Here is a 144,179-nt window from a genome sequence, read left to right as displayed (position 1 = left end):
GATCAGATACATCAGTGTAATTGTTTCCAGTACAGGAAGAGTTGAGAAACTCCAGTTGTTATCTCTATGCAAAAAAGCTATTAAGCTCTCTGACTAAATTAGTCGTGGAGAGGGCTGTTATCTGACTTTTATTATCTCAACTGTAATTGAACTGTTTACTTTTCCTCTGCCAGAGGAGATGTCATTACTTCACAGACTGCTCTGAAAGACTCATTTTGAATGCTGAGTGTTGTGTAATGTGCACATATTATAGAATGATGCAATGTTAGAAAAAACACTATATACCTGAAAATAAAAGTATGAGAATATTTTCTTTGCTGCTAATCTTCTAGTAATTATTCATAGTACACAACCAATTCATTATATCATTTTTTTTTTCCGCTTCAGTGTCTCTTTAAAAAAATATATATTTTTGTGATAGAGGAGAAATGTGATTTTCTTGTCTGCAGTCTGTAGGTGTCAGTGTTACATTATCTACGCTGTAGAGTATATCAGAATCTCTTCTAGTGACTTTGTTGTTGTTCATCCTGGCTCTTTTTGCTAATGACTACCTGCACTAAAATAATGTGTGTTACTTGTTCACACTACAAGAGCTTTTCTATGAGCTTTGTGATTTAACCTCCCTGGCGTTTTGATTACGTGCGGCACACGGCCGCGGGAGGTTTTTTTTTTACCTAATTTTTTTTTTCATGTAGCTAGCCTAGCACTAGCCACATGATTCCCCCCTCCCTGCTCTCTCCCTCCCACCCTTCCGATCGCCGCCAGCGTTAATACCCATCAGGAAATCCCGTTCTGAATGGGATTTCCTGTAGGGCTTCCCCCGACGCCATGACGACGATCAGATTGACGTCATGACGTCTGGGGGAGTCCCGATCCACTCCATAGCGCAGCCTGTCGATGATTGCCCAGGCTGCGCAAGGGGTCTGTGGGGGGGGGGGGGGGGCCTCTTTCGCGGCAGGTAGCGGCGGATCAGTGGTGAGCGGCGGCGAGCTGGAAAACACGCAGCTAGCAAAGTGCTAGCTGCATGTTTTTTTTAAAAAAATATGCAATTCGGCCCACCAGGGCCTGAGCAATCCACCGCGGCGTTACTGGATGAGCTGAGCTCGTCCGTAACACCCAGGAGGTTAAAAAGCTCTTGCTAATGTTATCCTATGTGTCTGTTCACACTGGAGCGATGTGATTTTGTAAAAATCCCCCATAGCATTGCATTAGCAAGATCTTTTAAAATCTCTATTGCTTAAAAAGCTCTTGTAGTGTGAATCGGCCATTACTCAGATTGCTGGTTACAATATACAACGGTAATGTCTGTTACGAAGTTCTGGGTCAGAAAGAAAAATACTATGACAATCCCATCTTTTAATAATTAGGTAAATTATTTCCCATTCATACAGGATTTCAAAAGATGAATTACATTTCAGGTTCGTCTCGATGTTCTTCTGTTTCAGTTGCTCAATTTTCTGAGAGTTAGCGGAGTCTATAGAGAAAATAATGAGATCGTGAATGAGTTAATTGAATCATTTACACTTTGAGGGGTTATATTGTTTTAAGCTTGATTATTAATTCGAAATTGATACATGCACAAAATGAAAGGAAAAGTGTATTTTTTCCAGCAGGAAGCTTGCATATCCCCTCTCCACGCGTACATTTGAAAAAGTCGCGGTCAAATTTAGGCGCGATTTATCGCAAAAATAAAAATATCGTAATTTAGAAATATCGATAATTTAACGGTATTTGTAATGTAAAATCAATAATTCTAACTATTATTATTACAGATATAAAACTGATGTGAGATGAAAACGAAAATATAATAACGTTAAATATCGTAATGTAATTCAACAACACAGCTTAACCCAACCCTACTCTCACACAGAACCCTCCCTTGGTGATGCCTAACCCTAACCACCCCTCCTGGTGGTGCCTAACCCTAAACCCCCATGGTGGTGGCTAACCCTAAACCCCCATGGTGGTGGCTAACCCTAAATGTACCTAACCCTACTCTGACACAGAATCCTCCCTGTACCTATCCCTAACCCCTAGACCCCCTATTGGTGCCTAACCCTAACCACCCCCTGGTGGTGCCTAACCTTAAAACTCCCCTGGTGGTGCCTAACCCTAACCACCCCCTGGTGCTGCCTAACCCTAACCACCCCCCTGGTGCTGCCTAACCCTAACCACCCCCCTGGTGCTGCCTAACCCTAAAACTCCCCTGGGGGTGCCTAACCCTAACCACCCCCCTGATGGTGCCTAACCCTAAAACTCCCCTGGTGGTGCCTAACCCTAACCACCCCCCTGGTGGTGTCTATCCCTAAATTATCGTAAATACTTTATATATTATCGTAAATAGAAATGTCAAATATCGGTATTACATCTGTACAGTGAATGTTATATTTTCGTAATTACAAAATTATATGTATTTGGACAGAATTTGCTTACATTCCATCATTAAACATGTTCATTTACCGTTATTACACCAAAAGACTTTTTAAGTTATCGTTATGACTGACATTGTTTTTCTTTATTTAGTGTTATTATGATATTCGTTCTCATATATTATCATAAACTTTAAATTACCGATATTACCGATTCCACAACACAATTAGGAATATTACCGAGTTTACTTTATCGATTCACGTGAAATATCGATTTTAGGCACTTGCGCCCAAACATATGCAAAATTGAGTGTAAATTTACAAAAACAATAATTATCATTAGAAATATAGCCGCGCCCAAATCTATTAGCGCTATTTTTAGCTGATCCGCTCTCCACAGAGCAGACAACGATGCTTAGCCAGGAGCTGAAGAAATGATCTGTACAGATCATTGTTCCAAAACCCCACCCAAAACCATTTCATATGCTAATTGAGGCCGGTCTTCCATCTGGCCAAAGCGTTGTGGTGCAATGATCCACCCCCATCGCATCGCACCACAACACTAAAAACTACATTCATATGACTCTGCAGCAGAGTGCATCGGTGGAGTCATGTGCATAGCAATGAACCCCCCTGCATGGCCCTCGCATGTCCCCCTGCATGCCTGTCGCTGCCCCTCGCCCACTGAAGTACTCCTTGCTGGACAGGAAGTATGTCACTGGGAATCCCTGGTTAACTGACATATTTATGTTGTTCCGCGCATGCATGCCCCACCAACAAATTTTACATTTCTGCATCGCCCGTTGACTTCCATGTATTCTGCCACCACATCATCACTGCACAAGTCCAACGGTAACGCGCTGTTGAGGCGGGTCGGCAGCATCAGGAACTCCCGGCGCAATGTAACGCAACGGGGCAGGAGTGCTAGGCCGCATAGACTTTCATTGTTCTTGGTTTACCCAAGTTTAAAAAAAAAAAAACACAGCCAACTGTCTTCTCATTGAGTGTGATGTGGTGACATCACACATGCGCCTGGTGGGTGTCAAGTGGTACAGGCACTAGCGGTAATAAAGTAGACGGCGGAGTAGTGGCTAAGACTAGTGTCGGTGGAAGGTGATCATTTACAGAGCGTGGACACCGGGAGGACATTTAACACTTAGGGGGACAATGGCCGGGGGTCCATCGCATTATCACAAGCCTTTATCATTGCGCAACCCATCAGCTAATATTTTCCAGCATGTCCGCTCTATGTCTTCGACCGATTTCAGCCCTAAATCGATCCAATCATCGATCAGGCAGTCATGTTACGGCACTAGTTTTCATAACATTATCGAATTGGATGGTCGATCAGGCCGCAATGATATATGGCCACCTTTTACAGTTCGGCACTAAGTTCACAACTTTAACAGTTTATTGCTCGGTCGTACAACTTGGCACCCAAATGAATTTTACCTCCTTTCTTCTCACAAATAGAGCTTTCTTTTGGTGGACAGGAAGCGGTTAAATGCAGATAATTTGCCCTAATTACTTATTTATTATAACTTATTGTAAAGAACCCCTTCCTAAATAGAGGGCAAAACCTTTTTTCCTCCATACTCAGATCATGGCCCCTTGTCTTTTGTATAAAAAACTGGTCTGCATATGTATTGACCTCTGATGTATTTATACATATTAATTAGGTTGCCCTTCAGTTGTATTTTTCCGAGCTAAAGAAACCAAGCTTGCCCAAACTTTCTTGGTAAGCGAGACCTTCCACCCTTCATATTAATTTAGTTATTAATAAATACATTGAAAAGGATTGGACCTAATACTGACCCTTGTGGGACAACAGTTTCTCATTTTAATAAGACCATTTCCCACCACTCTTTTCTCCTAGTCCTTGTATCCTTAGCTTCTGCACCGTGCTATCATGCAGAACCATGCCACAACATGTGTGGTGTGAAGCTAACTTAGCTGAAAGCAGATTCTTTATTATATGCACCATCTAACCAAAGACTCTGGCCCAGAAAACTGGACATGCAGACAGCAGTGTAGCAGCAGTGGAACTAAAAACCATGGGTCCCCTAAAAAGATTTCATGGGCCCCTCTTTCTTAGGATCATCTGCGCCGTCTTTTGATTGCGCCCAAATTACTGTTTGAGTGCCTCTGCAGCTGTAATACACATTACGGCCTATGGTGGTGCATGATGCACCCACATTTTTTGCACTGTTTATGCCAGTCTCGCATGTAATCTGCTATCGCCTCCAGGTGAGCTGAGAACAGGGACTACTGCACAACTTTATTTAACAGTGTAAACATAATTTACTTATACTCACGTAATGCACAGAGTATGATCAACAGGACTGTGCCAAGTAAGACTAGAAGGCCAGTAAGTATAACTACTGATAAATACTTGTTACCACAAGGCAGATCTATGAGAGGAAAATAACAGTGATATTGTAAATAACATTACACATAAAGCCTGGATATGTCTGTGCATTTGAAAGTTTGAAAAGCATTTTAAAGGAGGGTTAAAAATGAGAAGTTCTGCGTGAGAGTTTTGCTTTGCTTGGAAGCATTTTGGCGGCGATCAGCCTATGGGATCATTCTAACTGCAGCACTTACCATTTGCATAAATCGCATCATGCAGCATTTTGGTGGCGATCGCAATGTGATTCTTGTTCTCTTGTCACAGTGGCGTAGCTAGAGATCATGGGGCCCCATAGCAAAACTTTCATGGGGCCCTCAGATGTAAGTACTTTTAAGCAATGTGATCGGCCCCTACCCTATGCATACGAGTTAGCTGTGCAATTTACATTCTCATGCTATGTACACTACACATAGTTTATGGGCACTGAGACAAAGTCAGAGGGTGGAGAAACACAAGAAGGGTAATGGTGAATACATTAAGCACCACCTGGGCCCCCTATGCTCCTGGGCCCCATAGCAGCTGCTATGGCAGCTATGGCTATTGCTACGCCCTTGTCTCTTGAACAGGAAAAGCAAAGTGCCATCACCCAAAATATTTTTAGATGCATATTGTTTTGCACCGGTCCGTCTCTGGTAAGCTAGGATGTTGCAGTGGTTGAAATGAGATATAATTCATTCAAGTTCAAGCACATGCTTTTAGGGCCTGAGCCCACTAACGCAGTTGTGCGCAGTTGTGTCCGCTTTTCAGAAACACATCAATGTTACAGATGCTGAAAAGCGGACACAACTGCGTTAGTGGACTCAGGCCCTTAGTAGCTTCTGATGTAAAGAAGATTTATATCCAGGAGGATATATTGGATGGAAGGAGCAGGAGGTATTTAATTAGGTAACACAACACCTAAATAAGACTCAAGATAATAAGATAAAGAGGAGAGGTCAGGAGCTAAAGCCCCGTCTACACGAGGCGATCCGGGTGCTCGATTAGCCGCCAGATCGCCTCTTTCGCATCCCCGCGCGTACCCGCCGCGTCCCCGCTCGCCCGCGCGTGCGTCGGATTCGATCAGCCCTCGTCCCCGCGCCGCACCGCTTATCTTCCGCTCGATTCCCTGCCATTGTCCCCTCGTGGGAAAGAAGCAGGGAATCGGCAGCGGCAAAATCGGACTTAACGGATCTTATCAATCGAGCCGCATTAGCGGCTCGATTGATAAGGAACATCGCTCCGTGTAGACGGAGCTTAAGAGATTTGGACATCATCAGTTAGGTTCTGATTCCCTGCACAAGCTCTCCTGCATTGCACATTGCTGTCATCCTAACACTAGGACAGAGTTTACTACGTGGAGGGAAGGGAACAGAGTGATGGCCATACTTTTGTATTGTACTTTATTATTCTTCAATACATGCACTTAGAATGAGGAACTGGACAAGCTGTGTTGTGTAACAGTAATGGGGAAATAGGAGGTAGCCCACCACTGTCTATTATACTATCTAGCACAAAATAACTAAAGTTTATGAATGTTCTTAAAGAGAAACCGAGGGGATTACCAACAAAAAAATTAGATACTGACCTAAGAGGAGGGTAGCCTTTGGCTCCTCCTAAAGCTTTCCATAACCTCCAGAAAACCACTGCAGATGACCCTCTGGAAGTTCAAGGCCACATTCCTCTTTATGCACGAGCCCTGCCATACTGCACCTGCACGAGTACAGCTGCACCTGGGCAGTAAGTCGAAGCCGCTCATCCAATGCTCATCCATGAGTGACTTCGGCTTGCTGTACAAATGCCGCCATAGTCATGTCAGCCTGGCATGGCCAGGCTTGTACACAGTGGCATTATTAACATATTTGACAAACTCTTGTCGCATATGTTCCGGGTCTCCCTTAGCTCCACCCTACCGGTTTCATCAGCAAACTGACTCATTAAAGAAAACCTGTAACGAAAAAAAACCTCCCCTGGGGTGTACCCACCTCGGGTGGAGGAAGCCTCCGGATCCTATTGAGGCTTCCCCCGTCCTCCTCGGTCCCACAGTGGCGGCGATAAAGCTCCCTGAACAGCGGGGATGTAAATATTTACCTTCCCGGCTCCAGTGCAGGCACAGCATTGGCTCTCCGCCTAGAGATAGGCAGAAATAGCAGATCGCTGTCAGGCCGCTCTACTGCGCAGTAGAGCAGACCCAAAAGAGATCGGCTATGTTCGCCTATCTCCGTGCGGCGGGCCGCAACATCGTCCCCGCTGGAGTCTGGAAAGGTAAATAAATCAACGCTTATCAGCACTTGTCAGGCTTGTCGAGGAAGAATTCCGGGACTCTTCGGGGGAGCCAGCGCTGGACTGCCTGCAGCTACAGAGGAGGGGGAAGTCTCATTGGGACCCTGGGGCTTCCCCCTCCTGAGGTGAGTACCCCCCAGGGGAACTTTTTTTTGTTATAGGTTCTCTTTAAGGCCTGATCTAATATCATTAGATGTTGAGACGTCTGTGTACTATAAATTGTAAGTCCTAGCGCATGCTCACTAGCCACTGATGGGTCAGTTCGCTGATGAAACCGGTAGGGTGGAGCTAAGGGAGACACGCTGAGTTTATGTGAGCAAGCAAGCTGATGACAGCTGCAGCCGGGACCGTTTCTGAGGACACTGTGATATAACTGATATGCAACTTTTAAAGAATCTTTTATGTATGCCTATTGGTTTTAGTGTTTGCTAAACTAACCACTTAAGTACCAGTGGTCCCTGCCACTTTAAGGACCAGAGACCGCGGGTATCAGAACCGGCAGAACACCAATGAATACTGATGAATTGCCACACATACCCACCGAAACTGCCATCCACGCCGCAGGCCTTGAACCTCAGGCCACCCACTTTGCTGTTTCTATGACGGCAGAGTCCTATGAGCTGGTCAGGAGCCGCTTTCATTGGCTCCTGACCATGTCTATCAATGTAAGCCAATAGGAGCTGGTTACATTGATAGACAGGGTCAGGTGCCAATGAAATCGTCTCCTGACCAGCACACAGGGCTCTGCCGTCATCATAGACCCGGCAGGGCGAGTGAGCTGCGGCAGGTAGATATCGGCATGATCGCCGGCAGTGACGAGTCTGGCGGGAACACGCAGCAGTGAGTTGAAATATACGCCCTGGCAGCCAAATCGGCATCAAAGCAGTGCGTAGATATCAACTAGCGACATCCTTAAGTAGTTAAAAAGCTGACTTTACATATGAAAGACTGCTTGTTTTGCGGTATACTGAACGCCAGCAAGGGAGTACCAACAGTTGATGTGCTGGGTGGCAAGAAGATATATGGTGAGCAAGTAAAGTGAGGGTGAAATGATCCCGATACCCTGGTGACTGATTCATACACTCCTCGGCCTGTTTGTGCATGCAGTGCGGGCACACATGCAGAGAACTCATTGGTTATACATATGTCTACACTATGATATGCTTGTTATAATTTTTTTTTTTGAAGGTGCTATTGTGGACAAAGGAAAGTTTGTGGCAGTTTGATGCTAGACTATTTGGGCACTGAGCGCTGGTAGATTGGATTGTACTTTGAATTGGACTGTGGTTGGTCTTAAAGGAATACTATCGATACCCAAGTGTTCTAAAATGACAGTGTGCAAATAATGTCTAAATAGCTGTGTAAACATTTTCCTACTTTTCATGTTAAATATCAGAGGCAAAAGCTGTAATTTATTGAGAGTAGGATTTAGCTATATTGGGACAAATCAATTGCAGAAGGGGTGTCTGCTTCAATGCACAGCCAGAGTTGCATATCAGACTACAGAAAGAAAATATAAAACATATCAAACTCTGAAAGCAAAAACAGTATGAAAAGCTGTGACAATTAGTTACATTTCCTCTTCTCTCTTGACATGTCAGTCAGAAACACAGGACACAGGATCTGCAGCTGTTAGGAGCTCTCTCTCTCTGTCACACACAGAGCTACACATATAGTTCACTGATCAAGTGTGAGGGGAATATCCCCTTTCCTCATGGCTCAGTCAGCCGTCAGTTTTGGCGTCAGTAAACTTTGAATGTATTTTGCTAACAGTAAACAAAGAAGTTGCTACTAAAATGTATACACCAGTACTTAGCAGCACTTCCCAAACAACTCCTGTGTCAATTGAAAAAAATATGTGAATCGATAGTATTCCTTTAACTACAGCGCTCCACCTGAAAGAATGGTACTGAGAGTGTGTGAGACTCTAAGCGCAGCATTACTGCATTTGTATTAGGTATATCATACAGCCAAACCTGAATTAAGCGCTATGTGGAGTTCTTTACCCTTTAAAAGAAATAGAACATTTTCGGCATGCAACTACCATCTACTTACACGGAAGAACAAAATATCCAACCGTAGACTAATAAAATGGGCTGTAATGGCACAGAGGAAAGAGAACAACATTTTGCAGACTGGCCACAACTGCTTTCAGACACACTCAACAGAAAACGTAGGGTGCGTTCACACACAATGGGATTAATTGAAATGCACTGCACTGGTCCCACAATGGGCCCATACACATCAATGTGCTGGTTCTGTGGCACATTGTTTCAACGTAATAACGTGCAGAGCTGTGCGCTATTAAACATCACCCTGTGTTACAAATCAATGGCTACGAGGTACCGTGCATTGAGAAGTGAATATTACAGGAAGGTGTTACTGGGAATTGTAGCACAAATTTTGGGCCATATGCAATTCACTTTTTCTCCTGAGCTTTCCCCTTAGGTAATATTTTCACACCGTGCCATAAAATGCCCTTTAAACCACCAGCAAGCAAATACTCAAAATAATGTTGATAGTACTTTTTCACCTTTTTTTTGTGGGGGGGGGGGGGGGGGGGTACTTTTTAAATTGTAAAATGATAACAAATGTTTTTTTTAAAGAAATGGGCGTGAAAGTACCCTCAGTCCCTTCAATTTCAGACATGAATCTTTTGATGCTTTTTGGTTTTAGTTTGCAAGATGAGTTACACTTTACATTTGTAGGTGGAATTTTCTACATCCTTGGTCTCCTTTTCTGGCCTAGAGTCTAATGTCCCAAAAGTGTCAACGTCAGCGTAGTGATTTTCAGGTACCAGATCTTCTGATGGGGGAGAAACAAAAAAATCAGTATGCAGTACTCTCTTAGCACATGAAACAACACCTAATTAATTTAAAATTGTGATGATGAAAAAATCCTGTTAACATGCTAATTAGCTTCACCCAGCAAAAAGAAGTAGAGTCTAGCAAATTACTGGATCATTAACGAAAGCTGCTAGTTAGGCCCCGTTCACACTTGCGGTTCTCTGCCAAACGGACCGGATGACCTGACCGGATCCGGACCGGATCCAGATCGGAACCGTACGGTTCTGATCCGGATCCGATCCGGTCAGTTTGCATCAGGTGTTCATCAGGATGCGATCCGGATCCGTTTGGCAAAAGATAGTAGAAATAGAATAAAAATGTTGGGGTCTGGGAGGTCAGCAGAAGGTGGACTTGTGGAATCAGGCCCTCCGCTGTTTAGCACTCACCTCCACCTCCGACATACTGCCAACATCTCCAGCACGTTTAAAGTCACTGCTGCTCCACTCCAAAATGCTTGCCCATGTGTCCCCATCCAAAATCGCCGCTACAATACGCATAGGAAGTGGGGTAGAACATCCGGATTTTATAGCCAGTGTGTTGTGCGCTCTCCGGTTCTCATTGGTTTGTATTGGCCGGATGGTGCAGTCCGGCTCCGCTCCGGATACGTCTGCCGGTGGAGCCGGACCAAAAAATAGCGCATGTTGGGTCTTATGCCGGAGTCCGGATCCGGTCCGGATCCGGTCCGGACGAAACGGACGCATGTGAACGGACGCATAGACTTTCATTGCTATGCCGTGCGTCCGTTCCGTCCGTTCCGCATGCGGTCCGGCTCCGGCACGGCGATTCCGGACGGCGACCGCTAATGTGAACCGGGCCTTAAAGAGAACCTGGGCCAAAGTTTTGGTTAAGAAACAGTACAGATGAAAACGCTGCGTTTAACAGAACAAAGTTAAATACAAAAAAATATTTTTGTGCAGGTCACAGGCGATCCCTTCAACAGGAGAGGGTCGTCCTTGGCCTATAGAAAGGGTGAGACCGGGAGCCCTTATGGCACAGTATCGTTGCTCACAAAGGTGGGTTGCAAGTCTGCAACCACCACAAATGCCTGTGGAAAAGAACCGTTTCCACTCAGTACCCCGGAACTCTCTGGAACTGGGTGGTTGCTCTCCTATGGTCCTGTCTACTGATGGACGACGCCATTCAGTGGTAGGGATGGCACCTCAGGGACGTGTGGAGTACACAAGGTAAAGCAGGTTGGTGGAGGTACCCAAAAAGTATATAAGTAGAACAATATTAAATTAATAGCAGTAGGAGAGCAAAGGCGCCAGCAGGATAAAAGCCTCGACTGAGGCGCTACACCTGCTATTGCCGAAATTCTGTTTTGTCCCCAAGTTTATTGCCTGATGAAGCGGGCTGGGCCTGCAAAACACGTTGCACTTTTTTGGGGTACTATTTAATAAATGTGATTGCTACTATTCAGACAGTCTTTTGTGTCTGCTTTATGGAGGTAAGTCCACCACTTCCTCCCAGCAAAGTTTAAAGTTTTATCCGCTTTTATCCTGCTGGCTCCTCTGTTCTCCTACTGCTATACCGTGTCCACCCCTGGTGGAAGGGTGATCTACCCCCTTTCGCATCTACAGAGAGTGACTTCTTATCCCTGAGTGAGGACAGGTCTAATCTCCTCACCTGCCTATACAGTGGTTGCCTGTGTGGTAACCCACGTTTGTGAGTATAATTTTCTCACCGATAACCTTTACTTCGTTTATGCTTAACATACTACACTATTTTGGGCTCTCGGTTTCTCTACACATTAAATTAATATAATAAAATAAAGTACCTCCAAAGAAGACTCACATGAGTGGAAAAAAGGGGAGTCTTTATTAAAAGAAAATGTGGTTATGCTGTAAACTTGTCTATTTAATTATTTATATGAATTATGTATTCTTATAATCAATCCTTTACAACCTTAAAAATGTGCCTTGCAATTACAGCCATCATAAAGAGGTGACCTTAATGGTATATAGATAGCTACACTCCATCTTAGTTAGCTATATGTCGTAGGAACCAGGCACACAGAAGCCGGGAGATCCTTTTACCTATTGTCACTTAAAGTGAATGTTTACCGTTTAAAAAAAGAAAAAGTCAGATACTCACCTAAGGAGAGGGAAGGCTCGGTCCTAATGAGCCTTCCCTCTCCTCTCCCGGTGCCCGGTCCCGCGCAGGATCCCCCGTGGCAGTATTCGACCAGTTCGGTCAAATACTGCCACTTCCGCATGCCGAAGGGAGCTTTCGGAAGCCTTCGGGAGCACTCGGGCTCCCGATGACGCGGGCGCTCCATACTACGCATGCGCGAACGCCCTCTATGACACGCTCGCGCGTACGTAGCATGGAGCGGCCCGTCTTCGGAAGCCCGAGTGCTCCCGAAGACCTCCGAAGTCCCTGTTCAGCACCGAGGGCACCGGGAGAGGAGAGGGAAGGCTCATTAGGACCGAGCCTTCCCTCTCCTTAGGTGAGTATCTGACTTTTTCTTTTTTTTAACCGGTACCCATTGGCTTTAAATTAATTTAATATTGTTATCAATAGGATGCAATTACGCTGTCAAACAAAACGCAACTGCATGACTTAGAGGGGGACACTGGAGGCACGGGGAGGGGGGGGTCACAGAGGAGGTTCAGAGGACGGAGAAGGCACAGTGTACCGACTTAAGAATGGATTCAGGATAAGAACAAACCTACAGTCCCTATCTTGATCGTTAAATAGGGACTAACTGTATAAGATGTGTTGGTTCTTTTTTTTCTCTAAACCCGACTAAGCCTGAGTGCCCCTTGGACCCATCAGAAGTACCCCCTGGGGTACTAGCTACCTTGGAACTAGAAGGTGAAGGTAACATTGCATGCTGCAATTTTACCATTGCATAGTGACGTCTTTTCAAGCCCAAGCCTGCCCCCTTCTGGCTCTGCTATAATGATTTCTGAGCAAAGCCAGACCGAATGCTCAGTCTGGGATTTTATCCGGGCTGATAACAAGCAGGCTGAGCAGTGAAGAATGAAACAGAGAGCAGGGTAGATGTTTTCTCTAATGTTCCCACTGATATATGTGGTAAAATACATGAGGGTGCTTCGTCTCTGGTTCACTTTAAAGCGGACCTGAACTCAGGACTTCCTATCTGCCCTCAAAGATACACAACAACATAACAATCTTTAAAGAAAAACATTTCTTTGTTACAGCTGATAGAAAGCCTGCCATAAATCTGCAGTGTGTCTACTTCCTGCTTTCAGGGAAGCAGACTTATTGTTAACAATCTGTGTTTACCAATTAGCTCTATGCCGTGGCAGTCAGCTGACACAGCTGAGGGATCAAATAACAAGTGCTGATTAGTCACTGATGAGGGTAAATTAGACAGGCTAAACTCTCTAAATATATACAGGGTGCATTTCTCTATGTTTTCTTTCTGTCCTGTGCAAAGAGTTCAGGTCCACTTTAGGTAAAATGAGCAAAAATCTAAAAGTTAGAAATTAAACATGCATAAAAGGTACCAAAGGCATTGAGGACATCAAAGTCATAAAGTCTCATCTTTCTTACCATGGCCATCTTTATTTGCGTAGATGCTCATTGCTGAGGCTCACCTAATGTGTATATTTGCGGATCCCAAATTCATCTTCTTTTATACCCTCACAGTCCAGCCCACGGGACTCTGACAATTTGGACAGAAAACCGAAAGATTCAAAACAAAAACAGGAACTGGAAAAAAGAAATGAGACTAGACTAAGAAGAAACGAAAGTAATTTTATGCTGAATTAGGTATTCTGCTTTCCAAAAGAAATAGCTGGGAAATAGAAAGCTAGTTTCCTGTGGATTAAAAGGATGCTACTTTCAATATGTTTATATCAGACTTAGAAGTTATTACTTTTTAGATACTTACTGTACGTGGGTTGGAAAAAAACATAGTTCTACTGAGTGCAACTCCAAAAATTAGATATTAACTATAGTAAACTTTTAGTTATCCAGAACTCCAACAACTAGAACTCTCAAGTAGCCAGAAAAAAAGATTCTGACCAGGGGCATAACTAAAAATCACTGGGCATCCCTGCGAAAATTTGGATGCCCCCCCCCCCCCCCCCCCCCCATATTGGGCAGCCTAAGTATTTCACCAGAAAGTAATCGTAAAGTGAGCAGGATTTCACCATAAATTAATCGTAAAGTGGGCAGCATAAGCATTTCACCAGAAAATAATCGTAAAGTGTGCAGCATTTCACCAGAAAATAATCTTAAAGGGGGCAGCATTTCACTAGAAAATAATCGTAAAGTGAGCAAAATTTCACCTGAAATTAATTGTAAAGTGGGCAGCATAAGCATTTCACCTGAAAATAATTGTAAAGTGAGCAGCATTTCACCAGAAATTAATCTTAAAGAGGGCAACATTTCACCAGAAATGAACCGTAAAGTAAGCAGTATTTCACCAGAAAGGAATATTAAAGTGGGCAACATTTCACCAGAAATTAATCGAAAAGTGGGCAGTATTTCACCAGAAAACAATCGTAATGTGGGCAGTATTTCAACAGAAAACAATCGTAAGCATTTCAGCTGAAAACAATAATAATGTGGGCAACATTTCAGCTGAAAAAAAACGTAATGTGGGCAGCATTTCAGCAGGAAATAATGCGCTTGCAAGAAAAATAATTTACTAACCTGGCAGAAGTCTCCTCTCCCAGCCGTCCTCTGGCGCGCAGCTCCCCCAACGATCCTCCTGCAGCAAATCTCCCGCGCTAACAGGCAGAGAGCAGGGCTACGGGAAGATGGCGCCCGAAGCCCTGTACTGGAGACACAAATAGTCTCCACTGCAGGGCTTCGGATGCCATCTTCCCATAGCCCTGCTCTGCCTTCCACAGGCTGACGTGAGCTGCGGGTTGCTTGGAAAGAACTTGAGCAGTGTCGATTAGACGCCGCGGCCAGTTCAACACCTTAGGGGACACAATCGGGCGGCAGTGCTCCCCCCACACACAGTGCCTGTGCCCCCCAAAATAGGGCTCCCCTGCGGCTGAGGGGGTTGCAACCCCTATAGTTACGCCCATGGGCGTCCGAGCCATTAGGCAGCTATAAATTTTCGCCTAAGGCGACAGGAAGAGGCAAGGGCGCTTCTGCACTGAGTAGTGAGAGAAGAAATGCCTCTCAGCTGACTCAGGTGTCAGTTTACACAGCAGCAGCGGGGCTGACTGGACTTCAGCTCAATGATTCAAAGAACCACAGTAATGAATGAGTCAGTGAGAGAAGGCACTCATCCTAGTCAGGGATCCGAGGAGTACAGCATCATCAGCTCCTGAGTCCAACTCCTGAGAATTCAGTCCCTCTCTCTCTGCTACTGCTAACTGCGTGGATGTAGAGACTGTGTAGCAGCCAGGCATTGACTTCCCCCCAGGCCTCCTTTCATTCAATGATTTAGGGTTGGTCCTGTGTCTGCTGTATTCAGGTTTGTTGATGTAAGGCAATGTAAAATACTAGGCTAGCTGATAAAAGTGCAATTAGAGGGCAGGCTAGCTGGTAAATATACACAGCATGATGTAGAACTCGTCTGGAGGGTCAGTGGGAAAAAATCTGTCTGGTCTCTCTCCATTGTTATAATGACTGCATGTGCAGATAAGGTCTTAAACAGGTTGAAAAGTTTTGACAGTCCCTAGACTCCAGGAGGGCTGCTTGCTGACTTGTGTAAGAGATTGGCAGGGACAGCAGTCCTATTACCAGCAACTAGTCTCTGTGTAATGTGGGACTGCAATACAGATAAACTGCTCCATCTCAGGCTATTCTCAGTCTCACTCCACTCCTCCTATCTCTGTATGTGTATAGTGTATGTCTACTGTGTGCTGTGTACAGTGTGCTCTGTGTGTGTGTGTGTGTGTGTGCTCTGTGTGTGCTCTGTGTGTGTGTGTGCTCGTGTGTGTGTGTGTGTGTGTGTGTGTTGTGTGCAGTGTGTACTGTGTGTATGTTGTGTGCAGTGTGTGTACTGTGTGTGTGTGTGTGTGTGTGTACTGTGCTGTGCGTGTCTAAAGTGTGTGTGTGTGTGTGTACTGTGTATAGTGTGTATGTTGTGTGCAGTGTGTGTACTGTGTGTGTGTGTGTGTGTATGTTGTGTGCAGTGTGTGTGTGTGTGTGTGTGTGTGTGTATAGTGTGTGTACTGTGCTGTGCATGTCTAGTGTGTGTGTGTGTGTGTGTGTGTACTGTGTATAGTGTGTATGTTGTGTGCAGTGTGTGTACTGTGTGTGTGTGTGTATGTTGTGTGCAGTGTGTGTACTGTGTGTGTGTGTGTGTGTGTAGTGTGTGTACTGTGCTGTGCATGTCTAGTGTGTGTGTGTGTGTGTGTGTGTGTGTGTGTGTGTGTGTGTGTGTGTGTGTGTGTGTGTGTGTGTACTGTGTATAGTGTGTATGTTGTGTGCAGTGTGTGTACTGTGTGTGTGTGTGTGTGTGTGTACACTGTGTGTGTGTGTGTATAGTGTGTGTGTGTGTGTGTACTGTGTGTGGTGTGTGTGAGTGCATGCCGCAATAAGTATATTTTATGGTGAAACGCTCTGCTGCATAACAACTATTTTCTGGTGAACCAATGCCGCAATAAGTACATTTTCTGGTGAAACGCTGCTGCATTATGATTTTCGGGGGTCTTGGGGGTGGGGTTCACCACAGGAGTGGTGTTCACCATGAGGGGTGCGGGGTATGGGACTGGGGGCAATCACGGGGGGGGGGGGGGGGGTGCCACAGGATTTCTCGCCTGGAGTGACAAAATGGCTAGAGACGCCCCTGGTTACGCCCCTGATTCTGACCTTGCAGGATTCACAAAGCAATTTTTACATTACATGATACTGTAATAAAGGTGTATTACAGTACGTTAAAGTGTACCTGAGATAGTACACTGGCCCTTATTTTTATACTTACCTGGGTCTTCCTATAGCCCCATGAGCATTGTGGCCTCCATCATCATTCTTTTTGGCCTCTAAGTTCTGGTTCCATGACTCCTGGTAATCCAGTCAGTCGCCGTCAGTCATGCACTACTGCGCAGAATGCTCCAGGCACAGGAGCACAAGTGGTGCGGGCTTAGCCACGCATGCACAGAAGCCAGCGACTGCTCAGATTACTGGGAGTCATTGTGGCAGAACAGAGGGGCTGAAGATGACGATGAGAGAGGCCAGGGCTGGAGGAAGCCCCAGGTAAGTGTAAATAAGGGTGTAAGATCTCACCGCTCATGACGGCAGAACACCAAGAACCACGCTGAGGCGCAAGCCTCTGGGTCTTGGCGAAGCTCTGATGTCAGTGGAGCGCACGGCACTCAGTTCCCATTGGCTAAGCGGCGGACGCGTCCTCAGTACGCGCTCCGCCGCTGTAAACAGTGACAGCGTGTATGCACAGCGTGTCAGCTGACTTGCTGACATACCCCAGGATGATTGGATGCTTTTGGATTACCTTTTGTTTATTGGTTAGCTCTAGTATAAAAGTTAGGTGAGCGCCCTCTGTCATTGTCTGTGATAGCCTCTGCTGGGCTTGTTGCTGAGATTGCGCTCACAACTGCTGATCTTGTGCGGACTTTGTCTGTATCTTGACCATGCTTATTTTCGGATTGATCTCCTGTTGCCGACTCCTGTTTGTTCCTGACCACGCTCTCTGTAAAGGTTCATACACACATCAGACTATAGTCTTTGGAAAATGAAAGATCACAGACCAATCTTACCACCCTTCATGTAGTATGAGAGCCATACTCAGTCTACACAGTCTTTTCTATGGAGCTGAACTCCACATCAGAAAAAAATCTTTGCAAGATGCTGCACACACAGATGCTGTACACATGCAACAGATCAGTATATGCAAAATATCTGTTCCTGCCAAAAATCCATTCCTGCAAATTGCAGTGATAGTCTATGAGATCTTCTTATCATCATACACACATGATTTAACTGACATTCATCTGCAGATCAAGCAGTCATCCGCAGATCTGAAAATCCATCCTGGTGGATCTGATCTGCAGATGAATGTCAGACCACATACACACATCAGACCATAGTCTTTTGAAAATGAAAGATCACAGACCAATTTTACCCCCTTCCATGTAGTATGAGAGCCAAACCTACACAGTCTATTCTATGGAGCTGAACTGCCCATCAGAAAATGCTGCACACACAAATGCTGTACAGACACAAAAGATCAGTATCTGCAAAGGATCTGTTCCTGCCAAAGATCCGTTCCTGCAAATTGCATTCATAGTCTATGAGATCTGCAGATCATCATACACACCTTGTTTAACTGACATTCATCTGCAGATCAGACAATCATCTGCAGATCTGAAAATCCATCCTGGTGGATCTGATCTGCAGATGAATGTCTGTTAAACAAGGTGTGTATGATGATCTGCAGATATCATAGACTATGAATGCATTTTGCAGGAACGGATCTTTTGCAGGAACAGATCTTTTGCAGATACTGATCTTTTGTGTCTGTACAGCATCTGTGTGTGCAGCATCTTGCAAAGATTTCTGTCTGATGGGGAGTGCAGCTCCATAGAAAAGACTGTGTAGAGTATGGCTCTCATACAACATGGAAGGGGGTAAAATTGGTCTGTGATCTTTCATTTTCAAAAGACTATGGTCTGATGTGTGTATGAGCCTTCAGTCTATGAGATCTGCAGATCATCATACACACATGATTTAACTGACATTCATCTGCAGATCAGATCCACCAGGATGGATTTTCAGACCTGCGGATGATTGTCTGATCTGCAGATGAATGTCAGTTAAATCATGTGTGTATGATGATCTGCAGATCTCATAGACTATCATTGCAATTTGCAGGAATGGATTTTTGGCAGGAACAGATCTTTTGCAGATACTGATCTGTTGCATGTGTACAGCATCTGTGTGTGCAGCATCCTGCAAAGATTTTTTTCTGCTGTGGAGTTCAGCTCCATAGAAAAGACTGTGTAGAGTATGGCTCTCATACTACATGAAGGGTAGTAAGATTGGTCTGTGATCTTTCATTTTCCAAAGACTATAGTCTGATGTGTGTATGCACCTTTAGATTATCTGTTGCTGACTTGGCTTAGTTCCTGGATTTCCCTAATTGCAGCCTGGATCGACCCCTGCTTGTTTAATGGACGATTCTTGAACTCTACCTGGACTGACTCGGATTGTACTGACAATGTCTCTTGGAAAGTGTGTATCTAACCAGCCTGTCATTTCCTGGCTATCATCTGGACTGCCTCCAAACACCAGGCCTCAGGTGACTATATCTGAGTTTACACTGCTAATTACCCCTTCTCTTGTTTGGTGAATACTACCTGCCAATCTGTATGCTACATCTTCCTGCAGGGTATTGTAAGATTGTATTAGGTAGAAGTTTGTGCAGGTGTTACGGGCAGGGCTATAGGTCAGTCACATGGGCATACAGCCTGACCTATAGTTATTGACCAGGCAAGCCTGACAAAGGCCTAGTGAACCATCCCAGCCTGTCACAAAGACAATCAGTTAATATAAGATCAAAAAAATGTGCAGAATGAACAAAAAGAGAAAAGGGAAAGAAGAACTCCACCAAGCCCAATGGTCGTAACGGTGCCAAGCGAGATTTCCATATTCCTCTGTAATTCTCCACAATTCCCAAGGTTGCCAAATATCATTATAAACTTATTATGGGAATTGTTCAATCTGGCTGTTATTTCTTTCATTTGTTAACGTCTAGAACCTTGTTTAGCAAGACATCTCTTGTTGTGGTAGATTGAGAGCGACATAGCGTTTAGCAGTATTGAGAATAATAGCGGTAAGTTTGCACGAAAGATTTCCAAAAAAGGAACAATACGTTAACAATCCCAAAATATATGTAACACTGTGCATCGTGGAGATCTGATATCGCCAACAAGAGGCTGATACATTAGGAATTCACTTATTTATTACATCCAGGGTCCTGTACCATAGGAAGAAAACCTTGTAGTGATGTTTCTTATATATAGTGCAGACAGGGAGCAAGGAGGAAGTCTTCCAAAGTATCAGTAAGTTGTCTTAATTGGAAAACCTCCTCCCTGCTACATAATTTCAAATAAAATGAAGTAGAACTTTTAGGTAAAACAACACATTAGTCAATGCTGAAATTTAAGACACGAGTCCACATATCGAATTACAATGAAACCAAAAACTTTTTGTAAACTGGGGAAGTGTTGGGTGGATTATTTAGAAAATACCATAGGGGGGAACAAGGGTGCACCATAGCCATTGTTTGTCAATCTTCATCCATTTTCAATAAGCAGACTGATGATCCACGGCACTAAATGACGTAAATGTGTTGACAAATAATATTTAGTGAGATCAGGAACACAGAGACCACCAATCTCTTTCCGGTTACTTTTAGATACGATTTGAGTGAGCTTATTAGGACTGAATTTGGGGTGCTTCCCTTTACCTAAAATGTAGCAAGTGCATTAGCTATTTTTGCGGGTCAAGGCGATGTTTCCCTGACGAATCAACAATTTTATCGGGCGAGTGTCTTTAGTGGGGCTTTTGGATATTAAAGCCATCAACATATGGGGTTATTTGGTCTTTCATAGGACCTCTGACGCAACCAAAGCAGGGACTTGGCAGTATGAGCAACACAAATTAATTTATTAGGTAGGAGAGGGTTACTATGATGGATATGTTAGGGAAGGCAATAGTAAAATATATAGGTAACAACATAGATATTCTAATTATCAGAATGTGCACAACCTATTATTATTATTATTGATTTGTATAGTACCAACCTCTTCCGGGGAGCTGTATAACAGCACACAGGGTATAACAATACATAGTTACATAGTTACATATTTTGGGTGAAAAAAGACATTCGTCCATCAAGTCCAACCAGGAAAAATAAAATAAATAAACAAATAAATAAACGCCATCCTGAAATAAACTACACAACAGTTAATACAAGACAATGGTGGAGTACAGCTAATGCAGTAAACAAATCAACTACAGATTTTTACACAGGGTTGGCTGTTATGCACACATTACACAGCATTGTGAGACAAAAGGAGAAGAGAGCCCTGGCCAAAAGGCCCTACAGTCTAAAGGTTTAAGGGATAGGACAGTAGGTATAGGGAAGCTGTGTAGGAGATGGTAAAGATGGTGGTCAGTGGCTGAAGTGTTCTAGGTAGGAGAGTATGCTTGCCTGAACAGGTGAGTTTTGAGATTGCGCCTATAAAAGTAAGTGTGGGTGAATGGCGGATGTGTTGAGGGAGAGTGTTCCAGAGGAGGGGAGAGGATCGAGAGAACTCTTGTAAGCAAGAGTAAGAAGAGGTGACCAGAGAAGAAGACAGGAGAATATTGTTAGTAGAGCGGAGATTGCGTGTGGGATGGTACCTGAAAATAAGTTGATTTAGATAGGAAGGAGCTATGTTGTGGAGAGCTTTGTAGGCGACAGTAAGGGTTTTAAATTGTATCCTTTGTGTAACTGGCAGCCAGTGAAGGGACTAACAGAGAGGGGATAGGGCTGGAGAAGCAGGAGGAGAGGTGGATGAGTTGTGCAGCATAATTCATGATGGACTGTAGCGAGGCTAAGCAGTTGGCGGCAAGGCTGCAGAGCTGAGAGTTGCAATAGTCTAATCATGAAATAAATAAATTACCTGATGTGTTTTTGTAAGTGTGTTGCAATGCGTATAGCATAACTAATAATAGTAATATCTGGCCATGGTTTCCTGAATGACAGTGCTCTGTCCTTTCTCTATCTCTTCCTCTGCACCTTGTCAGCAACAAAATTACAACTAGGAAATGAATAGTCATAGGCTGCAGGCATTGTGCATCCAAAAATACAGATAAGTTCTTCTGTTCACAACAGCGTATGCTGGCTGTTTAGTGCAGTAAAATGTACAGCAATGTGGATTACGTTCCCCCGGCTCGGACTGATGAAAATAATCTGAAGAGAAGGCCATCAGGTATTTACATATGCTGTTCATGGACTAATACCATAAAGTGTCAGGCCACCATCAATTGCTATTTACATTTTTGGTGAATTTTGATGGACTCCCTGATACAACAGCCGTGAAGGTCTCTCAAGAACTAGTTTGTAAAATCTGTACAATTACATAAAAAATCCCTTTTGCAACCCACAGCCACCACCAAGAGCTTCTTAGATTAAACTCATAATGCCTTTCGTGACAAGACATTCCTTATGAACTTTGTGGGAATGGGAAACAGAAGAAGCAATGGTGGCTTGCTTGTTCACATTAATTTTAGATCAATGTTTATACTGCTTTGTTGCACTGGAAATATCTACAGGGCTTATCTATTACCTTTAGTGGCTACTACTCCCATCAACAAGTTATATTGGGCATGAATTTACCCAATAGTAGAATATTGATGGCTTTACCGATATTCTATAATGTGTTTTTACTGTTAATAGAATATCGGCCACTTTACTGATATTCTACTATCACATACCCTAATTTAACTCTCATATTTCCCCTTCCCTACGTATGAATAACATTAACACCCCCCCACCTGCGACTAACACTACTCCCCCTACCTACACATAATACACTTCCTCCACCCCCCCCCCCCCCCCAAACACACACGCACACACACCTAACACTAAGTTTTACCACTATTTCTGGCCACTATCATGTCTCCTCGCTGCTAACTCACACCGCTAATTTTGAAAGCCAGTGTTTGAATTCTGGTGCCCGCAATAGCTGTAAATTATCTGGCACCCAAATTACCTTCCTGGCGCTGCTATAGCTACAGTTTCTACAGCGGACTATGATTGGTAGCACCCAAATGTTTAGATGCCATCTGCACCTAAATTAAATGATCCACCTTTGGAGCTCTAACATTCAAGGTTTAGTCCGTGGCCAGGACAGTGTCTTTGTGGAGTTTGTCTGTTCTTGCTGTCTTTGCATGAGTTTCCTCAAGGCACTTCAGTGTCTTCGCAAATTGGCCTTAGGCTGTGGTAGGCATGTTAGACAATTGGCTATGTTAGGGATGTTAATTTGTGAGCTTCTTTGAGGGACAGTACACTTTAAGTCACTGCTGAAAATGTCAGCATTTTTTTTATTATTATTTAGTATTAACTCTGTCATCTTCTGCAGCACTTTCTATGGTAAATAGTCTTTTCACTAACTGTCCTTTAGAGGGGCTCACAAAGTAATTCTTACCATAGTCATCTGTTCATCATAGTCTGAAGGTAGTTTACGGGGAAGCCAACTAACCTATCTCTATGTTAATGTATGACTAGATTGCTGTTGACGCAGATACATTCTCAATTATCATTCTTATCATCTCTTTAGAGAACAGTAACATTTACCTGCAAGAAGAGAGCATATATGAGCCAACATGGAATGCAGAAAAGCCAGATGTGTGGAGATTGTCTTCTAATGGAAGCAGTGGTGATGACATTAGACTTCGCTGGCATCAAGATCCTCAAAAGCAAAGTAAGATGGGCTTCTGAAATTAACATATATGGAACTCCATTTCTTAACTTGAAGTGCAGTGAGAAGAAGAGCCTTGAAATGAAAGATATCAACTCAAGATCCAATATTCATGTAGAGTTCAAGTGAAAAATTTTTTGACTCACAGGAGATGTTGTTCACAATAATGCACATCTCTGGAAAAGATCAAGGTCTTCTTCTTACTTTCCATTTCCTAGTTCAACGTGAAGAGCTCATCTTCAGGTTATAAGTGATAGAGCTACTAAAAAGTTAGTTTAGCTGTTGTCAAGTGAATGTAAATTCTCTCAGTTCCAAAAGCAATGCTCATGCTGGGAGGGTTTGAAGGATATAGGTAAATCAAGTATAAAACATAGCTTTTAATCAAATCGTACAAACAGCAGTACAGTCCTTGATACCGAAAGCAATACTGAAGTGAATAAAAAAAAAAATCATAAACTTACCTATGGATAAAAAAGTCTTTGGATCTCACCTATGGAGAAAAAAGTCCTTGGATCTCATAGAGCCTTTCGGATCCTCTCTCAGGGTTCTCGTTCCAGCTCTGTCTCCCGTTAAAATTTGTAACCTCCAGGAGCCCTCGGAAGGCAGACAGGCAGGAAGACAGGCAGCTCTGTACTTTGCTTGCACATACACAGTATGGAGCCAACCGTCTCGCTCAGAGGATCCCCAAAAGTGCATTTAGTCGGTTGGTCGAATAACTACAACGTCAATGACAGCGCTGGGCAGGGGTGCTCGGATACCACTTTTCACTATCTGGAACTAATTCGGATCCGGATACCTAGATATCCGATCCGGGTTGGATATCTGAATTTGCAATTTTGAAACCCGAATTGAATTCGGATACCCGACCCCAGTATCTGGCCGGATTCCGATATCCGGATTGAAACCGGAAATGGTCTTTTAAAGGCTTCTTGACGGTTTTAGAAGCTAAAAACATACTACCACCACCTCCTCTATCTCTATCTCTCTCTCTCCCAGGGATTTGTAGTATGTCAAAAGCAAGCTCACATACTTTGGCCAGGAATCGAACCCAGGTCAACTGCGTGGAGGCCAGCTATGCTCACCACTATACCACCAACCACACACAGCAAAGGACAGCACTTTGAAGTCTGGAAGATTCCAGGGCAAGGGTGGGAAGGATGAAAAGTTAGATGGCCATGCAACCATTCCTGCTAACCTAAAGCATACTTATAGAAAGTCATATGAGACTCATGCTGGGTGCAGGGCTGTGTGGTGAATGATCCTATAGACAGTCATACGAGACACATGCTGGGTGCAGGGCTGTGTGGAGAGTGATCCTATAGACAGTCATACGAGACACATGCCGGGTGCAGGGCTGTGTGGTGAGTCAACACATTGGCTTAAGACGGTTTCCATAGCCCTGAAAGAGAAAGTGTTATAAGGGCCCTTCATCAACAAAAAAGCAAACAGCAAACAGAGAAGCTTCCCCATATTGGAGCATTGGATTTGGTAAAGTCTTAAGCCAATGTGTTGACTCACCACACAGCCCTGCACCCGGCATGTGTCTCGTATGACTGTCTATAGGATCACTCACCACACAGCCCTGCACCCAGCATGTGTCTCGTATGACTGTCTATAGGGTCATTCACCACACAACCCTGCACCCGGCATGTGTCTCATATGACTTTTTATAAGTAAGCTTTAGGTTAGCAGGAATGGTTGCATGGCCACATAGTTTTTCATCCCTCCCACCCTTGCCCTGGAATCTTCCAGACTTCAAAGTGCTGTCCTTTGCTGTGTGTGTGGTTGGTGGTATAGTGGTGAGCATAGCTGGCCTCCACGCAGTTGACCAGGGTTCGATTCCTGGCCAAAGTATGTGAGCTTGCTTTTGACATACTACAAATCCCTGTGAGAGAGAGAGAGAGAGGTGGTGGTCTTTTTGCCACCGAACTTGTAATCCGGGTTCGGATATCTGGTAGAAATCCGCGGATATCCGAGTCGGCCATAAAACTATCTGCAGATAGTTATCCAGATTTCTGCCTAACTATATTGAATCCGGATCTGGCCAGATAGTGCAAAAATGGTCGGATATCCGCGTTACCCGGATATCCAAAATCGGGATGAGCATCCCTGGCGCTGGGTGAGGACACCGAGATGAGCCAGGAATGGCTGTATAAGATCTAGAGCCTTTCCTTTACATACTTGAGTATCTGCCTATTTTTCTAAGTAACTTAAAGGAATACTTAAAGAGAACCTGTACTGAGTAAAATTATTTAATATAAACACATGACGTAGCTGCAAATGAACATTACATAGTTACCTTGCCATCAGTTCCTCTCAGAAGCTCACCATTTTCTTCTTACAGTGATCCCTTCCAGTTCTGACAACATTTTGTCAGAACTGAAATATATCAGTTGCTGTCAGTTATATATCAGTTGCTGTCAGTTACAGCTGAGAGGAGAACTGATGTGTCCATGTTTCCCTATGGCTCAAGTGGGTGATGTTACAGTTTAACAGTGTGCTGACCAGGAAGCTGTTATGGTATAATAGCCATTTTCAAAATGGAGGACGGAGAATTCCATTGATCACAGTGGACAAACAGGACGCAGGAGAAGAAAAATAGATCGAGGAGTAGACTACACAGGAGATAAGTATGACTTGTGTATGTTTATTTTGACTTTTAATTTTCAGTTCAGGTTTTCTTTAAGGCAAAAAAAAAAAATGATATTTACTCACCCGGGGCATCCCTCAGCCCCCTGAAGCTGGATGGTGCCCTCGCAGCCCCGCTCCGATCGTCCTGTCCCCGCCGGCGGCTACTTCCGGGTTCGGCGACAGCTGCTGACAGGCTGGGAACGCGGCTGATTCTCCGCGTTCCCAGCCGCTATATCACCCTCTATGCTGCTATAGCGTATATATACACGCTATAGCAGCATAGAGGGTGATATAGCGGCGGGGAACGTGGAGAATCAGCCGCGTTCCCAGCCTGTCGGCGGCTGTCGCCGAACCCGGAAGTAGCCGCCGGCGGGGACAGGACGATCAGAGCGGGGCTGCGAGGGCACCATCCAGCTTCAGGGGGCTGAGGGATGCCCCGGGTGAGTAAATATCATTTTTTTTTTGCCTTAAAGAGAATCTGTATTGTTAAAATCGCACAAAAGTAAACATACCAGTGCGTTAGGGGACATCTCCTATTACCCTCTGTCACAATTTCACCGCTCCCCGCCGCATTAAAAGTAGTCAAAAACTGTTTTAAAGAGTTTGTTTATAAACAAACAAAATGGCCACCAAAACAGGAAGTAGGTTGATGTACAGCATGTCCACACATAGAAAATACATCCATACACAATCAGGCTGTATACAGCCTTACTTCTGAATCTCAAGAGATCACTTGTGTGTGTTTACCTTCTGTCCCCAGCTTCTCTCATGCACTGAACATTACAGGCTTCCTGCAGACAGCTCTGCCTTTTAATTCCTTAGTATGTGACAGACCAGCTCCTTTCACAGCCTCCAGAGGAGGATTTTTATCCAGCTCTCTTCTATCACTGATAAGATAGCAGAGAAGCTGCTGGCTTATGTAAATAAAACACACACTGGAGTGTGCTTAGAGGAACAGTTCAACACTGAAGAACTTGGCAGCCTTCCAGACACAGGCTGACAAGTCTGACAGGGGAAAGATACATTGATTTATTACAGAGATGGTTATAGTAGAAAGAGCTGCAGCAAGCCAGATCACATTAGAATAGGTTTAGGAACTTGTAGGATGGTAGAAAAAACGTTGTAATTTTTGTTACAGAGTCACTTTAAGTATTCCTTTAAGTGTTACTTGAAGAAAACAAAAGGGCTGTGTAGTGAATGTAGCATGATCTAAAAGCTGTAAAATGCTACATTTTATACTTAATTTACCTATGGCCTTCAAACCCTCCTGATTTTTCATTGCTTATTGTATTATGTATCTCTAAGGGGTGGCTACTTTTCACTTACTGACCTTTACATTTACTTGATGCTGACCAGACTGTCAAAAACGTTAATATGAGCAAAGACAACAGTTTCATACTATACTCTGTGTATGCGTGAATTGCATCGCTTCTGATGGAAGCATCACCTTACAACAAGCAGTCACATCTCCTACTGGGCTGTGGACTCTCCATAGCAAGCTAGCTGCTTCAGATTTACAATTTCCATGTCTTCTCTCCCTGAACAATGGGAGGAAAGGATAAATGTGAACATTCACTAACCAGCACTGCTGGGCTCAGGGGCGTCTCTAGCCATTTTGTCACTTCAGGCGAGAAAAACTGTGCCCCCCCCCCCCCCCCGTGTGGTGCCCCCCTGATGAAAGTAATCGTAACGCAGCAATGTTTCACCATATGATAAAAGTAATGCGGCAATCTTTTACCAGAAAATAACCATAACGCAGCAATGATTCACCAGAAAATAACCATAACGCAGCAATGATTCACCATAAAATAATCATAACGCAGCAATGATTCACTTTAAAATGATTATAACGCAGCAATGATTCACCATAAAATAATCATAACGCAGCAATGATTCACCATAAAATAATTATAACGCAGCAATGATTCACCATAAAAAAATTATAACGCAGCAATGATTCACCATAAAATAATCGTAATGTGGCCAGCGTTCACCATAAAATAATCGTAATGCGGCAGCGTTCACCAGAAAATAATCGTAAGGTGGCCAGCGTTCACCAGGAAATAATCATAATGTGGCAGCAGGAAATAATCGTATGTGGCCAGCGTTCACCAGGAAAGAATCGTAATGTGTCCAGCGTTCACCAGGAAAGAATCGTAATGTGGCAGCGTTCACCAGGAAAGAATCGTAATGTGGCAGCGTTCACCAGGAAATAATCGTATGTGGCCAGCGTTCACCAGGAAATAATCGTAATGCGGCAGCGTTCACCAGGAAATAATCGTAATGTGGAAGCAGGAAATAATCGTATGTGGCCAGCGTTCACCAGGAAAGAATCGTAATATGGCCAGCGTTCACCAGGAAAGAATCGTAATGTGGCAGCGTTCACCAGGAAAGAATCGTAATGTGGCAGCATTCACCAGGAAAGAATCGGATGTGACCAGCTTTCACCAGGAAATAATCGTAATATGGCCAGCGTTCACCAGGAAAGAATCGTAATGTGGCAGCGTTCACCAGGAAAGAATCGTAATGTGGCAGCATTCACCAGGAAAGAATCGGATGTGACCAGCTTTCACCAGGAAATAATCGTAATGTGGCAGCGTTCACTAGAAAATAATCGTAATGCGGCAGCGTTCACCAGAAAATAATCGTAATGTGCCAGCGTATGCAGCATAGAGGAGCCACTGCCTGCCAAGTGTTATGGGGTGTGAGGAGGGGACTCAGGGCCAATTACAGGGACGGATCTAGACCAAATTGCGCCTGGGGCAAGGTCAGGTTTTGGCGCCTAAACTGCCATTCCCCATCCAGTTTTGGCGCCTTTTTAAGAATTCAACAAACTGCGCCTGGGGCAAGAGACCCGCTCGCCCCCCCCCTAGATCCGTCCCTGGCCAATTAGAGGGGTAAATAAGAAATGATCAAAAGCAGAGGGCACTCACTGTGAGGTGTCGCCTCTGCAGTGTGTTTGCACAGTGTAGCGCAGCCAGCGGTGACACTGGTCCTGGTGCGCCGTCACACACACTCACACACTGTGACTCTAAGTCACGCGATGCGTTCCAGCGCATGTGACAGGCGGGGGGGGGCGGAGTTAGGGGCGGCACCGCACGTATAAACAAACTAGCGTGCGGCCGCTCGCTCTGCACGGAGAGGGAGAGGGGGCAGACCAGTAGGCGGCGGCACCACATGTGCCGCCGCCTACTGGTCCGCCCCCTCTCCCTCTCCGTGCAGAGCGAGCGGCCGAAGTTGACTAGCGTGCGGCTGCTCGCTCTGGGAGAGGGAGGGGGCGGATCAGTAGGAGGGACACGCTGAGCTGCCTGTCACAGCCGGCCCGGCAGCGCGACCTGATAATTAAAAAAAATAAATAAATAACACATACACGGCGAGAGAGCGCCCACGCCCACACATGGCGCCTTGGGCCAAAATTTATTGTTGCCTAGTGACAGCGACGGCACTGGCTGGGCTCCAGGTCTTCATGATTTTACAGTTAAACAAGTCAGGAGAGTAATATAGTGAAAACTCTAAACAGCCATCGTCCTAATACAGATGTACCATTTTAAATAAGAGGGATAGGGCCCGATCCAATTTATTTTTCCTCTTAAGTTTTCTCTATATTCTTTTAAATAAAACTGTTCAGCACTCGTCAATTGAAAAAATACCAACAAGAAGGTGAAAATGTACTGTCAAAATCAGGGGCGGCTCCAGGAAATTATTTTAGGGGGTGCTATGCAGGTTCTGGATCTTTTCTAGGGGTAGCTGTGAACTTATCGCCAAAAAAAACAAACAAACAAACAAAACAAAACAAAACAAAAAAAAACAAAACAAAAAAAAAACAGGGGGCGTGGCCAAACACAGGGGTGTGGCCAAAAGGGTTGTGTCTATGCACTGGAAAGTGGGCGTGTATAGGTAATATAGTTGCCCCAGTATAGGTAGTATAGTTTCCCAGTATAAGTAGTATAGCTGCCCCAGTATAGGTAGTATAATTGCCCCAGTATAGGTAGTATGGCTGCCCCTGTATACGTAGCATAGCTGCACCAATATAGGTAGTATAGCTGCCTCAGTGCAGGTAGTATAGCTGCCCCAGTATGGGTAGTATAGATGCCCCAAGTATAGGTAGTAGAGCTGCCCCAGTATGGGTAGTATAGATGCCCCTGTATGGGTAGTATAGCTGCCCCAGTATGGGTAGTATAGATGCCCCAGTATAGGTAGTATAGCTGCCCCAGTATGGGTAGTATAGATGCCCCAGTATGGGTAGTATAGCTGCCCAAGCATAGGTAGTATAGATGCCCCAATGTAGGTAGTATAGCTGCCCCAGTATGGGTAGTAGTATAGATGCCCCAAGTATAGGTAGTAGAGCTGCCCCAGTATGGGTAGTATAGATGCCCCTGTATGGGTAGTATAGCTGCCCCTGTATGGGTAGTATAGCTGCCCCAGTATGGGTAGTATAGATGCCCCAGTATAGGTAGTATAGCTGCCCTAGTATGGGTAGTATAGATGCCCCAGTATGGGTAGTATAGCTGCCCAAGCATAGGTAGTATAGATGCCCCAATGTAGGTAGTATAGCTGCCCCAGTATGGGTAGTATAGCTGCCCCAGTATGGGTAGTATAGCTGCCCTAGTATGGGTAGTATAGCTACCCCAGTATGGGTAGTAGAGCTGCCCCAGCATAGGTAGTAAAGCTGCCCTAGTATAGATAGTAGAGCTACCCCAGTATAGGTAGTAGAGCTGCGTCAGTATAGGCAGTAGAGCTGCCCCAGTATAAGTAGTAGAGTTGCCCCAGTATAAGTAGTAGAGCTGCCCCAGTATAAGTAGTAGAGCTGCCCCAGTATAGGTAGTAGAGCTGCCCCTGTATGGGTAGTAGAGCTGCCCCAGTATGAGTAGTAGAGCTGCCCCAGTATAGGTAGTAGACCTGCCCCAGTATAGGTAGTAGACCTGCCCCAGTATAGGCAGTAGAGCTGCCCCAGTATAAGTAGTAGAGCTGCCCCAGTATAAGTAGTAGAGCTGCCCCAGTATAAGTAGTAGAGCTGCCCTAGTATGGGTAGTAGAGCTGCCCCAGCATAGGTAGTAAAGCTGCCCTAGTATAGGTAGTATAGCTGCCCCAGTATAGATAGTAGAGCTGCCCCAGTGTAGGTAGTAGAGCTGCCCCAGTATAGGTAGTAGAGCTGCCCCAGTATAGGCAGTAAAGCTGCCCCAGTATAAGTAGTAGAGTTGCCCCAGTATAAGTAGTAGAGCTGCCCCAGTATACGTAGTAGAGCTGCCCCAGTATAAGTAGTAGAGCTGCCCCAGTATAAGTAGTAGAGCTGCCCCTGTATGGGTAGTAGAGCTGCCCCAGTATGAGTAGTAGAGCTGCCCCAGTATAGGTAGTAGAGCTGCCCCAGTATAGGTAGTAGAGCTGCCCCAGTATAGGCAGTAGAGCTGCCCCAGTATAAGTAGTAGAGCTGCCCCAGTATGAGTAGTAGAGCTGCCCCAGTATAGGTAGTAGAGCTGCCCCAGTATAGGTAGTAGAGTTGCCCCAGTATAAGTAGTAGAGTTGCCCCAGTGTAAGTAGTAGAGCTGCCCCAGTATAAGTAGTAGAGCTGCCCCTGTATAGGTAGTAGAGCTGCCCCTGTATGGGTAGTAGAGCTGCCCCAGTATAAGTAGTAGAGCTGCACTTCCATCTAATAGAACCACTCCAAAGGAGATACGTGGGCTATCACCTTTTCATATCTTGTTTGTTAGAGTCCTATTACAACAATACCAGCAAATGTGTTCTGTGACACCTTTTCCAGGGTAAAGGCTTCACAACTGTAAGTCCAGAGACTTTGATAATAAGTCAAATCTACTGTGTGTGGGTATGTGGATCCTATGAAAGATGGTCTTACCACGATCATTACCTGCTGAACATGTAAGAGAGGCTAGAAAAAATGTTATATCTCTTTCAAATAGGTCTCCCAACATTAGATTAATGATGAGGTAAAGTGTGGCTACGACCTAACAGAGGACTATGGCCCGGTGGCGTAACTACAATTCCTGCCCCCCCCCAGCAAAACTTTTATAGGGCCCCTTGATGTTCACTCCCCTGACCTTCACGGCCTAGGGCCCATCTTACAAAGATCATAAAACGGGTAACAGGGCCGGATCTAGTAACATTGGGGCCTCAGGGCAAAATTAGCCCGGGGGACCCTGAAAAGACACCCCCCAAACAAAAACTGGCCCTTTGTTGCAGCCAAATTTCCCTCCTGGGCCCCTGAGCCAGCTGCTAACCCTCCCTCCCAATCACCTCCTAACTAAACTGGGCTCCCAGGGGCCTCTGCAGAGTCTTTGGCAATGTATTGTCTCACCTGCCTGCCAGCACAGGTGAGAAGCTACTCTGCCATAGACTCTTCAAAGGCCCAGCGGAGCAACAGCTAAGATGGGTGAGAGACACCTTGGGGGCCCGTACAGGCTATGGGACCCTGGGGCAATTGCCCCCTTTGCCTCTATGGTAGCGCCGTAAGGCTATCATTATCTTCACATCCATAACAAGTTAAGCTGCAAAAAACACAGTTTCTGAAGTATACTCCCCTGTATCAGAGGACAGAAAAATTATTAGTTGGAAGGCCCCCACAGCTCTGGACCCCCCATGTGGTCGCAGGGGCTGCTCCTCTATAGTTACCCCTCTGCTCTGGGGGATTATCATCTTCACAGGAACTTTTTGGAATCTATCTTTCTTTACTTTTCTTGCCAATCATGTAATGAAAACCATCAGAAAGTGGATTTAAACCTTTTCATTGTAACCTTGGACAAAATACAGAAGTGAGAGAAGCAAAGACATATCGTGTTGATTATTTCCTCATAGATTTAGTCTCCATGAATATTCAAGCTGCATAGAAGCTGAGCAGCTCCACCTATTGGGTCAGACAAAACGCTACTGTTAGGAGTTCCAGCTAACCTGAAAGAAATATAACTTGGACACTTTTGAGATCACACTATAATGAAGGTATAACCATGTGTTAAACTGTAATAAAATGCAATGCAATGGACAATTCACACTAATTGTGGCACTTTGCACGACCTCATATAATACATGGAATGGTTTGCAGAGTTCCCCAACCCTGTCCTCAAGGCCCACCAACAGTGCATGTTTTGTGGAAATCCACAGAGGTGGTCAAATCAGCTCTGCTGAGACACTAATTACCTCACCTGTGCATGTTTGTGGTTATCTGTAAAACATGTACTGTTGGTGGGCCTTGAGGACAGGGTTGGGGAACTATGGTTTAGAGCAAAAAAGTTGGGTGCCGATCAAGCATGCTACGCTTTTCAATGTGTACTACCTTACAACAGACTCAGTGAGAACAATGATATGGGCTTTCTATAGAACAGCATATGTTACTGTGCATTGTGAAACGTGTTCTATAAAATGATCCAGAATGCATACAGTGTAAGCGTGTCCAGACAAGACAGGCACAAATGGTGCTGGAAATTTGGAGGCCATAATGTGAATTACGGCTTTAGCCGTACTCAGACAGGAATTCGGGTGCCATCAAAAGATGGCACATTACTATAAAAACAGTGTAATATGTCTTTCTCCTAAGTCCATGGTGGCCTGGAGGGGGAATAGTAATTAACGCCACTGGGACTTTTGCGGGAGCAGGGCGAGCCATTTTTTGGCTTTGCCCTGCACCCAAATTTCCAGGTCCCCAGCAGTGGTGGAGAACCACAGGACAGCGTGCCCTCTCCTTAGGCAAGTATGTGATTTTTCACATTTGCTTAGGCTAAGATTTGCTTTACTAACATTCATAAACATCCCCTTAGGTGCTCTCTATAACAAGTTTTTCTCTGTCACAGGTTGTCCTCAGAGGCATAAAGTTCTCATTGGGATGTGTGTCACTGGGCTCATGCTTGTGTTGGCTATTAGTGTCCTCGGATTCGTTCTGCAAAAATGTAAGTAGAACTCATAATGACTTGGTTAGAGGGTAAGTAAAAAATATATACTGTATATTCTGGCGTATAAGATGACTGGGCATATAAGTTGACCCCCCAACTTTTCCAGTTAAAATATAGAACTTGGGATATACTCGCCGTATAAGACTACCCCTCTTCCAACGCAAAGCAAATTAAAAAAAATCATATACTGGTGCTATGTATGAACAGATACTGGTGCTGTACTGTATGTGGTACTCAGTATGTAACAGTGGTACCCAGTATATAACAGTATATAGGCGATTGACTCTTTGGATTGGTCAACTCTCCCTTAGTGGATTGGTCAGCTCCCCTTGTCTACCTGTTTATCAGATTGGTTTGGAAGAATAAATTGCGCTGTGCCATAAAACACGCCTCTTTCACCCCTCTGGCCCACCCTTGTATCCTATTTACCTCCTTCTCTGCCTCTCAAATCTCGGACATGTGCGCCTGCTCCGCTTCACTACAGTCCTCAGCAGCAAGATCTGAGAGGAGGAAACAGGATAGGGCGTATAAGATGACCCCAGATTCACAGAAGATTTTCAAGGGTTAAAAAAGTAGTCTTATACGCCAGAATATACAGTAACTTGTTTTTGGACTCTCGGTCATGATGCAACACATGGAATACTTATCTACAGTATGTGTTCAAATATAAACCAATTATAGTGTGTACAAAGAATCCTGGAGGCCATCCACAATATTATGTGAGCCACTGGAACCAAGGAGATCACTACTCCCCAACAAATCGAAGAGTGCAGATGAACAAGAGGTCAACCAACTGTTAGCAATCGTCATTTAATTGTAGTAGAATATACAGAATCACTGGAACTATGTTTCGGATAGGTTTCGGAGAAAGTGAACAGAATCCAAGACTCGTTGGCCCCCAAAACAACATTGTAAATCAAATCTTGGCTTATGTTAGCATCAGTGGCTTCCTACGTGTAGAGTATTCACACCGAGCATGCTGGTGGAGACTAGTATGGTTACTTATATTTGTTCCAGCTGTTGGGTCTCCTCCATTCATCCATTGCCACTCAGCATGTCCTCCCCTTATTGCTAATATTCAGTCTTTTGCTTGATTCTGCTCTCAGTCACCATCAACCTCACTGACACATAACATTTTATTGGGCTTTTCTCCTTGCGGACGCAAAGCTCTTTAGAACTGCAGCCACTTAGGGCGCCCAGGAGCCTTGTCCCAAAACTCTTTTCTGTTTTATGTACTGGCTTGAGCCGGGATTTGAATCCTGGTGAAAGGCCCAAACCCTACACCACAGGCAAAACCCTTAAAGGGAACCTGAAGTGAGTAAAATTATTTAAAATAAGCACATGACGTAGCTGCAAATAAACATTACATACTTACCTCACTGTCAGTTTCTCTCAGAAGCTCACCATTTTCTTTTTACTATGATCCCTTCCAGTTCTGACAAGATTTTGTCAGAACTGTAATACACCAGTTGCTGTCAGTTATAAATCAGCAGCTGTCAGTTACAACTGAATGGGCAAGGTAATGTCCATGATTGCCTATGGCTCAAGTGGGTGATATTACAGTTTGTGTGCTGACCAGGAAGCTGTTATGGGGTAATGGCCATTTTTTAAATGGAGGACGGAGAATTCCATTGATCATAGTGGGCAAACAGGACGCAGGAGTGGAGAAAGAGATTGTGGGGTAGAATACACAGGAGGTAAGTATGACCAGTGTATGGTTATATTGACTTTTATTTTCAGTTAAGGTTCTCTTTAACCAAAACGCTATCCAGCCGCCCATTGCTGGGTATTTTGTGCAGTTAGAATCTGTCATTCAGCCTTGTTATAGTCTCCAAAAAGGCTGAATAACAGTGGCGGGCAACATAACACAGAATGAGTTTGAATGGTGATGGTAGTGAAAAGGGGAAGACACCAGGCCCCTCCAAACAAGTGAATGCTGAATGCTATGCATGCAGCTGAACCGTAGCAGTGTTGGGACTGGAGCTGGACCACAATGATGGCAGCATCTGCATGGGAGTAACAGTGGTAACAGTGGTGGCAGTTATGGCAGTGGGGGGTAAAGTTGTCTCTAGTTTTCTCAGGTAAAAATGGAGGACATAGTTTTTACTTTTACTGGTTTATATTTGATTAAAGAGGAACTCCAGTGAAAATAATGTAATAAAAAAAAGTTATTATACTTATGTATAAATGATTTAGTCAGTGTTTGCCTATTGTAAAATCTTTCCTCTCTGTGATTTACATTCTGACATTTATCACATGGTGAAATTTTTACTACTGGCAGGTGATGTCAGTAGAAGGAGATGCTGCTTGCTTTTTTTGGCAGTTGGAAACAGCTGTAAACAGCTGTTATTTCCCACAATGCTACAATGCCCCCACAGTGTGATGTCAAGACCTCAGTGCTGTGAGGCGCTGACATCACACTGTGGGAGGGGTTTCACCACAAGATTAGCCATACAGAGTCCCCTGATGATCTGAAACGAATAGATTTCTCATGGGAAAGAAGGTATCAGCTACTGATTGGGATGTAGTTCAATTCTTGGTCACGGTTTCTCTTTAAATAAACCCATGTGAAGTGTAACTGAGATTTTGTAACACCAGTTAAAATAGTAAGAAAAAAATGTATAGAAAAATAAGGCTCTTTGTGGTGTAATAGAATCACTGTAATAGATAAATTAATTTTGCAGGTATTTTTATGCCCTGGAGCAGATACATGGATGAGGAGCCCCCCTGTAGCATTCTGATGTACCTGTATAGGGTGACAAACTTTACCATCAAATATTAGGTTCACCCAGTTTATTTCCATATTATGTGACATGCATTAGCCTGGTGTAGTGGTGTAGGTACATGTAGTGCACCCGTAGGTGTAGCTGTGTTAGATGGGTCCTGCTCTTGTCCAACTCTGGTGACACCCACAACCTCCAGCGATACACATAAAGCAGCAGTATAATGCTAAGCTATTTTATTGGATACGGAGACCCAGTAATAAAGATAAAATTAACAATTCACCTTCTAGCAATATGTTCTAACAAATAGGTCATAGCATCTGATCTTACAGTTATGGCAACAATGAAATACAAACAGTTGCTTGCAAAGGAATGCAATAGAGAATGACACCTCCAAAGCTTCAGGGAAGGGTTTGGCCCAAAGAAGCACCAGAAAATCCAGAGATGTCAAATCGCAAAATCACTGTAGATTATTAAGTGCACTTTAAATGATACATGTATAAACAGTGTGTTATGATCAAACTCAGATAAACATTTAAGCTAATTTCCCTAAACATTGGCCAATGTTAATCTAAGTAGTAGGTCGGCAGTTGGAGCTCATACATAAAACAGTATGTGTAATCCACAAGGAGCTTCACTCAGGAGAGCAGCAGCAGGAAGATGACAGAAACTGGATTGTCAGATATATATGAATGTTCCTCTGCTGATAGGCCTAGACACCACAGAGCAAATTGTTAGGCCAATATGACATTTTTTGTCTCTAGTCCTAACTGGAACTTCTTTGCATAAGACCCTGGGAAGCCTGACCATGTGAAAGTCACAATCCAACAGGAATCACTCACTCAAAGCTGGCTCTGTGAATCTGCAGGGAGTTGCTATGCAGGCAGATACATATAAACTGGATTCACCATCAGCCGGTCACTGTAGTAATAAAGTAGCTTGCTTACAGTTCCTTCAGATGAGGCAGAATGAAACAGCCATGTGCAGTAATCTGTCACACTCCTTCAGAAAAGGTGCAGTCACAGGATACTGTGGAAAAAGGATTTCACCTCCAGATAGCATAGCAGCCTTGAGTAAAGCTCTCCTCTTCAGAGTTCTAGCAGTTCTTTCTCTGCTGTCTCTCCAGACAGTTCAGTTCTGTGTGTGGAACACTGTGTAATCCCTCAGATCTCACTCCAGCCTCCTCTGCCCCCAGCTCACTCTGCTGCAGGCTCACTCAACCCAGTTTCCAGCAGATTCTATGTTCTCTCAGCTAAGACTTTCTCTCATTGGCTACAAAATCTCCACAGTATAAACGCTGCTCTCCTATTGGTGAGAGGAATTCTCCACCTAGATGTAGGAGGGAAAACTGTAAGCACTGCAAACTATTAACCGTTTCAGGGCTGATTCCATAGAACCACAAATCCCAGCAATATTATTACACAGAGAATACACTTTGCACTGGTACTGAACAGCCATGCTCGGAGGATGGCTACATACAGAATCAGGGGTCCTGGTGCAACATTTTCACTGCTCCCCTACCTCACAGCACTGTATGTATATTGTTTTTACCTTAAAGCATACCAGAGGCGAATAAAGCTAGAGATACGGGGGGAGCAGGCATATACTATCACCTGTCCTGATGCCCAATGCTCCCCCCGTTCTCCTCTCTGCCCCCCATATCTTACCTAAAAGTCCCCCAAGGGCATGGGTATGACATCAGGCACATGATGTAGTGATGTCATACGCACGGGCAGAGCTCTCCCAACCACAGGCGCGCACTGTGAAATTCGCACAGCCCAGCCAGTGCCTGAGCAGTAAAGCCCAACTCCGGGGACCCGGAAGAGGATCCTGGGGGGCTTTTAAGTGAGATGGGGCAGAAAGGAGAACGGGGGGAGAGGTGGGCATCAGGACAGGTACTAGTATATGCCGACTCCCCCTGTATATCTAGCTTTATTTGTCTCTGATATCCGTTAATGACGGAAGCAATTTTATCATTACTTATCTCACCTAAATGATCTATATCTTGTTTTTTTCGCCACAAATTAAGCTTTTTGAGGGTGATACTTGTTTTTAGTAATTACTTTATTTTCTATGGATTTTATAGGGAAATACAAAGAAAAAAGAAAAAAAAATACATCATTAATCATTTCTCCAAATGTCATTGATCCCCTACAATTTTAAAATAAACAATGCTAATATAGATTAAACCCAATGGTAAAAGGTAATACAGGCGCTCCTTCCAATAAGTCAAAGCCTTGCCAGCTGCTTCCGGCAACCACTTCCAGTATGGTATCAAACAATTTGTATAGAAAAACCACAGCGCTTGGCACTCTCCTCAGTAAGTATAAATGTCCGTTCAGCAATTCCCAGTCTCCAGTGCAAAATGTATTCTCTGTGTAATAATATTGCTGGGATTTTTGGTTCTATGGAATCAAAAGTTTTTTTCGCTTAAGGCTGGTTTCACAGTGGGACGTTACAGGCGCACGTTAGAGCAGCCTGTAACGCAGCCCACCGCACAGTAATGAAAAATCAATGGGGCTGTTCACAGTGCGGACGTTGCGTTACATTGTAACGCTGCGTCACAAGGCAACGTACTGCATGCAGTACTTTGGACGCGGCTGAGCCGCGTTAGACTGCTTGCACATGCTCAGTAATGTTGGGGAGGAGCGGAGAGCGGCCAGGCACATGGCTAATTAATATGCACTGCACGTTATGACGTGCAGTGTTTACTTCCTGGAGCAGCCGCTCTGTGCGGCGATTGGCCGGCGGGACCACGTGATGCCGCATGCGCACAAGAGTGCGCATCACGGCATCACTGACGCCAGAGTGAGCTGCACAACGCGGCTCACTCTGACGTCCAGCTCCAGCACCACCAGGCGTTGAGTTAGGGGGACGTTATGCGACCTTAACGCCCTCTCTAACGCAACGTCCTGGTGTGAAATTAGCCTAAGTGTCACTTTAACATTTGAATGCTTTTCTGCTACAATTTTTTTTCTGGTACCAGGTTTAAGGCCATAAATAATCTTTTAGAGCAAACAAGGTTTCAGACCACTTTAAAGAGAAAATCCGACCAAGAATTGAACTTTATCCCAGTCAGTAGCTGATACCCCCTTTTACATGAGAAATCTATTCCTTTTCACAAACAGACCATCAGGAGGCGCTGTATTGCTGATATTGTGGTGAAATCCCTCCCACAAGAAACAAGAAAAGTACGTACTCTTGGCAGTTTCCTGTCTGTGAACCTTGCTGCATTGTGGGAAATAGCTGTTTACAGCTGCTTCCAACTGCCAAAAAAGCATGCAGCAGCTACATCACCTGCCAACAGTAAACATGTCACCATGTAATAAATGTCAGAATGTAAATCAGGGATTTAAAAGATTTTACAAAATGAATCAGTTTTTTAATTACATTATTTTCACTGGAGTTCCTCTTTAAGTTGAATTTCTGAAATAAATGGACTTACACAATATTCACATTTTTTGAGTTTCACCTGTAGTTCTTTCGCTTGATGTTTTGTAGCTGGTGCTGTAAGGGCGAAGTGGATGGTGTGGTGGTCTGACCAAACTACTGGATAAAATTCTATATTGGATATTAAAAGTTCTGAATGCACCTTGTTGGTCTGGTGCCCTCTGTCCTGCCGTTGTGGAGTCCATGATCCAGCTGGGTTGTGGGCCATTGTGCATGCGTGGTTCCAGCCATGCGCACCCCCAATTGTGCTCCTGTGGCCAGGAGCATTTTGCACCAACACAGTGTGCAGAATGCTCCTAGCTACTTGGGCACGATTAAGGGGTGCATACAGTCAGGACCGCGCATACGCACTAGTCCCCGACTGGCTTAGTGTGGGAGTTTTTATTGTGGCTGACAGCGGTGCAACAGAGGGGACTGGGAGGGTGGTGAGGGAGCAACCTGACTACAGTGGAATGGAGAAAGCCCCAGGTAAGTATAAATCCTTTTGCTTTCTTTGTTTCAGGTACACCTTAAAAGGGTTAGAAAACTATTTTGGCCTGCCAATGGGCTTGAATGTCTGGGCATTTTAACCTAGTAAGTTATCTTCATAACCTGCAAGTACAGATTACAGTACAGTGATAGTTAGTGATAGCTCAAACATCAAATTTTGCATTTGCGACCACAAATTTACTGCAAATGTTCGCAAACCAGCAGTTCGCAGCGGGCTCCATAGATTTCAATGGCACGCAAACTTCTTTGTCCATGGTATGGGGGGGCCCTGTAGGAGAGGGGCGGCTAAGCATCCCTCTTCACCCCAGGAGCCCTTGTCCAATTCATGAACAAGGAGCTCTTCCGGAGGGGACGAGGTCAGATGACGCCCGGGGGGGGGGGGGGGGGGGGGTGTCATTGGTGGCATCTGGGAGACGCCTTTAAGAAGGGGACCCCCAGATGCCAGCCCCCTCCCCAGGAGAAATGAGTATAGGGGCACATGGTAACCCTTACCCTTTTCCACAAAGGTTTACAAGAAATAAAAACACAACCACGGAAAAAGTCCTTTATATTTCTTAATTAACCATGAATACTTACCTTTTAAAAAAATGTTCCCACGCCAATATCCTCGGAAATATCCCACGCCAATATCCTCAATGAGCTTGATTGAAGATCTCCATGCACCTGCCGCCACACACGCCGTTCTATGCCACAGCTATATTAAAGTACCCCTTACCCTCTTCCCTCCTCCCCTTAAACTTTTAATATTGTTTTATTAAAAGCACCAGACTCCCCCTCTCCTGTGCCCCTCTTACCCCAGTTCTGCTCAATTAAAGTCTTCGACTGAGGCAGAATGTCAGATATTAAGGGGGAGGAAGTGACAATTCTACCTCCCCGCCATGCGTACAGAACTCCGCCCCCTCCACCTGCCGCTTTAGTTCCATATGTGTTTCACTTCACACAGCGTGCAGGGGAGCTGCGCTGTGTGCGGACTTGTGATAATTGAGGTCGGATATTCTTCAGGGATCAGGGGTATTGCTAGAGCAACTGCTAGAGGTACTGTCCGCCGGCAAACTGTTCAGGCCATCACTACAAATAGTAACGCTTCAATGTCTGGGGTTGTATTAGAGTTTAACCTAGTAAGTTATCTTCATAATCTGTACAGGCAAATAGTAACATTTATTTTCCTTTTTAGTTTATTCTATGAGAGCAGAAATACAATCTTTAAAAGAGGATCAGATAAAACTGAAAACTCAGGGTATGTAATTACACTTTTCATGCACTATTGTGAGTCCCCGAATTGCAGAATGCTACTTTGCAGCTATGGTACTGAATAGCATCCTTTCAATTTCATTTCTACAGGTGCTTTCTTCATTTACAATGAGGATCACAAGTTATGTGCCGAGGTGCGCTCCTCTACCAACCATCTTACCGCCTCCACCTGCTCCCCAGAATCCTCTGCTCAGTATTTCCGATGGCTGCCAGGATGCACACTCATGAGCACAAATGAGAGTCGCTGTGTGGGGGTGGAGAAAAAAATCAGCGGGTATCCACTGCGATTATATGAGTGTGACAGTAAGAGCGTCCTGAACTGGGTCTGCCCCAATGTCACTCTGCTGGGCATTCAAGATGATCAGCTCTATTTCAATTATGGTAATAATAAGGAAAAAGTTGTCATGCTCTACAAGGGTACAAAGGAGTGGAGCCGCTGGAGGGCTCGGAGCCCTGAGGGAAAGCTGCTAGATGGAGGAGTTTGTGGTCAGTGCTGTGCCTAATTATCTGTGTCCACAGTAGGGTCCAGAGGTGGGGGGCACAGACTATTACCCTATCCTCCCTTCAAAACAGAAGTCCATTCTACAGATCAGGTGTTTTTGTGGCTACACTTGTTATGGGTGGGAAGATCATGATGACCACACTTGTTTTACAACCCTTGCAAGATGGGCCTGAAGGCTGTGAGGGTCACCAAGGGGAGGCAAGGGAAGGGTTGGGGGGTCCATCATTTGTAGTTCTACCACAGCGCTGCCATTTCTAAAAGAAGAATAAAATATTTTTTATGAATAATGAATTCATATTTCTTTCTTATGATGGGCGAAAAGTAAGAGGGAAAAAATACATTTAATAAGACCTGCACTGAAGATTTTGAAAACTGTGTGGATAAACCTTAACCTTTTTGACAAAAGTTAGCACAGACAAGGGTTAATTTCTTCAAAGAAGTGTAAGGAGACATGGAGAAAATTTTTGGAAACCCATAATGGCAGCCCCAGTAGGTCACACGATCAAATTCTGCTGTTCTCAGAGATACATACAGTACATCTACAAAGGACGCTGGGGATAGCCACTAGTAGAATGTTGGTTACCGAAATTCTACTATTGGGCAATGGGTAATACAGTTATAGAGTAAAGGCCATTTTTACTGATAGCTTACTACTGCTAACCCTATTCTTACTTGAACCCTGCCTCTATCGATACCTAATAGGGATCATGTCTAGGAGAACTTATAGTGAAACATCTGATCTGATCAGTTTGGTTGGGTGATAGATATGTAAGTCTCTGATTTGCTAGTCATGATCATGTGCTAAAGCAGGATGTGATCACAGAAAATCAGAGCCTTGCAAATTTATCAGCTGATCAAACAAATCATGTGCTTCTCCATGACTTCTCCTAGACATGACCATCATTAACCATAACCAACCCTCCCGCTGCATGCTCTGCCGATATCAGCACCACCTTCACCTAAAAATCTCTCTCCGTCAATATTTTCACCGCCTAATGCCAATTGTCAGGTTCTGCCAGCATCCAAATTACCCCCCCGGGGCACCATCATAGCAGCAATTAACATTGCAGTCTATGCAGCACCCATTTTACCTAAGCTCCGCTGATGCTCAAATTACCTACTTTGCTTAGAGATTCCCTTCAGTATCCAACCATAGACAATCTTGATTAGTGATCTATGGTTTGGAGATCTTTCCTGAACTCCCAGGTAATCTACAATCTTCATCTTGAAGTCCTTATGCTGGCCACACATGTACTAATTTAAATGCAATCCCCGATTAGCAATGTGTGAATGTCGGAGCACATTTAATTCAGCGATGGCACAAAAATGGTTCAGCCGATGGGATTGGTAGCGTAAGCGTGAAAATAACGCCCTGGAAGTGTAAAATTTGTCACACATGAGTACTTTGAATTGATTGATTGTTTGGTATGAACAAATTACACTGATTATTGACTTAACCGATCCACCAGGAGGGATCAGTCTACATGGACAATAATTGCTGTCTTTTGCCAAACCATACGATTCTCGGCTGACCTGTCATTCATTTCTGGTGACGACAGCTGATTGTGTGTACAGAGATTTAAGGCAGGTTTCTCTAAGATCCTCTCTAAGATTCCGAGAGAGAATTACATAGCACATTGCCTAAAATGAAAAGAACTGCAGATATGGTACATTGTGTTTGAAACTGTTCAGAAATACTGGAACGCGGTCACAAAATATACAAATGTATTGTAACAAAGGATTCCTCATTGTATTTATTTAACTTTGTTGAACCCCTGAAGGAGGGGAGAGAAAAAAACAAAAAAGGTACCTGACATAGTCCACATCTCTTTGCTTGCTGCCAGAAAAGCGATCTTTAATAGGTGGATTTAAAGAGAACCCGAGGTGTGTTTAAAGAATGTTATCTGCATACAGAGGCTGGATCTGCCTATACAGCCCAGCCTCTGTTGCTATCCCAAACCCCACTAAGGTCCCCCTGCACTCTGCAATCCCTCATAAATCACAGCCCTGCTGTGAGGCTGTGTTTACATCTGTAGTGTCAGTCTCAGCTGCTCCCCCGCCTCCTGCATAGCTCCGGTCCTTGCCCCCCTCCCTTCCCTCCAATCAGCAGGGAGGGAAGGGATGCAGGCGGGGACTGGAGTTCTGCAGGAGGCGGGGAGAGCAGCAGACTGACACTATAGAGATAAACACAGCCAGCTCTGACAAGTTGTTTGTCAGCAGCGTGGCTGTGATTTATGAGGGATTGCCGAGTGCAGGGGGACCTTAGGGGGGTTTGGGATAGCAACAGAGGCTGGGCTGTATAGGCAGATCCAGCCTCTGTATGCAGATAATAATCTTCAAACCCACCTCGGGTTCTCTTTAAGAAACAGCACCCACAGTGTGGGATGTCATAGAGGAGCTAAAACACTGTGCCCCAAATGCAATTAATTTTTTCTCCTGAGTTATCTCCTAGGAGATAATTTCAGTTTATTTTTAAAATGACTTTTATGCATGTTACAATTGAAAAAGTACCTAAAAGTTGGTGAAAAAGTACTATCAAAATTATTTTGAGTATTTTCTTGCTTGCTGGTGGTATAAAAGGCATTTGGGAAAATATCAACTTGGAGAAAACGAAGGAGAAAAGGTTAATTGCATATGGCCCATTGGCCCATGTGCAATTAACTTTTTCTCATAAGAGTTAATTTTTCATGTTCTGTTTAGAATAACTTTTCAGCAGTTTTCAATTGAAAAAGTACTAAAAAGTAGGTGGGAAAGTATTATCAAAACTATTTTAAGAATTTTCTTGCTTGCTGGTGATTTAAAAGCCATTTTATTGACAATATAACTCAGGAGAAAAATTGAATTGCATATGGGTCATTGGGCTTGATTCACAAAGCTTTTCTGTTAAATTATCTCACCTTCGTCCATATGCAATTAATTTTTTCTCCTGAGTTATCTCCTAGGCGATACATTTTATCTTTGCTGTAAAATTACTTTTCAGCAGTCAGCACTTTGCAACTGAAAAAGTACCCAAAAGTTGGTGAAAAGGTACTATCAAAATTATTTTGAGTATTGTCTTGCTTGCTGGTGGTTTAAAAGGAATTAAATGACAAGGTGTGAAAATACCAGCTAGGAGAAAACTAAGGAGAAAAGGGGAATTGCATATGGGCCCTTGTTTATTAACTCACAATTTATCTCTCCTTAGATGACCAAACTCATGATTTACCTCTCCTTATCTAACTTAACTCATGGTTTAGCTCTCCTTATTTGACATAACTCATGGTTTAGCTCTCCTTATTTGACATAACTCATGGTTTAACTCTCCTTATTTGACATAACTCATGGTTTAGCTCTCCTTATTTGACATAACTCACGGTTTAGCTCTCCTTGGCCCATATGCAATTAATTTTTTCACCTGAGTTATCTCCAAGTTGACATTTTCACACCTAGTCATAAAATCCCTTTTAAGCCACCAGCAAACAAGAAAATACTCAAAATAATGTTGATAGTACTTTTTCTTTACTTTTTGGTACTTTTTAGATTACAAAATGCTGAAAAGTTATTTTAAAAGAAAGTTGAAAAATTATCTCCTAGGAGAAAACTCAGGTGAAAAAGTTAATTGCATATGGGCCCTTATCTATTTATCTCATAAATAATCTCTCATTATTTTATCTCATGCATTAGCACACCTTACAGTTAAGGTGAAAAATAAGTAACCTTTGTAAATCAACCCCATAGTGTCTTTGGAACATTTGGAAGCCACAACTAATAAAGAAGAAGGTACAAAACATTTTTTCTCCAGATGGAAACCCTTCATACTACATACCTTTTCAGTAAGTGACTTGAAACACCTGATGGCGCCTTTTAAATACTCTTCCTGGTATGACAAAGCGGAACTGTTGGGTAAAATAGACAGACTGGAAGTAGTCTAGCCTATTTGATGGATGCTATGAGGACGGCAAATATAGAGCTGGTTGGGGAAGAGGGGGGGGGGGGAGGGTTAGAGAAAGGGTGGGGTAGGGTTGAGGAGGGCTTGGGTTTACTGTACACATTGTTAACGATGAATACCTTTGTGATGTATATGCTATTTGCTGGAAATGGAAAAATTCAAATAAAATATGTTTGAAGATCGTCTATGACGATAATCTAATTGTTTGCACCTGTTCTGGTGCACCTGGTTCTAGTTTTAGTCTTTTTTTTTAGGTTTTTGAGGCATCAATAAATATAGATGTGTACTTACATTTTCTAGTGCATTATTTATGAAAAATGTGATTTATGGTATTTTACCTAATACACTAGAAAGTGTAAGCGATCCATGATACTTATATCATTTTTATCTACAAGTATGGTGGAATGGAAATATATCGCCAGGTAAATAATTTAACATTTAGGTAAAATTCTGCACACTTGACCACTAATTTCAATGAATCAGCTGTGCATCCTAAAGGCGAAGAAGTACCAGTGCTGTGGGAGTGGTGATCTTGAAGCGCTGCACTGGTCCTGCCCCTTCCCTCCACATGACATCACTACTGGACCACTGGCTGAACCCCACCTTGTAGATATTGAGAAAATTGATATGTCTTCAAGTGTTTACAGGCATTAGATGTATAGAAAGAGAAAGCTGCATTACAGTGACACACAACTATCTCACCACATACGGACACAGAAATGGGCTTCCTCCTTACCTCCATTCCTCATAGACAATATATGATGTTCACCACATAGAGGATGATTACATCTAGAGTACTAATGTTGAATTTATGTATAGCTTTATAGCTAGCTTCCACTGACATCAATGAACAGCCAGAGGAGTAGGAGCGGATGGAGCAGAGTGGTCTGTACACAGGCATAGGCACCCAGTATAACAAGCTATAACTTTTTACTGAAAAAAAGTGCAGATATATATCATACACAACCATCAGGTAATGCAGCTTACTTACAACAGAGAGGAACACAGAATGAATACAGGAAATCACAATACCATAGAGATCACTGCAGCACTTTACAGACAGTGACATCTTGTGGTTGCTTTACTATACTGCAGTTTAAGTAAAACACAGAGCTGTGAGGGCCCCCCATAGTAGTAACTAGTAGTAGTTAGTAACCTTCCCTTCATCCGATACAGGAAACCATCCTCCAGATCAGGTGTTTTTGTTATGGGTGTGAAGATAATGATGGCCACACTTGTGTTAGGATCCTTGTAAGATGCCCTCCCAGCCATGAAGGTCACCAAGGGGAGGCAGGGGAAGGTGTATGAATTGGTGGAGGGGGGGGGGGGGGCAGAGGGGGTTTTTTTCGGGTGCCCAAGAAAAGTTTTCCTGGGGTGCCCCAGAAATCACATTTATGCTACTGTGAACCTTTATTTTGGATTTTAAATTCATTTAAAATACACACAGAAGAACTTTCAAAATTATTTTGAGCATTTTGCTTGCTGGGGGTTTGAAAGGCCTTTTGTTAACAGGATGTGACCATATCACCTAGGAGAAAAAGTTAATTGAATATGGGTGTTAGTATGTGGTATATGGTGTATGTTTTTTTTTTACAAAAGCTATTGCAATTGATAGAGAAAATGCTCACAGTGCTGCTACTGTCAGCTATTTTTCTGCAAAAAAAAACCCATTCAAGTGTGAACATTTGTTCTCAGTTTTCTTGTGTATAAAACGCCATGAAAAAAGTGCTCTCCCAGCCTAAGGCCAGGTTGACACGCTGCATTTGTGCCACGTTGATCACATAACCTGCTGTTTCCAACCGATGTGTTTGAATCGCCACCTGTCTGCTTGGCCGTCGTACCATCGGCCGCCATCTCTGCTCATCCTGAAGTTGATCGGATGCCACAAGCAGCTTGGGGCTCCATGTTGAACTGTAAAAAAAAAATCAATGTGAAACCTACTTAGCAACAGGGAGGATTGTCATTAGTCCACCATGAACAAATGAGAATGTTCCTTGTTGTAGAAGGATTCCCATTGGTCCTTTGCAAACCAATAAGGTGCCCCATGCCTTTTCTGCGATTGTTTTTGTTTGTTGGGGTCAAATATGCTTGCCACTGCAGTACAGCGGGCTTCCTCCCCTCTCTGGACTGAGGTGCTGAGCGGAATAGACAAGTGGGACTATGCAATACTAAAATTTGAACTGGGAATGGATGCCAGACTACATTTCTCAGAATCCTCTATTATAGTAGAAGCTGTGAGGAGACAGGACTGTGTAGCTCACAGTAAGTAGGAGGGAGCAATTGTAAGACCTCAATTCTGCTACTGGGAAATGACAGGCAAGAAAAGACTTATGGCCCAGTTTGCACTACGTGCGAATTGCGGCCATTTTGCACACACAATTTTGGATCCAGGAACACAGCTTATTGAAATGAATAGGCTGCATCCTTATAGTGTATATGGGAAATGCGTCCAAATCCCCATATCTGTGCATGGTAATAGCAATTTGGATGCGAATTTGTATTAGCATGGGTGCCCTTTCTTTTCAAAAATTGACATGGCACCGCAGTGGAAACGTAGCCTTAGGCTGGGAGTGCACTGAGCAGAAGTGCATGCACTTTCCACATAGCGGACAACACAAGTGAAATCGCACAGGAGTTTCCTTATTTCCATACACTGCGATTCGCATGCAAGGCTATCCTATGGGAAATAAAAAATGTAATTGGAATGCATTTTTGATGTGTTTTTCAAAAAAGAAAAGGGGAAAAAAGATTTGATAATATATTTTCACTCATTATTTCTTAAAAACAGAAACGCACAAAAAACGCATGAAAAACGCAAACAAAAAAATGCAGTGCAGAAATGCACACAACAGTCTTGGTTTTCCGCACAAACAAGCGTGCTCCCAGCCTTAAAGAGAACCTGAGATGAGTTGAAAAGAAGCATGTATACCTTCCTGGGGACTCCTTCAGCCCCATGTACTCCGAGGGCTCCCTCGCCGTCCTTCCGAGGCGGCTCCGTTCATCTTCAGTCTTCTCCATTAGAGAGGATTCAGTCACGCTTGTACTGCATACGCAGGTGCAGAATGCTCCTGAAGAAGAGCTGAGCATGCACAGTGCATACCAGCTGGCACATGGGGCTGGAGGAAACCCCAGGTAAGTAGCCGTCTGACTCTATTGTCATCTCTACAAGATCTTGGCAAAAAAATGAATGCAACTCTGGATGGAAATAAATGTTGTGACATTGCAGAAGCTCATCCAAAATGACACCACAGAAAATGAGTGTCGTAATAAATGCCAAAAGCTGTCCATTTATATATAAATGTCACCATTATTTATGCCTGTGACACAATGTAGATCCTTAGTGACTCATTTCAGTTGTGACCAATGAGTGCTGGCTTAAGCAGTGCGTTTTAACAGTACTGCTAGGCCAAAATGATTGACTTCTTAGTGTGATGAACGCTACTCGAAGTTGTGTGCAATCGCAATCGACTTCGTATTGTCCATAACAGTGTACTGTCATTTTCAGTTTAAATGTACACAGGGCCGTCACACATAGCTCCTTCACACCTAGGTGCCAATCTCACATGGTTTGTTCATTCAAAGCAGAAGATCACAGTTATTAATAATTCGAGATGGGATTATCACAGACAGAAGGTAACTATCTCAGCATGTTTCTAAAAAACAGAGTAATGGCTCATTAAAATTATAGCATTCTTGCTGCTATGGAAACCAAATTATTCAGCGTTTTCTGATCACACATAGTAACCTATCAGTGTTCGGTATCATTTGATATAGCGTTACCTGCAGGTTATATCTACCCTTGGATTCGCTATAGGCCAATACAGAAAGAAAGGGCAAAGGTTATTAATAAACGATGTAGTTTCTGCTCATGCAATCTGAGACCCACCCTTGCTCTCCAGGGAGCAGGAACAGCCACTTTTTAGGAAAAGACAGCCTCCACGGGACAGATCACATAAAAGGTCCGCATTATTAGTCACCATATAATCTACCAAATTCCATACACTTATGAACCTTCACATGCATGTGTCCCCAGGAAGATTGGTACTCATGGACCTACATAATTCACTGTTCTAAAGGACAATGATCAATGCCTACAGTTGAAACTGGACTATTTTCATTAATTTCAAAAGACTGAATGCAGCTAAGTAACCTTTCTCATTTTATCCTGTGTATTGTATGCTGGGTGTATGTGCATTAGTTTTTGTACATTTGTGTAGTGTATTTTTGTTATTAACATGCTTAAAAATTGTTTTAATGGTTATGACCTGTTCCTGAGCATCCACAAACGTGCTTAGTCTTCTGAAACGTTACCTAAGGTTCTATAGCATTTTGCATCTACAAACCGTATGCTTGAATAGGGCACAGATAGACAGATCTGGTGCAGATCCCTGCATACCACTAAAGGTTACATTAAAAGTGTTCTCAGTGTGGTATTATACTTACAGTCTTGCTCCGTTATGCACGTGGTGGCAAGCAATTGAAATTGTATGTTTGTGGAGTCAGAATGCTCCTCTCTGCTAGTCTGTTCATAGATTGCGAATCCACATATGGGTGTCTATGGGCAAATTGACAGTGAGACTAAGTCTCTGAATCTGAAGCGATTAGCCCAATCGTGGATCGGACCTTGCAGTCTGTGACACTTAGTATTAGTATTCCCATTGTGTCACTGAGCACAACACAGAGCTGTCCCATTGAACATAGTTGCAACAGAGCTGCGCTCGTGTACAATGCATGGCCACCTGCGTTGCTGAAAAAAGTGCAGTGTGCTCAGGCTGTAACTAGAAACATCTAAATATTTATGTTTTTTTTCAGAAGAGGCTTGAGTAGTTGTTATAGAACGAAAGTGGTTTTCATCCAGAGTTAGGCCCCGTTCACACCTAAGCGGGAATCGCACAATTCCAGCTAACCGCAAACCACTAGCCATTTAAAAAAACGCTAGTCCTAATCTAGCCTATGGCAGTGTTCTCACTGCTACGATCGTGGGCATTTTGCGATTATTGCTAATCACAAATGCGTTACCTGCAGCGGTTTGCTGGTGATTCTGGAGCGATCGCAATTAGCAGGTATAAAACCGCTAATCGCGATCGCTCCCAAAACGCTAATTTGTCTAGTGATTTTTCCGCCTTTATTGCAGAAAAATCACGCCTGCAAAACACTAGCGTTAATCACTAGGCGTTTTGCGATTTCTAGTGGGAACAAGCCCTAAAATGTACTGTAAATGACTTACTATGTGTCTGCTGACTGCCTATCTACTGTAGGTTTTCAAATTAATTCACAAACTGCCGACTGTCACTATGTCTACTGAAGGTTTTTTTTTTTTATTAACTTCTTCAAGTTTACTTACTGTACATCATTTATTCTTTTCCGTCTCCCATGTGGTTCTCCAATAATCTAGATAACAATGTCGCAGAGGAAGTGTCACATATGAAGAGTAATGGTAAGGAAGTCTGACCTGCTAAATAGCAACTTCTGCCTTTTTCTTACTATTTACTGCGGTAGAGTTTTGCTAGACATAACATTCTTATTTGGTAACATCTGGCGTTAAAATTGTTATATTGTAGTAGACCTTAATGCAGAGAGAAAGGAACACATTCATTCTGTGATAAAATGATTTTATCAAAATACACATCACTGTAAAAAGTTAATTTCTACTATACTACTACCGTGACTTCATTTTTAAAAAAAGCTACAAGTCAGCTTAGGGGATGATGGAATAAGGCTAAAACTATTGTACAGTACAGGCAATAATCAAAGCTGATTAATGCTGTAAGTGGTCCAATTAAATATTAGAGTGTGTGATCCTTTTTTTTTTTGAACAAGCAGTATATTTCCACTTCTTCCCTGACGGCAGGGCATATTCCAAGATGACAATGCCAGTACTCATTGGGCTGAAATTGTGGAAAAGTGGTTCAGGGAGTATGAGACATCATTTTCACACATGGATTGGCCACCACAGAGTCCAGACTTTAAGCCCATTGAGAATCTTTAGGATGTGCTGGAGAAGAATTTGCGTAGTGGTCTGACTGTATCATCATCTCTACAAGATCCAAGATATTGGCAAAAAATTAATGCAACTCTGGATGGAAATAAATGTTGTGACATTGCAGAAGCTCACTCAAATTATACCACAGCAAACACATGCGGTAAGTAATGCCAAAAGCAGTCAAATTAAATATTATCTGTTTTGGACAAGCAGTGTATTTCCAGCTTTTAATATGAATAGATATAGAACAAATACCCACGCATTTCTGTCAATCCATCCTCTGCAGAGCCACAGAGCAACAAAATCTGGTCCTGACTCTTCCTTAGTCATGGCCTGTACACTGTCATCATGTCTCCATTATTTGTGCCGGTGATGCAATGTTGATCCTAAGTGACTCATTTCACCAGTAGTTGTGACCAATGAGTGCTGGTTAAAGCAGAGAGTTCTAGCAGCACTGATTGGCCAAAATGATTGACTACTTAGTATTAGCATTCCCAATATGTCACTGAGCACAACACAGAGCTGTCCCACTGAACATAGTTGCTACAGAGCTGTACTTGTGTACATTGCACCACCGCACACAGACAGATCCTGGACATGGGCTTCAAATGTTGTATTCCTCTTGTCAAGCTGCCCTAGAACAACAAGTATCTTACCTGGGCTAAAGGAAAAAAAGAACTGTTCTGTAGTTTAGTGGTCCAAAGTCCTCTTTTCTGATGAGAGCAAATCTTACATCTCATTTGGAAACCATGGACTCAATCCAAGATGCTTGACGTCCAGTGTGAAGTTTCTAGTCAGTACTGATTTGGGGAGCCATGTCATCTGTTGGATTTGGTCCACTGAGCTTCATTCCAAGTCCAGAATCAATGCACCCAACTACCAGGAGATTTTGGAACACTTCATGATCCCTTCTGCAGACGAGCTTTATGGAGATGCTGACTTAATTTTCCAGCAGGACTTGGCACCTGCCCACACTGCCAAAAGTACCAAATCCTGGTTCAATGACTATAGGATTACTGTGCTTGATTGGCCAGCAAACTTGCCTGACCTGAACCCCATAGATAATCTATAGCAGTGATGGCTAACCTTGGCACTCCAGGTGTGGCAAAACTACAAATCCCATCATGCCTCTGCCTCCCCGCGTTATGCTTAGAGCTGTCAGAGTATTGCAATGCCTCATGGGACTTGTAATTCCACCACAGCTGGAGTGCCAAGGTTAGCCATCACTGATCTATAGGCAATTGCCAAGAGAAAGATGAGAGACATGAGACCAAACAGTGCAGAAGAGTTGAAGGTCGCTACTAAAGCATCCTGGTCTTCCATAACACCTCAACAATGCCACAGGCTGATAGCATCCATGCTACGCTGCATTGAGTCAGTAATTGATGCAAAAGGGGCCCAAACTAAGTACTGAGTACATATGCATGATTATATTTTTCAAAGGTCTGACATGTTTCAATTAAAAATCTTTGTTTTATTGATTTCATGTAATATTCCAAATCTCTAAGATCTTGTTTTTGTGGTTTTCATAAGCAGTTCATGTAATATTCTAATTTTCTGAGATTTTTTTTTTTGGGGGGGGGGGGGGGGTTCTTAAAGGGAAGGTTCAGGGACTAAAAAAATAAATAAAAATCCACTTACCTGGGGCTTCCTCCAGCCCGTGGCAGGCAGGAGGTGCCCTCGGCGGCGCTCCGAGTGCAGAACTACTGAGCCTGCGCAGTACAGCCCGGAGGAAGTCCGATGACGTCAGCACGCACCAGTGAGACGCAGATTGGAGCGCAGAAAAAGCCCGACCTGGCCGCCGGCCTGGCTAGGTCGGGCGCGCCATCGGAGACCACCGGGAGCCTGCGGAGCGACACCGAGGGCACCTCCTGCCTGCCACGGGCTAGAGGAAGCCCCAGGTAAGTGGATTTGGATTTTTAATTTTTTTTGATAGTCCTTGAACCTTCCCTTTAAGCTGTAAGTCATAAACATCAAAATTATAACAAATAAAGGCTTGAAATATGTTGCTCTGCATTTAATGAGTCTATGCCATATATTAGTTTCACCCTTTAACCACTTGACGACCAGGGGACTTTCCCCTTATCTGTGCTGCGTGGGCTCTTCAGCCCACAGCACAGATCGTGTTTCAGCCAGGGTGATCAGACTTCCCCCCTTTTTTCCCCACTAGGGGGATGTCCTGCTGGGGGGGTCTGATCGCCATCGGCTGTTTGGGTTTTGCGGGGGTGGGGGGCTCCTCAAAGCCCCCCTCCGCAGCGCTAATTCTGCCCTCCATCCCATTCCCTCCCTCCCGTCCTTGCTGTGGGCGGCGCAGGACGGCGATCCGTCCTGCGCCGCCTCTGATAGGGGATCGCCGCTCTCCTCTACGGGGATTTCTTCCCCGCGTGTTTACAATTAGCCTGCGAGCCGCGATCGGAGTCTCGCAGGCTGTTCACGAAGACACCCTCCGTGAACTGACATGGAACGTCCGCTCGAACGAGCGGCCGTTTCCATGGAGACACCACTTCGAGCTGACGACTCCTGTCGCGTTAGGCGGTCGTTAAATGGTTAAGCTGAATTAGTGAAGTAAATGGACTCTTGCACGATATTCTAATTTTTCGAGTTTCACCTTTAAATATTTTTTGTTTTTGAGTAGCTGCCACAGAGCTAAAGTGCTTTTCAACCAGAGTAAACAACTTACTATGTGTCTGCTGACTGCATGACTACTGCAGGTTTTTAAATAAATTCACCAATTGACGACTGTATGCCTATTAGAGGTTTTCAAAAAAATTCACTTCTTTAAGTTAACTTACTGTACATGTTTTATGGCACTGTAGACAATACCTCTTATCCTACTATAATCTTAAATCTAAAATAAATACCAAGACACTCCAGACTGGCGAAAATTGGCCGTGGCCATCTTTATTAAGGAACGTTAAACTGTAATAATAAATAAATAACTGAGGTCAGTGTCAAACTTTATTGTCAAACAATTAAATTGATATATAAGAAACAACAGTTGCGTATCTGACTACCACAGCCCAGATACGGTTGATCAGTAAAAGACCCTAAACGTTCCAATAAAGATTTTGACCACGACATTTTAAGGAAAAAAGAGGGGGAAGGGGGGGGGGTTGGGAAGAGCTCACCTAGTAGCCACTGAGGTGACAGGCAGCTAGTGTTGAACGGACCCTACCTATATACACCTAACTCAGCCCTGATTGGTCGCTGAACTCTGCCCCAGGCCTCAGTAACACCTGCAGAAATAGACCTACCTAACAGCCGACCAATCAGGGGAAACTAAACCTGTGAGGCACACGTTTACCACACACACTCACTGCACCACAGCTCAGCCAATCAGCTCTGACTTTACCTCATAGTGAGGGAAATATGAAAATCACCTCATGACAGGCTGAACTTAACTTCTCCTCAGGATTGTCACAGACCCATGCAGGGCCTAATTTATGGTTTAGGCCCTTTTTATGGGACTGTAGACAATACCTCTTATCCTACTATAATCTTAAAGGGGAACTGAAGAGAGAGGTATATAGAGGCTGTTATGTTTATTTCCTTTTAATCAATACCAGTTGCCTGGCAGCCCTGCTGGTCTATTTCTCTGCAGTAGTATCTGATTAAAACCAGAAACAAGCATGCAGCTAGTCTTGTCAGATCAGACTTAGAAGTCTGAACCACTGAAACATCTGATCTGCTGCATGCTTGTTCAGGGGCTATGGCTAATAGTATTAGAGGCAGAGGATCAGCAGGGCTGCCAGGCAACTGGTATTGTCTAAAAGGAAATAAACATGACAGCCTCCATATACCTCTCTCTTCAGTTCCCCTTTAAATCTAAAATAAATACCAAGACACTCCAGACTGGCGAAAATTGGCCGTGGCCATCTTTATTAAGGAACGTTAAACTGTAATAATAAATAAATAACTGAGGTCAGTGTCAAACTTTATTGTCAAACAATTAAATTGATATATAAGAAACAACAGTTGCGTATCTGACTACCACAGCCCAGATACGGTTGATCAGTAAAAGACCCCACCAGCCAGACTCCTAGGCTGGCACCCCACCCACGACCATTTCAACACAGTACTGGAGGTCTAAATTAAAGATGTCTAACCCAATTTCACTGAGGTGTACTTCATCCTGCCTATAAAGCCCAACCACACCCCCTTCTAAGTCAATGTGCCTGTAAGTAAAGATCCCAATTTTTGGCAAACACTTTGCTAACTGGTGGTTAAGCCGTCTCCGAATCTTTTCACAAGGAACCAGACCTGGTGATGACAACCACTTCAGCCGCGGAATAATCTCAGAGAAAATTATAGCAGTTTCTTTGGAAAATGATTGAAAACTTCTAAGATCATCCCTGATATTGAAAAATAGTTCAAGTGTCTTTTTCTTTGCAATGTCATTCCCCCCCAGGTGTACTATTAAAACATCAGGTACTGGAAAAACTTCTAACAAACGAAAAAGCTCAACTTTTAACTGAGACCACAACATTCCACGTACACCATACCAATATACTGCAAAGAAACGAGGGTCCAGGTTCAAGTTGGACGTATAAGATCTCTTGCGGGCTCTCTCGTATGCCCAAAAGACGAAAGAGTGTCCAACGATCCACACTATAGTTTTCTTTCCTGTAAAATATAGTTAAAATTTGTCAAGGACGGATATACAACTTGAAAGCTGCTGACTTCCAACGCCCTAGTCTTTTGATAACACTCTCATCTAAACCTAACCTAGCTGCTTCTGTAGCTGCACCTATTCTAAATGAATGCGCAGTTAACCTGCTATTATCTAAGCCTGCCTGCAGCGCGACTAACTTCAAAACTGCATTGAACTGAAAAATTGTTAAAGGGCGACCCGACTGATGTCTAAGCAATGAACCCGGGGCCGCTCCTCTGACTGACAAAAATTGGTTTAAGTTTATCAAAGGGCAGAGCTTGCTGTTGCCTGGCCAGGAATTCAATTCAACTAACATTCCTTTACCCGCCTGATCTGTTTTTGACTTCTTAATCCACAAACTAACCTTCCCATTAGATCTACCCACATCCTCATATCTCAAACCTGTGTCCTTGCTTGAACTTTGGGATACCAGTTCTGAAATGCGTAATGCCGCAAAAAATAGCAACGAAAAAGCACATCTAAAAAGCAACAACTCAAAATTGGATTCACATACCGCTTCTACCTTATCCCAAAGTAAAGAGAGGATATCTAGCGTTATTGGTTGCCTAGTATCTGGCCGACTAGTGGCCCGTTTGTATCCTTTCAATAGCTGTCGCACTGAAAAACAAGAAGTGCAGGAAGGAATGTTGTGTAATTTAAGAAAAAATGAAATACCCGACAGCCTTTTTGAGATATGAGAATGTGAGTAACCTTTCCTAATATCTGCTGCAATAAACTTTAATACCGCTGCTTCTGACATGTTCCATTCATTAATACCCAAGCTGTTAACAAATATTTTCCACTCCCTCCATGCGACAGAGTATGACTGCCAGGTCGCCATGGAAACTGATTGTTGAATTCCTATACTGATTAGTTCCATATCAGATTCCATAGAAAGGACGGAATTTCTTCCCCACGGGGTTGAGCGGTTGGAGCCAACTGCCAGAATCTGTTCATCTGCAATCGTGACAAAGCGTCGGCAATATCATTCTTTGAACCTGGCACGTGTTTTGCTTTAATCCACACATTAAATTTCAGAGCGTATAGAACCAAAATTCTCAACAACCTAACTACCAAAGGGGACTTAGAAGAAAGACAGTTCATGGCAAATACCACTCCTTTATTGACAGAATGAATTACTATTCGTTTTCCCTGAAAATACTCACCCCAAATGTACAATGCTGCTGCTACTGGAAATAGCTCAAGTAACACGATATTATTTGTTACTTCTGGCTGTTGCCATTCTGCTGGCCATTGAGAACAAAACCATTTTCCTGACCAGTATGCACAGCAGCCCACACTGCCGGATGCATCCGTGAAGAATTCAAGTTCTGTATTTGATAAAAACCCGTCTTGCCAGATTGATCTACCATTATACGATTGCAAAAATTCAGCCCACACCATCAGGTCAGCCTTCAAATCCGAAGTTAATCTGATATGCGCATAAGGGGATTTTAAACCTTTCATTGCTGAAAATAAACGCCGCGAAAATACCCTGCCCATGGGCATAATCCTGGTTGCAAAAACTAAATTTCCTAGCAACACTTGCATTTCCTTCAACAGGATTTTCTTTCTGCGCAAGCACATGGCTATTAAACGCTCAATTTTTTGTATTTTGGCATCAGGCAACCTGAATTCCATGTGAACGGTATCAATTGTGATCCCAAGGAATTCAAGGCATGTACATGCATTAACCGTTTTCTCACCAGCTAGTGGGATTCCAAAATGCTCACATATAGCTGCAAATAGCCGTAATAAGTTGGTGCAAGTATCAGCATCTTTTGGGCCCATAAAAAGAAAATCATCCAAATAGTGTATGAATGACTCTCTCTTGGATATAGCATAAAGTACCCACTCTAAAAAAGTTGAGAAGCTTTCAAAGTAATTACAAGACAGGGCACAACCCATGGGCAGGCAGCGATCAAAATAATAAGCATTACGGAACTGAAAACCGAGCGAATTAAAAGCATCAGGGTGTATTGGGAGTAAGCGAAAGGCCGACTTGATGTCGGCCTTTGCTATCAAAGCACCTTTACCTAAGGAACGCAAGACTTCTAAAGCATCGTCAAAAGTTGCATAACATACTGATGATAGTTCACCAGAAATTTCATCATTCAGCGACTGACCAGAAGGGAATGATAAATGATGTATCAATCTGTAAGTACCAGGCTCTTTCTTGGGAACTATACCTAGCGGTGATAGCCTGAAATTTAAGAATGGTGGGTGTGAAAAAGGGCCAGATATCCTACCCTCTTGTAGTTCTTTATCTATCTTTAGTTGTACTACGTCCTCCATTGAATTCACAGATTTTAAATTATTAACCCAACTACAGCCTAGGCCTTTAAAAGCAGGCAACGGAAAGCCATGACTAAAACCGTTAATTAACAGCTCCGCCTTCTCCCTGTTTGGATACAGCTGCAGCCACGGCAGCATGTTTTGAAGCCTCACTGGTGTGACTGCTTTTGAGAAAAAGCTCCTTTGAGCTTGCGGTCACTGAGTTTGCCTTTTTAAAGCACCTTGCAACTGGGTGTGTACCTCCACAAAAACCGCATTCATGCCTATACTTGCATGTTCCAGGCCACTTACACTGTGTGTCATTATATGCATAGCATACGCCCTTCTTATAGCTAGAGGTGGAAGGCTGGCTAGTTTGTTTAAATGTAGAAACTCGCTGTGGCATCATTAACTCCAACCAGAGGCCCACATCTTTTGTGCCCCACTTTACCTGCGGATATACTGCCATCCTTTGGCGGAATGCTTCATCATAATGATACCATGCTAATCCGCCAAAGGATTTGTAAGCCACTAATATAGTGTCAATGTAACGAAACATATGCGGGCACCTGTCTGGAAATCTCTCGCCAAGGACACTTGCATAAATGCAGAATGCTTGAAGCCAGTTATTAAAGGATCTTGTAACTGGCCTTCTCTGATCATCATCACCCTTATTGTCCGCTTTGTCTTTTTTAAAAATTTCTTTTGATCCTGGTAGTAGAGATAACAACTCAATGTAATCCCCATTCCATATCTTTTCTTTTGTTGACATAGACAAATGAAAGCCCAATGGCGAGAGATCGCATGACAGGTTCTCTTTATAAATGTTCTCGGGGACCCCTGGTTTATTCAATGGTACAACTGCATCCTTAGGGTTAGATGTAGGATAGGCTACATTGAGCGCAGGTGTATGATTAGCTACAGCTAATGCGGGCTCATAGTGAGAAGGAAGAGTAGGCGGGGAAAACACAGGCGTATTTACAACATTCAATTCCCCTTGTCCCCCCGTAAGCCCTCTCCACACAGTACCCGCATCACTTACTAAAGTGCTTCCAGCACTTGGACTCCTTTGCCTCTGCAGCGCCTGTAAAAGAGCTTGAATTAGTGGTGATATATCATTATACTCACCGGCTCCTGTAGGCTGCTGCTGCGATGATCCGGAAGGCTGTCCCAGGAGTGTCATGCTGTCAGCAGGAGCTCCGGCATGAGGCGGTGACACACCGCCGGGCGCCGCAGATGACGCTCCCAGTTGCCTAGGAAACGCCTCGGCAGCCGGCCCAGCGTGCACACACCCGCCCCCGCCACCAGGCTCACTGCTGTGGACGCGTACGGCGTCCCGATCTGCTCCGGCTGCAGGCCAAGGGAAGCTCCGGCCTTCGGTGTCACCCCTAGAGCCTCCATAGGTCTCCGCCGGATGGGCGGGACCGGCGCCATCATCCCGAAGCCCCGGCTGGGCTATCACCACAGGGCCTGGAACTCCGCTCCTCCCATCTCCAAGCGCCGCGACCCGACTGGCCTCCGCGCTGTCACTCCCGCTCAGGCACGCCCCCCGAACAGCCGGACTGGCTGGATTGAAACCTGGGGGCTCAGATGCTGCGCGATTGGCCAGGACCGGGCCAACCGCTTCTGCCGCGGCCCGACTAGCCGAGACTGCATTAGCTGGCTCTATCGCAGCCCGGATGGCTGCGCTCACCGCCTCCGCCTCCCTCACAGCCCGGATGGCCGCGCCCGGATCAGCCTCCTCTTCGGCAGCCCGAATGGCCGCTACCGGTCTCGCCGCTGCTCCCGGACCGCCCGATCCGCCTCCTTTCTTCTTCTTGCTGGCGGAACGATCTCCACTTCTGCCGCCGCCAGCCATTTCGAGGGGTGCGCCTCTTCTGGCCTGCTGACCCTCCGCCGGGAAACTTCGCTGGGCAGCACCACTGGATTCACCCGGCGAGTAGGGGCGCTTCGGCGCTTTCTTCCTCTGCGACTGCCGGCCGGATCCTCCTGTTCCTCCTCTTCTGCCGACCTCTTCCATCCGACCTCCTTGCTCCGCTTCAGCCAGCCGCAGACATCGCTCCAGGACCTCCAGACCTCCAGGCTCCTCCGCTCTCGCCGCCAACTGCCTGAGTACCTCCATTGTGGCCAGGTGAGCAGGGTATTACAGCTCGTATTACAGCTCAAGAGCTCACCTAGTAGCCACTGAGGTGACAGGCAGCTAGTGTTGAACGGACCCTACCTATATACACCTAACTCAGCCCTGATTGGTCGCTGAACTCTGCCCCAGGCCTCAGTAACACCTGCAGAAATAGACCTACCTAACAGCCGACCAATCAGGGGAAACTAAACCTGTGAGGCACACGTTTACCACACACACTCACTGCACCACAGCTCAGCCAATCAGCTCTGACTTTACCTCATAGTGAGGGAAATATGAAAATCACCTCATGACAGGCTGAACTTAACTTCTCCTCAGGATTGTCACAGACCCATGCAGGGCCTAATTTATGGTTTAGGCCCTTTTTATTCTTTTCCGTCTCCCATGTGGTTCACCCATAATCTAGATAACAATGTCACAGAGGAAGTGTCACATCTAAAGAGTAATGGTAAGAAAGTCTGAACTGCTAAATAGCAACTTCTACATTTTTCTATTTACTGCGGTAGAGGTTTGATAGACATAACATTCTTATTTGGTAACATCCAGCGTTAAAATTGTTATATTGAAGTAGACCATAATACAGAGAGAAAGGAACACATTCATTCTGTGATAAAATGATTTTTTCAAGATACACATCACTGTAAAACGGTAATTTCTATTGCACTACTACCTTGACTTAATTTTACCATTTGAAAAAAAACTATAAATCAGCTTAGGGAATGATGGAATAAGGCTAAAGGTGCCTGTCAATGATACATTCTTGATTGTTCAAACTATTGTACAATTGAATGTATTGCCTCAACTTCAGAATCAGAATCAGAAAACCTTTATTCGCCAAGTACAATGGTTGTCGTACCTGGGATTGATTGTGGTACATGTGGCATTGGCAACAGACTAGCAAGGCAATGGCAAAACAAGCAAGACGAAAACTGGCACAACACAGGACAGCAATACAATAGAAATAGAATAGAAATTTACAAATGCAGATAGTCGTTCACAGTAGAGATGGGCCGAACGGTTCGCCGGCGAACGGTTCCACGCGAACTTCGGTGGTTCGCGTTCGCGTCCCGCTGGCGAACCTTTGCGGAAGTTCGGTTCGCCCCATAATGCACCTTGAGGGTCAACTTTGACCCTCTACATCACAGTCAGCAGGCCCAGTGTAGCCAATTAGGCTACACTAGCCCCTGGAGCCCCACCCCCCCTTTATAAGGCAGGCAGCGGCGGCCATTACGGTCACTCGTGTGCTGCCTGCGTTAGTGAGAGTAGGGCGAGCTGCTGCAGACTGTCTCTCAGGGAAAGATTAGTTAGGCTTAACTTGTTCCTGGCTGGCTGCATACCTGTTCTGTGAACCCACCACTGCATACCTGTACTGTGAACCCACCACTGCATACCTGTTCAGTGAACCTGCCACTGCATACCTGTTCTGTGAACCCATCACTGCATACCTGTTCAGTGAACCCACCACTGCATACCTGTTCTGTGAACCCACCACTGCATACCTGTGCTGTGAACCCATCACTGCATACCTGTTCAGTGAACCTGCCACTGCATACCTGTGCTGTGAACCCATCACTGCATACCTGTTCAGTGAACCTGCCACTGCATACCTGTGCTGTGAACCCACCACTGCATACCTGTTCTGTGAACCCACCACTGCATACCTGTGCTGTGAACCCACCACTGCATACCTGTTCTGTGAACCCACCACTGCATACCTGTTCTGTGAACCCACCACTGCATACCTGTTCAGTGAACCCACCACTGCATACCTGTTGTGTTCAGTGAACCCGCCACTGCATACCTGTTCTGTTCAGTGGACCCGCCACTGTATACCTGTTTAGTGAACCCGCCACTGCATACCTGTTGTGTTCAGTGAACCTGCCACTGCATACCTGTTGTGTGAACCCGCCACTGTATACCTGTTCTGTTCAGTGAACCTGCCACTCTATACCTGTTCAGTGAACCCGTCACTGCATACCTGTTGTGTTCAGTGAACCCGCCACTGTATACCTGTACTGTTCAGTGAACCCGCCACTGCATACCTGTTCAGTGAACCCGCCACTGCATACCTGTTGTGTTCAGTGAACCCGCCACTGCATACCTGTTCAGTGAACCCGCCACTGCATACCTGTTGTGTTCAGTGAACCCGCCACTGTATACCTGTACTGTTCAGTGAACCCGCCACTGCATACCTGTTCAGTGAACCCGCCACTGCATACCTGTTGTGTTCAGTGAACCCACCACTGCATACCTGTTCAGTGAACCTGCCACTGCATACCTGTTCTGTGAACCCATCACTGCATACCTGTTCAGTGAACCCACCACTGCATACCTGTTCTGTGAACCCACCACTGCATACCTGTGCTGTGAACCCATCACTGCATACCTGTTCAGTGAACCTGCCACTGCATACCTGTGCTGTGAACCCATCACTGCATACCTTTTCAGTGAACCTGCCACTGCATACCTGTGCTGTGAACCCACCACTGCATACCTGTTCTGTGAACCCACCACTGCATACCTGTGCTGTGAACCCACCACTGCATACCTGTTCTGTGAACCCACCACTGCATACCTGTTCTGTGAACCCACCACTGCATACCTGTTCAGTGAACCCACCACTGCATACCTGTTGTGTTCAGTGAACCCGCCACTGCATACCTGTTCTGTTCAGTGGACCCGCCACTGTATACCTGTTTAGTGAACCCGCCACTGCATACCTGTTGTGTTCAGTGAACCTGCCACTGCATACCTGTTCTGTGAACCCGCCACTGTATACCTGTTCTGTTCAGTGAACCTGCCACTCTATACCTGTTCAGTGAACCCGTCACTGCATACCTGTTGTGTTCAGTGAACCCGCCACTGTATACCTGTACTGTTCAGTGAACCCGCCACTGCATACCTGTTCAGTGAACCCGCCACTGCATACCTGTTGTGTTCAGTGAACCCGCCACTGCATACCTGTTCAGTGAACCCGCCACTGCATACCTGTTGTGTTCAGTGAACCCGCCACTGCATACCTGTTGTGTTCAGTGAACCCGCCACTGCATACCTGTTGTGTTCAGTGAACCTGCCACTGTATACCTGTACTGTTCAGTGAACCCGCCACTGTATACCTGTACTGTTCAGTGAACCCGCCACTGCATACCTGTTCAGTGAACCCGCCACTGCATACCTGTTGTGTTCAGTGAACCCGCCACTGCATACCTGTTCAGTGAACCCGCCACTGCATACCTGTTGTGTTCAGTGAACCCGCCACTGCATACCTGTTGTGTTCAGTGAACCCGCCACTGCATACCTGTTGTGTTCAGTGAACCTGCCACTGTATACCTGTACTGTTCAGTGAACCCGCCACTGCATACCTGTTGTGTTCAGTGAACCAAACCACTGCATACCTGTTCAGTGAACCCACCACTGCATACCTGTTGTGTTCAGTGAACCCGCCACTGCATACCTGTTCTGTTCAGTGGACCCGCCACTGTATACCTGTTCAGTGAACCCACCACTGCATACCTGTTGTGTTCAGTGAACCTGCCACTGCATACCTGTTCTGTGAACCCGCCACTGTATACCTGTTCTGTTCAGTGAACCCGCCACTGTATACCTGTTCAGTGAACCCGCCACAGCATCTCTGCCTGCACGCCGTGTGACTGGCTGCCTGGGCTGCCCCAAGAAGACTACTAAGTCACTCCCAGTCCCTCCACACAGCATGTCTGCCTGCAGGCCGCTTGACTACCTTCTCCGCCACCACCAACAGGGTCCGGGACTCCAGGCGGATTGCTGAATTTTTTAGGCCGCTGCTAGCAGCGGCCGCTGTAATAATTTTTCTGGTGCGTGTACATGACTGCCTAATTTTTCTGGCTGCACTGCGGGCAGCTGCAACAACAAAAGAAAAGGCATGTACATGCGCCCATTCCCCTTCGTGATCATTACCTTGCCGTGGTGAAGGGGCTTGCGTATCACAATGAAGCAATGACCGGCGCCTAGATGAGTGTCTCGGGGGGCACACAAAAGATAATAAGGTCGTTGCTTCATTGTGGTCAGACCAAATTTGATCAGCTGGACAGTCACTGTTCTGTCATTCAGCTACATCAGCCAGGCGACCATATGGGCTGTAAAGCCACCAAAACCTGCACTCTCGCCATGGTGTGCACCAGTCCAGCACGGCCATCACTACACAAACAGCTGTTTGCGGTGCGTTACACGGTGAGTTTGGTGTGTCAGTGTGAAGCAGTACCTTAATTACACTACCTGATTGATGTATAATTAGGGATAATTAATCCTAGCTGTGCGCTCCTCACTTAAATTCACACATACAAATCAATACAGTAATCTCAATTATTATAACACCAGATGGATCACCTTCTCTTATAATCTGTGTGTGTTTCACAGTCCGTTAAACAAATCTTAGAAAGGTAAAGCGGCGCTCAACATCCCCTCTGCAAAAGATTGTCCTCAGTATAATAATAAATCTTCCCAGAATTCCACAGGGTTCACTGGATCCTCATATACAAAACCAAAACGCTCACCAGATTTTATGGCCGATCAATTACAATCAGCAAATCACGCTTATGGCCTAGCCAGTAACTCCCGGATCTCTCAATATCCTTCAGCTTCTTCACACATGTAATAAAAAGTAAGGTGCAAGCACATAGCGTAATACTGTTTTGATTTTAAATACAGTTATATACACCAGTGCACTCCCAACCACTGTTCCAATGTCACCCAGTGTGTCCTCCACCAGACCAGTAATGCAAGCCTCTCACCAGATATCATGCGCTGACCGACAGGGACCAGCATCAACAGCGTGTGGCATCAGCCAATTTCTTTCTCCACAGTTTGGATCATACAGCCTAAGACTCAGAGAGATCTCGACATAGCGTAATACTGTCTTTATTTTAAAAAGTTTTAAAAGTAGTGCACTTACAAACATCAAAGATCAATGCGCATTAAGAACAGCATGTAGCGTCTTCCGTGCTCCGCAGGCCACGCCCTACTAGTTTCGTCACTTGACTCATCAGGGGCTTGGCCTATCGGAGCTGAAGACGCTCTTTTAAGTTTCTCCTATGCATAATGCAGCCAGATGCGCTGCTTCCATTTGCCGTACGCTGTCATCTGACCAAAAAGTGTGATCTGATTGGTCCGCAATGGGAGCTTGAATACTACACTCCCCATAATCCTCTCGGATAATACTCCTCCCCTCCCTTGGCCAATGGATGCTTAGTTATATGATTGATGTATACACATGCAATATGTTTTAAAGCACTTTAGGCCTGTCATTTAGCATTCAATGTGATTTCTGCCCTTAAAACGCTGCTTTGCGTCAAATCCAGATTTTTCCCCGGGACTTTTGGCATGTATCCCACTCCGCCATGCCCCCCTCCAGGTGTTAGACCCCTTGAAACATCTTTTCCATCAGTTTTGTGGCCAGCATAATTATTTTTTTTTTCAAAGTTCGCATCCCCATTGAAGTCTATTGCGGTTCGCGAACTTTAACGCGAACCGAACGTTACGCGAAAGTTCGCGAACCCGGTTCGCGAACCTAAAATCGGAGGTTCGGCCCATCTCTAGTTCACAGCAATGAGGGGAATATGATTGGGCATGCAGTAAATCCTCAGGAGAAATTAGTAGAGTGCTGGACAGGATGGTGCGCCCGTGTGGTGCATGGAGGTTTGGGGTGAGCTTGGGGGAGACTTTACTGGCCAGTGGTTCCCCCAGGGAGCCTGCCTGTTGATGGAGGGTTGGAATTTATCAGGAGGACAGCCTGAGGAAAGAAGGTGTTCCTTCACTTGGTGGTTCTAGAGGGGATGGTCCTGTAATGACGGCTCAAATGGAAGAGTTAAAAAGACGGTTGCCCGGGTGGGATGGGGTCTCTTGAGATCTTAATGGCTCTCGTCTTCAATCTGGTCTAGTGGAGGAGATTGAGAGGTGGAAGGGTTGTTTGGATGACTCTTTCAGCAGCGCCAATCACTTTTTGGAGCTTGTACCAGCCACTGGCGGTAGCACCCGCATACTAAATGATGATAGACTACTACACCGATTTGGTAGGATTGCACTACAGGTGAAACTCGAAAAATTAGAATATCTTGCAAAAGTCCATTTATTTCAGCAATTCAACTTAAAGGAATACTATCAATGCCCAAGTGTTCTAAAATAGCAATGTACAAATAATGTCTAAGTAGCTGTGTAAACATTTTCCTACTTTTCATGTTAAATATCATAGGCAAAAGCTGTAATTTATTGAGGGTAGCATTTAGCTATATTGGGACAAATGAATTGCAGAAGGGGTGTCTGCTTCAATGCACAGCCAGAGTTGCATATCAGGCTACAGAAATCAAATATCAAACATATCAAACTCTGAAAGCAAAAACAGTATGAAACGCTGTGAGAATTAGTTACATTTCCTCTGCTCTCTTCAGACACTTCAGTCAGAAACACAGGACACAAAAGCTGTAGCTGTTGGGAGCTTTTTCTCTCTCTGTCACACACAGAGTTACACATAGAGTTAACTGATCAAGTGTGAGGGGAATTTCCCCTCTCCTCATGGCTCAGTCTGCCGTCAGTTTTGGCGTCAGTAAAGTTTGAAAGCATTTTGATAACAGTAAACGAAGAGATTGCTACTAAAATGCATACACCAGTACTTAGCAGCACTTCCCAAACAATTCCTGTGTCAATTGAAAAAAATATGTGAATCGATAGTATTCCTTTAAAAGGCGAAACTAACATATAAAAAAGTGTCAGACTCTAATCAGCTAACTAAAAAACACCTGCAATGGAGGAGAGATTGATTCTCTCATCCAGGGTGCAAGGAGGCGGGGGAGCGGCACAGGGCGCGGCCAGGGAGAGAGAGCTGCCCAATGGCAGCTCTGGAAACCCTGCAGTTTTAAACAGGGAATCAGTCTCCCCTATGTTCACCTCCGAGATAGCGACAAATACAGGCAGTCCCCAACTTACGAACGCCCGACTTACGAACAAACGAACAAAGTGGGTACTAAGTAGCATAGGTTGCCAAGTTGCGGTGGGTACTAAGTAACAGCAGGGTGCTGAGCTGCACTAAAAGTGAATGGAAAAATTGAGAAAAATAAAATAAAAATATAATCTAGATAGAAATGAATCAATAAGAACATTACTGTTTATAAAAATGCTAAACACAACCCAATGAAAATGTTTAATTTAGTTAAAATAGGCCATTGGTAAATCCACTTACCGGCAGAGTTTGGACTAGTTCAAACAGCTAACAGGGGAGGAAACATGCAAGACATTTGTAAGTAGAAGGGATTCTCTTTAGGTTAGTAGAAGTGTAGTTAGATACAGGGCCGGCCCTAGACTTTTTGCCGCCTGAGGCAAATTGTTAAAAAATTGTCACCGCCGCCCCTCCCCCCTGGGGGGCCGCCGAGCTGGAGGGGTAGCTGGCAGGACGGGGGTATTGGGCCAGCGGCGGGGAGGGGGGTCGGACCCCCCCCTCCCTCGCCTGGGTCCCCCGTCCTCCGCTCCCCTCCAGCCTAAATAGAAGCAGCCGTATGTGTAAGAGGCACGGGCGGGGAGGACACTCACCTCTTCCCAGCGTGCGTTCCACTGACGTCACTTCCTGCAGCGTTGCAGGAAGTGATGTCAGTGGAGCGCACGCTGGAGCGAGGAGGAGGTGAGTGTTTCCCCGCCCGTGCCTCTTACACATACGGCTGCTTCTATTTAGGCTGGAGGGGAGCGGAGGACGGGGGACCCAGGCGAGGGAGGGGGGGGTCCGACCCCCCTCCCCGCCGCTGGCCCAATACCCTCGTCCTGCCAGCTACCCCTCCAGCTCGGCGGGCCGGCTCCCCGCACCCACGGACGGGCAGGTGCCGCCCCTGGAAATTTGCCGCCTGAGGCAAAAGTTTCACCCCGCCTCATGAGCGGGCCGGCCCTGGTTAGATACTTCTAAAGACATCTTCAGCTCCCAGGGGAGCAATAGGGAACTGACAGCTCTTAAAAAGCCTCTATGACAGCATAGCAGCTATGGGACCCCAGCTAGATGCTGCCAGGCACTGACCCCAGCTAGATCCTTCCAGGCACATACCTCAGCTAGATCCTTCCAGGCACAGACCCCAGCTAGGTCCTTCCAGGCACTGTCCCCAGCTAGATCCTTCCAGGCACTGACCCCAGCTAGATCCTTCCAGGCATTGACCCCAGCTAGATCCTTCCAGGCATTGACCCCAGCTAGATCCTTCCAGGCACTGACTCCAGCTAGATCCTTCCAGGCACTGACCCCAGCTAGATACTTCCAGGCACTGACCCCAGGTAAATACTTTCAGGCACTGACCCCAGCTAGATCCTTACAGGCACTGACCCCAGCTAGATCCTTCCAGACACTGACCCCAGCTAGATACTTCCAGGCACTGACCCCAGCTAGATCCTTCCAGGCACTGACCCCAGCTAGATCCTTCCAGGCACTGACCCCAGCTAGATCCTTCCAGACACTGACCCCAGCTAGATACTTCCATGCACTGACCCCAGCTAGATCCTTCCAGGCACTGACTCCAGCTAGATCCTTCCAGTTACTGACCCCAGCTAGATCCTTCCAGGCACTGACCCCAGCTAGATACTTCCAGGTACAGCCATGAACAGACTCTGTTTTTATAGATAGCGGTCCAGAGTACTGCAGTGTAGCTTTCAACAAGAGCTGTCAGTTACACTATTGCTCTATTTATTTATAACTGAAGCTAATTATACAGTAGTGTGCATATTCTGTGTATATTTACTTTATGTCATTAGTATTTCCTTCAACTTAAAGCACACCTGAACTGACAGGGAGATGGAGGCTGACATATTTATTTCCTGATCCTCTGCCTCTAATACAGTTAGCCATAGACCCTGAACAAGCATGCAGATCAGATGTTCTGACTGGATTAACTACATGCTTGTTTCAGGTGTGTGATTCAGAAACTACTGCAGCCAAAGAGAGACCAGCAGGACTAACAGGCAACTGGCATTGTTTAAGAGGAAATAAATATCCTAGTCTCCATATACCTCTCAGTTTAGGTGTCCTTTAACCTCCTTGGCGGTTAATTTTTTTTTTCTAATTTAAAAAAATCCTTTTTTTTAAAAAAAAATTTTTTGTTTCATGTAAAGCTACCAGAGTGGTAGCTACATGAAACACCACTAGAGGGCGCATGTGGCCCTCTAGTCCGATCGTCGCCGGCATCTATAGCAAACAGGGGAACGCGTATAGAACGCGTTCCCCTGTTTGGCTTCTCCTGTCGCCATGGCGACGATCGGGATGACGTCATGGACGTCAGCCGACGTCCTGACGTCAGGCACACCCGATCCAGCCCATAGCGCTGCCCGGAACTCATTGGTCCGGGCAGCGCAGGGCTCTGGCGGGGGAGGGCCCTCTTCAGCCGCTGCGTGCGGCCGATCGCCGCAGAGCGGCGGCGATCAAGCTGTGCGCGCGGCTAGCAAAGTGCTGGCTGCGTGCACAGCAATTTACAGCGCACAAATCGCCCCACCAGGGGCTGAGATCTCCCCCTGCGCGGCATAGCCCGAGCTCAGCTCAGGCTTACCGCCAGGGAGGTTAAAGGAAATCTTAAGTAAAAAAAAAACAGTTTAACTTACCGGGGGCTTGTAGTGAAGGTGAAATCCACACTATGTTGGTTGAAAAATTATTTTATTTCATCAGATACATATCAATCCAGGACACCACATGCTGACATGTAGCCCCCCCCCCCCCCCCCCGTATCGTCCTGTGCTTGCACCATCCTTCTGAGGCCCAGCAGCGGCGACCCCCTGAAGGCTGGCCAGCAATGCCCCTCCTTGTTGCGTCCCCGTGCACAGCAGCATTCTGTGCACATGCAGTACAGTAAAATCAGGAGCACGATCACGGTGTGCATGGCTCAGAGATCCGCACATGCGCAGTAGTCTCCAACTGGCCATGACTGGCCAGCTTTCAGGGGTAGCCGTTTCTTGCTGGAGGGTTGCTAAACATCAGCACAGGATGACTCGGAAGCCTCAGGCAAGTGAAACTGTTTTTTTTTTGTTTTTTTTTAGGGTTTGGTAACCCTTTAAAGGGGCCCATACACCTAACGATTTTCCCGCCAATATACGGCCGATTCGATCTCAGTGATCGAATTGGCTGTGAAATCGCCGCGTACACCGCTGACAGAACGATCGATTTCCGTCCGAAATCGATCGTTCCCGATGATTCCCGACGATCCGTCCGTGCGGAAGATTTTTCTCGATCGCCGGCGGGTCAGGAGTGCGTCGATAGCGGCGTTCGAATGCCCGACGACCGACGCAATACAGCGGGTATACATTACCTGTTCCGGCCAGTGCGAATCCCCGCTGTCACTGCTGTCTTCTCCGCTCTGGTCTGGTCTCCGGCATGCTTCACTTCTTCCTGCCCGGCAGGAAGTTTAAACAGTAGAGGGTGCTCTACTGTTTAAAACTTTCTGTCGTGCAGGAAGAAGTGAAGCATGCCGGAGACCAGACCAGAGCGGAGAAGAAGACAGCAGAGACCTGGAGAGTCGCGCCGGCAGAGCAGGTAATGTATGCGAGGGGGGGGGGGAGAACCAGCGGCGACAGCACCACCACCACAGATTGTGAACAGTTTCAGGCTGAAATCGGTTCACAATCTGTTTGCAGTAAGGTGGCCATACAATCCCTCTCTGATCAGATTCGATCAGAGAGGGATCTATCTGTTGGTCGAATCTGATGGCAAATCGACCAGTGTATGGCCACCTTAAGTACATTTTTATATTTTCTTCTCATGTGAAATTCATCATAAACAGAATTTTATAAGCTTCCCCTTTGTGGTTATCAATCTTCCTGAAAAGTATAACCCTCAGTTCCTATAAATGCGTGTAAAAACACATAGCATTTCAAGAAGAATCATAACCTTGCAGTGAACGGAATCCCATTTGTTAGCTGCGTACAAAAGGATGAAACCTGAAGATACTGAAATGTCAGGTAATTCATGAATGTTTTAAGTCGTGTGTGTTAAAGAAGAAGGATCCTTGTGAGTACAGTTGGGACGAGGGTGTAGCAATAGCCATAGAAGTCATAACAACTGCTGTGGGGTCCTATAGCAGATTGGAGCCCAGTATAGGCCTAATCTACCTGAGCAATAGACTACATATCAGCACTGGTAAACGAGATTGGGCTTTGCCATACCCATTCATATCAGTATGTAAAGGCTACAGTCAGAAGGAGTAATTGTTAATGTGTATTAAGGCTTTGGGCCCCATAAAAAACCCTGGTATGGGGCCCTGTGATATGTAAATATGACTGTAAGTTAGGGAGATTTATTAAGCAAGCAAGACTGCATTTATCTGCTGCCACTCAGCATGCAATAGTTGATCTTTTTTATACAATGCTATTTCTGGGAAAATGTATAAATCCAGCTGAAAGTGTCACATTGCCCCATATGCAATTAACGTTTTCTCCTGAGTTTTCTCCTAGGTGATATTTTCTCAACTTGTCAATAACATTCCTTTTAAGCCACCAGCGAGCAAGAGAATACTAATTTTGATAGTACCTTTTCACCTACTTTTAGTATTTTTTTAAATGCAAAGGCCCATATGCAATTAACTTTTTCTCCTGAGATTATAATCAGTATTGGTGCAAGACGCTGAGGGCCATATGCAATTCACCTTTTCTCCTGACTTTTCACCTAAGTGATATTTTCACAGCTTGTCATAAAATGCCATTTAAGCCATCTCCAAGCAAGAAAATACTAAAAATAAATTTGATAGTACCTTTTCACCAACTTTTGGGTTCTTTCTCGATTGTAAAATGCTGAAAATTTAGTTTAAAGAGAAGATGAAAATTATCTTCTAGGTGATAACTCAGGTGGAAAAGTTAATTGCATATGGGCCTCAGTGTCTTCAACAAATAAATAAATAAATGAGAAAACAATATTTTCTCAATCCCATAGCTCCCAACTGTCCCTCTTTCGGAGCCCTGTCCCTCTTTCCCCCTCATTTGTCCCTCTTTCAGGACTTTCTATGTAAATATATATATTTCTCTACTAAAAATGTGTTTGATTGACTCTAAACTTTATTCCCATCCTTTAAATTGATATATTACTAATCTTAAAATGTTAATATGAAGGAGAGTGAAGCAATATACAAAGGACCATTGTGGTTTGAATTATAAAACAACATATTTTTCGTAAGAAATCTTTATGGTATGCGTGACTGGGGGTGTGATCAGGGGTGTAGCAGGGGCGTGGCTTAAGTGTCCCTCTTTCTCATCTCAAAAAGTTGGGAGGTATGCAATCCCTATGGGGTACAACCAGTGCTGGTGCAAGGATATGCAGTAGTTCAGTGTCTTAAACACATAAATAAATTAACAAACAATTTTTTAACCCCTCTCAGAGGTATAATGTATTAGGCGCAACTCTGTGGAATGCTTAAAGCTATTATGTAACAGTCAGTCACTCTGAGCAAAAATGGCAAAATGGAATGAAACGGAGATCATTTTATTGGGGTGTGAAGTATAACACAATGAAGTATAACACAACTGCTTCATTGGCAGGGCCGGGTCGAGGCAGAGGCGAGAGAGGCTCCAGCCTCAGGGCACAGTGTATAAGGGGGCGCACAACTCACTCAGCTATAATTTGCCAATGCCTATTGTGTCTGAAGCAGAGAGAAATAAGAAAGAGGGATACATGGCAGTGACTGCAAGCCAGATAACTAGAGATTAAGTTATTAGGGAGGAGTTGGGGGCCCTGGGGGGCATCTTAGTCTTATAGCAATCAGTGTGTGACGGCTGCAGTGGGAAGGATGAGGGAGCGCACTTTGGTGTCTCAGCTTTGGGTGCTGGAGGACCTTGTCCCAGCTCTGTTCGTTGGACTTGGACAGTGTGCTAGAGCTAATAGGTGCTTAAAGGGACACTTAAGTCAAACAAAAACAATGAGTTTTACTCACCTAGGGCTTCCAATAGCCCCCTGCAGCTGTCCGGTGCCCTCGCCGTCTCCCTCCGATCCTCCTCGCCCCGCCGGCAGCCACTTCCTGTTTCGGTGACAGGAGCTGACAGGCTGGGGACGCGAGTGATTCTTCGCGTTCCCAGGCACATTAGCACCGTCTATGCTGCTATAGTGTATATGATATATGCTATAGTAGCATAGATGGCACTATTGTGGCCAGGAAGGCGAAGAATCACTCGCGTCCCCAGCCTGTCAGCTCCTGTCACCGAAACAGGAAGTGGCTGCCGAGGGGGCAAGGAGGATCGGAGGGAGACGGTGAGGGCACCGGACAGCTGCAGGGGGCTATTGGAAGCCCCAGGTGAGTAAAACTAATTTTTTTTGTTTGACTTAAGTGCAGGGCCGGATTTGTACTGTTTACCGCCCTAGGCCAGCAATCACCGGCCGCCCCCTGACAACAGCAACACACACACCACACACACACACACGTACACACACGTACACACACACGTACACACACACACACGTACACACACACACGTACACACACACACGTACACACACACGTACACACATACGTGTACACACACACACACACATCTTTTTACCAGCAAAAGCAGCTTAGTTCCATAGAGTAGCCAGGGCCTCCCTAGATACAAGAAATAAGTAACCATGTGCAGCAAGATTCAAGAGTTGTGTGTCCACATGCGGTTAGATAAAACAATTATGTATACACACACACATCTATAGATAACGGAATTCAGTAGTCACATGCCTTTAGATAAACTATTCAATAGTGATAAGTATCCAAATAAAATGCCTCCAGACAAAATAAGTAGTCAGGTGCCTCAAGAGAAAGGATATCATGGTATTGCACACCCCCTAATCGGATAAGCACTTACCAGAACTTAACCATACTATTACTTATCTACTACATAACTTATCTAATAATAATCACAAACTCTTATTTGGCAAAAGGCCGCGGCCATTTATTGGGGTACACCAAAATAAGGGGGGTCTGAATTACCTCATTCAGACATTAAATAAATCATATAATGATAAATTTTTTTGAAGTTAACACACACCAGAAGACTTTGTAAACATAATAACAATATAAACACAATGTCCGCCCACAGGGTGACATTACCCATGACTGGTACCCCACTAATGACCACGACGGGAAAAACGAAAAAGGGGGGAGGGGGGGGAAAGGTAGGAGCTTCTTTCTTCAGCCGGCTATCTGCGTCATGCAGCCGGCCCTTTTATCCCTCCTGCTTGGCCCCGATAGGCTGTCCAGCGGGGGCCCGCGAACCTGTGGCCAATCAGCGGCGCCCCTCTCCCTTCTTCTCCCAGTCACCTGGGTACGCACCTGCAAAAATTAGACAGAGAGCCAGTACGGGAGGAAGATTAACCCTCCAGGGGCTGGCTTCTACCATGCAGGCACAGGCTATCCCTGTGCCTGTTCATGGTATTGCACACCCCCTAATCGGATAAGCACTTACCAGAACTTAACCATACTATTACTTATCTACTACATAACTTATCTAATAATATTCACAAACTCTTATTTGGCAAAAGGCCGCGGCCATTTATTGGGGTACACCAAAATAAGGGGGGTCTGAATTACCTCATTCAGACATTAAATAAATCATATAATGATAAATTTTATTGAAGTTAACACACACCAGAAGACTTTGTAAACATAATAACAATATAAACACAATGTCCGCCCACAGGGTGACATTACTCAAAAGCCAGGCCAGCTGAACTGGCCTGGCCCCCCAAGACCGCGGCCCTTTCAATGCCAGAATGAACATTGGCATTAAAAATATCAAGCCCAATTGCCGACAGGTGGACCCCGTCCCTTCTGTAAAGACCAGGTACGGCACCCTCGAGTTCAATGTGGGGGATAGAGAGGCCGCCCACTCTTCTTAATACTTTCACCATATATCTATTTATTCTTTTTCTGATCTTCTCCATGAATTTGCAACCGGGAGAAAACCATACAAGTCTCTGAACCATCTCCGAGAAAATAATCTTTGTATGAGGCAGCTGGGTAGCCAGTTGCTCCACATCGCTCTCCATCCTTTTCATGAGCTCAATGGTGTTGTATTTTCCCACATCATTGCCGCCCGCGTGAAGGACGAGAATATCTGGGGCTGGCCACACCTGAAGCTTCTTACAGATTAAAGGGACCAGGTCGTCCCATCCAAGGCCTCTATTACCTTGCCAAAATACTTGAAATTCCTCTGGGTTCAGAAATAAACTCTCAGAGTACGGCCTGTTCCGGGCTCTCTTTTGTGCCCAGTAGACAAATGAGTGCCCCAGCACCCAAATAATAGTTTTAAGACCTGTAACATAATCATAAACATAGATTAGGCCTAACGACGTATAAGCGGAACCTTTGTGACTCCCAGCGACCAATCCTCTGGATTGTCGATTCAGGGAGACCTAATTTTGCCGCCTCTGTAGCAGCTCCGATTCGGAATGAATGGGGGGTAAATTTATATTGCTGAAGCCCCAGACTCGTCAAACATTTTCTGAAAACTGATCGAAATTGAAAGGATGATAAAGGGGACCCGTCCCTGTGCACTAAAAAGGACAGGGCAGCTGGCTTGACTCCTAAGAAGTCCTGGACCGCCTTGACTGGACATCCTACTGATCCGGGCAACGGGGCCAATCTGATCCAAGCACCTTTTCCTGCTTGGTCCGTCTTGGATTTAGCAATGCATACACTCACTGCACCTCCAGAAACTAATACATGGTCCGAACGCAAGGGGGATTCAGACCCCTTGTTCGCCGCCACCATCTCAGATATCCGAAAGGCTCCAAAAAACGCTAAAGAAAATGCAGTTTTAAACAACAGACACTCGTAAGTATCCGCACATACAGAAGGGAGAATCCTAAACAGATCCAACAGCATGCTGAAAGACACCGGTCTGCGGTTGTCTGGGGCATGCTGAGTTTTACAAAAACCTTTTAAGAACTGCTTAACCACCGGGTAACTGCTGTGGCCTGGGGCGTCAGCTAGGCGTCTAAAAAAGGAAACTCCTGCTAATAACTGCAGAATCTTTGAACGGGAAGAACCAGCATCAATCTCTTTGCAAATAAAAGACAAGAAAACCTCCGGCGAGTTAACCAAAGGGGAAACAGAACATAATAATGTGAACTGACACCACCTGCTCCAGGATGCTTCGTATGATGACCATGTACGAGGTGATACTGATTTTCTAATAAAATCTCCGATCACGACCAGATTAGATTCCACAAGTGATCTGGGCAGGGGATTCCCTTCTTGTCTGCTCCCGGGACCAATGCCCTGAAAGAAACAAGCTGTTGCCGAGACAACGAGTCAGCAATCACATTGTCCTTACCGGGCAAGTAAACCGCTTTAATCCAAATATTGTGTTTAAGACAAAGCAATACTAGGTGCCTCAGCAGTTTTACCACCAATTCAGATTTTGCAGATAAGCAGTTTATAGCATATAAAACGCCTTTATTATCTGTTTGCAGCTGAATTCTTTTGTTAGCGAACTCTCTTCCCCAGACAACTAACGCCACTACTACTGGGAACAGCTCCAGAAGCACTATGCTTTTTGTAACACCCGCACTAATCCAGGAGGTTGGCCACCTCTCTGCTGACCAGTGGCCTTTCCAAAAGGCCCCGTAACCTACGGAGCCTGCTGCATCGGTGTAAAATTCCATCTCAGAATCCAAAACAAAATCCTGCTGCCAAACCGACCTTCCGTTATAACAAGAGAGGAATTCTAACCAAACTAAAAAATCTTCCTTCACCTCTCTGAGTAATCTAACATGTAATCGGGGTGATTTTAAACCTGCAAAAATTTTTGCGATTCTTCTTGAAAAAACGCGCCCCATGGGCATAACCCTGGATGCGAAAGCTAGGTGACCCAAAAGAGATTGTAGCTCTCTTACCGTAGTCTTGTCCTTAACTAACAAGGCATTCAGCAATGCCTTCAGTGTCTCAATCTTAGCTTCCGGTAACCTAAACTCCATCCTTTCAGAGTCAATGGTAATGCCCAGGAACTCTAATGATGTAGTAGGGAGCACTGTTTTTTCTTCTGCTATCGGCACACCAAAGTCTGCCATAGTTTCAACAAAAGTATCCAACAATGTTTGACACGTCTGGGAGCCAGTCGGACCAATCAAGAGGAAGTCGTCCAGATAATGGACAATGGCCCCTTGTGGAACCTTCTGTGATACTACCCAATCTAGAAATGAAGAAAAGGCTTCAAAATAATAACACGAAAGGGAGCAGCCCATCGGCAGGCATTTGTCAAAATAAAACTTACCATTAAAACAAAAACCTAATGAATTAAATGCATCTGCGGAAATGGGCAGCAACCTGAAGGCAGATTTTATATCCATCTTGGACATGAGTGCATTACGGCCAAACTTCCGAATAAAGGTCAGGGTGTGTTCGAAAGATACATATGACACTGACGTGATATATTTGTCAATACTATCGTTAAGGGAGTCATCCTTTGGGAATGAAAGATGATGAATCATGCGGAACTCATTAGGGGATTTTTTTGGGACCACCCCCAGTGGGGAGATACGGAAATCTTTAAATGGAGGGGAGTCAAAGGGCCCCGCAATCCTTCCCGCTTCCACTTCTTTGCATATTTTTTGGAAAGCTATGTGAGGGAAACGGTCCACCGATTTTAAATTAGGAACTATGACACAACCCTGACCGTTAAAGGATGGCAATTTGAAACCTAACGTGAACCCTTCAATGAGGAGGCTACTAATCTCCTGCCTTGGGTACCTGCTTAGCCACTGTAGCATATTTTGGATTCTCACCGGAGTCGGTGCTTTTAAGAAAATTCTCTTTTGTTGAACCCTGCGCCTGCAGCCCAAGCTTTTTAAAGCACCTAGCTGCCGCATGAGAGCCACCGCAGAAGTTGCACTCATGTTTATAGCGACAGTTGTTCAAGAACTTGCACTGGCCCTCATTAAAGGCAAAACACAATCCTTTCTTAAAGGAACTGCTCGCAGGGGCCGTAGTCGATTTCGCTGATGCTGAACGCTGCGGTAACATGTACCCCAGCCACAGGCCAACTTCCTTATTACCCCAAGACAGTGATGAATGTACCGCCATCCTCTGCCTGAAGGCCTCGTCATAGTGAAACCATGCGCTACCTCCAAACTGCCTATAGGCTTCATTAATTATGTCCAGATGTTGGAACAAACCCGTACATAACTCCGGCTTCCTCTCACCCAATACGCTAGCATAAATGCAAAAGGCCTGAAGCCAATTGCCGAATGTGCGCAGCGGCGAGCGCCGCTTTTCTTCCTCTCCCTCTTTTTTCTCTTTCAACTCCTTATAATAAGGAAGGAGAGTGAGGATATCAATAAATTCACTATTCCATATCTTCTCCTTTATCGCCACGTTAAGATGAAATCCCAGTGGCGACAAAGAACAAGGCAGGGCCTCTTTATAATGAATTTCTGCCAGCCCAGGTTTCACAGCTGGCACCTGAAGCGGAGGCCCCATAGGTGCAGATACAGCCGGAGCTACAAGCGGGGGAACCCACACTGGGGCAGGGGGGCCTGGCTCATTAACAACTACACATTGCCCCCCATCCTGATCCCCCTTCTGAGATGCCTTAACAGAATCAGCTAAAGAGTTGAACATAACAAACAAATCATTCAAACGAGAATTGATAGAAGATATAGAAGAAGCATCATGTAACTCACCGGGCAGAACTGGACTTCTGTTCTCCCTTCTAGCTGGCTGTGCAGCCTCCTGGCTGGGACCTGCAGTGGCTTCCTCCATGGCTGCAGCAGCAGCAGCTGCTGCCTGTGTAACAATAGGGGCTGCCCGAGGCATGGTCCGCTGGCCTCTGCTTCCCTTTGTCAGTCCCTTTTTTCTTCCTGAGCTTGGAGGGGGCGGTGAGAACACTCTCCTTGTCTTCCGTGGGCGTTTTCCTAGCCCAGCATGACGGAGAGCTCCTCCTGCATCCCCCTCCTCTACTCCGGGTCCGTCCTCTCCTCTCTCATGTGCCCAGTCACGCCTGCTCACCCCCTCCTCCTCCTCTCTGCTCGAGCTCCTCCCTCTGACAGAGCCATGAGGAGAGGCTGGGGGAACAGCATATGCTGGCACCGTCTCTGATTCCTCCAGCGGGGCCGACGGGCCGGCCACCGCGGCTGTTTCACCAGCAACCGGCTCCAGTAGGTCGCGCAACCATTCCTGGCCGTCCTCCGCCTCAGCCCTGCGCCGCACCGCCGCCATTATAATCTCCATGTGGAAAGGTAGGAGCTTCTTTCTTCAGCCGGCTATCTGCGTCATGCAGCCGGCACTTTTATCCCTCCTGCTTGGCCCCGATAGGCTGTCCAGCGGGGGCCCGCGAACCTGTGGCCAATCAGCGGCGCCCCTCTCCCTTCTTCTCCCAGTCACCTGGGTACGCACCTGCAAAAATTAGACAGAGAGCCAGTACGGGAGGAAGATTAACCCTCCAGGGGCTGGCTTCTACCATGCAGGCACAGGCTATCCCTGTGCCTGTTCAGACTTTGTTTCCCTATGGATTGGAAAGTGCAGCATTGCAATTTGCTTTCTCACACAATGGCAGTCCCAGTAAACAATAAGCAATATTAGAACACACATACAGTATGTCAGAATGACTGCTGCTAAACACATATGTATAGCTGTGCGCACTCAAAGTATAAAAGCACATAGTGATATAAACCATTATATCAAATCACAGTAATCAGGAATTCTGTATACAATATGCATCAAGGGTCTGACACTGACAGAAACATCCAAGTACAGTCTAGGGAGTCATATGCAGGATGACCACAATATTTTTACATAGGAAAAAAAGTAAAAATCAGGACTTATAAAAACAAAAGGCATGTAGATTAGAAGGGTTACGGCAGTTTGAAGCCTGTGTCCTCACGCTGCCCTCACAGCTGTCAGCCATTGAGATTCCTGGAGATTTATGGAGCTGAAGCTACAAGATCATCAGCTGTTTGTGTCCCGACTCCCGGCTCCCTTCCACCCGCTCGTCTGCTGACATGTTATATGACACAGAACACATCTGCAGTACAAGGTTCCCCTGGCTTGCTGCGCTGCCCGAGGCTGTATGCCGAGCTCCATATCCTCAGCGTGCCTTCTCTCATCACAGCAGTGCAAGAGCAGTACCCGATGACCGCGCCATATATTTCAAATACAGGAAGTGAGCAGCAGCAATGTCGCTTCCTGTATATTGCGCTGTCATTGGGCATCAGCTACTCACTTACCGCTGTGATGAGAGAAGGCACCGCTGAAGATATGGAGCTCGGCATACAGCCTTGGGCAGCGCAGCAAGCCAGGGGAACCTTGTACTGTCTGCAGATGTGTTCTGTGTCGTATAATATGTCAGCAGACGAGCGGACGGAAGGGAGCCGGGACACAAACAGCTGATGATCTTCCAGCACCGCTGTGATGAGAGAGGCGCCCCAGACAGCGCAGCTGCAGAGGAGGTCTACTGCTACATGGTGCCGGCGGGCGGGCAGGCAGGCCAGCTGGAGCGAAGGAGCAGTCACACAAACAGCTGATCTCCCAACTGCTACAGCGCCCTAGTCTTCCTGCCGCCCAAGGCCAAGGCTTTGGTGGCCTGCCCACAAATCCGGCCATGCTTAAGTGTCCCTTTAAGCAGCATACATTCACTTCCTCTATGTTGGTAGAACAGCTACTTCGTGTACCAGAGATGAGTTAATATAAAAGATTTATACATACCTGGGGCTTCCTTCAGCCCCATCCACACAGATTGCTCCCACACCGCTGTCCTCAGCCTTCTCGAGGCCAGTCTGCGCAAGAGAAGAGCGCTCTCTACGTATCTGTCCTATTTCATGTAGGTTTTTTTGTCAAACATCCTAAGTACACCTAATGAGAGCAAAATGTCTAAAAACTGCTTGGCAGTAAATGTTCGGGTTTAGGACAAATCGGCTGGTAGGGAAAGGGTCAAAACAGAAGGTATTTTTGCGATTATTCAGATTGGAGTGAGCATATGATGTTTTAAAGGATACCTGAAGTGACATGTGACATGATGAGATAGACATGGGTATGCACAGTGCCTAGCACACAAATAACTGTGCTATGTTCCTTTTTTTCTTTCCCCGCCAGAGGCCTGGTGCGCACCAAAACCCGCTAGCAGATCCGCAAAATGCTAGCAGATTTTGAAACGCTTTTTCTTATTTTTCTGTAGCGTTTCACCTAGCATTTTGCGGTTTTGTGAAGCGTTTTTGGTGTAGGAGATTTCAGATATTGTTACAGTAAAGCTGTTACTGAACAGCTTCTGTAACAAAACCGCCTGCAAAACCGCTCTGAACTGCCGTTTTTCAGAGGGGTTTGCGGTTTTCCTATACTTTACATTGGAGGCAGAAACGCCGCCGCAATCCAAAAAATGCCTCACCCCGGGAGTATGCGTTTCAGCAAAACGCCTCCCGCTCTGGTGTGACCCACCCCATTGAGATACATTGGCCAAGCGTATCAGCAGCCGCAAGCGGCTGCAAAAACGCTGAGAAGCCCGCTCGGTGTGCACCAGGCCTCTAAGAGTAAAATATCAGGTATGTAAGTGGCTGACTCAGTCCTGACTCAGACAGGAAGTGACTACAGTGTGACCCTCACTGCTAAGAAATTCCCCTTTTTTACCTCTTTCTTGCTCTCAGAAGCCATTTTCTGCTAGGAAAGTGTTTTATGGTTGGAATTTCTTATCAGTGAGGGTCACACTGTAGTCACTTCCTGTCTGAGTCAGGACTGAGTCAGCCACTTACATACCTGATATTTAACTCTTTCAGGCAGAGAAAGAAAAAAAGGAACACAGCATAGTTATCTGTGTGCTAGGCACTGTACATACACATGTCTATCTCATTATGTCACATTTCAGTTGTGGTATCCTTTAAAGAATGTAGACAGGAAGTGACTACAGTGTGACCCTCACTGATAAGACATTCCAACTATAAAACACTTTCCTAGCATAAAATGGCTTCTGAGAGCAGGAAAGAGATAACAAGGGTCAATAGTTCATAGATTTTAGCTCTGGCATACTTCAATGAATGTGTCATTGAGCAAAAACAATAAAACAGTTAAAACTTAAAAAGTAGATTTAAACATAACATAAAACAGTGGAATATGTTAAAAAGTCATTTTAGGAGAAGGAAGACAGATACAATCGTTTATTTCATTAGTTTATTTTCACTTCGGGTGTCCTTCTAAGTTGCTAAAATAGATCTAACTATGATGCGATCTCTTCCTGAAGCGGGGACATTACTAGCTTTTTTCACTCCAGGCAAGAAGTCCGAAGTCCTGTCCCCCCCTCTCCCCCCCCCCCCCCCTACACACACTAGAGAATCGGGATGGTGAGAAATGTCAATTTCCGATTCCGCAGAATTTCCGATTTCCGCCTTTGGCGATTACCGATTTTACGGATTTCTGATCGGTTTCCGAGTTCGGATTTCAGATTTCCCAGTAGTGTATTTTTGGGTAATTTTTTTGCATTCTCTGATTTGCCGAATACTTCCGAATTGACTCTGCATTCTCTGATTGGTCCAATGTTTCTGAGTTCTGTGATTGGGCTAAAATGACCGAGTTGTGGTAATGCAGTATTTATGCAGAAATCCGATTTCCAAGTTCGGTTCTCCGATTTCTGGGTAGTGTCTTTTTGTCATTTTTTTGCATTCTCTGATTGGCCAAATACTTCCGAGTTGTTTCTCCATTCTCTGATAGGTCCATTGCCTCCGGGTTCTGTGATTGGGCTAAAATTACCGAATTGCAGTAATGCAGTATTTATGCAGAAATTCGATTTCCGAGTTCCATTTTCCGATTTCCGAGTTCCGATCGGAAATTCGGATTTCCGATCGGAACTTGGCAATTTCAATCCTGCGAAATCCGAATGAGCATACCTACTAGAGAATATAAAGCATGTGCCGTATAGGGTGGATGCATAATACAGGGAGTCCACGAGATACAAACAACCCGCCAATCCTGTCGCATTTTGTTGCACACACCCTTCCTGCACTACCCCAGCTTAGTGTGTAAATGCAGAATGTAGTGCGGCAGAAGCTGTGCTCTAACCTCTTTGCTGGAGACCAGGGCTGTGCTTCCACCTGTCCGCTCACCACTGGCCCTGGTGCCCAGCATCTCCTACTGTATGTAGCTTAATTAAACATGTGACATGAGGAGAGCCAGCACTAGAGGGAGCAGAAAACAGACAGGATGGTCGCACAGTCACACCACTGGACTCCAGAGGGGAGGTTAGAGCACAGCTTCTGCTGCACTATACTCTGCCTTTACACACTGGGGGAGCTCAGAAGGAGGACAGGAACAGATAGTGGGACAAGGGGACAGAAGGAGGCACAGTGGGACAGAGGGAGGCACAAAAGGATGCACACAGAGCCAGATCATCCACAAGGTAACTTAGGCAGGTGCCTAGGGCCTGGAGAAAGTCTAGGGTCCTGGTTTATACTAACCCCAACAAATCTTGACAGAAAAGGTAAGTGGCCATCAAGTATGTGTCCAAAGTCATTGCTTGCCTAAGGCACCATTTCATTTTACTCCTGTACACAGGGGGGCAGAGCTGGCTCAGGGGGACTGAAGGTGGCACAAAGAGACAGAAGAAGGCACAAAGGGAGACAGTAGGAGGCACAAAGGGAGACAGTAGGAGGCACAGGGGGACAGAGGGATACACAGGCGGGCAGAGGTGACACAGGGGGACTGAAGGTAGCACAACGGGACAGAAGGAGGTACACACACCCCCAGTGTGTGTTGCTTAATTCAGGGGAGGGCCTTAGTTCAGGGGGTGGGGCTTAATAAGGGGCATGGCACCCCCAGGACCAATGGTCAGGCCGTAGGCTGTAATGGCTATGCCTAAAAACTGCAGGTGCTGCCCTGAAGCGTACACTTCTCTCCTTTACTCCCTAACTATCTCATTAGCTCCAATCGCACAAAATACAATCGCGAATTTTTGCGCACAATGAAATGTTTTTGCGTGCGAAATCGTTATCGTTTTTGCGTGAAAATTCGCGCTTGCGCGTGAAAATGATAACGATTTCGCGTGAAAATTCGCGTTTGCGCGCGGAACCGTTTAATTGCATGTGAAAATTCGCGTGAAAACGACCGTGCTAACACTAACAGTTAGCACTCTTTTGTGAGGCAAGCCCCAGATGGAGTAAATAACCCCTCCCTCCGCCCCCCCTTCCTTTATATTTTCCTGTGGTGGGATCTCTTCTCATTGGCTGCTTGGGCGTGCTGTTCATCCTGGGAGCAAATGATTTACTCAGAGGACGTCCATTCCATGTTTTCTTCCCAAATCTTGGTGCATACCACCCCCTGTTTGTGCCTATGCTTGTTGAGTGAGAAACTAACCACATTATTATTATTATTATGTAGTATTTATATAGCGCCAACCTAGCGGCGTTAATTCAGTGTCAACACTGAATTTACATGTTATCTATCATATTCGAATTGGCTGAACTACAGAAAACGTATGTTGAGGTTTTTACTTGTTTTCAGCAGAAAATGTGTATACAAACACAAACATGGCTGGTGCAAAGAAGATAGAAAGGTACCATATAGGGTCACCTCCTATTCAGTTATAGACATCTACATTATACACAAGAAACAGTTTTTAGCATAGTTTTCTAGTAACATAAGCCATTAATAATTTATGTTTAGGCCAGTTGCTGTTTTCAAGTCAAGCATGGGATTAAATGTTCTGTTTTAAGGATCAAAAGCCCACACACATATGGATAACTACAAGTCATAACCCCCTTTCCAACACGATAATCTCACAGGGTCCCCTCCCTTAGATCCAACCTCCCCCAGCTCACCAAATGTAGCCACTATAGCACCCTCCCTCCGCTCACCACCGCCACACCGTCGCTCCCACGTGCACTACTCTCAGCTATAAGTATAGCTGAGAGCAAAAGCATCTTTAAATTTCCCTTCAGGTCTCCCCATTGTTTCCTTAACAGAACAATGGGGATCAGGTTAAGGAACCAACTAAAGAAACGTTATACTTAGTGTAGCTGAGAGCCTGTCCTATACAGACTCTTTACCACCAGCTCCCGCTGTCCTCTCCACCTGCCCACACCTATAACCCCCACCAATGCTGGCACCCATGGGTGCACTAGGTGCCAGCATGGGTGGGGGTGACAGGTGTGGGAGGCGGGGCGACAGCCGGAGCTGGAGGTAAAGTATCTGCATGGGATGCGCTCTCAGCTATACTTGTAGCTTAGAACTGGCGGTGGGAGCGGCATGTGTGGCAGTGGTGCGTGGAGATCTTCAATCAACTTAAAGAAGTTTGCAAGATTAGATGATATTGGCGTGGGACATTTCCGAGAATATTGGCGTGGGAACTTTTTTTTGAAAGTATTTCTGGTTAATTAAGAATATTAAAGGACTTTTTTCATTTTTTTTAAATTTCATTTAACACTTTGTGTAAATGGGTAAGGGGTACTTTATACCCCTATACTCATTTCTCCTGGGAGGGGGTGGGCATCTGGGGGTCCCCTTCTTAAAGGGAACTCCCAGATGCCACCATGTACCCCCAAGGGCGTAATCAAGCCCCACCTCCTCCTGGGGCACCAGGGGTGGGGAAGAGCCCCTTGTCCATGGACCATGCGGGCTAGTATAGCTCGGGGTGCAAACCTCCACTCGGCTGGGGCTTCGCATTCTGGCTATCCCAGCCTACATGGGGATAAGGGGTTAAAGAGGCTCGGGAGGGGGGAACCCACATCATTTTTTTTATTTCCCACACTCTGAACATTAAAAAAAAGTCAAAAAATAGGTAAAGTTGCCAGGGATCTTTATACATCCATATTGCGGCTGTATAGCGATCCCTGGTCAAAGCATTGTGACTTCTGAGGGGTTTCCCGGGGGGTCCATACGTACTGCGTACGGACCCCCTGCAAACCCCGTCATGAAATTCATTACTCTTTCTTTTGATATATGTAAATTTACACTACCGTTAGGTTTGCTACATAATCTGACATTTACCGCATTTACAAGTATTCTTTTTTCCTATGAATTTTAAAATCGATTTTCTCAAAAACTATAAGGTCTTTTTGAAATTTGTTTTCCTCTTATAGCCACTGTCCCTCTCCACATACCCTGAAAATTTGGTGTTTCTAGCACATAAGGGGGCTCACCTCTACTCTGTAGATGATGACTGGTTCCCCCTAATTCCCATCCCCCTCAAAGTCACAGTCTGCTGTCAGATATAACATAGAAACATCCTCTTTGTAGGGAAGGTAATTTCCAAGATGTTTTGATATATAAAGTATGGCAAATATGGGATCAAGGGAGGAAAGAAAGCATAATATTATTGTGGAAGTGTGAAACAACTCCTAAAACCTCTTTCACGAACCTTTTGCACACAGGAGAAAAGAAAAGACAAGACCGGGTGCAACAGATCTTGGTGGCCCTCCTAATCATAATATTCTTTATTCTGTCCATCTTCATAGGTATCCTGTTTGCTCACCGTGAGTATCAGTCATACAGTTGTAATATTTGCATTCTTATAGGACTGAAAAGATGTTTACCAAAGAGCAGCAGTGTAAACCAGTGCATGGGTGTATCTGGGTGCTGCAAGTTCTCCTCAGGTTCTCAAACAAAATTGCATATGATGACCCCAGTACTTCCTTCCATCAAGTCCAACAGGAGAAAATAAATAACGTAAAAATTAGGTACTTTTCTGTCCTGCAGCCTCACATACCCCAGTTGATCCAGGGGAAGGCAAAAAACAAACAAACAAAAGCCCTTCCAAGGCTTGGGCCAATTAACCTTTAAAGAGACTCTGTAACAAAATGTTGAGCCTTATTTCTTCTATCCTATAAGTTCCTATGCCTGTTCTGTTCTAATGTGGTCTGTCTTACTGCAGCATTTTCTAGTTGCACAGTCTCTGTAATAAATCTTATCTTCTTTCCTCTGTCGGCTCTGTCAGCTGAGGCTGGAATGTGTGGAATGTGCAGCACTGCTTGTCATTGGCAGAAGCTTTACACACCCTCTCCAAGCTCTGCATGAGTCACACAGTAAGCTGTTCTCAGCCTATAGAAGCCAAGTCTTTTGTTTGTAAACACTGCCTAAAACTGTTAATTACAAGCCTGGATTGCAGCAGGGAGTGGCAGAAACAGCACAGAGGGGCCCAGGAGAAGATAATGAAGAGACTGGTATGCTTTTAATTGTAAGAATTTTAGAGTACAGATTCTCTTTAAAGGAAGAAAATCATTCCCAACTTCAGGTGGCAGTCAGATAAAATCCCTGGATAAACTCTGCCTTTTACCTAATACTGTGGATGTCCTTTAATGCAAGCATCCACACCTCTTTCAAATATAACGTTTGTCATGACTACTTCCTGTGGTAAAATATTCCACATTTTAACCACTCTTACTGTAAAGAACCCCTTCCTAAATAGATGGCAAAACTTTTTTTTTCTTTTTCTTCTATATGTAAATCATGACCCCTTGTTTCCAGACTAAAGCAAACTTGGACTTTGGAATGCAAAAAAACTTTGGAATGATTGCACAGTACCCGACAATTTACTCAGCTTCATTTAATGTTCCTCCTCAGTCAGGACAGCAGTGCCACCTCCTCCCTTCTGTGCAAGTCAAATGAAACACTGCTGCTCTCCTGCCTCCCCCATCCTCACTCACTGTCAGACTCCTCACATAGCACAACAAGCTGTGTGAGGAGCCCCAACGATGACCTCTTCACCTCGCTCGCTCCTCTACCTACTCTCACACTGCATACTATACATGTAAACACACAGTACAAACACGCTGCCCCTGTAATCTCTGCACTTGATGCAAGTGTTTCACCTTGCTTCATGAAAGAACCGTCTCTGCCCCTTGTCCTTTGTACAACCTTAGGGACATAAAGCTCATCTGCCAAGCTTTTGTATTGCCCTCTGATGTATTTATACAAGTTAATCAGCTCACCCTCGTGCTGTTTTTACCAAGCTTTGTTCAAGTAAAACCTTCCATCTCCCTGATTCATTTAGTTGCCTGTCATTGTTCTTTTTCTAGTATGTCAATGTTCCTTCGTATAGTGTGATCCTACTCCAAGTCTGATGTTCCCATCGGCACATCCAAGGTGCATGACATTTATCTACATAAAACTGAATCTGCCATCGGTGTGCCCATATAGCCATGCTGTTGAGATCCTGTTAGAAAATGTCACTATCCTACTTGGTGTTTATAATTCTGCATAATTTTATATCAGCATTCTCTATCCACATAGACACATTTTCTACTTGCCCCTGTATCCTCAGCTTATGTACCAGGCTGGCTATTGTGGGGAACAGTGTAAAAAAAAGCCCCTGCAAAGTCTAAGTATACTGCATCTATGGCTACCCAAGGTCTAAATTTGCATTCACCACTTCATAAAAGCATGTTGATGAGCAATAATGAGATTATTCTGGGCTATAAAGTCTTATGTAGCATCTCCTAGAATATCTTCAGTTTGCACAAAACTGCTGTTAAGATTACAGGTCTGTAATTTTCCAGTTCGGATTAGGGATGCTCAACGTCGAAAGCGGTAGTCATGTGATTACAAACACTTCCTCCTTCCGGGTTGAAGGAAGAAGTGTTTGTAGTCACGTGACGCACGTGGACCGCATCGTGGGAGGCACCGAGGGACAGACCTAAGAAGACGGCTGATGGGTAAGATTAACCAAATCCTCCCCCCCCCCCCCAGCCCACCCCGCACAGGTGATTTCATCTGAATTCGAAGTTGAGCATCCCTAGTTCGGATCTTGCTTTAAGATGCAACATACAAATTAAAACGTACAATGTAAACATGTAGGGATGGTCATAAATGGTGATTTTCGATTTTGTCGGAATTCTGCATTCCAAGAAGGAACCATTTTTACTGAATGTTTTTTTTTGTTTTGTTTTTTTGCTATTTTTGGCAATAGTCATTTTGTGCGGAATCAGCTGCATTTTTTAGATATTTGCTATTATGCGTAATCCGAATTTACGATTGGCAACTGCGGTCCACTACTGACTTCTCTGCTTGGCCATGGTACTCGGTATTCAGCAGAATTCCGTATTTCTGCAGTACAGTACTGATTCTCTTATTGGCCTAATAATACATTCAAGTCTTATGATTGGACTAAAAATTATAAGTCTAGGTACATGGTATTCTGCATAATTCCAGTTTCAGCAGTACAATACTGATACTCTAATTGGCCCAATACTTCCGAGTCTTCAGAGTGGATTAAAAATGCCAAGTCTCGGTTATGCGTTATTCTGCAGAACTCCGATTTCTGCTGTGGAAAGCTAGTTTTAGGAACTCAGGAGTCGGAATCCTGCATACATTTGGAAGCTCATCCCTAGAAATCTGTCCTGCTGATCTATTGGTTCCTGTAGTATAGGTGTCAGGCACTTGCAGAAAGCCAGATGAGGGAGAATCAGAACAGCTGTTCTGTATGCTTATTCTGGGTTAGGGATGTAGAAAGGCTACAATGGCTGCTTTTATATGACTAAGTTCTTTATTAAAAAACAACTTACCTTTTTTTTAATCATTGGCCCCGCAGCTCTCAGCTAACATTAACCACTTGATGACCCAGCCTTTACCCCCCCCCCTTAAGGACCAGCGCTGATTTCGCTGATCTGTGCCGGGTGGGCTCTACAGCCCCCAGCACAGATCAAACACCAGTCAGAGCGACCAGATCGCCCCCCTTTTTTCCCCACTAGGGGGATGATGTACTGGGGGGGTCTGATCACTCCTGCCTGCGTGTGGCTGGCGGGGGGGGGCACCTCAAAGCCCCCTTCACCGCAGGATTCCCCCTCTCCCTCTTCTCCCTCCCTGCCCCGGAGATCGGAGGCTGCACAGGGACGGATCTGTCCTGTGCAGCCTCTAACAGGCTCCTGCCTGTCATGTGACAGCGATCCCCGGCCGCTGATTGGCCAGGGATCGCTGATCTAGTACGACGCTGCTACTGTTAGCAGCATTGTACAAATGTAAACAAAGCCCCCCGCCGTGAATTGACAGTAGGCAGGCGCTCGCGCGTCGCTGGTCCTGCAGCTGCCACTTTGCCGACGCGCGTTATGAGTGCGTGGTCGGCAAGTGGTTAAGAAGACTCCCTACTCACCAAGGTGCACTATAATATTTACCTACAGGAGCTTTCAGTTTTGGAGAAAACCCCTCTCCACCTCACTCCAAGTAAACCACACTGCTCCTTCCTGCTCAAGCCAGGCTTCTGGGTGTCCAAGTGCTTCTCTTACTCCCTCAGGCAGCACTTCCCTTCCTAGTCCAGCACTGCAGAGAGGGTAACAGTAAAAAAGGGCGCAGGAGGCTAGTGGACAAATCGTGCGGCGCCGCCATTCACTCCTATAATAATTATCGTTTAATGGGCGCCGAACAGGAAAAAAGGGCGCCCGAGAATAATAGCGTTTTCCAACGGCGCCCGAAGATTTTTCATGTTTTATAACTGCTTGTGGTGATTTACGTTTCTTATTTCAATAAAACATTGTTTTAAATGTTATCCCTTACTGTTTGTAAAACATTATTATTCACAAAACAAAGCGATCAGTACGTAATGTAAATTGTAATATATTTTATCCCTTACTGTTTTTAAAACATTATTCTACACACAATACAGTGAGCACTAAGGAGGGTCTTAGGTTTAGGCACCAACAGGGTGGGCTTAGGTTTAGGCACCAACAGGGGGGTCTTAGGTTTAGGCACCAACAGGGGGGTCTTAGGTTTAGGCACCAACAGGGGGTCTTAGGTTTAGGCACCAACAGGGGGGTCTTAGGTTTAGGCAGCAACAGGGGGGTCTTAGGTTTAGGCACCAACAGGGGGGTCTTAGGTTTAGGCACCAACAGGGGGGTCTTAGGTTTAGGCACCAACAGGGGGGTCTTAGGTTTAGGCACTAACAGGGGGGTCTTAGGTTTAGGCACCAACAGGGGGGGTCTTAGGTTTAGGCACCAACAGGGGGGTCTTAGGTTTAGGCACTAACAGGGGGGTCTAGGGGTTAGGGGTAGGTACAGGGAGGGTTACTTAGGCACCAACAGGGGGGGTCTGAGGTTTAGGCATCAACAGGGGGGTCTAGGGGTTAGGGGTAGGTACAGGGAGGGCTACTTAGTAATTTTTTTTTTAAACGTTATTATACGTTTCACTATTTAAACGGAAGATTAACGTTTTTACAATTGCCGATTTAATGCACATTATTTAATGATTTATAACTTTATAAAACATTAATTTTAAACGAAATACAGTACAATACATTTTTAAACGTTATCCATGCTTATCGTTTAAAACCCCGCGCCCTTTTTTCCCAGCGCCCCTTTTTAACGTACGCTGCAGAGAGGTTGAGTAGCAGATTGTTATTGCCCATCCACCACAAGTACCAGTGCCAATTTCCACAAATTCTTGGTACATGTCTAGGAATAATGTACTCTACAATGCTGCACCACCAGCATCCTTCCTAATTCCATAGCCCCACACTGTCCACTGGAGCCAGCATTAGAGAAGGACAGTGCGTGGTGGTAACATCCATGTCAAGAAAAACACTACTACAAATATATGAGCTGTCGTTCCATGCATGCTATTATGCATGGAACTAAACACACACTGTTGTGTCTCAAATGGGCTGAAACACTACCAATATATTCAAGAAAAAAGAAGCCCAGTAAACAAGACTACTGTAACATAAAGTCACAACTCATACCATCTCAATATGTTGCAAAAACAGGGTATCTTTATTCAAGACTATTCAAAACACTACACATAATTAAAAACAATGATTAAAACCACCTTCTTAATCCAAATGTAATTGGAAATCTCTGTAGCAGCAGAGCAAAGTAAAGTGTCACAGTGTCTATAAAGTGAATAATGTGCATGAAGGATTGCACAGCCCTCTATTGATAATGCAAAGTGAAATGAATAAAGATACCCTGCTTTTGCAACATACTGAGATGGTAACATCCATGTCCTCTGCCAATGAAACTAGGGAGAGAGAATGAAGGAAACAAAAGGCACTATGGGAAGTGGGCCTCTATAAAAACAAACCCTGCGCATATTTTCTTCTATGAATAGTCCTATAAAATGCTTGAAAAATGATTGTGCAGTGCAGTTTCTATGCTTACAAGTTTGAACTCAGCCTTACTTAAGGATTTGTTTCCACTACACATGTTCGTTTTGTTTTGCATTTTCCTGCATGTCCTGTAAAATGCATTAGATCTGACAGCCCATGTTAATCAATGGGTTTGTTTACACATTTTCTCCAGACACTGTGCACCTTTTTTTAATTGATTAAATTGTTCTTTTGAAAACGTGCATGTCTGAGCATGCGGAAAAATTCACATGGTATGAGTGACATGGAGGCCTATATTATTCATCTAGGCTGCAAACTTTTTAACGGATGATCTGTGCACAGCCTTGGTTCATATATTTTATATTGTTTTCTTCTTCTGTTTTCTCCTAGAAATCAGTATTAGTGAGAAAATATCTCATCTTCAATGTAATGGTAAGTCATCAAAAAGCCGGTGTTGCACACTTATATTGCACATGTAAATGCACTGTCCTACAGGCCTTGTGAGACTGCCTGTGGACTCTTGAAAATGAACTAATTTTCACTTGCAATTGCCCAGAAACACAAGAGGTAAGTATGTCATCTGTAAAAATGCATCCCGTCATGTGGTAATGCAGAGGATAGAAATGCATGTTAACATTAAAGTTTCATATGTCCATGCATATTACAGAGCATGTGAAGTGTATCAAAGCTGACTGGAGACTCTATGCAGGGGCGTCGCTAGCCCAAAAGGTTCGAAGCACGTGCCCCGAACGTTTTGTGGAGTGCCACGAATGTCCCCCAGCAAAATCGCCGCACTTACTCACCTCCTCCGAGTCAGCCGCTTGGTCTCCGGAGCCTGCAGACATCCTCTCCTCCAGGCTTCTACCTCTAGCGTCTGAGAAAGCATTAGACACTGGGAGGAGGAGTCCAGAGGAGAGGATGGTTGCAGGTTTGAGAGCGGGCCAGATGATTTTGCAGAGGGGATCAATGGACCGAGGAGGTGAGAAGAACTAATTAGCTCCAGCAGGCACAGCAGGAGTCGGGCTGTCAGCTCAGCCCAGCAGACAGTCTCCCCCTCAGTCTCCTCCTCCAGCAACTTGTTCTTGTGCTGCTCACTGACAGCATGGCGCTGTTTGTGTTTGAAAGATGGCTGCAGCCTAATCTGTGATTGTATTTGACCTGCTTATTAAACTGTAAGAATGGGTCATTTAAAACTGTTTCCTAAGTTGTTTAGATTCTAACTACAAAGACATTGAGCTTGCTGTCGTGTGTAGTGTGTGTGTGTGTACAGTGTGTGTGTGTGTACAGTGTGTGTGTGTGTGTGTGTGTGTGTGTGTGTGTGTGTATACAGTGTGTGTGTGTGTTTGTGTATGTATGTGTGTGTGTGTGTGTGTGTACTGTGTGTGTGTGTGTACTGTGTGTGTGTGTGTGTACTGTGTGTGTGTGTATACTGTGTGTATGTGTGTGTGTGTGTGTGTGTGTGTGTGTGTGTGTGTGTGTGTGTACTGTGTGTGTGTACTGTGTGTGTGTGTGTGTGTGTACTGTGTGTGTGTGTGTGTACTGTGTGTGTGTGTGTGTGTGTGTGTGTGTGTGTGTGTGTGTGTGTGTGTGTGTGTGTGTGTGTGTGTGTGTGTGTGTGAGTGTGTGTGTGTGTGTGTGTGTGTGTGTGTGTGTGTGTGTGTGTGTGTGTGTGTGAGTGTGTGTGTGTGTGTGTGTGTGTGTGTGTGTGTGTGTGTGTGTGTTCTGTCAGTCTGGATGCTCACAGTATATGCCGACATCTTCTGCAGTGCCTTAAAGAGTACCGTATATATTGTCTTGTCACTTAACTGTCCCTCAGAGGGGCTCACAATCTAGTCCCTACCATAATTGGGTAGAAAATGTATAGTAGTCTGGGGTCAATTTAGTGGAAGCCAATTAACTTATCTGTATGTTTTTGGGAAGTGGGAGGAAACCAGAGTGCCCAGAGGAAGCCCACGCAGACAAAGGCAGAACATACAAACTCCTTGCAGATCCCTGGCTGGGTTTCTAATAGGGAATCCAGTGCTGCAAGTCAAGAGTGCTAACCACTACGCCACCGTGCTGTATACAAGCTATGGATACTATATGTTACTCAATACTGCTATAACTCTATGCTTTTATATAAGATAAGGGACACTGCCTATTTATGTGATAAACTGCATACTTATTTTGGGTTTTTTGTGTATTACTGGAGCCCCTCTCCAGTAATACAGGGAGCCCCCTGCTTCAGTCGACATTTTGCTGGGGCGGCCTACTTAGACCGCTGTTAAGTTCATGTAAATTTGGCTCCACCTGTGACCACACCCACATTCCGGTCTGTAGCCACACCCATTTCCCCCTTTTTTTTGCCATTTGGTGCCCCTGATCTTTTGGGATCCTAGCAACGCCCCTGACTCTGTGTATATATCAAAGCTGACTGGGGTCTCTATGTATATATAGGGCGCCTACTACAATGTTTGCTTCAGGCAGCAAAAACCATACAACCTACCCTGGGCCTGGCGAATTGGTGCCTAGCTATGGCTGCCCTTACTGACGTGTGCTGGGGGGGTTGCTTTTCAGCAACACATCAATGTTATAGATGAAGGAAGACACAAAGGCATCCGGTAGGGAGGGAGCGCATCTTTGGCTGCTACGGGCGTGTACATTGCAGCTAATGCATCCCCTCCATGTTTTCTCATCAATGAGCCATCCACAAGAAGAGATGTTGCGAACCTCCGATTTTGGAAAAGATGCCAGGGATTTTTATACAGCCATACTGCGGCTTTATAGCGATTCCTGGCCAAAGCGTTGTAGCTCTGGAGGGGTTTCCAGGGGGTCCGTACGTACTGCGTATGGACCCCCTGGAAACCCCATCAGGAAATTTATTGCTCTTTCTTTTGATATATGTAAATTTACACTACTGTTAGGTTTGCTACATTATCTGTCATTTACCACATTTAAATGTATACTTTTTTCCTTTGAAACCTTAAAATCGATTTTCTCAAAAACTATAAGGTCTTTATGAATTTTTTTCCTCTTGTAGTCACTTTCCCCCTCCACATACCCTGAAAATTTGGTGTTTCTAGCACGTAAGGGGGCTTTGCTATAAAGCGTTAAGTCGGCGGCCGTTCACCTGCCATTAAAGTCTATGGGAAAAATGCAAACGTGGACTTTTTTTAAAAAAAATCTGCGTTCCGCTGCGGACACGAACAGCTGATTCTGATATCCGCACGAACTACCCACCGGGCGAACCGTTCGGGCCATTTCTACCCACAAGATTAACGGGAGCTGGTGGTGAATGAGGGGCACAATTGGAGGACAATTTGAGGGCCACTCACATTGGACACCATGAAATAAGTGCAATTACTTTGCCACCTTAAAAATACTTCAGGTACACTTTAAAATAAATATTCACACAACATGCTAATAATTGTGGTCTACATGCACATTGTATGCAGACTAATAGGCCCAGTTCCAAGCTATTATTTATATCTCATTGGCCATATGTCATGCCTCACTCTACACCAGCCTACTTCAGTGGAAATCTGCTTAGCAAAACAGGCAGTGTTGTACTTGTAAGTATAACAAAGATGAGCATTGTTTTCAGTTATTTTCGTGATAAGAGCTTAAAGCAAGCCGACAGTCAAAAATTATACTTTACATAAATTAATAATACAGTTACATAATTAATACATATAGTTCAAAGGTCCCTCTTTCTTGCTATGAATAAAATATAGCTTCTAAATTTCTAAGGGGCACATCCTGTACCTCCAGTATCCAGGAGGTAGTGGTGGTAACTACCCAACACATGTGTCAGTAGATGGGGAGGGCATAAAGTGGCACTGAACTCTGCTTTAAAAGATACACAACATCATAATAACCTTCAAACAAAAAACATGTATTTGTTACCGCTGATAAAAATCCTAAAATAAATTTGCACAGTTTCTACTTCCTGATTCATGGAAGCGGACATATTGTTTACAGCCTGGACTTTCAAATGGACTTATCTGCTTATCTGCCATAGGGAGTCATGTGACACAGGGGAGCATCAAATTACAACTTGTGATTCGACACAAATGAGGGGGAATTAAACAGGCTAAACTCTCTAAACACATACAGGGGGCATTTCTCTATGTTTTTCTTCTGTCCTGTGCAAGAGTTCAGGTCCACTTTAAGGTGAAATCTAGAAGCCTCCTTTAATTACGAGGGAACTTCCATATGTCTGTCCTAAATTCCCAGGTAAGTAGGTAAAGAGAATCATTTTTTACCTTAAAGAGAACCCAAGGCGGTTCCTTGGGGGGCAGATGGGACACAGAGGCATGTTCTCTGCCTCATGACCTGCCTCTGTGTCCCCCTCCTGTGGCTCTCTGCCCCCCACTGCCGCGCTATAGCCCCCCCACAATAGCGACAGTATTTGTCACTATCTCGGAGGGCAATAGGAGGAGAGGGATTCCCTGCTCAAAACGCACACTAGGGGTGTTCCTGCAGGCTTTCCAGAGCTGCCACTGGTGCAGCTCTCCCTGGCTGCGCCCCCTGCTGCTCCCTCGCCTCCCTGCACACTGCTGTGAGAGAGATATCTCTCTCCTTCTGGCCTTGTGACCCGTGGGGCAGTGCGGTCCACAGGAGTGGCGGAGAGCAGCGGTTTTGGCAGCTACCTGATCTGCCTAGCCCTGCGGATCAGGTAGCATAATTTTTTTAAATTTATGAGCCCACCTAGGGCTCTCTTTAACTGCTTAAGGACCGTAGGCTTACCCCTCTAGTGACCAGGCTATTTTTTACAAATTAGGCCACTGCAACTCTAAGGACTCGCTGCAGGGCCGTACAACTGAGCACACAAGTGAACCCCCCTTTTCTGGCCACCAACAGAGCTTTCTGTTGGTGGGCTCTGATTTCTACCGGTATGTTAGTTTATTTTTTTTTATTTATGCATATTTATTTTTTAATAATTTTTCCTATTTTTCCCCCATCCTGCCCCTCTTCCCCTGCCAGCCAATGACAGCGATTGGCTGGGAAACTTCCGTAATTCAAGCCGGGATGCGCACGCATTGGCACGTGCGATCTCCTGCAAAACCCTGCCACAGGACTTCACGCCAATTGCCATTGAGCGGTCCTGGGGCTGCTGCCGTGTCCATGCCAATTGGTGTATTAAGTAAGACATAATATTTGTTATTTACAAATTCCTTATTTAACTTATCAGTGGGAATTTATGTAGTTTGAATATTTACACATAATGACATTTGATTATTGTGTCTGTTTGACGTAGTTAATTAAAAATGGACATCACCACCCATCTTGACCTGCTGATTAATTTGGTTGCCCCAGACGTTAGGACTTAGCTAGATGTTCTATGTGTCTATCTTTCATGACCTACTTCTGATAATATGTCTCTCTGCTAATTTGTTTGGAATGTGTCTGTTCTGTACCAAGGCATCTTTGCTCATTGAAGTATACAGGGCTTTAACCAATATACTCATTTAAATATAAAGCTCATTAAATAATTATTCTTAAAACAATTAATCATAGAAGATATAATTGCATATTATAAAATCAATAATTTAAACACATTTTCTATGTATGTATGAACAGATACATTATTTAATAATTTCCACCAGTAGGTGTCACTATTAAATAATAGGAAAAACTCTTGTTTTGATTATTATTTACATTCCAGAATGCCTGTAAAACATCCATAACCGAAACATCTTGCGTCTCATAATATATGATTGTTTATGGTTCTTCCAGCTGAATCAAGGACATGCTGTATGATAGGGTCCTTTCTAAGATGTGTTCTAAGTGCTTGCTTAAAGGATACCCTAACTGAAATGTGACATGATGAGATAGACATGGGCATGTAGTGCCTAGCACACAAATAACTATGCTGTGTTCCTTTTTTTCTTTCTCTGCCTGAAAGAGTTAAATATCAGGTATGTAAGTGGCTGACTCAGTCCTGACTCAGACAGGAAGCGACTACAGTGTGACCCTCACTGATGAGAAATTCCCCTTTTTTACCTCTCTCTCGCTCTCAGAAGCCATTTTCTGCTAGGAAAGTGTTTTATAGTTGGAATTTCTTATCGGTGAGGGTCACACTGTAGTCACTTCCTGTCTGAGTCAGGACTGAGTCAGCCACTTGCATACCTTATATTTAACTCTTTCAGGCAGAGAAAGAAAAAAAGGAACACAGCACAGTTATTTGTGTGCTAGGCACTGTACATACACATGTCTATCTCATTATGCCACATTTCAGTTCGGGTATCCTTTAAAGATTCAAACATTTAAATGTACTTCCAAGTTGTAAATTATACTAGTAGACCCAAGCCCGTTTAAAAATGGTCTCTAGGTCTGTTTTTTGACATTGCGTGCACCGCCACTCGTGCGCATTCGCACCCGCCCGCCCAGCTTACTGGCCCCGTCTTCAAGTCCCAACGGCTGTCTGGGTCCGTGCTGCGCACATGCACAGTAGCAGAAAGCACAGACCCAGCGACACAGAGACAGTGTACGCAGGGACACTTGTCTCTTATTAGGTAGGATTATATGTAATTATAGGATTTAACAATAATAATTTCTTTCTTTATAAAGAACTATTGATTATAAATAATCTGTGATATAACATAGCATTTGGCATTTTCACTAATATATATTAAACTCTTTTCAGTCTTCACACATTGCTTTCGTCTTTAACCTTGGCATTTCAGTGAGAGGACTGAATGTGTAATGTCTAAGCGTTCTAGCTTCTGTAATGAAAACAATTTTATGAACGTTTCATTGTCTGAAATGATAACCTTCCCTATGCTGGAAAGTCTCAGAGCAATATTTTAAACAAGTACGATAACTTCACATTTTTACACTGAAATTTTGCATAACACAATCAAACTTGCAATAAATTTGCAATAAAATAAGGTTCACAGTGATCTGTTGCATAACTCACGCGTTATAATGAGTGTGAACTACAATGGAGACTGACCATAGACTTTAATACAAAGCATGCATTCAGCAACTTAGAAAAACACAATCTGTGAACAGGTCCATAGAATTGTATGGGCAGTGAGTTGACCTGCAGAATTTTTCTGCAACGTAACTGACCACAGTGAACAGGGCCTTAAATTTCAAAATGTATACACAGAAATTAATCAGTTCATGTGCCCCTCTCAGTTCTATGGAGCACAATGCATTCAATGTTGTTCGCTTATACAAGGTTAATTAGTTGAAGTTGGGGTAATATGCAGAGCGCTCAACAATATCTGATACCTACTTTAAACTCAGTTTACATATATGCATGCAATCCCTAGAATGTCCTCATAGGATCAATATATAAAAAAATAATAAAAGCCAAAACAGATGAAGTATTAAAAAAAAAAAAGTTTCTGAAAAAAGTCTTTCAGACTTCTTGACACTATGTTCAGTTTTCATAGTATTAGATTATGCTCACCAGATAAGATGGCTGAGCCCCTGATGAGTCATTGGACGAAACTAGTAGGGCGGTGCCAGGCAGAGTGAGGAGACGCCAGGACGGGCTCAGTAGGATTTTATATGCGCATGAGAAGTTTTTAAATTGTAAGTGCACTACTTTTAACAGTTTTGAATAAAACGGATTTACACTATGTCAAGCCTGTTTTGAGTCATAGGCCAAGTGTGATATGAAGCAAGTGAATGCCATACTCACCAAAAAGCGCTGTTTGCTGACCTGCTTCTGGTTAAAGAGACACTGAAGCGAAAAGAAAAACTATGATATTATGATTTATATGTGTAGTACAGCTAAGAAATAAAACATTAAGATCAGATACATCAGTCTAATTGTTTCCAGTACAGGAAGAGTTAAGAAACTCCAGTTGTTATCTCTATGCAAAAAAGCCATTAAGCTCTACGACTTTCAAAGTCGTGGAGAGGGCTGTTTTCTGACTTTTATTATCTCAACTGTAAGTGAACTATTTACTTTTTCTCTGCCAGAGGAGAGGTCATTAGTTCACAGACTGCTCTGAAATAATCATTTTGAATGCTGAGTGTTGTGTAATCTGCACATATTATAAAATGATGCAATGGTAGAAAAAAACACTATATACCTGAAAATAAAAATATGAGAATTTTTTTTGCTGCTAATCTTCTAGTAATTATTCATAGTACACAACCAATTCATTATATCATATATTATTTTTCGCTTCAGTGTCTCTTTAACAAGACAATCTGGTGAGAGGCTTGATTTATTATAAGGTGGTGGCACACTGGGTGCTTTGCTGTGTTAACGGGGAGCACTTAAAGAGAATCTGTACTCTAAAATTTTACAGCAAAAAGCATACCATTCTATTCATTATGTTCTCCTTGGCCCTTCTGTGCTGTTTCTGCCACTCTCTGCTGCAAACCTGGCTTGTAATTGCCAGTTTTAGGCAGTGTTTACAAACAAACTAACCAGCTTGTGATAGGCTCACATAAACAGAGTGTGTGAGTCATACAGAGCCTGCAGGGGGCCTGAAGGGTGTGTGTATAGCTTCTATTAATCACAAGCAGCCCTGCACATTCCACACATTCCAGCCTTAGCTTGACTGTGCGACAGAAGAAAACAGATTAGATCATATAACAGAGATAACATAGCCACTGTGCAATTAGGAAAAGCTGCAGTAAGCCAGAGCACATTAGAACAGGCAAAGGAACTTCTAGGATAGAAGAACTAAGGCTGAAAATTTTGTTACAGAGTCTCTTTAAGCTGGTGATCATAACCTGCTATAGCAGTATCACACTATTGCCATTCCATTTCCTTTACATGTGGGGAGTGATAAACCTGGAATATCTGGATTGTGGAAACCTGAATCTACTGGCTGGGCCAGAAGCGTTTTCTGCTGATTTTCATTTGATCAGCCATCTTATCTGGTGAGCGTAATCTAATACTATTAAGCTGGATGATGCCGGTGGAAAACTGAACATAGTGTCAAGAAGTCTGAAGGACTTTTTTCAGAGACTTTTTTTTTTTTTTATACTTCATCTAATTTGGCTTTTATTGTTTTTTTATATATTGATCCTATGAGGACATTCTAGGGATTGCATGCATATATGTAAACTGAGTTTAAAGTAGGTATCAGATATTGTTGAGCGCTCTGCATATTACCCCAACTTCATTGATTATTCAAAGTGATACACACACTTTTTATACAGGAGTGATCCAATAGAGCTAAACTAAAGTGTAGTAAGGTGATTAGTAATTTGATCTTAGAATGAGGAGCGCATTTGTGGGCAACCTTTCCATTTAAAGGTTAATTAGTTAGTTAGTTAGTTAGGTACTTAGTATTATATGTTAATAAAGTTTATTACACTTTTTTTATACCACAAAGTTTTTTTTTTGCAAGTGGTATGTCGTAGTTCAAAGAGTGTGTAGTTCGCCAGTTGAAATCCCATAAAGTGATGTCCTCTTTTCATCTAAATGTATATAACATAATAAAAAATTAGGCGTTTAAAAGTTCTTGGTAGTTCAGATTGCAAACTATCCAGTAGAGATGGCCTGAACAGTTTGCCGGCGAGCAGTATTCTGTGAACATCGGCTGTTCGCATTCGCGGAGAACAGCGAACATTTGACATGTTTTATTCGTCCCCTATACATTATCATTGAGCTAAACTTTGACCTCTTGCCTCACAGTCAGCAGACACGTGGCAGCCAATCAGCTAGCACCCCTTCCTAGACCCCCTACCCCCTATCAAAAAGCAGTAGCTGTGGCCATATTGGATTAATTCTTTGCTGGCTTCTGACAGTTAGTGAGAGCAGGGCCAGACTTGCTGCAGATAGGTAGAGAAAGCATTAGCTAGGCCTGTGTTCTTGTAACCTCACTTGCTGTGAAAGCACCCGGAACAGGCCTTTTGAGGGCTAGCATATCGGTCTCCTGTGTTTTTTTGTGTGTTACATAGTAACATAGTTATTTTGGTTGAAAAAAGACATACCGTACGTCCATCGAGTTCAACCAGTACAAAGTACAACTCCAGCCTGCTCCCTCACATATCCCTGTTGATTCAGAGGAAGGTGACACTCCACAGCCCCCTGACACCCAGAGCTGTGTGCACACTACTGCTATTGCTTCATTAAGTTGCAGGCACAGAACCCCTCCAGTACATTATTATTTCACTGTATTCTGATAGTACTATTGCATTTCTCTGTGTGTGACACTCCACAGCCCACTGACACCCAGAGCTGTGCATAATGTGATTTCTGCCCTTTAGGGATTAAAACCCGACTTTGCGTCAGCTCCGTAATTTTTGGTGGGACTTTTGGCATAAATCTCCCTCTGGCATGCCACATTCCAGGTGTTAGACCCCTTGAAACAACGTTTCCATCACTTGTGTGGCCAGAAGCAGTGTTTGTAGGTTTTAAATTTTGCCTGCCCATTGAATTCTATGGCGGTTCGCCAGAATCGCCTGTTCGCAAACATTTTGTGGAAGTTTGTGTTCGCTGTTCACAAACGGAAAATTCAATGTTCACGACATCTCTACTATCCTGTTGCAGTAGGCTGTTTGCAAAAATGTTGTCTATGTATCATATGTATTAACATCACATTGTTGAGGTTGCTTCTCAACTTTATGTTTCATCATGCCAGTATTATGGAGTAATTCTTTCTCTTGAATTGATCAGTATCCTTACCGCTGTTTCAAAAGTCTTTTGAAACTTATTTTGTAGACTTTGAGCTTCCTTGCATATGAATCTTGGTATGTTTATTTTCTCAAAAAAGTAAAATGTGATAGAATATTCTGTAGATTAAAGTGGACTCAAATTCAAAATACAAGATTTCAGAAATAAAATCTATTTTCTAAATTATAATAATAAATAGCAGCTTTTTTTCATCTGCATGATGACAAATATAAAATATATACATTTAATGGAGGAACCCCTCCCTTCCTTTCATATTGCCGGGACAGAATCCGGCAGACTGGTGGAGTAGGAGGTGTCCGGCAAAGGAGGAATTGCTAATGGCTGCCACCTGTATAACCCTAATAATGAAAAGAGAATGGTGAAAAGCATGCACTGAAATGCTCATAGGCTTGAAGGAGTGTTTATTTATCTTTGCATGTGTCAGAGTGGTGCAACTAAATATTTTGAATTAAAAAAATGTTTGGTTTGGGTCCGCTTTAAGTTTGATATATAACTGTTTTCTTGTTAAGTGCAGAATCTTCTCAGATATGAATATTCAAGGCAACTGCATTCTTGATCCTGAATATTACACTTGTAGATTTTTCCTCTGATTAAAATAGTACTTCGCACTAATCATTCATTTGTATTGGAAGCAGTAGTCATTCAGAGTTTTCTTTTCTGGAAACTTCTGTAACAGGTATCATATGTTTCAGATAGCTTTCAATCAAGTCTCTGCTATTCTTGTATAGAAAGTTACAACCTGCAGTTCCCATGATAGCGAAAAATCCCCCTTATGCAGCTTTACCTAAATACCTATGCATTTCTTTATATAACAAATACCTATGGATTTTGGTGGCGCCACAGAGCAACAAAATCTTTTCCTGACTCTTCCATCCATAGTCATGGCCTATACAGTGTCATGTAGATCCTAAGTGACTCATTTTACCAGTAGTTGTGACCAATGAGTGCTGGCGAAAGCACTGAGTTTTAGAAGTACTGATTGGTTCAATTTATTGACAAATTAGTATTAGCATTCCCATTGTGTCACTGAGCACAACACAGAGCTGTCCCATTGAACATAGTTGCAACAGAGCTGCGCTTGTGTACAATGCATGGCCACCTGCGTTGCTGAAAAAAATGCAGTGTGCTCAGGCTGTAACTAAAAACATCTAAATATTTATGTTTGTTTTTCAAAGAGGCAGGGGCGCCTTAACCTACTGACCACCCAGGCAGCGGCTTGGAGAGGCTTTGATGGGGTAAGGCGCAATAAATTACTGTCAGTCCAAGGGGAAATAAAAATTCCTGTCCTGAAAGACCGTTGTAAGGGACTGGAGAGAAATAGATTTCCTTCTGTTTTAAGAAGGCAAATTACACCAAGCTTTGCTTTTTTAGTAAGAGGGCATTTTGGTAACTTTTATCCCCCTATACATTCCTAGTAGCTTGGGTCACCCTGAGCTGCTTGGATACCCTGCTCTTTTCACAAATAGCATTCTGCTAAGTCAGGGATAAAGAATCATTCAGAGTTCAGATTTATAGATACTCCCTAAGAAGAAGGTGTCTGGTTTATAACTGTTCTCTGCCCCCACCTTTCTGAGCCTGAGTGACTGACTGCTGTTTAAGGGTATGTAGAGAAAGTTTTCTACTCTCTGTTTTAAGAAGGCAATTACACCTAGCTTTGCTTTTTTAGTAGGAGGGCTTTTTGGTTCCTTTTATCCCCCTATACATTCCTAGTAGTTTGGGTCACCCTGAGCTGCTTGGTTACTCTGTTCTACTCTCACAAGTGTTTTTAGGAATGCATCTAATAAGGATTCATAGAAAGATTGGAGACAGTCCCTCACTATTAAGTGTACAGAGGTGACAGCGCCCTACCCCCAAATGTTACTGAGTCTGCAGAGCAAGCAAGACAAACAAACAAACAGTAAACTCTGCAGACAGCAGTTTGAAGTGTGTAATGGACACAGTGGGGGTTGCAGGTTTTGTCTTTCCTTGTAAGAGAAAGCAACCAGGGACACTTACTTTAAGAAATTGTCGGAACTATTCCCAGACTTTCTCACACTAGAAGATGAGAGAAAAACATATATCCTACTGGGAGAAGAGGAATCCAGAGTGACAATCACTGCACACTATGTCACAGCATGCCACAGACTGAGAGGAGCATAACGAAACTGTAAACCTAAAAATGTCCACAGACTGCTTAGCCATTGTCCCCCTACCCCACCCCCTCCCATGTCCCCCTTTTTCCCCTTGCTTTGGCAATACCTGTATGAATCTTGGTCATGCCAATAAAGCTATCTTTGATTTGATTTGATTTGAGTGAATAGGAGGGCAGCATCTAAAGCTCAAACAATGATAATGGACATGTAAGCAATGTGTGTAATTACATCCATCACTACTTATAATTGAAGATGGCATAATAATGTATTTCCATTAATGCTGTCTGTTTGCCCTCTCTCTAATGCTATGTACCCACCTCACGATTTTTCCAACGATTTTCCCGATGTCCATCCATTTTTTTTTTTGAGCGACAAATAGTCATTTACACGATGTCGTGACATCCCTTAGCGTTGTGTGGTGAAAAGTGACCGTCACTGAGGACCGGATCTTTAAGATCCTTGACGACACCCCGTAAAGTACTGCGGTCGCTTGACTTCTCGTTCGCGCCCATCCTGTAATGTCACGTGACGTCACGCATACCCGCTGGCAGGAAGATGAATCGCTGGACGCTTGTCATGAGGGGACACCTCGCTGGATCTATCTTCCTGTGTTGTTGCAGTCACTGTGGTGAGTGTGGAGCTTAACTTTGCTCGCCCTCACCCTCTGCTCATGCTCCCTCTCCCACTGTCTCTCTGACCAAACAACTGCTACTTGGGAACAATGTGCACAACTATGTACACTAGTCTGAGCACTCTTCAGAGGAGCCAGTAGCATTTGGAACTATTATTGTGTATTTATGTAGCACTGACATCTTCAGCACTTTACAGAGTACATAGTCATGTCACTGACTGCTCACTGGAGCTTACAATTTAATCCCTACTATAGTCAAACTGTAATGTCCTACCATATTATTATTATGTATTCATATAGCACTGACATTCTGCAGCACTTTACAGAGTACATAGTCATGTCACTGACTGTCCTCAGAGTAGCTCACAATCTAATCCAACCATAGTCATAGTCTAATGTCCTACCATATTATTATTATGTATTTATATAGCATTGACATCTCCTGCAGCACATTACAGAGTACATAGTCATGTCACTGACTGTCCTCAGAGTAGCTCACAATCTAATCCTACCATAGTCATAGTCTAATGTCCTACCATATTATTATTATGTATTTATATAGCATTGACATCTTCTGCAGCACATTACAGAGTACATAGTCATGTCACTGACTGTCCTCAGAGGAGCTCACAATCTAATCCTACCATAGTCATAGTCTAATGTCCTACCATATTATTATTATGTATTCATATAGCACTTACATATTCTGCAGCACTTTACAGAGTACATAGTCATGTCACTGACTGTCCTCAGAGTAGCTCACAATCTAACCCTACCGTAGTTATAGAATAATGTCCTACCATATTATTATTATGTATTTATATAGCACTGACATCTCCTGCAGCACTTTACAGAGTCATTTCACTGACTGTCCTCAGAGGAGCTCACAATCTAATCCCTACCACAGTTATAGTATAATATTTTCAATATAGGATTGTTTTGGGGTAAAACCAGTTGACTTATTAGTATGTTTTTTAGGATGCAGGAAATGTCTGAAGTGTCTGAAGACAGAAACTCCATGCAGATTTTGCCCTGGCCAATGTTCAAGCCTAGGACTCAGCACTAAAATGCAGTAGTGCTACCTAGTGTTGGGCGAACAGTGTTCGCCACTGTTCGGGTTCTGCAGAACATCACCCTGTTCGGGTGATGTTCGAGTTCGGCCGAACACCTCATGGTGTTCGGCCTTTTAAGTTCGGGTTCGCCCCGAACTTCTGTATGCCCCCGAACAGGGCCGAACAGGGCCCCTGTTCGGGCGAACAGGGCCCTGTTCGGCCGAACAGGCCGCAATACGGCCCCCCTATGGGGTCGCAGGCATAAGGGGGGAGCATGCCCCGATCGCGGGGGGGGTCGGAAATTCCCCCCACCCCCTCCGCTAGCGCTCCCCCCTCTGCCCGCTTCCCCATTCAAAAGTTTCAAGAAGTACCTGTATAGCGGATGGCCTGGCAGTGGGCGGCACTGTGGAGTGAGGAGGAGGAGGAGTCCGGAGAGTGACGAGTTGAGGGAGGCCGGGCAGCGGGCGTGAGGTCAGAGAAAGGGCGGAAGTTCCGCCCTTTCGCTGACCTCACGCCCGCTGCCCGGCCTCCCTCAACTCGTCACTCTCCGGACTCCTCCTCCTCCTCACTCCACAGTGCCGCCCACTGCCAGGCCATCCGCTATACAGGTACTTCTTGAAACTTTTGAATGGGGAAGCGGGCAGAGGGGGGAGCGCTAGCGGAGGGGGTGGGGGGAATTTCCGACCCCCCCCGCGATCGGGGCATGCTCCCCCCTTATGCCTGCGACCCCATAGGGCCCCCAAAATAGGGATGTTCGGGAAGTTCGGGGTTCGGCCCGAACATGCCGAACATCTCGGCCATGTTCGGCGAACTTTCCCGAACCCGAACATCCAGGTGTTCGCCCATCACTAGTGCTACCCACTGAGCCTCTATTCTACTCATAGATATCTGCTCATCCATGTCATCAATTCTGACCCTCTACTACCCTTCCTCCCTCCATTCTACTTCTCTTCTCTTGTATCACACTACAAACACACTGTGCTTATCTCCAGAATGGATTATGAATCAAACCATTAGGCCCAGTGCACACCAAAACCGCTAGCAGATCCTCAAAACGCTAGCGGTTTTTGGAGCAGATTTCAGAGCGATTCTAGGCATGTTTAGAGACATTTTCTAAACATGCCGAGCGTTTTTGTGAAGCAGATTACAAATCTTGTTACAGTAAAAGCTGTTATTGAACAGCTTCTGTAGCAAAAACGCCTGGAAAACTGCTCTGATCTAGCGTTTTTTCAGAGCGGTTAGCATTTTTCCTATACTTTACATTGAGGCAGAATCGCTTCTGCAAACAGCAAATGTGCAGCAGGAGGCACGTTTGCGGTTTGCTAAAAGCCTCAAACCGCTGGTGTGCATCATCCCATTGAAATACATTAGCCAAGCGTTTTCACAGACAGATGTGGTTGGCGGATCGCTGCTAAAACCGCTCGGTGTACACTGTGCCTTAAACCACCTTACCATATCGGCCCTTCAATGTCATGATATACCCACTCCAGTCCTACCCCAACAGGTGGTAACATATCTGCATATCTCATAATGTTTGTGAAAAATTATTCTGAAAAGAAGAATGTCTTGCTTGATAATCCAATCTTGCAATGTGACTGACATTGGAACTTGTAGTGTGGGTGTTGTATTTATTTGAAGTGCATACTGGCAGCATGTGCTGTATGGCATACAATGCTGATCATCCACAAGGTAAACTTAGGCAGCTGCCTAGGGTCTAGAGAGAGTTTAGGGGCCTGGTGGTTGCTAGCCCCCACCAAATCTAACTAAATGAGCCAGGTGACCATCAGTGGAGGGCAAAGTGTTATCTTGCCCAGGGCCCTGTTTCATAGTTATCCTTCTCTGATGGCTTATATCATGTGTGAAGTGTTCTATAATGTATATGATTTTTGTTTTATTTTTATGGGGGGGGCGCCACAGGATTTCTTGCCTGGAGTGACAAGAAGGCTAGAGGCGCCCCTGCAAAGAGGCATACGTTGCTGCTATAGAACGAAAGTGCTTTACATCCAGAGTAAAATGCACGGCAAATGACTTACTATGTGTCTGCTGACTGCATATCTACTGTAGGTTTTCAAATAAATTCACAAACTGCCAACTGTATGTCTATTAAAGGTTTTCCAAAAAACGTCACTCCTTCAAGTTAACTTAATGTACATGTTTTATTCTTTTCCACCTCCCTCCCACCTTCTTACATAATCTAGATAAGAATATTACAGAGACAGTGTCACATCTGAAGAGTAATGGTAAGTCTGAACTGGTAAATAGCAACTGCTGCATTTTCCTATTATTTACTGCAGTAGAGGTTTAATAGACGTAACATTCTTAACATTCGGTGTTAAAATTGTTACCGTATCATATAAAACATTCCGGGAATAAGACACACCTAGGTTTAGAGGGCAAAAAGCAGGGAAAAAATATATACTAATCCTGGTGCGTCTTGTAGATGTTCTTCCCCAATTATTGCCTCCTCCTGTGTCCCCATGTGTTCTCCTGCATCCCCATGTGTCCCCTTCTGTCCCCATGTGTCCCCTTCTATCCCTAGCGTGTCACCTTCTGTTTCCAATGTGTCCCTATGTGTCCCCTTGAATCCCTATGTGTCCCCTTCTGCCCCAGTGTGTCCCCTTCTATCCTCCATGTGCCCCTTTTTTCCCCTGTGTGTCCCCTACTGTCCCCAGTGTCTCATTATAACATGTGTGTTATGCAACTGACCACTGTGAACTAGGCCTAAATGTATTTACATTGCCAAATATGTTTGCCAACTTTCTGTACAATATAAACTCTTATGTATGAAAATGTCTGAGTTTTTTTCAATATATATTTACTCTTTTTCTTAAAGACACAGAAATAATAAAACATGAGTTGAACCAGCTGGAGAAAAGAGGTCAGTAACTAATCACTCTTTTACTGTGGTGCACATACAATGTAATTTCTCTAACAAATTATAAATCGTTTACTTTGTTTTGAACAATGCATTTTAATTTCCAGTGAAAGACTGTTAAATGCCAAAATGAAAAAAGAAAAATTAGATATCCGCAATTTTATTGACCCACAAAACCTACATGAATTCAAATAAGTGTGACTGACCCCATAGATTTTATATATTAATTATGTTCTCCTCATTATTTTATATTATTACTATTGTTATTTTTTTTTTCAGTTTCAGAATTTGCTGCTCAAATAGAAAAATATAAACCGGAAACAAGTAAGTCGAGAAAGTGTTTCTGTTAATGTTCCCTGTTGGTTACTATTTGAAGTCCCATGGGTTGAATGGCACTCCTAAGTTGTGGTGGTTACCTATAACACATGATTAAATGTGGCCATACATCAGGCGACTTGGCAGCCAATCGACCATCCGATTCAGTTATTATAACAGGATGAAAATCGATGCTACCAAAAGCATGCCCGATAAATGATGTGAGCAATTTCAGGCCAAATTTGGTGGCATGTATTGATCTGACGTGCTCCAAGATGTAGAGCCAACATGCTCAGTCAGGTGTGCGTCAGTAACACCGTGCGATATTGGGATGATCGGCGAAAGAGACAGAACCCCCGGGAATGTCCCCTCCAGTGTAAAATGTGCCCTGTGCAGTATACTCTGTCTGTCACTGTCAGCCACTAGCTCCGTCTCTGCCCTCTTCCTTACATACATGTGCCCAACATGTACAGAGGGATCCACATGGGTTGAGAGGTGGCAGAGAGGAATACAGTTGAGGCTGCCTGCAGCTTACACTATCCGGACACTGAGATGTCTTCTCTCCAGGGACCAGTGATGCTACTGTTCTTTAGGACACCGACCTTCCTGCTGCTGCACACACACAGCAGAAGCAGGTGATCAGCACCCACGGGGGAGGGCTTTATTCAGGGGCAGGGTTTAATACAGGGGTGGGGCTTAATTCAGGGGCGCAGTGCCTTTGCAGGACCAATGGCACTCCAGGCAAGGGCCTGGAATGCCTGTGGTTAAAAACGGCCCTGGGTCCGTGTGCTTCTCTCACAGTTTTAATCTTAGTTGCTAATATTGCATGATAAGCACTCAATCAGCAGAGAAAAATCTGTATATGAGGGTTTCATAGCATTAAAGAATGTAGCAGAACAAAGAAAAAGCTGATGTTTTAGCATGCACAAGGAGACAACCTAGGCAACTGAAATACTAGTTTTTACACAGGCAAGCACCTCTTGTATGCTTCTTACCTATTATGTAAATTCAATACAAATTCTGCCTGGCTGCTAAATGTCAAAGTAATTTTAAAGAGAAATGCAAAAACCACTACAAAGTAGTTGGACTACAGAAAAGCATGAATAGAGACAAAAAAAGTTGTTTTGGTGGTGTGCAGTGTTGGGCAGAGGTACAGAATCTCTGGTTGAGGGAGAGGTTAGACAGTAAAGTGTTATCTGTCTCTTAAACTTTCTGAACAAATGCATGCTCATTCTAGAGGTCAGAGCAGGAACAAACAATCAGGCAATACTGTCCATATGCAACAACACCGGAAATCGTTACCAGGAAATTATGTCACACATAAGGACAAAGCCCTCAGGGTACCCAAATGTCTACTATACTGCTGTGTAGATAATACACATAAAAGAGAACTCGGGTGCACTATACACAATGTGTCAAACTCAACATGTTACCCACAATGAGGAAGGCTAAGATGGATGGATGAACATGTTTAACACTATAACTTGTAGGAACAGGGGGAGGCCTTGGGAGGAGGTGCCTACACTGGCAAACCCCTATTTAAGGAGACAGCTTAAATCAGGCCAATTAGCTTTGACTTGGGCTATATGCTGTAGATAATATGCTGTTATTTGGTGGGGGGTTTATTATTTTTCATACGTCTACACTAATGTCTTGTCTACTATACTCCTGACGATGCCCATATTCGGGTGAAACATGTTGAGTTTGACACATTGTATATAGTGCAACCCTGTTCACTTTTATGTTTCTTATCTACATAGCAGTCCAGTACCTGTGCTCATTTGCAGTATATATTAAGAAATATTGGTGTAGGTGTAACTCTGCCCCTGGGTAATTGGCTCTTTTGGCTTTTTCTATGGTGACAAGTGTGTCTGTTCAGTACACAGGTAGATATGCACACAGTTACCCAACATCCAAAATGTATATGTATCACAGATATGATACACAGACTTCCTACCCTAACTATTGGTGGTTGTCCTATGGCCAGCCACTGAAACATTCACAGCAGCCATTTACAACACTGTAAGCAGGGTGATCTACACCCCATGCTGTAGTGACATTTAATGTGTGTGTGTGTGTGTGGGGGGGGGCCCTAATTTGATATGACTATGTTAATAATTAGCGGCCGTTCCATGTCAGTTCACGGAGGGTGTCTTCATGAACAGCCTGCGAGCCTCCGATCGCGGCTCGCAGGCTAATTGTAAACATGCAGGGAAGAAATCCCCGCTGTTTACATCAATACGGCGCTGCTGCGCAGCAGCGCCGTAAAGGAGATCGGCGATCCCCGGCCTCTGATTGGCCGGGGATCGCCGGCAGCTGATAGGCTGAAGCCTATCAGAGGCGGCACAGGACGCATCGGCGCCCTGTGCCGCCCAGGGAGGGAGATGTAGGGAGGGAAGAAGAGGGAGGGAGGAATCACGCTGCAGAGGGGGGCTTTGAGGAGCCCCCCCTGCTCGGCCACATGGAGCGGTGGCGATCAGGCCCCCCCAGCAGGTCATCCCCCTAGTGGGGAAAAAAGGGGGGAAGTCTGATCGCCCTGAAATTTACACGATCTCTGCTGCAGGCTGGAGAGCCCATGCAGCACAGATCTCCAAAACATAGCCCGGTCCTTAAGTGGTTAACATACACCTTATATGCCAAATAATCTTCAGCTTAATTTTATTCAAAACTCAAAGATTTTTTTCTGGATACTCTTGAGGAGTTCTGGACCTGACAGAGCAAGATGAGATATATCGCCACACCCCCTCAAGGATGGAGATATTTAATATTTGGGAGGTGGGCAGCAACAGAGACCATAAATTGTATATTGCCGCTGAAGCCAAATTCATATTTTAACAATATTTATGTACATCTTAACTTTTTTAATTTACTTAAAGGGAAGGTCCAAGCAAAAAAAAAAAATGAGTTTCACTTACCTGGGGCTTCTACCAGCCCCATGCAGCCATCCTGTGCCCTCGTAGTCACTCACTGCTGCTCCAGTCCCCCGCTGGCAGCTTTCTGACCTCGGAGGTCAGGACCGCATTGCATACATTTTTACGCATTCCAGCTAGTGCAGGAACAAAAATGTATGCGTTGCACCACTAACGCGTAAAAATGTATATGTTAATGTTCCTGCACTAGCGGGAATGCGTAAAAATGTACGCAATGCGGCCCTGACCTCCGAGGTCAGAAAGCTGCCAGCGGGGGACTGGAGCAGCAGTGAGTGACTATGAGGGCACAGGATGGCTACATGGGGCTGGTAGAAGCCCCAGGTAAGTTAAACTCATTTTTTTTTTTTGCTTGGACCTTCCCTTTAAAATGGTTGCCAGCAAGAATCACATAAGAACTTAAAATATAACCAACTGTTATAAGCTAGTGACAGTGAAAGGACAGCTCAATGGGTGCAGCATTGATGAGATGCAATATAAGCCTGATAAGCTTTAAATCCCACCTGAACTGACTCAAATTTTACAAAGTGGCCTGGCCATACCTGGGGCTACTTTAGTATACCATGTGGCCCTCAACTTTGCCAGCCTCCTTGTCATGATGGAGCTATTCCATCACTATATTCACCACTGAAGGTCGTATGCTTTGTCCCCTCCAAAAGCCATTTTTGTTTGAACTCCCACAAAACTGTGTGCAGGAGCCTCAGCCAGGAGAATCAGGTAAACGTGTATCAGAATACTCCCAGCTATGGCTGCTATGCACAGCCTTTTAGGAGCATGATTGAAGAGGGTGTGCGGAGTGGACAGCGCATACACCCTTGCTTTGAATGGGATAACATAGCTCCAGCACAGAGGGAGGCTGGCGCATCTGAGGGGACACTGAAGAAGCTCCATGCATGGCCACCTCTTACATTTTGCCTCAGTTCTGGTACCCTTTAAGATACACATAATTACCACCAGTGTATTAGTCATACATTGAATGTGACCTAAGCAGATAGGCACAATATCCCAGAGATAGATCTCCCAAGATGTTCTGCTGCTCCTGGATTCTTCCTGAACTTAGTAATAATAAAAATCAGGAAAAGGGAAGATACATGATTAGGTTTAATTCAAAGTACTTATTGTCTGATAGTTTTTATGTGGTTTTCCTCCCAGGTTTGTCATAAACATAAAGCTGTGTACCTTACTGTCACCATGTTTGCTTTGCCAGAGCCGTCCTGTGAAAGTGGTTGGGTGGAATTTGCAGGCCATTGTTATTTCTTCTCTACTGTTGAACTAAACTGGAAGGATGCGGTGGATATGTGCCTCAGTAGACAAAGTCATCTGGCTGTAATCACCAGTGCAGCTGAGCAGGTAATCTGTTGTAAGCATTGAGGTCAGGGCTGTGTATTTACCATAAGGCATGTGCCTACAGGCGCCTGATGATGGGAAGGTGGCTCACTCCACTCCCCAAGTGCCTCCCTCCCTCCTTTCCTATGCAGAGTCCTGATAAGAGTGTATATGAGAGGTTACTCACCCTGATCTCAGCATTCCACTGACAAGATCTCTCTTCAGTTAGGGTCTCCTCTAGCTACTTAATACTGAGGGTACCTCTAGGTACCTAATACTGAGGGTACTTCTGGCTACCTAATACTAAGGGGCACCTGTAGCTACCTATGACACGCAAGTAAGGGAGAAATGACAGCTGGGTCAGCCAGTACACTTGCGGTGCGGTTCGGTGGGGGTTTGTAGGTTCATGAAGGACGAAGTCTAAGGGGCCAGAACATCTATGCCTATAGGCTCTTGTGAGGTAAATTACAGTTATTCTCTGTCTGCGCCAGCAACTGGTTATCTATTCCAATTCCAATACTCACTACAGCTGATCCTACTAACATACCTTCTTATGCCATTTACTGTATAATTCCACTGAAACTTAAAGGACACCTGTTACTTTGAAAAAGGAAAAAAAATAGATATTTACCTTGGGAGGGGGAAGCCTCTGGACATATATTAAATAAGGACGCCAGGATAAAAGGGTGCAGGGTGAAGCTCAAACTGTAAAATATCATCTATGAAACTGTTTTTTATCATTTTTTCATCTTTATCTCAGTTAGAATAATAAATATGTTAAAATAACAGTATTAAAAAGGTACAGGGTGAAGCAGAAATGGCAAAATATCATCTATAACAATGATAACGAAGAAATATTTACAGTCGTAATGAAGATAGTAAAACGTTGGTAAATATTACTGATATTTTACTACAACTAAACCTAACCCTACTCTCACACAGAAGCCTCCCTCTTCTGATGCCAAACCCTAGCCCCAATCCCCCCCCCCCCGGTGGTCCCTAACCCCCCTGGTGGTGCATAACCCTAACAACAATAACAATAACAATAATATTTATATAGCGCTTTTCTCCCTGGGGACTCAAAGTGCTGTGACCCTGCATTATGCAGTCTCAAAGGCTCGGGAAAAGAGGTGAGTTTTTAGCCTTTTTTAAAGCTGTCCAGAGAAGGAGCCTCTCGTATTGATTGAGGAAGTGAGTTCCATAGAGTAGGGGCTGCATAGGAAAAGGCCCGAGCACCAAATGTTAAGTGTATCCTGGGAATAATCAGCTTCATCTTGTTGGCAGAGCGGAGGGTGCGTGGAGGGGCATAAAGTTCCAATAGATCCGCTATGTATTTGGGTCCCATGAGGTGTAGAGCCTTGAATGTCAGCAGGCAGATCTTAAAATTGATTCTCCATTTTACTGGCAACCAGTGAAGAGTTTGCAGTACTGGGGTGATGTGTGAACTGCGGGGGGCATTGGCTAGGAGTCTGGCTGCAGCATTCTGTACTAGCTGTAAGGGGCGCAGAACCTTATCTGTAGATCCGATGAACAGGGCGTTGCAGTAGTCTAGGCGGGAGGATACAAATGCATGAACCAGGACAGGTAGGTCTTCAGCTGGGATAAGGTGTTTAATTTTCGCTATATTTTTTAGATGGAAGAAGGAAGACTTGACGACAGCTGATATCTGCTGTTTGAGTTTTAGATTTCCATCCAGGATCACCCCAAGGTTTCGCACAGAGTCTTTATACTGTACAGTATCTCCCCAATTGCTAGTTTGAAGTGTTGAGCGTTTTGAACTTTATCCATCATGTGTGGACCACCTACCACCAACACCTGTTTTGTCAGAGTTCAGCCTCAGGCAGCTAGTGTTCATCCAATTTTGTAAATCCACTAGACACGCATTTATGGATGCTGATGGGTCTTGGGTGCCAGGCTTGAAGGACAGATACAGTTGTGTGTCATCTGCATAACAATGGTATCCTAGGCCATAGTTCTGGATTATTTTGCCCAGTGGGAGCATGTAGACTGCAAAGAGTAATGGTGATAGTACAGAACCCTGTGGAACTCCATAGGGAAGTGGCACTGGATTAGAGTAGTGTGTGCCCAGACATACTTGCTGTGTCCTGCCAGATAGGAAGGTCTGAAACCAGCTGAGAACAGTACCCCTTAGGCCACAGTAATTCTTCAGTCGCTGGATTAGTATTTCATGATCCACAGTATCAAATGCAGCAGACAAGTCAAGAAGAATCAGAATTGAGCAATCACCCTTGTCCCTTGCAGTAAGTAGATAATTCATTACTCGGACTAATGCCGTTTCAGTGCTGTGCCTTTTCCTGAATCCTGACTGAAAAGTATCAAAGGTGTTGTTATCTGTAAGCCTGGCTTCTAGCTGGTTGGCGACTGCTTTCTCGATAACTTTTGATAGCAATGGTAAGTTCGCCACAGGTCTGTAGTTGGTTACAGAATCAGGATCTAGTGATGGTTTCTTCAAGAGGGGTTTTATGATTGCTTTCTTTAGTTCTTCTGGGAAAAGTCCACTTTGCAAGGAGCACTGAGTGATTTTGTGAAGTGCTGGCCTGATCAGCTCTGGGCACTGCATTAAGGATCCAATTGGGCCAGGATCCAGGTCGCAGGTAGTGGGGCGGAGACTTTGAATGAGAATTCCAAAATCTTCTTCACTCAGAGTGTCAAAGACTTGCCATGGTGGTACGGTAGTAGGCAGATGCAAAGTCCAGTGGTCAATTGTTGTTGTTGGTGTAATGCTGGCACGGATGGTAGACACCTTGTTTGTGAAGAAGGCAGAGCATTCTTCACACCTTTCCCTGGAGAATGTGATTGGGGCTTTTAGGCAGGAAGGGTTGCAGAGTGATTCCACTGTGTGGAAGAGTTGACCAGCTCTGTTGTTGGCTGTAGATATTTTGTACGAGATAAAGTCTGATTTTTGTCTGAGGTGTTGAACTAGGCTAGATTTGTTCTCCTCAGACCCTGATTTACGCCACTGTCTTTCTAGTCTGCGCCCTTTCTTTTTTAGATCCATGATGGTTTTGTCAAACCAATTAGCTTTCTGCTTTTTGGTTGCTGATTTGGTGCGCCATGGGGCAATACTGTAAAGTGTTTCATATATCATGTTGTTGTACTGGGTTACTAGAGTGTTTGGGTCCATTTTACTGTGGAGCAGATTTGTAAAATCCAGGTTGGCAGTTATCCTCTCCGGTGTAAGAGAGGCTCCCTTAGCTTGCTATTTCAATTGGCCTGGCACTGCTATTGGCCTGAGGAAGCGGGCTCAGACCGTGAAACGCGTTGCCTGTGCTACCAATAAAATCTTTTGTCCCTACAAAGATTTGTCGTCCTTGAGGTAAGCAACCTCAAACCTTTCTCGGTTTTAAACTGCTTTTAAACGCTTTTATATACCACCAGGGCGCCTCTTTAAACCATTTAGTGTCTCCGGTGTTAATTTATTCAGGGGACGGATTTTGATTGTTTCTTTAGGGAGCTGCTTGATAGGGTGATGTTCAATAGTAAACTGTATTATGTGATGGTCTGACCACACCACTGGGGTTGCTGTTATGTTACTAATGTCCATTCCAAGGTGGAACAGTAAGTCTAGCATATGCCCTCCTCTGTGGGTAGCAGATTTTACAACTTGTGTGAAGCCTAGCCCACCCATGAGATTTATTAGTTAATTTGCATTTTGTCATTGAGTGTTATCAGCCCAGACGTTGAAGTCACCAAGGATGATCCATCTCGGATAAGACAGAGTCAGCATTGCCAAAAGTTCTGAGAATTCCTGTAGGAATGGGTCAGCATCTCCGGGGGGACGATAAACCACTAAAATTTAGAAGCCTTTACCAGCTGAGATCTGGGCACCTATACATTCAAAGGACTTTGTTGAGCCAACATTCAGGGCCCTGAGCTGCAGAGTTGTTTTGCCACAAATTGCTACACCCCCTCCTCTGCGGTCTCGTCTTCCCTCACTTAGGACTGAGTAATTGTATGGGATGGTTGCTTCCAATGTGGGGCCCGCATTGGCATCAATCCAGGTTTCAGTGATGCATGAAAAATCGCATGTCTGAATAAGGTCCGCAATAAAGTCTTATTGTATATAGAGCGGGCATTGCAGAGCAATGCGGTGACTGCATGGGGCTTAGCATTGGCGACTGGGTTCACTGACGCGATGTTACTGCATCCCTGACTAGGGACATGGTAACTTCTGCTACTTTCAGCCTCTGATGTCCAGTAAACGTCACTGGAGATCGCTGGAAAGTTCTTTTCCTTGAATGGACCTGGGTCCCTGAAATTGGACTGAGTCTGAGTGTGGCACTTTTTATCGGCCTGGCCACCTTTTTTTTTTTACCTCTGTGCGTTTTATTCAAAATCCCTAGAGATTCCAGCAAATTAGCTTGTTTTTTCCCAATGTGAGATGCAGCTCTTGATGGCCTGAGAGATAGTAAGAAGCTGGCCGTATAGATTAACATTGCTCTTTGGGAAGGAATGGGTTAAGTAAGCTCTTCCTTTGATTGTTGTTGTTTATCAGTGGGGGGTATACAAAAGCAAATGCTGGCCTTGAAAATCTGCTAGAAGAGGTGTGAAAATTCCATTGATATGCAGAAGCATGGGGCCTACTAAGGTTTACTTTGAAATGCAATGGAGTCAATATAATTTCAGCCTCTGAATGCATTTAAAGTATTTGTACAGTCTGCAAAAAACAGATTGCCAGCTGAAAGATATTACTGGTGTTTGGGGAAGGAGGATGAATTCCCTTACCTTGGGAAGAGGACTTGGGAAGGTAGGAGATCTGCTTGCTGTGTTGCATGGACATGCTTTTTGATGTGTTGGTTTGTTTGAAGCTGTGAACCTCATGAGTATCCTGGTGGAGAAATCCTATTCCATTGTGTGTCCTTGTAGGAGTAGAGAAGGCTTTTGTTTGTTTGTGTGGCTTTTCAGCTTCCCATGCAAGACTCCAAAACCAGGTCAGCTACACATGACTTTCATGGTGAGTACAATCCAGCTTGTAACTTAGCCATCCATAAACTTCCACGTTTCCCAGAGGGTTCCAGTTGTAGCCAGAGATTTCATGGTGCAGAATCTCTAAGTATTTTTGTTCCTTCTGTGCATATATGTGATTAATGCTTCCCAGAGCCGAGACAAGGTGTGGAGCAGGTAAAAAGAGAGGCTGCCATCTTGAGCGCGCTCAGTAGGTCCTTTGTGGTGCCTAACCCTAAAACACACCTTTCTGACGCCTACCCCTAAGACCCTCCTTCCTGAAACTTAACCCTAAAACCACCCTTTCTGATGCCCAACCTTAAAACCACCTCCCTCCACCACAAATAATGTATATATATATATAGATTTCTGAGAAAATACAATTCAAATGATTATTTATTAAATGAACATTCTCAAAATGAATTTCAAAATGATAAACAAAAATCAAAACAATAATTTACAAAACGATAATTCTCAAAACAAATTTCAAAATGATAATTTTCAAAACAACAATTCTCAAAATGAAAAATGTTGGCTGGATGGGCTCAGAGCCCGCTATTTATCAAATCTAATAAAATTTCTGCTTTTGGCACCCAATAGCTGATATTTTGCATTAGTATCTGTAGTGAGCCCAAATAGTCCATTAGCCCCAGGTGCCCAAATTTCCTGCTTCCAGCCTCTGGATCCTAATAAGGCTTCCTCCGTATCTACGACCAGCCTGATCTAGCAATTTTTAGCCCTGAACACTTGCAGACAATATTATTTACCATTGCCTGCTAGGCGCTGATGGCTCATAACTGCGCAGTAGAGCGGACCCAATCAGGCTGGTCTATTTCCACCTGAGCCTGAAGGGAAGCGGATACTGTGCTTGAATGAGGATCCGCCAAGTGGCAACAAGGGAATATTTGGGGAGCCAGTGCTGGATCCCCCCTGGTGATGAGGAAGGGTTAAGCTTCTTTAGGATCCAGAGGCTTCCATCTCCCGAAGGAAGCACCCCCTAGGGGCACTTTCTTTCCCCCTTCTGGTACACGTTTTAAAATGCAACAATTAACCACTTCACCACTGAGGGGTTTTACCCCCTGAGCACCAGAGCAATTTTCACCTTTCAGCGCTCCTTCCATTCATTCGTCTATAACTTTATCATTACTTATCGCAATGAAATGAACTATATCTTGTTTTTTCCGCCACCAATTAGGCTTTCTTTAGGTGGGACATTATGCCAAGAATTATTTTTTTCTAAATGTGTTTTAATGGGAAAATAGGAAAAATGTGGGGAAAAAAATAATTATTTTTCAGTTTTCGGCCATTATAGTTTTTAAATAATGCATGCTACTGTAATTAAAACCCATGAAACGTATTTGCCCTTTTGTCCCGGTTATAAAACCATTTAAATGATGTCCCTATCACAATGTTTGGCGCCAATATTTTATTTGGAAATAAAGGTGCATTTTTTTCATTTTTGCGTCCATCCCTAATTACAAGCCCATAGTTTATAAAGTAACAGTGTTATACCCTCTTGACATACATATTTAAAAAGTTCAGTCCCTAAGGTAACTATTTATGTATTTTTTTTAATTGTAAATTTTTTAATTTTTTTTTAATTACAAAAAAAAAAAAATGGGGAGTGTGGGAGGTAATGAGTTAATTTTATATGTAAAAGTCATTTATTTGTATGTGAAAAATGTGTAGGGTGTAGTTTACTATTTGGCCACAAGATGGCCACAGTAACTTTTGGTTTTAATGCGACCTCCAAGCTTCCTTCCGGAAGCTTGGAGGAAGTATAAGGAGGCTGGACACGTGAGTTTTTTCTCACAATGATCGCGCTGCCCATAGGAGAGCAGCTGATCATTGCGGGGCTTAGATCAACGAACGGGAATGGATTTTCCCGTTCATTGATCTCTGTGCGAGCGGGCGGCGGCGTGTTTACTAGCGGCGGGCGTGTTTACGAGCGGGAGCGCGGGCAGCGTCGGGAAAGTACGTGTTTCTCCGTCCCTGGTTGTTAAAGGATGGAAAAAGGGGCGGAGAAATACGTACGCGCGGGGGTAAAGTGGTTAATAATATCCAATACATATCTGGGATACAGATAAATGAGAAACAACACATTACAGACTTGCAATTTTATCAATGCATATTAAAACTATAAATTATACTACTACATGCAATTTTTTTATTTTTGTTAAAGCAGCACAACTTAAATTGAGCAGCGCGAGTTAAAAATCCACAGTGCATGCTACGCGTGGTACTGATGCGTAGCATGCGCTCCTAAAGTTACACGCTCTCTATTTAAAGTAGGGCTGCTCCTTCAAGCGCTTGATGTAAACTAGCTTTAATACATTTTTATTGGCCCAAAATGCTGCCTGACATGCTGCGCATACAATGTAGGGGCTTTCGGTAAGCCCGCCTGAACCACCTTTGGCCCCAATAGCAGCGCCGTATTAGTGAATTGGCAGTTCTGGATTGGGCAATGGTCCTCTGTGCATACAAGTGGCAGGACCATTACCCAATCCAGAACCACCAGTATAGTACGGTGCTGCTATTGGCGCTGAAGGTGGTTCAGGCAGGCTTACTAAAAGCCCCCACGTTGTATGTACAGCATGATGGGCCAATAAAAATGTATTAAAGCTAGTTCATATCACACGCTAGAAGGAGCAACCGTACTTTAAAGGGAGTGCACATAACTTTGGAATTGCACGCTTTACAGCACTACCATGCGTAGCGTGCGCTGGGGATCTTTAGCTCAATTTAAGCAGCGCAGCTTAATGAATCAACCTATAGTTTTACAAAAATATCCCGTGAGATGATTTAGGGAAAAAGTTAACTGCATAAGGGCCTGAATGTTACAGCTATGCTCTAGACTGAAATGCATGCAGCAGTGTGTTCCCTGTAACCTGAGGTACCCCACAGTAGTTGGTAGCCAGAGGGTGTCCAGTATAAAGTAGCCAGATGTGACCCCCAGTATAGGTAGCCAGAGGTGCTTCCCTGCCTTAGGTAGCCATCAGTATCCAAAACTCTTGCAGGGGGCCCAGTGATATCTAGTTACGCCCCTGTCACAGAGGGTACCTTCCTTCCCTCTCCTCCCTGGCAGTGTGTTTAGGGGAAGGGTGAAGTGAGTGACTCACCTCTCCAGGATCTAGTGAACTAAGCGAGGAAACACCTGGTCATTACCTTCCTAGGTGTTCTGTTCCTATTGTGCCAGAGCAGTCTGTCATCGTGACATGATGACAGATGGTGCTGGATCCATGGAGACAGAACTCCTAGGCTAGTGATGGCTAACCTTGGCACTCCAGCTGTGACAAAACTACAAGCCCCATCATGCCTCTGCCTCCCTGAGTTATGCTTAGAGCTGTCAGAGTATTGCAATGCCTCATGGGACTTGTAGTTCCCCCACAGCTGGAGTGCCAAGGTTAGCCATCACTGTCCTAGGCAGTGGTGTAGCTAAGGAGCTGTGAGCCCCAATGCAAGTTTTACATTGGGGCCCCCTCCCCCAAACACTCTATACATAACAATTGATACGGCGAATCAAAATCTGCCAATGGCAATTACAGTGTCAGAGGTGCAAGAAGGAAATGGGGAACAGCTTGTTAATTATTACCACTATTCAAAGTATCTATAGAAGTCATGATTATGAGTAAAGGACCAATAGAGAGCCCTTTGGGGCCCCTCTGGTCTAAGGGCCCCGATGAGGTCGCAACCTCTGTAACCCCATTTGCTACGCCGCTGCTCCTAGGATGGCGTACATCAGGATGAAGATTGGTTGTGTGTGTCCTTACCTAGTTTGCTGGATCCTGGAGAGGGGAGTTTTTTTACCCCTCCACTACACACACTTTATGGGCTCATTTCTCAACCCACACCAGCCTTCCCCACCCTTTATGGTCCTGGCGTTGTATGAGTACAGACCATCTCCCCAGGTCACATCTTTATACTTAGATAAAGCACCTTCCATCGCTAACGTGACACATAATTTCGACTATATACAGCTGTGTAGCGTCGCATCTAATATAAGCACATTAGCTTGATAGTGCCACGGCGTCTAACTTTAACACTGAGTGTTGGCATTACCCGGCATCATTAGGGATTTATTGTACATGGATAAACCAGTTAATTACAAAAAACTTACAAAGTTTTACCATCTGTAGATATTTTGGTATTTGAATGTATTTTTATATTTGTAATTTATGACTATAGGTAGGTTTAAAGTACAACAATGTAGATAAACACTGAGTTTTATGCAAATTATTATTTGTGTGTTTTCGCAGAACTTTTTAGCCATGCAAGCTAATGGGACATGGTATTGGATTGGCCTAACAGATGAGGGGACGGACAATAGGTTTTGGTGGATTGATGGCACACCCTATTCATATTCGTAAGCAATTTATTTAATCTGTAAAACATACCACACATGCAAGTTCTGAATTTTTATCACCATAAGACGCACCAGGGAAAAAAAATCTAGACCTGGTGTGTCCATGGTGCAGGGGCATCTTCCAGAGTGATGGCATGCATGCCACAGGGGTCACCAGAGACCATGACAATAGAAGAACACAAGAAGGGGAGGAGCTTGCCAGCTGGAGAGGTTAGTATGCTCCGCTGCCATTATACTTTGCAGGGGCTATGTGATTACTATTAGATTAGGGGTGGTGGAGAAACAGCTTGTGGGGAAACCTTGTGCTGACCCAAATAATGCATTATTCCCTCCACAAGGCATCTTTGAGACGGGAGGCGTGCCGAGCCTTTCAGTCTCTCATTCGCCAGTGCAATTTGGGTGCAATTTATATATAGCCCAATATCAGAGGTAGTAACACAGTTGGACCGCAATATGTCCATCTCTTAGTTGCCCCTTTGAATGGGGCCTATGATGCACAGACTTTTTGGGGGGATGGGGGAGTATGTCTTATGGAGCAACTAAGTTGTTAAGTGTACAGACACCACAGAGATGTCTTAAAATGCAGGCCAGAGAGGGGGTCACAGTTCTCTTTAATTCCAACATCTAAATTTTAAAAGTTATGCAAAATTACAGTTTTTTTTCACACAAACAATAATCCATGTCTGCTGAAAATGCAGAGTGGACACAAATGAGAACATTCTATGTGAGAATGTGAATATCCAAAGCAAAATTATAACCTACTAGCTGATGGCCCGGCTTTGCCCGGGTATGTATTTGGCTAGTGCTGGCTCCGCCCACTATTTCTAACCCTAACACACACTTACTCAATAACTCACTGACCTAGTTTGTGAGCTTTGTGGTCTTTGGCATCAATAATTTGCATTGAAATGAAACAAATCTGATTGACTAGGGCTCCACCCCCTTTTTGGAATTTGAACCCCAGTCACCCAATGGCCAACTGTACAGGGTTTGAGGCTTGTGCCATTAACAGTGCAAGAATGGCAGCAATTAAACATTCTCCTTAAAAATCAATAGGTGAATTTTTATTTCGAGATGGCCCGAACCTCTGATTTCGCGAACCGCAATAGACTTCAATGGGGAGGCGAACTTTGAAAATTAGAAACACTTAAGCTGGCCACAAAAGTGATGGAAATGATGTTTCAAGGAGTCTAATATCTGAGTGTTTTGCATGGATGAGTGGGATAGACGGCAAAAGTCCCAGGGAAAAATCTGGATTTTACGCAAAGCAGCGTTTTAAGGGCAGAAATCACATTGAGGCCTCTTGCACACGGCAAGTGATTCCGATTTCAGATTCCGCTTTTTAATCAGTTTTTACATCCGATTCAGATTCCGATTTGCAGTTTGCTCCCTGCACACTGCAAATCGTAATCTGAATCGGATGTAAAAACTGATTAAAAAGCGGAATCTGAATCGGAATCCCTTGCAGTGTGCAAGAGGCCTGTATGCTAAATTGCAGGCCTAAAGTGCTTTAAAACATCTTGCATGTGTATACATCAATCAGGGAGTGTAATTAGAGTTCTGCTTCACTCTGACACACCAAACTCACTGTGTAATGCACCGCAAACCTCTGTTTGCGTAGTGACGGTCGTGCTGGACTGGTACGCACCATGGCGAGAGTGCAAGCCATGGCGGTTTTCAAGCCCATATGGTCGGGCTGAGGTAGCTGAATGACAGAACAACAGTGACTGAGTGTCCAGCTGATCGAATTTGGTCTGTCCACAATGAAGCAATGACCTAATTATCTTCTTGTATGTAGGTAGGCATAGGTAGGTGCCCCAGTATAGGTAGGTAGGCATAGGTAGGGGTCCCAGTATAGGTAGGTAGGCATAGGTAGGTGCCCCAGTACTTAGCTAGGCATAGGTAGGAGTCCAAGTATAGGTAGGTAGGCATAGGTAGGTATCCCAGTATAGGTAGATAGGCATAGGTAGGTGCCCCAGTAGTTAGCTAGGCATAGGTAGGAGTCCCAGTATAGGTAGGTAGGCATAGGTAGGTGCCCCAGTATACGTAGATAGGCATAGGTAGGTGCCCTAGTAAAAGTAGGTAGGTAGGCATAGGTAGGTATCCCCGTATAGGTAAGTAGGTGCCCCAGTAGTTATGTAGGCATAGGTAGGTGCCCCAGTATAGGTAGGTAGGCATAGGTAGGTGTCCCAGTATAGATAGATAGGCATAGGTAGGTTCCCCAGTAGTTAGCTAGGCATAGGTAGGAGTCCCAGTATAGGTAGATAGGCATAGGTAGGTGCTCCAGTAGTTAGCTAGGCATAGGTAGGAGTCCCAGTATAGGTAGGTAGGAATAGGTAGGTGTCCCAGTATAGGTAGATAGGCATAGGTAGGTGTCCCAGTAGTTAGCTAGGCATAGGTTGGAGACCCAGTATAGGTAGGTAGGCATAGGTAGGTGCCCTAGTATTGGTAGGTAGGCATAGGTAGGTGCCCTAGTATAGGTAGGTAGGCATAGGTAGGTATCACCGTATAGGTAAGTAGGTGCCCCAGTAGTTAGGTAGGCATAGGTAGGTGTCCCAGTATAGATAGTTAGGCAGGGCCTGAATGGCACAGTAATTGCAATTACCAAGGTCCAGCTGCAACAGATAGGGCTGTATAATGCAGTGTCAGTGGGCAACACACACAAAAAAAACACATCAGGAGAACATTAGCTCTCAAAAGAGCTGTTGAGGGGTGCTATTTTAGCAATAGCAATCAGCCAGGAGCAAGCAAACAAGCCTACAAGAGCCTAATCTTACCCTATGAGAGTCTGCCAGCAGCTGTCCCTTCACTAATTAATGCAGGCACACGAGTGAGTGTAATGGCCAGGGCTGCCTGCCTTTTATAAGGGGGCAGGAGTGGCTCCAGGAGAGAGTGTAGCCTAATTGGCTACAATGTGCCTGCTGACTGTGATGTAGAGGGTCAAAGTTGACCCTAATGGTGCACTATGGGGGCGAACCGAACTTCCGGAAAAGTTCGCCTTACATGGCGAACGCGAACCACTGGAAGTTCGCCTGGAACTGTTCGCCGGCGAACCGTGCGGGCCATCTCTATTTTTATTTTTTTTGTAGGCTCCACCCACTTTTCTGAATATTAATCCCAGTCACCTAGTGACCAACTGTGCAAAGTTTGAGAACCCTGCCATTAACAGTGTAATAATGGCTGCAGTTTACATTTTCCCACTAAAATGTGTATTTGTCTCCGCCCACTTTTTGGTTATGGGGATAAAAAGTATCCTATATGTTATTTCAGGTAATGTACTATGTGTGTGCCAAATTTCATTCAAATCCGTTCAGCCATTGTTGTGTGATTGGGTAACAAACATCCAAACTTTCACATTTATAATATTAGTGACTTGCCAACTGTCACGTGGCATTTGGCACATGTCACGTGGCACTTGGCACGTGTCACATGCCACTTGGAACGTGTAACTTGCCAAGGGCCACGTGCCAAGTGGCACGTAACACGTGACTCGTTACAAGTGGCACGTAATACGTGACACGTGCCAAGTGGCACGTAACACGTGCCAAGTGCAACGTGACACGTGCCAAGTGACAGGTGACACGTGCCAAGTGCCACGTGACACGTGGCAAGTGACACGTGCCAAGTGACATGTGCCAAGTGCCACGTGCCAAGTGCCACGTGGCAAGTGCCACGTGACACATGGCAAGTGCCATGTGACACTTGGCAAGTGCCACGTGACAAGTGCCATGTGACACGTGGCAAGTGCCGAGTGACAGTCAGGCAGCGGAGGAGAAGACACTAGTGCACACTAAGGGCCTGATTCACAAAGCGGTGCAAAGTGTTTGCACGCGAGTGAAAACCCCTTTATCACGCCTAAACTCAGTTTAGGCATGATAAGAAGAAACTCGCGCGAATTTTCCGTGCGCAAAGTTTTGCGCGCGCAAGCGCGCAGGCGCGCGCGCATCACCCGGCACTTCGCGCGAAGCTCCCATTAAGCCCTATGGGACTTTGCGTTCGCGCGTACGCGCAGTAGCTTCGCGCGAGTTAGAGCACAAAGCGGTGATAACTTTGCTAGTGCAAAGGTTATCACGCCTAAAGTCTTTTAGGCGTGATAACTGAGTTATCACCGCTTTGTGAATCGAGCCCTAACTGTCACACTGGCACTGCTCACATCACAGCAGTTCTGTAGAAAGCTAACACATTGGTACTACTACTCTAACAACTACTAGCACTGACTGCTGTACTACAATACTAACTACACAATAACACAGTAATCCTATCCCCTAATCCCTAAACTAACTTATACCTAAGGCTAATAGCTGGCCAGCAGGCAGCAGCTGGCCTGGTCTGTGCACAGTACACACACAGACACATAGCAGCTGCATTCAGCACACACTGACTGTCACACAAATGACATCAAGCTAATTAATGATTTAACAATAGTGTAGTGATAGTGAAGGGGTTAATCACTGAACAGCTTTCGGTTTATCACTGTGTACAGCCCTTCCTAGGCTAACAGCACTGGAGCACACACTCAAACTGTCACACTGTGACATCAATCAAGCTAATTAACGATTTAACAATAGTGTAGTGATAGTGAAGGGGTTGATCACTGAACAGCTTTATCACTGTGTACAGCCCTTCCTAGGCTAGCAGCACTGGAGCACACACTCTAACTGTCACACCATGACATCAATCAAGCTAATTGACGATTTAACAATAGTGTAGTGATATTAGTGAAGGGGGTTAATCACTGAGCAGCTTTGGGTTTATAACTGTGTACAGCCCTTTGTAGGCCACCAGCACTGGAGCATGTCTCTCAGTGAGCATTCAGCAAGACGATCTGTCTCATCATGGCAGCCCTCCTTATTATACAGGGGGGCTGGCCAGTGTTCCTTTCTGTGATTGGGTGCCACAGCTTAGGCTGGGAGGCCTCTGATTGGCTCAATGAGGTCAGGTGAGGCTGGCCAAGGTTCCCCTCTGTGATTGGTTGCTAGGGCTTCTGCTGGGAGCCCTCTGATTGGCTCCAGGATGTCATCTCCTTAGTTACAGTATTTCGGATCCGGATACCCGCAATATCCGCGGATATCCGCGTTATACACCCAAATATCCACAGATAGCTATCCGGATTTGGGCTCAGGTATCCGGAATCCGAATCCGGTTGGATAGCTGAAAAAAGTTCGGGTATCCGGGCTACCCGGATATCCAGAATCCTGATGAGCAGCCCTGCTGTCAATGCATGCGTTTTGCAGTAATGCACTACAAGCATTATAACACACCACCCCGACCACACCGTGAAAGCCACGTTACTACAATGCGACATTTGGAATTATTTGTGAAATTTCAGAAATTTGGCAATTCCAGCCATCACTAGTGTATAGTACACTTTCAACAAGAGAAGAAGTAGAGATCAGTATACATTTATCCCAAAGAGGTCAGTGTTGCCTTTTATCCCCGCAGGTTAGTTTTCATATGATTGCTCAGAGTTCTGCTTTTATATAGTTACAGTTTTATGTCTTGAATGCTCTACATTACACATTATGAGTAGCTAATGTGATAAGTTGAGAGATGCAGCATAATTCTTCTCCTGAGAAAGGAAAGGATGCTTACCTTCATTCACTATTTTTCTCTGGCAGATCATGGGCGCCTTGGGAGCCAAATAACGTGGAAGGGAAGGAACACTGTGTTGAATTGTGGCATGAGGGAAAGTGGAATGATTATGTCTGCAGCAATAATCTTACTGCGATCTGTGAAAAGAGAATGATATAGCTCTGACATCACGATAACAGTGCCAGTTATTATCCTGTCTGTAGAAAAATGGCTTTTTTCTCACTTTGTCAGCTCTTGCTAATATCCAGCACCTCCAGTGTGGACATTCTTAATCCAGTGCATACTTCTTCTCCTGCCCCTGACCCAGTCACCTTGTCTAACCTTTGGATCTAACCCCACTTACACTGCTACCTAAATCTGAGCGTTTACTTACTAAAGTGGGGGTTTGAGCGAATTAAAGACACCAGAAAATATGGGCACTCGGGCATAGCCGATAGTGGAATATCAGTAGCATAGCAGTAGTAGTATCATTTCCCGATGATGGACTATTTCACAGTGATAATTTCAATAGTAAAATATCGTTAAATGTTACGCCAATGCCTAACCCCCGACACCTAACCTAAACTCCTCCTTGATGCCTATCCTTTAACACCATACCTTGAAATCTGACTTCTTAATGCCTTAACTTAACCCCTCCCTCCTTCCTGATGTCAAACCTTAGGATCAACCTGGTCACAAATCTGATGCATCAAAAAAACAAATATTTTCAGGTATCGCAAAAAACAAAACAAAACAAAACAAATGTTGTGAGGGCGGATGAGGTGGGGGGTGTACTGTATAAAACAAACATTATTGGGCATGGCCAGAGGCACCCATATGAATATGAATTATGTATGAAAATGTGGGCATCTACAGCACCTAAACTGTCCATTTGTAAACAATATTTCTATGGGCACCTATGGTGGTGCCCAAACTTCCATGGCACCACTCTTGCTCAAATGTCTTGCTTCCCTCCTGGGATGCATTAGAACTTTGTGAGGTTGCTGAAAGGTTAGTAAACTCCTAGCTGCAGTCATGTGCGGCACAAGCATTGATAACTTTTTTTTCAGAATTTAATATTGTTACCATACATTATAACGGCAAACCAATTGTAGCTTTATGATAAAAGGGATAAATAACCACTTTCAATTTGTGTTTTTTATCTACAGTAGCATTTTTTATTTTAAAACAATAATGGGTGAAAACTGAATGATATGTGGTAGAGGAAAAATAGGAAAATACAGTGCTACAAATGTGTGTCTGGTGAGCTTGATAGGGAAGACTGTAGTGTGCTCTGGGTATTAGTAGATCCAGGTAGCATTCATCAGAATTCAAAAAGAAATGTGTACCGGCTCTGCTGTAAAATGCTTTAGTGCTGTATTTTTATTCTTCAAACATTCATAAATGTTGTGATGCAAAAATAAGTGCACTGCAGACAAGTCAATTGAAGCTTAAATCTGACAGTACAGTGGGATGTGAAAATTTGGGCAACCTTGTTAATCATCATGATTTTTCTGTATGAATCGTTTATTATGATAAAAAATGTCAGTTAAATATATCATAGGAGATACACACGGTGATATTTGAGAAGTAAAATGAAGTTTATTGGATTTACAGAAAGTGCGCAATAATTGTTTAAACAAAATTAGGCAGGTGCATAAATTTGAACACCACAAAACAAGAAATGAAATTATTATTTAGTAGATTCCCCTTTTACAGAAATTACAGCCTCTAAACGCTTACTATAAGTTCCAATGAGAGTCTGGATTCTGGTTGAAGGTATTTTGGACCATTCCTCTTTACAAAACATCTCTAGTTCATTCAGGTTTGATGGCTTCCAAGCATGGTCAGCTCTCTTTAACTCACACCACAGATTTTCAAATATATTCAGGTCTGGGGACTGAGATGGCCATTCCAGAATAATGTACTTGTTCCTCTGCATGAATGCCTTAGTGGATTTTGAGCAGTGTTTAGGGTTGTTGTCTTGTTAAAAGATCCAGTCCCGGTGCAGCTTCAGCTTTGTCACTGATTCCTGGACATTGGTTTCCAGATTAAAATATTGTTACAGTATAAGCTGTTACTGAACAGCTTCTGTAACAAAAACGCCTGGAAAACCACTCTGATGTAGCGTTTTCCAGAGCGTTTTGCCTTTTCCCTATACTTTACATTGAGGCAGAAATGCTTCTGCAAACCGCAAAAGTGCTGCAGGACCCACGTTGTTTACTGTTTGCTAAAAACCGGAAACCGCCGGTGTGCACCATCCCATTGCAATACATTAGCCAATCGTTTTCCAGGGCGGATGCGGTTTGCGGATCGCTTCAAAATCCGCTCGGTGTGCACTGGGCCTCAGGTAGGGACTTGATTGTGAGCTCCTCTGAAGGAGAGCTAGTGACGTGTCTACATACTCTGTAATGTGCTGCGGAAGATGTCAGTTACATACTCACCTAAGAGGAGGGAATGCTCTGGATCTCTTAGAGGCTTCCTGTTCCTCTCTGCATCCCCTCGTTCCACCGCTAGTCCCTCATTCCAGTCGATGAGGTCTTTGGGTATCCTTGGAGAGACTCCTTACAATCTTGATTGTAATTACAATTTTTCATATTATCTTAATATTTGCAAATTATGCAAAAGTATGGTTACAAAATTAATTTAAGTATTTTGAACACATTTTTACATAGATGAGTGAGTATATGTGCAAAAATGTATGGGCATGCATGCGTAAATTAGCCAGTTGCGGACAAGCCGCTGCATTAAAATGTCCTGCAGGAGCCTCTTAAATGTCTTCAGGACATTTTACTGCATCACTTGTCCCCGCCGCCAACGTACACGCATGTGAGCCCCACCGCTAGTTCCATCGGGCCACGGAGATATGCAATTGGGGAAGGGGAACAAATGTTCCCTTAACCAATTGCAATGCCTGTAATGAATGGACATAACCCTGATCGCGGGCCATGTGCATTCATAATACAGGAAGTAGTAAAAGTATCTTGAATGTAAAAAATAAAAATAAAAAATGAACACGTCCTGTTAAATCAGGAGAGTGTTTGCAGTGCCATTTAGTGACCAAAAAGTAAAAATACACCCCCTCCCCACAAACAATACATTTATTAATAAAAATGAATATAATGAATCCCCTCCACTTCCAAAGCCCCACCAAATACTTGTAAAAAAAAAACCCAAAACAGTTAGGCAGGGAACAGACTTGTCTTTCAGGTTTTCTGCACTAGGGATGATCAGAAAGTGCAATTTCCGGTTCAGCGGAAATCCGTCAGAACGAAATTCCGTGACTGTTACATTCCAGCGGAATTCCGCGTTCCAGCGGTACAATTTCTGTAATCTCATTTGAAACCTTGTTTTTTAAACATCGTAGGCAATGGGACCTAGTGGCTGTTCCACCGTTTTGTTTTGTTTTTGGGGAGCAGCAGGAGTTGTCGTAGGCCATGGGACCTAGAGGTTGTTCCACAGCAGTCATTACAAATTTTTTTTTGAGCAGCAGGAGCTGTTGTAGGCCATGGGACCTAGAGGTGGTTCCACGGCAGTCATTACAATTTTGTTTGGAGCAGCAGGAGAAGTTGTAGGCCATGGGACCTAGAGGTGGTTTCACAGCAGTCATTACATTTTTTTTGGAACAGCAGGAGAAGTTGTAGGCCATGGGACCTAGAGGTGATTTCACGGCAGTCATAAAAAATTGTTGTTTGAAGCAGCAGGAGACGGAGTTGTCGTTGGCCATGGGACCTAGAGGTGGTTCTACAGCAGTCATAAAAAATTGTTGTTTGAAGCAGCAGGAGACGGAGTTGTCGTAGGCCATGGGACCTAAAGGTGGTTCCACGACAGTCATAAAAAATTATTATTTGGATCAGCAGGAGTTGTCGTAGGCCAATTATTGTAGTCAGTATCTTATTATTGTATTGTAGTAGTCATTATCTTATGAATCAGTGAGATGGGCCTTGTAATTGTCACTGATTCATGACTCGTTCATTTTTATGAACATTAGTATGTCCACAGACGGGACCGTTGGTCGGTGACCACCCCACCTGCACTCGCTCAGAAAGAACACAGGCGGCGGGGCATGCAAGAACCTCCAGTGCATACTGAGTGAGTTCAGGCCGGGTATCCAGTTGTTTTGTCCAATACTCCATGCGGTCATCATTACTCTCCATATTGTCTGGAGCACTGGCCGACCCCAAGTAATCATTCACCATACGGGCCAGCCGCTGGCGGTGACCACTTTGTCCGCTGGTGGTGCTGCTGCTAGAAGGAGTATCTGGCATTGGTTGATAAAATTCCTTCAGCATACTCAGCAGGCTCACAGATTGGCTATTGATGCTGCTGCTGGGAGTGGGACCACCAGACCTTTGCTGAATGTGATGAGGCTTGGTAGCTTGGGCCTGGGATACAGGTGCAGGAAACGCATCTTCTACCCAACGAAGAAGGGCATCCCGGATCTGGCTCATCATGGTGTCTGCTTGGGAGGAGGGTATGAACTGGCACATTTTCACCTTGCACCAGGGATCTAAGATGGTGGCCACCCACATGTCGAGCCTTGATTTTAGAGTTTTAATCTGGGCGTCCTTACGGAGGCACTGGAGCATATGTGCAGCCATAGGGAAGAGATGTCTGCCATTTATCACCTCTTCCTGGCTGTCAGAACTGTCGTCATGCTCCAGCTCCACATCAGAATCTTCTTCCCTCCCCCAGACAATGGGCTCTTCCACTTCCACAAGTTCTGCCTCCTCATCCAGGACTGGAGCATGCTCACTCACTCCCCCACTTGACTGACCACTGTTCAGTAGGGCTTCCTCCCCCAGTTAGAGCAGTTTGTCAAGAGCCTTGTCCAGCATGAAGATAATAGGGAGCACTTCTGATATGCTGCAGTGCTCCTCACTGACCACTTTTGTTGCCTGCTCAAATGGCTCCAACACTTTGCACACCTGTCCAATCAGCTGTCACTGGTCCCCAGTAATGTAGTCCAGTGGCCCTGTTCTGGTGGAAGATGTCTCAGACAGGTATAGCCTAACCACCATGCGCTGCTCCCACAACCTCTCCAGCACGTGGAGGGTGGAGTTCCACCACGTCGGACAATCGGAAATAAGCCTGTGCTGCGGCAGGCTATGGCGGCGCTGCAGCAGTTTCATGGCCGTGGTGGCAGTTGCAGAGCGACGGATGTGGGCTGACACTTTTCGTGCTGAGGGCACAGCGTCCTTCAACCCATCAAAAGTTCGTAGAAATTTATGGACTACAAGGTTGAAGACATGGGCCAAGCCAGGTAAGTGAGTGTAGCCACCTTCCGAAAAGGCAGCCAGCATGTTGGCACCATTATCAGACACCACTAAACCTGTGTCCAGTTTTCGGGGGGTCAGCCACTGCCGAATCTGATCGTGTAAGGCTGAAAGGATTACAGATCCGGTTTGCCTGTTCTCATCCATGGATTCCAGTTTCAGCACTGCTTGGCATCGGTGGTGCTGCAGACCAGTGTAGGAGCGGGACCACTTGCTAGGAGGCTCAGCAACGGCAGACTGGCCTTGGACAGAACAGGTACCAGAGGAAAGTGGAACACGCCTCCCCTTCAACCCACGTGGTGGCACCACCAGCTGAGATTCCCCAGATCTTGCACCCTCCCCAGCAGCACCATGGAGGGTGACCCAACGGGTGGTAAAAGTTAGATACTTTCCCTGCCCATGCCTGCTGCTCCAGCCATCCATAGTGAAGTGCACCTTGCCACCGACAGCATGATCCATAGACCGGCTGACACACTCCACAATGTGCTGGTGAAGGGCAGGGATAGCATTCCTGGCAAAATAATGGCGGCTGGGGATCCGCCATTGTGGAGGAACACTGTTCATCAGTCTGCGGAAGGGGGCACAGTCCACAAACTGGTAGGGCAGCAGCTGTTGGCCCAACAGCCTTGCCAGGAGCGCATTATTTTTTGCAACAAAAGATCACTTACAGGAAGCATCTGCTTCCTCTGCAACATTTCTGGCACAGAGGCCTGACACTGGAACACTGGTGTAACAATTGGTGTCAGCACACAGAGAGAATCTGATTATTGGCGATCTGCAGTATCACCAAGAATACAGATATATAACCGATTATTTATGATCTGCAGTATCACCGATAATCAGATATATTGCTAACCTCTGGACACCTGAAGCGTGTGAGTGTTTGGTGCAACAGTAGAAATTGGACCACTGGGGTAGCAAGTGGTCCAATAAGTAGAGACAGACTCTACTACAGACAAAGACTCCAGGGAAAGGAGTCTTGGACTGGATAGCAGCAGTGCCCCCTCTGAGAGGCAGGGGGACCCTGCCGGGAGACTGAGCACCCAAGGAGTGGGTGACAGCCAGAAAGGTCGGGCAGGCCGGGTCGGCAACACACTGACAGATAAAGTACAAAGACAGTAAGCTGATTTGGTATCCAAGACAAGCCGGGCTAGGCAACAGGAAATCAGAATGGCAAGGTACCGAATCAGTTATCAAAGGAGTGGTCAGGAAAGCAATACGTCATAACAGATATCAGAATAAGTTCTAGTCTGAGGTGTGAGGGCCTTGATCTCAACACCCTGGAACTATGCTAGAGAATACACAGATGATATACAGTATCCCTAGTCTGGGGTGTGAGGGCCGTGATCTCAACACCCTTGAACTATGCTAGAGAATACACAGATGATATACAGTATTCCTAGTCTGGGGTGTGAGGGCCGTGATCTCAACACCCTGGAACTATGCTAGAAAATACACCGATGATATACAGTATTCCTAGTCTGGGGTGTGAAGGCCGTAATCTCAACACCCTGGAACTATGCTAGAGAATACACAGATGATATACAGTATTCCTAGTCTGGGGTGTGAGGGCCGTGATCTCAACACCCTGGAACTATACTAGAGAATAACACAGATAATATACAGTAACTGTATAAGCTAAGTGTGGATTCCCAGGTCCTCCTGGTTCCACCACACTGAACGATCTGACTAAGGTCTGAGTGCTAACACATAAGCATTCGCAACGCCAGACAACCAGCAACTGAACAGCAGGAGATATATATAGTAAAGCGCTCCCCAGCGCCGCCCAGCTCCCATCAACCAATCCCAGAGTGAGCCGGAATCAGCTGACCACTCTGATCAGCTGATCTTCCTCCTATTGGTATAAAGAGCCTGTCTAGCAGCGCGCACGCGTAGCTCTCCATCTGTGTGCACTACTAGGTCCAGACACATGTTGCTGCGGGGTAACCGCCGCACTGGACGCGGAATCCGCCGCCTCACCGTCAGCACATGCGGCGGCCCCCACACCATTCTTCCCATGTGCACTATTGGTTCCAGATAACCTAGCCGCATGCTGACGCGGACAAACCGCCGCATCAGACGCGGAAACAGCCGCCTTACTGCCAGCACACGCGGCGGCTTTTCCGCTATTCATCACAACTGGTGATTCAGAGGAAACCAACAAGGGTGATGATGAGTTGCTTGCCGAGGTCTGGATTCCTCTACCAGCCTGGCATGCAGAGGGATTTGAAGTACAATGGGACTGAGGAGCAGGTTGGATAGGGACAGGCCGAGTAGAAAAAAAGAGGAGGGGCCTATTGCTGCTGCTTTTCCTCCACCCATCTAATTGTAATTTTTTACATATTCAAACCCCTGTCTGTGGTGGTTGCGCAGATGGCTTATCAGCCCTGAAGTGCCGAACCCGGTACCTGATTTGCATCTGTTCACCGATTTACGGCACACAGAACAGACTGCCCTGGATTCATCCTCTTCCAGAACAGTAAAATAATAAAGGGGACAAGTTGTGTTAATCCATCAAGGGAAGTCACACCATTCTGGCAACAGAACAGATTTTTTCCATGCAGAGGATGTGTAGGTTGCAGGGAAGCAATACCAGGAAGATGCAGAGAAGTAACATCAACCTCGAAAGGTCAATCCTATAAAATAAAGCAAAACATCACCTACAACACTAAGGGGGTTGCATATATGGTATGGTGTCCCTGCAATACCCAGTATATGGGTAGAACAACCAGACTGCTCAAGACCAGAATTGGAGAGCACATAGGGAACATCAGGCGAGGATTTTGGGGCACAGTGTATCTGAACATTACAGGATCTCACATAGTTCTGACCCCAGTACACTAAAATTTTGTGGAATTGAAAAAAGCAAACTACTCGTGGAGAGGGTGTAACAAAACAAGGGAGATATCAAGAAAAGAAACTAAATGGATCTACAACATGGGCACCATGCAACCAAGGGGACATAACATTGAGATAGATATTAATTGCTTAATTGCCCCCCTTTTTAGGTCATATGTAGAAATTGAGGATCAATATCTGTATGTACATTAGGCATAGGATCTACATTCTATAACTTGTAACAAGTTCACATAGAATACTGTATATATTTTTATATATTTTTATATTCTATATATCTTTATATTCTATTCATTTTACTGTTGAATGATTGCAATCACACATTGCAAGTGACCACAAGATGGCCCATCTTCTTTTTGTAAATTAATATGTGATAAGTTGTAATAGACCACTAGGATGCATTTGTATTATTTTAGGAATTTGTTTGGCGTATTATAAGAAATTTAAACTTATGCCATTGTAAAATGGGCTTTCTCCCAAGCGCAATATATGTTTACTTAAGCAGCCTGCCAAACTAGCGTACGGCTGCGTCCCACGCTGGAACGCCAACGTCACATCCGAGATGGTTTCCATCAATAGCAATGCGCACCTAACGCGGACCAATGCGAATGTAATTCCGCCTGTAAGGGGGCAGAAACGGAGAAGACTTAAACCATGATGGTGAACAATCTTTGTCTTCAGGTCATTTGAGAGTTGTTTTGAGACCCCCATGTTGCTACTCTTCAGAGAAAATTAAAAGAGGAGGAAAACTAACAATTGATTCCCTTAAATACGCTTTCTCATAATTGGATTCACCTATGTATGTATACAGGAAAATCATGACGATTAACAAGGTTGCCCAAACTTTTGCATCCTACTGTACTTCTGAGCTTACCTTAGGTAGCTTTGCCTCAGGTCAGGTGTGCTTTAACTTTTAAGTTGTTGCTGTCACCTGTACTTGCATTTGGTAGGACATCTTTACAGTTCGTATTACACAGACCATGTCGATGTCATCTGTCCTCACATCAAGCGTATTTTACAAATAAAGCTAATAAACTTTTCCTCTGCCTTTCGTTCCTAAAATATCCCTGCAGTAATCTCAACCCCATGTACTTAATTATTTAATTGGCTATGGCTAGCCTTTGTTCTGATTTTCGTTCCTCGTGTTAGCTTGTAGTATGAAAAACATTGTTCTGATTGAAAAGTCCAGGTCCTGTGCCTTTTTTAATGAAATTTAGTGGACCAAAAGAGAAATGAGAAGTTGTCAAATTCAAAGGGCTCGATTCACAAAAGGGTGCTAACTCAGCATGCCTAAAAGCTTTGGGTGTGCTAACTAGGGTGCTAAGCAGTTAGCACGCCCAAAGCTTTTATTGATTGCGCACAAAGTTTAGCGGTGCGCACAAAACGTTGCACCGGGTGTCCCTAAAACGTTGCACCGGGTGAGCCCCAAATGTCTCGAGCACACCCGGCGCGACGTTTTAGGGGCACCCGGTGCGGCGTTATAGTCGCACCTGGTGTGACGAAAACTTAAGTCTCTTTAGGCGTGCTAAGGGGTTTTTCACAGGCGTGCTAACACTTAGCACCCTTTTGTGAATCAAGCCCCAAGAGTGCAATGTACTTTGATGTTTGAGACCTTGCTCTACTCCACCTTCCATTTGAGGATGTTTCACAGATACTCCGTAGGGTTTACGTGTGGAGACATGCTAGGCCAGTCGAGGCCCCTTCATCCTCCAGTTTCTTTAGCAAGGTAGTGGCTATCTTGGACGTGTGTTTGTGGTCGTTATCAGTGGCGTAGCTACAAACCTCTGGGCCCCGATGCGGAATCTGGATGTGCCCCCCCCCCCCCTCCCGGCAACAACAGCCCCTCCCCCCTCCCGGCAACAACAGCCCCTCCCCCCACAACACCCGATGCACACACATATCCGAATCCCCATAGCTGTGCATGGCATGGCTATATCAATTCAGCTTTGCAGCAGCATGGCTGCCACGTTCAATTTGCAAACATACGCAGCACCCAGAGGAAATAGCGCAATTAATAGCAAGATGCCAGTCTGAAGGAATTACAGTAGAATCCTTTTATAGTAAACAGGGGCGTTGCTAGGATCCTAAAAGATCCAGGGCACCAATGAGCACTGGCTGGGAAGGACCTGCGGTGCGCGCAGTGTGCCATGGCAAAAATGGGTGTGGCCATGGGTGGGACCAAGTTACATGAACTTAACAGCGGTGTAACCTAATAATAATGGGCCTGCCCAGCAAAATGTTGGATGGAGCCCCCTAGCCTTTAATTAGATAGATTACTATCAGTATAGGCATAGAATAAAGTTGCATACACACATTTAAATTTGATTGGTCACTCACTGATCAATTTTACCACTACATGTAGTATGAGGGCCAAGAGACTTTGAATACTGTGAACAGAGCTGAGCTCTCATAATACCTAGAAGTAGTAAAATTGGCTATTCAAAATTGTATGTGTGTACCAGGCTTTACAGCCAATACTGTGCATACAATACAGCTGGTGTACAACCAGTACAGGCACAGTGCAACACCTTATACTGTACATACTGGAGGTAACAGATCAGCACACACTGCAGCTAGTTTACTATCAGTAAAGGCACAGAGTAACAGCTTATACTGTACACGCTGGAGACAGCAGAGATCACCACATGCTGCAGTTAGTATACCATCAGTACAGGCACAGAGTAACAGCTTATACTGTACATGCTGGAGGTAGCAGAGATCAGCACACACTGCCGCTAGTTTACTAGTAGTACAGGCACAGAGCAACACCTTATACTGTACATACTGGAGGTAACAGATCAGCACACACTGCAGCTAGTTTACTATCAGTACAGGCAGAGTAACAGCTTATACTGTACACGCTGGAGGCAGCAGAGATCAGCACACACTGCAGCTAGTTTACTGTCAGTACAGGCACAGAGCAACACCTTATACTGTACATACTGGAGGTAACAGATCAGCACACACTGCAGCTAGTTTACGATCAGTAAAGTCACAGAGTAACAGCTTATACTGTACACGCTGGAGGTAGCAGAGATCAGCACACACTGCCGCTAGTTTACTAGCAGTACAGGAACAGAATAACAGCTTATACTGTACACACTGCCGCTAGTTTACTAGCAGTACAGGAACAGAATAACAGCTTATACTGTACACACTGCCGCTAGTTTACTAGCAGTACAGGAACAGAATAACAGCTTATACTGTGCACATTGAAAGTAGTAGAGATCAGCCCGAACCTAATGCTGGGAATACACGGCTCGATTCTGAACTGATAAGATGGCTCGATAGATAATTTCCGACACGTCCGATCTGCCGCCCGATCGTTTTGCCGCTCGATTCTGCATTGGGGACGATGGAAAAAGATAAGAAAAATGAGTGGAAGATAGGAGAAGTGCCCACAGAATCGAGCGCCAAGAACGATTGGGCGCAGAATCGAGCCCCAGAATCAACCCGTGTATTCCCAGCATAAGGCCCGGTTCACACTTACGTTTAAAAACGTTGCTGCTGACACACACACACACACTGCTGACACACACACACACACACACACACACACACACTGCTGCTGCTGACACACACACACACACACACTGCTGCTGCTGACACACACACTCACACACTGCTGCTGCTGACACAACACACACACACGCTGCTGCGGACACGACACACACACACTGCTGCTGACACGACACACACACACACACACACGCTGCTGCGGACACACACACACACACTGCTGCGGACACACACACACTGCTGCTGACACGACACACGCTGCTGCGGACACACACACACACACACACACACTGCTGCTGACACGACACACACACACACACACACACACACACACACACATACTGCTGCTGCTGACACACACACTGCTGCTGACACGACACACACACACGCTGCTGCGGACACACACACACACACACACACACACACACACACACACACACACACACACACACTGCTGCTGACACTACACACACGCTGCTGCTGACACACACACACACACACACACACACACACACACACACACACACACTGCTGCTGACACTGACACACACACACACACACACACACACCTGCTGTTGCTGACACACACACACACACACACACACACACACACACACACACACACACACACACACACACACACTGCTGACACACACACACACTGCTGACACACACACACCTACTTGCTGCTGCTGGCATGTGAGGCTAGTTCTGGCCAGGCCTAAGCTGGTGGAACCTGGTCTTCCTGAGCCTGGTGCTGTGGGGCAGGCCGAAAATGCCTTCGGGGTCAGCGAGCACCGGGCAGGCAAATAGTTCAGCGGGGGTCAGCCGGTGTTCCAATATTTTAGCATAACAACGGCGCCGGGCAGGCATCTCCACCACGTGTAGGGGGCGGAGCTATCCACGCTCTCTCCAGCCCCCTGCTTTTCAGCGGGGCTCAGCGGGCGCCGGGCAGGCATCTCCACCACGTGCAGGGGGCGGAGCTATCCATGCTCTCTCCAGCCCCCTGCTTTTGCAGTAGTTCAGCGGGCGCCGGGCAGGCATCTCCACCACGTGCAGGGGGCGGAGCTATTCACGCTCTCTCCAGCCCCTTGCCTTTGCAATGCAATTCAATCGCAGGCACGCCCCCTGCCAGGTGTTCCTGATTGGGCAAGGGGCGGATGGGGCAAAGTGCTGGCTGACGGCTGAGTGTCTCGAGCGGCGAGCACCGCCCACAACATGGCGGCCGCCATCTCGTACAAAACGGCCAGCGCCAGGCATACCCCCGGGGCCCGGGCTCCCCCCCGCCTCTTCAGGAGGCGGGCCCGGTCGCGACGGCGACCCCTGCGACCGCAGGCCCTACGCCCATGGTCGTTATAAAGTTGAAATACTGTCCTGCAGCCCAGTTTCCTTGGGGGGGGGGGGGGATCATTCTTTGCTTCAGCAAGGGTGCAATGTATTTTGATTTCCATCTAGCTATTGTTTACTAAGATAATGTTATGTGTATACAAGCATACTATACCTAATGTAACTGATGTTTCTTTTTGTTAATGTATGTACGAATGTATAGCACATGAACTTTGACTATTACTGCCATTCTTTGAAATAAAAAAAAAAATCCAGTTTTTGCTATGTTGATTTTTCTTCATTGGGGAAAAATGACTAAGGCCAACAATAAAAAGAAGGACACACCTGTACCTCACCTCCAGTCACACTGCCCCACAGCGTCACTAGTCACATATATACCACAAATGGATATAAGTTTGCCTTCTTAAAAGAAAAGATAAATGCAAATCATCTATTTATGCCACTGAAAGCCAGACACACCCCCAGAACTGTTGGTGTATGGTGAGTCTATAGCTAGGCATGAGCTCCGCTCATATTCTGCATTGCGAGTAAAACTTGCGGGCCTCAGAAAGGAGGCAGTTAACCTGCCCTTGCCATTACCTATAGCCTTCTCTCCAATGCTTCCTCCTTCAAACCTGGAAGGAGGAAGTTTTGGAGTGATGGGAAACATGATGAAACGCGTTTTGGAGTGCATTGGCTATAGGTGATGAAAAGGGTAAGTTAACTGGTTTCTTGTATCCTGACAACTTGCATAAGTTGCATTTGAGATGAACCCAATCCTCCAGGGCTAGGGTAGGGAGTAACTACCTATTACAATAATTGGTGTAGTAGCACTATTTAGTTTAATACTCTAAACTAGCTCAGCTCTTGTGCTGGGGCAAGATCTTGGTTGTCTCCAAGTAGTTAGTACTGAGAGAATGCTGTAAAATATTTTATTTTATGTGGAGGACAGTAAAGGTGGGATTTGTTAGCAGATTGAAAGTAGAATTAGCCATTTTTAAAATCCCTTTATTATTCTAAGCGAACACCTTATTTCAATCCAGGTGTGGAAGTTCAGTGCCAGTAATAGGTAATTGAAATGCATACAACCTTTTATATTTGAGTTGGATGGGCTTTGGCAGGTCCTGATATGCACCACAGGACCACAGACTGAAAGATGGTGGATGTTCGCAACCTGAAAGACAAAGCTGATGGATGTTCGAGACCTTGCTCTCCTACACCTTCCGTTTGAGGATGTGGTACAGGTACTCAATAGGGCATATGTGTGGAGACATGCTTGGCCAGTCCAGAACCTTCATCCTCAGGTAGTGGTTATCTTGGACATGTGTTTGTGGTCATTATAAAG

General features: G+C 44.8%; 3 protein-coding genes across 3 annotated transcripts in view; 2 read left to right on the top strand and 1 right to left on the bottom strand.

Moving 5' to 3' along the window:
- LOC137561048 (hepatic lectin-like) overlaps positions 1-13,504 on the bottom strand; it is a 34,029-nt gene extending 20,525 nt beyond the window's left edge. Inside the window, exons 1-4 of the mRNA XM_068272269.1 lie at positions 13,407-13,504; positions 9,739-9,843; positions 4,685-4,780; positions 1,412-1,474 (exon numbers count right to left, since the gene is read on the bottom strand). Coding sequence (XP_068128370.1) covers positions 1,412-1,474; positions 4,685-4,780; positions 9,739-9,843; positions 13,407-13,437 — 295 coding nt within the window. The 5' untranslated portion in view covers positions 13,438-13,504. The remainder of the gene's footprint in view (positions 1-1,411; positions 1,475-4,684; positions 4,781-9,738; positions 9,844-13,406) is intronic.
- Positions 13,505-21,661: 8,157 nt separating this feature from the next.
- Positions 21,662-42,476, top strand: LOC137561047 (macrophage mannose receptor 1-like). The gene is made up of 5 exons (XM_068272268.1): positions 21,662-21,757; positions 23,108-23,251; positions 33,676-33,771; positions 41,611-41,673; positions 41,778-42,476. Exons 1-5 carry the CDS (start codon positions 21,688-21,690, stop codon positions 42,188-42,190), a joined length of 786 nt encoding a protein of 261 aa, XP_068128369.1. The 5' UTR covers positions 21,662-21,687; the 3' UTR covers positions 42,191-42,476.
- Positions 42,477-80,266: 37,790 nt separating this feature from the next.
- On the top strand, positions 80,267-130,684 carry LOC137561046 (hepatic lectin-like). Its single transcript, XM_068272266.1, has 9 exons — positions 80,267-80,336; positions 87,444-87,545; positions 93,494-93,535; positions 109,714-109,755; positions 110,349-110,393; positions 110,670-110,714; positions 114,840-114,982; positions 124,180-124,286; positions 129,905-130,684. Exons 1-9 carry the CDS (start codon positions 80,327-80,329, stop codon positions 130,035-130,037), a joined length of 669 nt encoding a protein of 222 aa, XP_068128367.1. The 5' UTR covers positions 80,267-80,326; the 3' UTR covers positions 130,038-130,684.
- The last annotated feature ends 13,495 nt before the right edge of the window (positions 130,685-144,179 follow it).

This window comes from Hyperolius riggenbachi, chromosome 3 (genome assembly GCF_040937935.1).
Source record: "Hyperolius riggenbachi isolate aHypRig1 chromosome 3, aHypRig1.pri, whole genome shotgun sequence".
Taxonomy (NCBI): Eukaryota; Metazoa; Chordata; class Amphibia; order Anura; family Hyperoliidae; genus Hyperolius; species Hyperolius riggenbachi.
Note: the sequence above shows the minus strand (reverse complement) of the source record. Positions and strands in the feature narration are given on the sequence as shown.

What these genes read in the sequence shown, in the direction of transcription:
- LOC137561047 (XM_068272268.1), top strand. Translation starts at nt 21,688, where the DNA reads ATGTACAGCAATGTGGATTACGTTCCCCCGGCTCGGACTGATGAAAAT. An exon ending in TCAAGATCCTCAAAAGCAAA is followed by an intron (nt 23,252 to 33,675) that starts GTAAGATGGGCT and finishes TCTCTGTCACAG; the next exon opens with GTTGTCCTCAGAGGCATAAA. An exon ending in CGGATTCGTTCTGCAAAAAT is followed by an intron (nt 33,772 to 41,610) that starts GTAAGTAGAACT and finishes TTTCCTTTTTAG; the next exon opens with TTTATTCTATGAGAGCAGAA.
- LOC137561046 (XM_068272266.1), top strand. An exon ending in GTCACATCTGAAGAGTAATG is followed by an intron (nt 109,756 to 110,348) that starts GTAAGTCTGAAC and finishes TTTTTCTTAAAG; the next exon opens with ACACAGAAATAATAAAACAT. An exon ending in AAAATATAAACCGGAAACAA is followed by an intron (nt 110,715 to 114,839) that starts GTAAGTCGAGAA and finishes TTGCTTTGCCAG; the next exon opens with AGCCGTCCTGTGAAAGTGGT.